A 116043-nucleotide genomic window follows, 5' to 3' on the forward strand; every position below is an offset into this window, starting at 1 on the left:
CGTCACCTCACAGTCGTTACATTTTTTTCGGTCAAGGGCCGTATTGGCATTGTAGATATCCTTACCAGGCCCGCACACTAAATGCGCATTTGTCAGTATGTCCACTTATAAGTATGTATTTGGTCCGTATTGATATATGCTTCATTATATTAAGGTACTATGACTAGGGCAGGATAAAATACAGCACTCACTCTCTTCCCGTGAGTGACCTAAGTGCGGACCTAAGGGATAACAACGTTTCACTAACAACTTAGAATTGTGGAAGACGATGGACGTCGGGGTAGCCATTGAACTGTTGACCTTTAAACGCACAGACCGGAGATTAGCAGTAGCAAATTTGGTTCGCATGCCTAATGCCTAGTTTATGCGCATAAATCTGTTTTTGCACTAAACACTTCAGCCCTCTATTACAGGCAGCAGTATTGAGGTTGGAGCAATGAATGCTAGAAACGAAGAGGCGGCCAACCATCCTTACACCTGACTACGTACAATAGACGTACTATCTATCTAGTTGATACAAATGTATGACTTCAGTTCAAGTTCAGGGTCGCTTACATATGTGAGCCCGCTGCCCTTTCCGTGCCTCGCTCCACTCGTTGTTTACGGAGCTCGTCTCACAGGGGCAAGTTTAACTTTGTCCCCTTCAAACTGCTCATAAAAACTGAATTCTATTTTGCCAGAATATTCAAGTGTGAAAAGCACGCCAGGACGGTTACGCCTCAAACAATATCATGTAATATCCCAACGCTAAGTGGATAGCTTCTGCATGACGTGAACTTTGGAGCTAAGAATCGTAGAACTTCGTGAATCGTATAAATCATTTAAAATTTATATGTCTCAATGTACGTTTGTGAGCGACAGTGTGACCAGATTTCATTTTACGAATCTACTGCTTGTGAAGGTTAAAAACTACTAAATTCTACCAAAAGAGGACGAGAAAATACTAAAAATCTATTACATTTTTCGCTGTTGTGTTACAACGGAGAAGCATAATTGTTCTCTTAATTATAACGATAAAATAATAAAATGAACAAAGAAAACACCATAAATTAGATAAATCAATGTTGATTACTTAAAATTAAAATCTACAGAAATATAGGTATTCTTAAATTGTGATCGAGTTATGATTTTTCTTCTTATGTTGGGTAACACTGTCATTGAGCTGTTTTGAGTCCATTAATTTGATTTATAAGCCCTATTTCTTAGAATCTTTAACCTATTTTACTTTTTATTGATTTTGTGTTTCACATGCAATTGATAACTGTGGGAAGACCCTACATCCCAAAAACAATAATATTCAATCCTTAGTACCTATGAAAGACAGCTTAGATTGGCTTGTATAATAAGAGGCCAATATGAAATGCCTCCGGAAATTACCATTTATGGACAGTTAAATTTAGGTACAAACAGTATAACAATCCTTAAAACTCGTATAATTTAAGTTTCATGTGCTAAAATTGAGTAAATTAGGAAATTTAATCCCTAAATTCTTTATACCGATATTTTTAACCAAAATCTGGTTCCACCGATAAATCGGTAACTTCTTCACTGGCTAACGGCTCAAATGGTTACGAAAAGAATAAAAATTTAAGATAAACCTACCTAATCAATCTTATTCATTACATGTGGGATTCTCCTAACAGCTTTCCCTCTTGAATAATCAATATTAGAAAGAGATAGTTACAATCCATTCGATGAAAAGGGGAATACCCCGCAATTTTTCGAGGGGTTTGCTAATTTCTACCAAAATATACCAAATAATTTTTAACTACTAGATACTGTTACCGGTACCTCGAAATCTACCAACAAAGTAGAAATCTACTAAATCTGGTCACGCTGGTGAGCGACACGTACAATTAGTTAGTTGAGAATCCTCACAAAAATGAGATTTACCATACGATAAATTAAAGGGTTACTGTTACATCGAAGGTCTGACGATCACATTCATTTCTCTACACAGTAGAGTCTTTCTTTGTATAATATGTAGGACTGTCTCGCAACTTGTAAAATTGTGACGATCGACGTACCCACGTAAGATCGCTACGTCTAGTCACCGGGTTTCCTATGTTCGATTTGTCTTTCGTGTACGCTCGTTAGTTAGTTTCTCATACAGAGCATGTGTGATTGAATATGTGAATCTGTTAATGATGCTCTTTTAAGACTCATCGGCCGTTCTTAAAACTGTTCTTATACCGTAAACGTTTCACCGCACGTAATGAAAAATACTGCACCGCGCACAAGGCACTTTGGCTCGATCCGGTCGCTGCAGGCGGTTGTAATATGTGCCGATGTCGTCTTGAGTTCGTATAGGTGACGCAAAAGCGAGGCGCGATGCCATGCGTCGAGATGTAAGTCATGATACGAAGAGTGTCGTATGTGACATCGAGGTAAAGGCTATTTATTATTAGTACAACTTCGGTTGGAATACTGTGTGTCCCTCTCTCTGCCTAGCTAGAATAGTGTATAAGCAATGTAAAATTGCTGTCCTATTTTTGATTGACGTTACGATGTCTTGAATGATATCTTTCGTTGACCAACTATATCGAAACCACGACTGAATGTTGCTCAGCGTTGCAGACGTTATTACGATCGCGATGGTCGAAGTGATACGTTACAGCAGTTTAGAACCTTCATTGTAGATTATTTTCATAGTGTTGACGTATGCATCGTTTATACGCAAAATGCGTTTGTTGCAAATGACTCGTCTTTATAGGGATGTTCTCTCACTTGAGATTAAGGGTTAACTTTCTGATGACATTAATACAAATTTGTTCGGCTGTTGCATCTTTCACACCTCTTAGACTTAGGTCCTATAACTATATTAAATGTTTTTATAAAACAACTAGCTGACCCGGCGAACTTCGTATCGCCTAACACAAACTTTATCGTATGGTATTAAAGTTCAAATTGACTTTTAACTATTATCACAAATCTTTTATATGGGAGTATAGAAAAGTGTTGTTTTTAGACTTTTTCAGGAAATTTAAAAAAAAAAAATTTTGAATTTTTCTCTCTGTAAGAACCATCCTCGTACTTCAAGGAATATTTTAAAAAAAGAATTAGCGAAATCGGTCCAACCGTTCTCGAGTTTTGCGCTTAGCAACACATTCAGCGACTCATTTTTATATTATAGATGGCAGTCACACTATAAAATTCTTATCTCTGTTGAGGAATTTTTAACGTCGTATGATCGGAACTTACTGTAAGTGGCGGGACAGGGGCCTCTTCTCCCTCATCTTTTATCTTTTACTCAATATTTAAATATGCACAAACATATGAGTTGTTAATAGAAAAAAGATTTAGATTTTATAATTATTAACATAAATTTACTTTTATTATAAATGTTTCTAATAAATATAAACTATTTTAGTAACCTTAACTATCTATTATAACTGACGGTTTAAAAGAACGTGGCTATCACGAAAACAACGTAAAACGGGTTCTAACGAACTAAATGATGTCAAGAGCCAAATAAGTAATATTTTTATATTATTTTTATACGATTATATACATAGTATAAGTAGAAATTAGTTACACTGCGGATTAGTTGCGGCCAAGTAGGCAGCAGCACCCACGGCTTTTCAAATTTTCTATAATGCTGTGATTTTGATGATATTTTATTTAAAAAACAATGGAAGTTTTTTTTTGAAATATTACTAGCAATATTTTTATTAAAAGTATTTGCGGGCAATTTTTGACTGGCACCCTGTTATAGATGTGTCATCTTATTCATATATGTCGCTTCAGCCTGTAATATCCCACTACTGGGCATAGGCCTCTTTCCCCAAGTAGGAGAAGGATCAGAGCTTAATCCACCACGCTGCTCCAATGCGGGTTGGCGGATATATTCCCTACTATGAGTAACGATCGCTATCAGGTGTACTTAATAACAATCGGGACCGACGAATTAGCGTGCTCTCCGAGGCACGGTGGGGAGACCCACAAGGACTGCACAAACACCCAGACTACGGCAAACACCTGTATTTATTTTTTATTTTATTTAGGAAGCATACAGTACAATAATACAGTAAATTAATAAATTCATACAGCCAATACACAAACCAGCAAAGTTTCCAACAGTAAATAATTCATAAATGAGCAAAAAGAACATGGCCAATACAATTGTTTGTCACGTGCGGGGATCGAAGCCGCAACCGCCAGCGCAACGGGTACAATCCATGGCTATAACCGTTGTGCCAACGCGGCGTCGGAATTCATATATGTACTTATGTTAAAATTGTGTTTGATTACATAGGTGATGACGCACTGGTTTTGTAGCTGGATCCCGTACTATTAAGTGATAGATTTACTTAGCCTAATATAATATGTTCTTTCACTAAAATTCATGGTAAATTTTCGTATTCATTTACTTTTAATGAACTATTTAACTATGAGAGACCTTAAGGTCATTCTTAGTAAAAAAAGGAACGTAAAAAAGTATTTACTTTTCTTTACAATTAATATGGATAATTATTTAGTTTAAAAAGATAAGTGAAGTAGGGCACAGCAGGAAATTTTCTGCCCAAAATATGGAGCAGCCCGACTGGGGTAGTACCTCGACATTACAGAAGGCCGTATAGCTAAATAATACAGTTTTCAAGCAGTATTGTGTTCCTGTTGGTGAGTAAGGTGACCAGAGCTCCTGGGGATCGGGGATAGGGTCGGCAACGCGCTTGCGATGGTTCTGGTGTTGCAGGCGTCTATAAGCTATGGTAATCTCTTATCATCAGGTGAGTCGTATGCTTATTTGCCGACATAGTTATATAAATAAATAAAAAGATAAACTACCGAACGGGTCAAGGTATTCTAAATAAAAAGTAGCACTCGGTAAATTTTAACGTCAATAATACAAGTATGTTGAAATACTAGTAGAGTACACGCTCTATCCTATGTTTGCCAAGAAAATTCTTTGCGATCGTAAAATGATTTTTAAAAAAATATTTTTAGAGACCATATCAGAATAACGCCTAACTGTGAAACCATTATTTGATTCAATCTTTAGTCCAATTGAAATATTCTTTTTATTTTTTATTATTTTTTGGCTATTTATATAGTCATTTATTATGATTTTATGGTAATGTTATTAATATATTGTAAAATATTACATTAATAAAACGACTGATATCAAAACATTTTTTTTTCTTGTGATTACAGCTTAACGTGCAACTAGACCGGAAATGAATATTTGTATAAACACAAATATCCACTCCGAGCGGGAATCGAACCCGCGACCGTCCGTATTTAGGCGCTGCCGATACGGCACACGCACAATTACACCAGAGCGGTTGGCATAAAGATAAAAAGAGAGAGAGAGAGTTACGTTTCGTATAATAAAGAAGTGTTACTTCGTACTCGTAAGGGCAATTAAAGAAGTGTTACTTCAGTCGTGTGATCTAAAGCGCTCTCGTTTTTTTCAACCGAATTCCAAAAAAGAGGAGGTTCTCAATTCGCCTTCACCTTTTTGTGTTACTTCAGATCTTTTTGCTGGGTTTACCGATTTTGATGATTCTTTTTTAATCGAAAAGTGGTGCAAGTCATCTAGTCCCAATTAAATTTAATTTAGATCTAACAAGTACTTTTCAGGTTATATCTAATAATGCGTATATGCTATACTATTTTTTCGTCGACCTACGTTGTATTATACCGCATAACTTTAACTGGGTATATCGATTTTGATTATTTTTTTTAATTGAAAGCTGACGCTTGTTTTGTAGTCGCTTTTAAATTTGATCGAGATTTGTTGATTACTTTTTGAGCTATCTTTCATAACGCGCATTTAGTTGACTTTTTTTCGTCTATTTACGTTGTCTTACTTGTCGATGTAATTGAAGTCGGTTTTTATCTGTGACCGCACCGTGACGCAGGACCGATGGCCGTTGGAGCAGACGGGTCTTGGAGTGGAGACGGCGTCTTGGCAAACGCAGTGGGTGACGTCCTCCGGCCCGTTGGACCGACGATCGACGATAGAAGATTGCCGGTGTAGGCTGAATAAGGATTGCGTAAAACCGGGATGTCAGGCGCGAACTTGGGGAGGCCTATGTCCAGCTGTGGACTACAATAGGCTAAACTGACTGAAGTTACTCTTTATTACATCAGCTATCTGCCAGTGAAAATCTCGTCAAAATCGGTCCAGCTGTTTCAGAGATTAGCCAGAACAAACAAACAGACAGACAGAAAGACAGACAGACAGACAAAAATAGTAAGTTAAGTTCCAGTGACTTTATAACATTCAGTAGGTAGGTATGCCATTTCATTTATTTTTCAAAATACATCTTTATAATATCTTTATCATTACAACGCCTATAAGCACAAAAAATATTAGAAAGTGTTAAAAATACTTATAAAAACCATATCGTACTATAATAGGTATTATTACATATATTGTTTCTTTTAATGGTGTACAATAAACAGTATTAATATTAAATAACTTTTCGTCCTTTCAGCTTGTAATATCCCACTATTGGGCATAGGCCTCTTTCCCCATGTAGGAGAAGGATCACAGCTTAATCCACCACGCTGCACCAATGCGGGTTGGCGGATATATTCCCTACTATGAGTAACGATCGCTATCAGGTGTACATGATAACAACCGGGACCGACGGCTTCACGTCTCTCCGAGGCACGGTGGGGAGACCCACAAGGTAAGTAACTCTTGACAGTAAATTATTTTATTGTATTCATAAAAAATTTCATAACAAGGTTCCACAACCACCTTGGAACTTAAGAAGCCGACCGATGGCGGGATAACCATCCAACTGCTGGCTTTGAAATACACAGGCCGAAGACGGGCAGCAGCGTCTTCGGTGCGACAAAGCCAGTACTGCGGTCACCAACCCGCCTGCCCAGCGTGGTGACTATGGGCAAAACACATAAGTTCACGTTATTTTTGGCGTAAACTTGTGGAGGCTTATGTCCAGCAGTGGACTGTATAGGCTGTAATGATGATGATAAAAAATTTGGTGTTCAAAATATGTTTAGAAAATATTCGTTCTTCATTTATAACGACTCTTGAGATGGCTTTATTATATAATGAATTATAATATAAACGTGTTTTAAACTTATTTATAAAGGAAACGATGCACAGTGCAATTAACTTTGAACATTTTAAATAAAAATAAGCTATAAATTATACTTTACATCCTCAATAGAATAGTGTTTTCCTATTTATTTTTACAAATATTTGTTATATTATTATTCAAATTTTAGCATTTAAGCCATCACTTTGGTTATAATTTATCAATACAACTATACTAGCGCTGATATGTTGTCTTGCTCTATCTGATCGTATTTTTAATTGCTTACGTAACCATGTTTTTAAAAAATGATCGTGTCTCTTTTAAGGAGATTAAAAAGTTAATAAACACTGACAGGTACAGGTAAGCAGAATTTACCATATCTAGTTCTTTGCGGTAAGACACAATGATACACTAGCTAAATTTTTTTAGTCTTAATTTTACATTTTATAAAATCATAGTTTCCGTTACATTTTTTTTCTTTAACAGGATCCTCATGATTAATAAATCTTATGAAGTAAAATATAAAATCAGTAATAACCACACTCACTGAATTGCTAGTACCAATCAAACAAACAGTTCTTTAAAAAAAACCTACAATAAAAAAGTAAACCTTAAAAATATGTATCGCTTCGTTTTCTTTTTTGATTCTTTGAACACGTCATTGCGATGTCATGTTCAACTAAAATTGCAAAAAAAATATACAGAATATTATTTACCTAAAACATTTTTAATTTTCTTTTTTTTCGTGTAACCGCGATTTACTCTTATAAAATGCTAATGTATTACAAGGATTTTATATACTTCAGACTATACGTATACTTCACTTTGTATAACACATTAAATTAAGAGCTCTAGAAAGCATCATTTCGACGGTTTTAAGTTACCTATATTTAAAACAACAATTTCCTAGAAAAAAAATTCATGGATCTGTTTCACGAAGGTTTCCCTTACATGGCAAAAATATGTCTGTGATTTAGCTGATTTTTCTATTTATCCCATTCTTTATTTAATAAGCTGTGCAACGAGTAGATCATGATATTAAAATTTATTAAATTAATTATCTTGTCAAAGTTTTCCTTGCAAAATGTTTTAAAGAGAAGTTATATAGGTATGTATATCACTTACTTTCGTAAAAAAAATGTTTATGTGCAATATAGGTAACATAAGTAAAAACAATTTGTTTTCTTTATAATACTAAAATGACATTATTTTAGTCTTAATTTATTCTTATTGTAAGCTATTTATAATATAGATAAATTTTTCCATTTATTTAAATATTTTAATAACAAGCTTTTGTTATCATATAAAAACAAAATTTTGAGTTAAAACGTATAATTTGATTATATTGTTGTTATTAATATAGGTATTTATTTTAAAATTTCCAATCACTTTTGTGTATTACGAGTAAATTCATAGTTGCAAAAATTTGTCAAAATACAAAAATGTTAGTTTTTTTTTGAGAAATTTTTCAAGTAGCATAACATTTTTTGTGCAAAAAACATGCATCCTTATGTGATCAAGATAAAAGATAAATAAGTAAAAATGATTATTTTTTTAACAATAATTATTTATTTATTCAAACTTTATTTCATACAAAATAATTATGTTTGCTCTCATACGAAAGAAACCGACTTCAATCACATCGAAAAGTAATAACAACGTAAGTAGACGAAAAAAATTAACAAACGCACTAGTAGTCACTAAAATTTTCGAGGGTTTACCTCGATTTCTCTGGGATTCCACTATCAGATCCTGGTTTCCTTATCATGGTACCACACTTGAGATATCTTATTTCCAACAAAAAAAGAATTGCCAAAATCGGTTCATAAACGACGAAGTTATCCCCGAACATACATATATATATTTAGGTATGTACATATGTACATATATAGTTATGTATGTAGAGTTTAGAACCATTAGATATAAAACAAATAAGTATGCAAAGGCGGCCTTATCAACCAGGCAACTTTTAATGAAAGTACTTTAGGAAAAATGTGCCGGTAAGAGTGCACAAACAACACTGCAAGTTTTTTAGATATACGAAATCAATTGAATATTAAACATAGTTAGATAATATAATATTCATACATCAAACGGTACATATGTACATAAACATAGACATACATGCATACATATATAAATACATACAATATATATATATATATATATATATATATATACATATATATAAACATAGGCATAGAAACCATATACCTGTAGATCACATATTTAAGACAATGAAAGAGATAAGTAGTATTTGTGCAAACGATTCTTAAAAGTATTTATAGACTCTGCTGACGATATAAGTGGGTAGGGAATTCCAAAGTTTGACGACTTTAGTAGTGAAGGAATTACACAAAGAGGTAAAACAAGCAAATTATTAATTACTACGGAAACGCAAGTTGCATTCAGTGTCATGTCCTAAAAACTTAAACTTTCCCTTAAGATAAGGGGGTGAGGATGATAAAAGATATTGAATATTAAAAAGAAAGAGCATGCATATTTCGTCGCTGATTATTGGTAGCCAACCTAACTGTTGACGATGTTGAAATATATGGGCAAATTTGCGCAACTCGAATATAAAGTGAATACTTATATTTTGTTATAGTTCCAATTTGCTTAACAATTGTTCAGATATATCAATATACACAATGTCGGTATAATCTAATAATTTTAATTAGTTCAAAGATGGTTCTGGTATAAAATATCTATTAAATTATAACAAATGATGACGCAAGTTTTACTGCTCTTCATAACACTTATGTAGTAATTAAAAGTTACAAATCATTCCACAATATTGCTTGTGCATTGTTTACAACGTACTGTTCATATATTTTACATAATACAATATTAGTCCATATAGAATATAACATAATCACAACTACGTAATACATTGCTGTTTACGAAAAATTAGGAAATCTTTCCGTTATTTCAAAGAAATAGTAAAAAGTTACTAATCTTTGTATGCAGGATCATTTTTTATTTTATTTTAAATAACATTTTATTCATGTACTCCATGAATTTATCGATGGGATTGTTTACTAATACGATAATTATATAATTTCCAAAGTTGTAGGGTTGAAATTTTTTTTACTGGTATACTGCTGCGGGGACTACGGCAGTATAGAATATAGCCACCCCCTCGCTTCCCGTAGGTGTCGTAAGAAGCGAATTCGGGATAACAAAGTTTCCTTACCACCTTTTGGAACTAATGAAGCCAACCGATGGCGGAATAACCAACCAATTGCTGGCTTTTAAATACACATATACAAATCTATACTAATATTATAAAGTTTGTTTGTTTGTTTGCTTTAACGCATTAATCTCAGGAACTACTGGTCTGATTTGAAAAATTATTTCAGTGTTAGACAGACTATTTATCGAGGAAGGCTATATATCATCAGGCTAAGTAAGACCAATAAGAGTTGAGCACCAATGAAGAGTGTATCAAAATCGGGGTTTTTATTTCCTATTGAGAGCTTCCGCAGCGTGCGCTGTGTAAATAGTCAAAGTTTCACAAAAAACTTGTATTGTTCTTATTCCACGCGGATGAAGTCACGTATCTTTATAAAATAGTTATTTTATTGTTAAAAAAGAAATAAAATTTCAAAAAAAACCTATTAAATTACAATGATTTTTATTGAATGAGACAGTTTTTTTAATCAATCAATTAAAATACTGAACGGCTCTGTTTCTTCAAATACTTGCACATAAAACCAGTGATTTTCCAAGAAAATAAGATTCCATAAGATGTTATTATGGATACTTGCATTATATCAAAGGAGTACCGGTTTTCCTTGTAGACTTGAACTATTCGTTATTACGTAGGCTACACGAGCTGATAATAATCTGCCTACAAGCGACATTGTCTACAATATCATTACTACGGTAGTACTGAATCACGTTCAAGCATTTGTGGCATAAATTGTTTTTTAATTATATACGCATGAGAATCAGTGAATACAATGTTACTCTAAACCGTTACGAGTCTAACTTTTGGCGGTTTAAGTAGGTTTAATTTCAAAAATTTGATAGCACGGTATTGTACTTGTTCAAGAGGCCTACGAAAATGATTTAAAAGCTCCATAAAATTGTTTCGTCGAAATCGTAAAACGCCAATTCCAAGTTGAAGGGTAGCCCTGGTGGAATTCTTATGCACATTAACAGTTATAGATTACTGAATTTAATCTATTCTTATTCTGGTGTTAGTTTATAAAGCACTATACACAAGTACACCGGTTCAAGAGTCATGTAATATTTAGTAGTCTAAAAGGTATTTTTTATGTCATGACCCCTCCTCTCTTATACATATTTTTGACAAATAAAAATATATATTATTATATGTATCAAAACTCATATTCAAATAAGATATCAGCAGAATTACACAAATATACGTAGACGTGGTTTTCTACAACGGGTTAGAAAAATAATTAGTTATTTCTATAAATCTTGCGATATGGAATTTATTTCAACAAAATATCTTATTTTTTTCACTCACATGATACGTACCAAACACATGTAACGTCCCATACGAAATTCGTATTTGTATCGATATGATATCGTTTTCAATCAAATCAAAATATGAATATTCACGTAAATAAATAAAAATTATATTGATTTTTTAACAATACATTTTTTTATATATTATTTTATTAAACGGTTTTATTTAGCTCACCCCGTTTGTTTTTTTTTATTTTTTATTTATTATTCTTGGGTCAAATTTAGTAATTCAAATTTCACCCTCTTCCTGTCAACCGATTAATCTGAAATTTTGTATACACTTTGGATTTTGGTGACAATCAATTATGTTTATTCATTATCATTATAAATTCAAGATGGCCGCCGCTACAAAATGGCGGATAATTTATGTTTTATTAATCCCATCAATATGGGTATCAAATGAAAGGGCTCAACAAGCAGAATACAATATACTATAAAAAATTGAAATCCAAGATGGCGGCCGCTACAAAATGGCGGATAACGTAGGTTTTATCAATCCCATCAATATGGGTATCAAATGAAAGGGCTCAACAAGCAGAATACAATACACTATAAAAAATTGAAATACAAGATGGCGGCCGCTACAAAATGGCGGATAACGTAGGTTTTATCGATCCCATCAATATGGGTATCAAATGAAAGGTCTCAACAAGTAGAATACAATTTACTATGCAAAATTGAAATCTAAGCTGGCCGCCGCTACCAAATGTCTGATAACAATTTTTTATCAATCCCACCAATATGGGTATCAAATAAAAGGGCTTGACAAGAAGAATACAGTGCACTATACAACCTCAATATTTAAGATGGGCCTTGCAATAATGAAGCACTAAATGAATTAAACAGAATGCGAAATAAAAACTCAAAACTAGAAAATAAAAATAGGTAAAAAAACTTTTTAAGTTAAACGGTTTTATGTTAAACATACATTGCAATGTTTAAGATAAATGTACTAAAAACCAAAAAATAATAAAATAGATACAGTCGTGGGAATTATAAACATATGCATAGACTAGACTAAAATAAAACCGTGGGGCACGTCAATTGTCTACAAATTATCGACTTAATGTGCGATAGAAGAATCGTTTAATTCGTCGTTAAAATAGGCAGTTGGCCCGCAGACGGTGAGGAAATTACTTACTATTTTCTTGCTCATGGAAATTCCAATAGTTATACACTCCATGTAAATAAAAGAGATGTTTCAACTAGTTTATCGTTGGACATTCACACTGCTGGCTGGCGAGGAATCGTTTCACTGCTCGTAGTTTGTCTTTAATCGACAAAACATATGATAAAAGTACTACTCGCTCACCACTATGAAACCCTAAAACTCGCTTATAATCGAGCTTGCTAGCTTGTTTCCACATTCTAGCCCTACTTATCACACGTCCATCGTTGTCGGTTGAACAACTGCCTAATTATAGTGTAACATTACAAAACAAACATTTTAATCAACGATTGTAGACAATTGACGTGCCCCACGGTTTTATTTTAGTCTAGTCTATGCATATGTTTATAATTCCCACGACTGTATCTATTTTATTATTTTTTGGTTTTTAGTACATTTATCTTAAACATTGCAATGTATGTTTAACATAAAACCGTTTAACTTAAAAAGTTTTTTTACCTATTTTTTTTCTATTTGATTTTTAAAAATAAAATATATCTACTAATTCTCATAATAGAATCAGATCCTACGGCATCTGAATTAACAACTAATATGCTCTTCTTGACATCACATACAGACAATTGAAAGAAAGTAACAGATGATGACAGCAAAGGTGTCATAATAGCAGAAAGATGGTTGAGAGTATTAGATTTAGTCGTGAGTTCATAGTGACAGAGGATGTGTAATGTTTATTAATTTAATTTAAAGCCATGTTTTGTTTGATGTTGCCAACTCCTAGTGATTTGAGAAATTTCCAAATTTTCGCAGAGTCTGCTTCCTCTAAAACAGAATTGTGGATATGGCTTCGTTGTGCATCTCTACATACTTTGTTTCAGCGATTCCGAGATGTCCTATACTTTTCCTTATTCGATGGGCTCGGTTCAGACTTATATGTAACTTTGGCTTTTTCTTTAGAATCTGCAATGCCTTAGTTTCCTTGCAGGCACATATCTGATACACACCGGTCGAACATGATAGTGATTCATTGTTTTATTATTATTTAATTATGTTTGTGTTTTATGAAGGTGTCCAGCTGGTATAGTTTTGTATTAAGTATACTACTATAATGGAACCAGGAGAATCACTTAATTTACAAATTTTTTCTTTGCTGACCTATCTCACGAATAGAATATTGTCTAATGTCCTTATACGTTAAATAGTTGTTGGAACGAAGTTCCTTACGGCAGGCTTGACATTTGGCTAGGCGACCGAACTGAAAAAAATGTAATACTAAAACCGTAAGAAAAATATATAACGGAAGTGACGTAATATCAGTCACACGACTGTATAATATGACGTTTGTAAAACTAAAATATTACTAGTAAACTGTTTTTTTTATTTCACTTAATATTTTGAATTATTATTATTACTATTATTTTGTTTGATTTATTTTATTTTACGGTATTTGTTATTTTCTAAAATATTAAATTTCCTGAATACTTTTATGTTCTTAATTAAAAACCAATCATCAAAATTAAAAAAAAAAAACAAGAACTAGAAAATATATATAAATAACAACATTTTTTTTCAAATTGTGTTGCTTCTACACTATCGGAAGGAACTTCGTTCCTACCTGGTGTCCCATGACACCACATAATTTTTCTCTTTTTAATGTATTAGTATATTCTGATTTTAAGTAAATAATTTAAGGTAAAAAACAACAATAAGTTTAATAAGTTGCGTAAAATTCAAATAATCATGACATCGAATCAATAAAAAAAAACCAAAAAAATTTAACAAAACAGTAACATATAATTATGTACATAGGCAGACAGGTAGAAAAACGAATTTAAATTTAGATTCAAAGAGTAGACAAAGTTATGATTGTTAAGATCTTTATTATTCTCCTTCTAAATAGCGTACATAATTTTAAAATTTAATTTATTCGTATCTCTTATCGTAATATTAAAAGTAGGGGTCGATCTTGCTTTATCAGCAAGTTTTTATAATGCATTTAAACTTCTTCCCTACAAAAAAAAAAAAAAAATTATTGCATTACTGTTATTTCGATGGTTCAAAAAAAACTTTTTCACATAATATTGTATAAATTATCGAATTTAGACTCTTACAAATGAGGAAAAATCGTCAAATGATAAAAAAGCAATCTTATTAAGATTTCACAAAAAATCTTTATTATACGAGCTTACCGAACAAAAAATTCTACAGCATCCCTTAAAATATCTGCAGTTTCGTCTTTATTTTGATAATTATGTATATTTAGAAATTTATACGAACAATTTTATTTATTTATTTATTTACACTTTTTGCAAATTTAATTAGGTTAAAAAAAATAATTGCATTAACACAACAACAACTAATATTTAATAATATAAAATAAAATAACAAAACAACAACTAATATTTAATAATATAAAAATATATAATTAGTTATACATTAACAATATACTAGTGGTCGCCCAGTGTTCGAAATTCGACCATAACCTATAATTTATTCTTAATTTGACCACAGAGTTTAACAATAAACAAAAGAGTATATATATGTCTTAAATACATGGTAGTGTGTGTAATTTTTTTATTGATTTAATGTATTTTATGCATAATTAAAAAAAAATATTAGCCTTCTGTACTCCTTTTCTATATAAACTATAAGTCTGCGTAATTTCATACCCCTCCGACCATGGAATTTTCCTAAAAAGGGGTAGGTACAAAGTTTCGCTTCACGTATTAATAAATAGATAACAATTAATCATTTAGCTTTGTGATATGTACACGTTATATGTCATGAATTGATTTGTGTAGTTAATCAAACTTAAATTCACGTATTAAAAAGTTTAACAAAATTATATGCACATAAAAATAAAACTGACGGAACTAGGGTCAGGTCAATGGTCGAGGTTATATGGCTAATAACACATACCTATTTATAATATTTTATGTGTATCTTAATAATTTTATAAAGCAAAGACCTCGTTATTACCATAGTTTACGTACGTTACTTTATGTAAAATCAACTAACAGTAGAATAAAATAAAAATAATATTTTAATTACTTTTATTAATCGGTTTATTTGCTGATAACGTAGCATAAGTAGTACCAGACTTAAAAACTAATATAACCTACGAAGGAGTAGTAAGTCAGGAGTATCCTGACTTTAATCAAACTATTTATGACCTAACACAATTATCTAAAACAAATATTATTCATTTTTCGAATGGATGAACAACAAGAGAAACCGTGTACGGCATATAGAATCTAGCTATCCCCTCCCTTTTTGCGTGGGTGTCATAAGAGGCGACTAAGGGCTAACACAGTTCCACTACCACCTTGGAACTTAAAAAGCCGACTGATTTCGGGATAACCATCCAACTGCTGCGATGTGTATATGTATATGTATGTGTCTATGTGTATATGTATGTGTGTATGGTTATATGTGTGTATGTATATATGTGTGTATGTTGGTATGTACGTATATGTATGTATGTATTTGTGTGTATGTATGTATATGTGTTTAAGTAAATATATTCAAACGTGTATGCCTTAATTTGTGCACCTATACCGACACAATATTATCTCCTTTGCCCTTAGGTTGCCTGGAAGAGATCGCTTTTCAGCGATAAGGCTGCCCTTTGTAACTTATGATACTCTGTTAAAATCAATCTATACAAAAAGTGTATTGTTATGTTATGTTATTTGAAACAAGCAATGACGTACTATTTCAGGGAATTCAGCTAGGCAAACATTGTGATTGGAAATAAATAATCTCATCTCAAAATTACTTTGTTTGTATTTGCCTTCCGCAGACTAACGCGTACTATTAAAAGAGATGCAGCTCTCACTGCATATTATGCATATGTTGCTTCATTACACACACACACACGCGCGCACACGCACACACACAAACACACGCGCGCGCGCACGTACGCACGCACGCACGCACGCACGCACGCACGCACGCACGCACGCACGCACGCACGAACGCCCTATTTCTATTCGATTGAAAATCGATTTTTTATTCGATTCTACTCGTATCTACTCCACTCCAGTCCACTCCGCTCCACTTCACTCCACTGCTCTGTTCTATTCTATTGTGGTTTATTATATTAATTAATCTAGACAAATAAATTAGATTGGAATTTTCTACTAAATGCACATGGATGTATAAACGATACATAAAAGTCTATCGGTCTGTTTGTTCCGACTAAACTCTGTAACGACTGAAATTTTGAAGGGATTTTCACTGGTAAATAGCTGATGTAATAAGGAGTAACTTAAGCTACTTTTGTTTTAGAAATTTATTTATTTTATAACTCTGCGAATTAAACAATAACTTTTTTGTTAAGTTCCACGCGGTTTAAGTCGCAGGCACGGCTAGTCATTTAATAAATTTTAACTTCTTATCATCAATTAGTTACTCGTAAAAGCTTTTATTTCAGACATAAAACAGAAACACAAAATATATATATATATATATATATATATATATATATATATATATATATATATATAACCATGCGAAAGAATCTATAAGCTCCTTAAAGTCCATGTCCATAGTAGTAGTCCAGTCCATGGCATAGACAGTATTTTAAATAAAGTAGATATAATAAAATAATAAGTATTTAGTGTTTATTTCATGTCAAATGTTAAAAAGTTATGCTAATTTCAAGAATCACGTTGAACATGTAAATACTTGGGTATTTGGGTACGTTGGTGTTTATAATCCAAAAATAAATCAAAAGATATATCCAAAAATGCTGTCCAAGGTCACTATTCCACGCGGACGTTGTAGCAGGCACAGCTAGTTATAATTAATTTTGATGATTCTTGTTTTAATCAAAAGCATAACAAATTAAATTTAATCGAGATGTGATGACTACTGTTTAATTAATCTCTGATAACGCGGCTTTACTCGATTATTTTACGTCTAATTACGTTGTATTACTTTTCGATGTACTTGAAGTCAGTTTTTTTTTTCGTTCATGAGCAAACACAATTATTATGCTGTGTATATAGGACACGGCATAGTAAAAGTGGTAGGACACCATACAAACAGACACTGCAGTTTTTTTTTTTATTTGTATAGATGTACAGATTAAATGACAAATAGTGTGCTTTTGAGCTATTTTTTGAAGCAAGACAAAGCCTTGCTTTGCCTTGTTTTACAGAAGAAGAAAGAGCGTTTCAAAGTTGAACAGCTTTACCTGAAAAAGAGTTGGAGTAAAAAGAAGTATGTGAGCTGGTGTTTCGAGTATCAAACTAGACTCGGATGTGAGGGTGCGTTCGTGCGTACCACAAGTAATACAAATATACTTGTAACGCTCTTTGAGGTAAAGAGGCGTATCGGGATGAAAAAGTACACAATATAGGAACGATAGTATGTGAGTATTCTTGCGGAAGCAAATCGGGAGGCACTTGAGATTGCGAAATTCAGGAACATGGTAGTATTTGCGGAGACTAAATATGAACCACATGCAAAGATTCTGGATGCACTCAAGCTTATTTAACTGCTTCTCTTTAAGATCAAGATAGCAAGTGTCAGAAAAGTTAAAAATTCGTAGAAAGGGTGACTTTGTCAGCGTAATTTTGGTAGGCAAAGTGAGTAAATATTGCAGTCGTCACAGTGATCCGATCAAAGAGTACTAAGAAAACTGGAGTTATAACTCAATATTTTAGAAGAAGAGGAGGAAAAAGAATGAAAGGAATCATCGTTGTCACTTGTTATTAAAAATAGAATTTTTATAATAAAAATTTATAAATAACAAAAATAATATAACTCGCAAACGTTGTTTAGACATATGTTATTAAATCCCTAATTCATTTTATTAAGGGGGAGGGTTTATAAATTAAAAATGTGAAATTAGATGTTGGCCGATTTCCAGACCTACCCGATATACACACAAAATTATATAAAAATCGGTCCAGCCGTTTCAGAGGAGTATGGTAACAAACATTGTGACACGAGAATTATATATAAGATAAATAACTAGTAATAAGTTAAAAAAAAAAAGAAAAATAAAGCTGAGCCTAAAATGTGATCCATACACCTGGCACATACAACGGCTGTAGCAGAACGGTAAAATCTATTTATAACATGCAAAATATTAATTTGGAGGATGCGAGGGTATATGTTGTTAAGTTCTCGGCTGCCATCGAAAAGGGAGGATCCTCCAACCAGACGGCTGTTGTGTCTGGCGGGCTAACGCCCCGACGGTTGTTGTCGGGATCTTGTATATATACTTAATCACTTTGAAAACTCTGATAGCGTGATGTAGCATACGTCAGTTTTCTCTAATTACGTAGTTTGTCGACGTTCGTATTTCGCGCGATAGATGTCGCCACATTAATAATAAGAAAAAAAAGAAATATTGTGATAATAACAGAATTATCTGTAAGAGAAAAGATAAAATAAGAGAAAGATAATTGTGTTTGCTGGCAAACGAAAAAAAACCGACTTCAATTATATCGACAAGTAACATAACGTAGGTAGACGAAAAAATAGTCAAGTAAATATGCATTATCAAAGATTACTCCAAAAGTTGTAATCATATCTCGATAAAATTTAAATGTGACCACATGATAAACATCGGCTTTCGATTAAATTAAAAATCATCAAAATCGGTACACCCAGTAAAAAGTTATGCGGATTTTCGAGGGTTTCCCTCGATTTGGCTGGGATCCCATTATCAGATCCTGGTTTCCTTATCATGATACCACAATTAAGATATCTCCTTTCCAACAAAAAAACTTCACGTTCACTAACGACGCAGTTATCCCCGAACACACACACACACACACACACACACACACACACACACACACACACACACACACACACACACACATATATATATATATACGGTCGAATTGAGTAACCTCCTCCTTTTTTTGAAGTCGGTTAAAAATAGTTAATCGAGTAGTCATAAAATCGTCCGTTTTAAGTTATAAAACTAGAATTAAAAATACAGATAATTAATATTAAGATAGAAGCTAAGTGATGCATACAATTACTATTCTTAGTTCACAATAGTTATTTCCAAATGAACGACATTGACATCAGATTTTTTTACAAAGACATATATATGCACTAGTGGTCGCCAGTGGTTTAAATCGACCATAATTAATGTAAATTATAAGTTTGAACATTATTAATGATGTCAAATGATTGGTTCTGTTGTCAAAGACTATACTCCTGTAATAATAAACAAAAGAGTATATATGCATGTCTGTGTTAAATACATGTAGTCCAGTCATTATATACATTTGGAAATGCAAATGAACCGAGAAAGCCAAATTTTGGATATGACGTGGGGGATGGCTAGAAAAGCTTAAGTTCAAATTGTCGACCAAAATAACCTTGTGGGTTTTCCGCCATCTTGAAAAAAGGGTTAAACTCAGTTTTTTTATCATAACTCCGGTTTTGAGATACGAAAATTTTTATAGAATACTTTTTTGTTGCTCTTTTTACGATCTACAATTAAGGTCCTATACATTTTTCACGTATCGATCATCGTTATCGAGATATCGTTAAAAAAGCCACAAAATTGGGAGAAAAAATTGTTTTTCGCCATTTCCTTTTTTCTCGTGAAAAATATCGAAAAATGTTTGAAATAAAACTTGTAGAGCCTGTTCAGACCTACAAATTCGTTTTTTAATTTTTCGTTTTCGAGAAAAATTACGACCTCTAGCGCACCGCAAAGTGTGTAAGACTGTGCCCGGTGTCGATTTAGCCGCTCGCACGCTTGTATCCACAACGTAAAAATGAATGAATTATTTGCTTAAGGGAATTATTTTTAAGGGAATTATTGGTTAAGGGAATTATTGCTATACGAAATAAATGAATAAACCAGCCAAATTATAAATCAAAAACATGAAATTTTTAAATATCTTCAGGAATGGGGTTGGCGACAGACGAGCAGCCCCACACTTTACTTTACATTTGCACGAAATTAGTTTTAAAAGTTCAGGTGGAGCGGGTGCGGCTGTGGTGCAAATTGGCTCAAGCCCGTAATTCGTCTGTCGCCAACCCCATTCCTGAGGATCTTTAAAAATTTCATGTTCTTGATTTATAATTTGGCTGGTTTATTCATATATTTCGTATAGCAATAATTCCCTTAACCAATAATTCCCTTAAAAATAATTCCCTTAAGCAAATAATTCATTCATTTTTACGTTGTGGATACATTCGTGCGAGCGGCTAAATCGACACCGGGCACAGTCTTACTCACTTTGCGGTGCACTAGAGGTCGTAATTTTTCTCGAAAACGAAAAATTAAAAAACGAATTTGTAGGTCTGAACAGGCTCTACAAGTTTTATTTCAAACATTTTTCGATATTTTTCACGAGAAAAAAGGAAATAGCGAAAAACAATTTTTTCTCCCAAAATTTGTGGCTTTTTTTAACGATATCTCGATAACGATGATCGATACGTGAAAAATGTATAGGACCTTAATTGTAGATCGTAAAAAGAGCAACAAAAAAATATTCTATAAAAAATTTCGTATCTCAACGGGGAACCGAGTTATGATAAAAAAACTGAGTTTAACCCTTTTTTCAAGATGGCGGAAAACCCACAAGGTTATTTTGGTCGACAATTTGAACTTAAGCTTTTCTAGCCATCCCCCACGTAATATCCAAAATTTGGCTTTCTCGGTTCATTTGCATTTCTAACCCGATTTTTTCGACGTAATGACTGGACTAATGGTATGTAATGTTTTTTTATTGATTTAAAGTATTTTTATGCATAATTAAAAAATATATAAGCATTCTGCACTCCTTTTCTATATTAACTATAAGTGTGCGAAATTTTATACTCCTCCGTCCGCGCAATTTGCGTAAAATCGGTACAAAGTTTTGCTTCACGTAATAATTATAGATTTTTATGAGTAATTAAAAAAAAATTAGCATTCTGCCCTCATTAGCAATAGCCCTCTCTATATTAACTATAAGTGTGTGAAATTGAGAAGTCTCCGTTTGCTCAAGTTTCGTAAAAAGGCGTACAAAGTTTTTGCGAGGTATATTATTAGATTTACTATTATTATTTCTTTTATTTCAATATTTTTACCTATTATTACATTTTTTAATATATTTATAAAAAAGATAAACAAAAATATTTAAAAATATAAGACTAGTATTCCTTCGGTAGCAGGTTGAGGCCCAGGCCGCCAGTAGTTAAGGCTCCAGGCTGAGGAACCTTCTTATGCGGGCCGTCTCAAGCAATACTGCCTTTTGAATCCGACCTTTGATTCAACAGTCAAACGATAGTTTCTCAAGGTATTAGCAGAAGTTCTTCGCTACTAAACCATTGAACGAAACAAATATGGGAATAATTTTTGTAGTCTACATGCCACATGGTTGTAACCGCGTGGGCAAAAACTAAACATTTACTTAATTTTTCTTTTTCTACCTGTATGAGAGTGGAGATGAGTCATGTGGAATTGTAACGTTGACGATAATAACTCAGCGCGTTGATCGGTCTACTAACACTTATATTAGGTTTATTGGCTGTAATATACTGAGAGGTTCAGTGATATAAGACCAATTCCAGTAGAGCAAAGCTTGACAAAAGACTTTGAATTGTATCTATTTATATACTCGTAGTATGCTAACTCATTTTCAAAGACACCGTATCAAAGAGCAAGTTGTTGGTGAATAATCCTGGCGACTTGGTTATGTTTGTGCAAATACTTACCGTTAGAAGACGACCACAATCGGAAACAACATGTTTGATGGATTCTTCAGGCTAATGACACGTTCGATATATTTCTGGAGTTCCATCTTACATGATATGTTTCCGGTACTTGTTTTTCTTAATAACTTTACCCATAATTGCACAGACAACCTTCAGTCTCTCCAAAGAGATTCTCGTGTATTACTAGGATACTGAACTGGTCTACATGTTGATCTGTTATTATTACTACGACTGTGCCCTATCTATCACTACGATATCAGACTTGATCGCCAGTATTGTCTTGTCAATAGGCTTGGCAATAGGCAGGTCACAGTATAGCCAGAGAGTACAGATAATACGGCATCCTCTGTTCCAGAAGACGGTACATAAAAGCAACCTCTTGGTGGAGAATCTTGGCCACTTGTTTATGTATGTGTAAGTTCTCTGTTTTGGCAAGTGTAGAACTTCAAGATATGCTTTAGACGCCAAGCTTTCTGGCCGCAGTTTGCGCTTTGGACTCAATGTAATTGCCAAATTTGAGGTTAGAACTCAACTCCATGCCAAGGAGGTCGAGTGTATCGGACACAGGGACAGGTGTATCACGGAAAGTAGGAGTCAAGTTGAAAGGGCTCCGTTTGGCGAAGAACAAACAAGCCTGCGTTTGGGCGGCGTTGAACGTGACCAGGTTGCAATCACCCCATTGGGATAAGTGCCCTAGTATTGAGTTCGTTCGCTCTATCATGGCCTCTCTCTGAGAACATATTACGTCCTTGTTGTCTTTTGCGTTGGACAGATATCTCTCAACAACCGTACTGTCATCTGAGTATCCAACAATGCCTAGTTGTAGCATGTCGTTAATATGGAGCTGGAAAAGAGTTGCAAAGAGAACAGAACCTTAAGGGACACCGGCGTTTATGTCCATCGGGTCAGAGGAGCAGCCGTCAACGACCACTCTGATCGACCGTTCACTCAAAAAATTTGAGATCCAGCTACAAAAGTCAGCAGGGATGCCGTAAGCAGGAAGCTTTTACCATGTGAATTCCTAGGGCTAAGTCAACCATTGGAAAGCTCATCCGGAGACTGCAGGGAGGCCCGAGCCCCCCTGGAAGTCGCCACCGGGTCCTCCCAATAAGTCGCCAACTCGCACGGTGGAGCTATTCCAGGATTTTTCACGTGGTGGCGGGACAGCCTTTGCCACGTGGCTGGCGCGCTAGGCCCCCCAACTGCCTGTTAGTGGCTCCGTTGCCCAGGGTGGACCACTAGGAGGTAGACCCCAACCACCCCAAAAATTTATTCACCTGATCCCTGTCTATGTGCACGACCGCACACATATTCACTCCAAGCTACATTCTGATGCAGCTTGGTGGATTTTTACTTCCCCAGTCGGGCTGTTCCAGATTTTAACAGGGATATTTTCTGTTCTACCCTACCTCAGTTGTTGTGTTTTATATTTTTAACGCTAAGTCGCGTTCATTGCGTGTCTTATATAGCACGAATTACAATCTAAATAAGAACTTGTTTCTTTTTCATTATATAAACAATTATAATAAAAATACAAAAGTCAAATTTAACAAATTAAATTATCAATAATTATTATCAATAATAATCACGTTACAATAACAATATTTCTAATAGTAAATTAAAACGAAAAAGGTAGCCAAAATAAAATGTGATATGTAAAGAAACAACAACAAAATAATGATCTAATTTGTAGAAAACGATTATCTTTAATATAATTATTATTCTTTTTTTGACATAACTTGTTTACAAGCAAAGTTCCTCTGAATATTCCACGGCTTACTTAGAGACGTTGTGAGTGGAAATATACTGGTATTTTTTTAGCCTCTAAACGACTATTAAAGTTTTTACATTGGCTTCGCTATGTTCGTATACCGTTTAAATCTACCTTGTGATTAGCGCAATCAAAGATTTATTTGTAATTTTTTTTTTTTTAATTCAAGTTACACTGAAACGTTAAATTTGCGAAAGGTTTAAATTATTATCTCAAAATTAGAGGCAAATGATTTTAATACAGCAAAAATAAATTTTAAAATTATTTTGATTTTGAGGTTGGAAAATACATTTTAATATACAATACAATTTAATACATATTTTACATTGTTGCATTTACTACTTTTCCGATTCCGTCGAGATTTTCGATCTGGTTCACTTAATTACTATATTTTATTTATTCCTGATATCCAATCCTATCTGAAAGTACGATACAAATTCCTTGGTGACTCCTATGAACGCTTTCTTAGTTCTAACAGTAATTTTCTTCTTGAAATTCCTTCTAACTCTTCCATTTATAATAAATCTTTTATCGTTCAAGCCTCTCACCTTTGAAATATTTGCCCTTATTACACGTGTACAAACACTTGCAACTTTTAAAAGACTGTTAGGAAGCATTTTCTTGAAACTCAACAATAAACAAGTAATTTATAAGTACATATGTATAAAAATATGTATTTATGTGTGCATGTATGTATTATATTTAATTATTTGAATATTTATTATAAAGTTATTGTAACTTGTACACCTATGCTAAAACTAGACCATTTCCTTTGGCCTAAGGTTGCCTGAATGAGATCGCTGTTTAGCGATAAGGCCGCCCTTTGTACCTAATGATATATTGTTAAAATCTTTCTTTCTTTTCATCGACTTCGATATCCGGAAATTCTTCCAAAAAATGGTGCAACAGTGGTGTATGTGGATCTTCGATGTTACGAGTCTCAGACTTGTGTGCGCTCGAAGAATACAGCTGTCCATAGAATTTCTCGACCTTTTCTCGGATCTGAGAGCAAATGGGTTTGCCATTTTTGGAAAACTTTTGACCCCTTATTCTGCTCTATAATAGTTGTAATGTCTCTCGTATTAAAGCAGTGAAGGTCTCTGCTCATAAATTTCCGTATCCTTTAGGAAAAAACCTTCTGTTCCAGCGAAGCTGCTTGTGTAGCATGAATCTAACATAACCCTATGCCGCAAAAGATCCAAGGTTTCGGGAGAAAGTTTGGACTGCTTCGTTAATTTTCGCGGGATGTTCTCCGTCCCGTTGTATCGAAGATCTACGTAAGATTTGTGATGTAGGTGAACTGACTGACTGTAATTGAAATCGTTTTTTTTCTTTTGCGAGCAAATACAATTATTAGTTGACAAACACAAAAGGTTACATTTTTAATGTCAACTTTTTAAAACCTCACATTTTCATGGTATCAAAACCAGTCAGTTACAAACAGTACAACCAAAATAATTTTATTGCAGCTTTTCATTAGAAAAAATACGAAAGTACTTCAAGATCTATTAACTTTATAGACGATTGCTGTTAATTTTTGGTGCTTAACTATCTATCTTTATAATAATTAGAAAGATTAAAAAATATATCTTTATAATAAAACTGTAACAGGGTCAACTATGTACACTGAAATTAAAATTTTCTTAAACACTATAGCGAACACGATAGAAGTAGAACAACGTAGTTTTTTTTTTAATTTTTCTGTCTGCATCTTAGTCTTAAATAACATAATATGCTTATCTTGCTTGCTAATTTATATAAATAGTAAATACAAAAAAGAAGTTTTACTGCGAATGGAATACTATTGGAAATCGTCTTTTACAGAATATCATTTAAATTATTACTGTAAAAATATTCAAGTTTTAAAATAATTGGAAATCAAAAAATTCAGTCAAAGGAAAAAAGGTTGCTGCTACACCGACTGAGCCTTCTTATACTAGTTTATGTATGTACGTGTATCTACATTAGGTGATCTAATGGGAATAGATTGGTCCCATTCTAAAACCGTACGGGTTGCTAGTAAGTAAATTATTTATCAGCCAAGGACATATATTCGACATGAGTACCTATTTAAACAAAACATATATAGCTTTTAAGCAAACTATCAAAATAAAGATAGTTCATGAAATAAAACTATTATTTCATTAATTCTTAAGGAGGCGTATTATTGAGGCGTAAAAATTATATTAGGACTATACCTACTAATTATTTAATAACTTATTATTTCAATTCAAATTTTATTAAATCATCAAAATCGGTACACCCATTGAAAAGTTATGCGGTATAATACAACGTAAGTTAACGAAAAAATAGTCAAGTTACACATTATTAGATATAACTAAAAACTAATATAAGTGGAAAAGGACAGATCGCGATTAAGTTTAAATAGGACCACATGACACACTACCTTTTGATCAAAATAAAAAACACCGAACTCGGTCCATGTAGTCAAAAGTTCTGAGGCAACATACATAAAAAAAATTCAGTCGAATTGAGAACCTTCTCCTTCTTCATTACAGCCTATACAGTCCACTGCTGGACATAGGCCTCCACAAGTTTACGCCAAAAATAACGTGAACTCATGTGTTTTGCCCATAGTCACCACGCTGGGCAGGCGGGTTGGCGACCGCAGTACTGGCTTTGTCGCACCGAAGACGCTGCTGCCCGTCTTCGGCCTGTGTATTTCAAAGCCAGCAGTTGGATGGTTATCCCGCCATCGGTCGGCTTCTTAAGTCCCAAGGTGGTTGTGGAACCTTGTTATCCCTTAGTCGCCTCTTACGACACCCACGGGAAGAGAGGGGGTGGCTAAATTTTTTAGTGCCGTAGCCACACAGCACCTTCTCCTTATTATCCTCAAATGCTAAAATACTTGTTTTATTCATTTTTAATTACTTGTCCAAAAATTAAGTTATATGCTTCTAATTTAAATAATGACGGACTTGTCATACAAACCTTTAACTCGTTCACCCCCTTAGAGCTATAATTTTTAACCGACTTCCAAAAAAGGAGGAGGTTCTCAATTCGACTGTATTTTTTTTTTTTCAAAATATGTTCTTTGTTTCTTTGTCGTTCGTTATTTGTGACACCGCGTTGGCGTAACGGTCACAGCCATGCATTGTACCTGTTGGGCTGGTGGTTGCGGGTTCGATCCCCGCACATGAATTCCCCGCGCATTTGAATTGGCCATACAGGTGTTTGCCGTGGTCTGGGTGTTTGTGCAGTCCTTGTGGGTCTCCCCACCGTGCCTCGGAGAGCACGTTAAGTCGTCGGTCCCGGTTGTTATCATGTACACCTGATAGTGGTCGTTACTCATAGTAGGGAATATATCCGCCAACCCGCATTGGAGGAGCGTGGTGGATTCAAAATCAAAATCAAAAATAGCTTTATTCAAGTAGGCTCCAAGAGCAACTTTCGAATTGTCATTTTACAAATTAAAACTTTAAAAACAAATTATTATTTTTGTAAAAGTGAAGCTACCACCGATTCGGAATGTAGATTCTGCAGAGAAGAATCGGCAAGAAACTCCGCAGTTACTCTTTTGAAAATAATATATAAACTGTGTTTTAGTACAAATTTAGAAACATATTGCAGGAAATACAGCGTCACTAAGTCCACACATCTTTATCTACTATGTAATCCTGCACCGAGTAATAAGCTTTATCTATTATTTTTTTTTAAATAAAAACTTTAAATTTATGTTGAGACAATTCCAAAATTGTTTGTGGTATTTTATTATACATGCGAATACCATGACCCAGAAAGGAAACGTTTAATTTGCGCAGTCGGAAACTTGGAGTTACAATTTTCTTATTCCTTCTCGTGTTTACAATGCGATTATTACTATTTATTTCAAAACAATGAATATTTTGGTGGATACATAATATTGTTATAAATATACTGCGACGCGATCGTTAATATTGTCCACCTTTTGGGAAACATCCCGTAGGGAGACTCGAGCTCCAAGATCGTAAATGCCGCGAATAGCCCTTTTTTGCAAGATAAATATAGTCTCAATATCTGCAGCATTACCCCACAGTAACAGGCCGTAAGACATAACACTATGGAAATAGCTAAAATATATTAAGCGTGCAGTTGCAACGTCGGTCAGTTGTTATACTTTTCTAACTGCGAATGCCGCGGAGCTGAGTCTACCATTCAAGGACGACAAATGGGAATTCCACTGAAGTTTTCGAGTCCAAATGTATCCCTAAGAAAACTATAGTATCATTGACAATAAGCCTCTCGTTATTTATTATAAAATTATAATTTGGATGCTTAACATTAGGTAACGAAAACACAACGCACTTGGTTTTTTTCACGTTCAAAACCAAGTTGTTTATTGTAAACCAATCTTGAATTCGCGACAAAGAAGAGTTCACGTCATCATAATTTACTTTTTTCCTATCAACTTTAAATATTAGAGAAGTGTCATCTGCAAATAGCACTATATCACAAATATATTTAACATAAAATGGCAGATCATTTATATATATTAAATAAGAAATGGACCCAGAATCGACCCCTGTGAAACGCCCATTTTGAGCACAGATCCAGAAGACTTAATTAAAGATATTAAAAGAAGATTAAGCTCTGATCCTTCTCCTACATGGGGAAAGAGGCCTATGCCCAGTAGTGGAATATTACAGGCTGAAGCGTAGCGTATATGTTCTTTATAGACGTCTACTAACCAAACGTACTGAAGTAGAAGAGAGTTTAGGGTGGAAAAGAGAGAAAGAATGCTATTTTGATTTTTTTTTTAATTCCAAGGCATATTATTAGTAAGTCATATTGTGTTGTGTTGGTTTATTTTTACGTTTATTGACTATCTTTCTGTCCAATTTGGAGCAAAAAAAAATGAAGGACTTTCCTACAAATTTGTGAGAGCTATTAGACCCCTTTAATACAGCCAACTACAAACTACTTCCTTGCCAAATTTCATTTCTGAGCGTCCAGTGGTTTTTGAGATTTCGTGATGAGAACCGAATATAAAATCATGATATCAAAAATTTCGATCTAACGGGTATATCGTTCCATAGCTTAATTGGCTAAAGTACCGACTTGGTCAGTCGGAGATACAGGTTCGATCCCCGCTGGAACGGTCGATTTTTGATATGATATTAAAAATTGCTTAGAATTTTCTAATGTGTTAAACAAAAATAAATAGTATGAACTTATTTATAGAGTTGTAAAGCTGTTCGCAATATTTTATTAGATTACTCGTAATTATATATTTAAATTAACTGAAGGTTAAAAAGTGTACGCGAGAAATAATTATAATTTTTATAATGGTAGTTAAAAATCAACATTTCATTTAAATTTGTAAATTGTTCGTTACGCAGGGAATTTAAATATGTCTAATTGAAATTATAATCTTCTTTTTAACAAACGTATAGACCACATTCATCGACGTTTATGTAAGTTAATTTTATGATTCAGTTCAAACATAATTATTACTTTGATATCTTTGATCAAAAAAATATATGACCAGTATAAACTCGAATGACCCGAGGATATCGCTAAAAGATATTGAGTTTTAAAATGTTTTGAGTATTGCTTGGAGAAACAGTATTAGTGATGTATACACCAATCAATCTTCCTCATATCCTTTACACTCTACAGGTTTAATTCATTTGTGTTATTGCATTATTGAAAGCCTAACTGCACAATCATTTTAAATACCTTTACCAATTAGTCAAGTTTTATTAAAACAGAAAATAAAGATATTTTTTTTTAGTTTACTAACTTTTTGTTTTTGCTTTTCGGTCTTGGTCGCGGCGTATAATTTTTAGTAATCCCCATTTTTTATATTTTATCACCTACACGAGTAAGTTTGTAATAAATTGAATTTAGAACCAGTGTTTGATCATTACGAATTACTAAGTCAACGATTGCACTGATTGGTCTGTTCATAGTTTGTTTACGACGTAAATAGGTTGTTTTTCTATATTTCTTGATGACCCGGGATACTTCCTATTACTTAAAACCTAGTCTCCACGGTACCTTTGGGATTTTCGTAGCCACCGTAGAATGGATGTTACATACATATACATATAATCACGCCTCTCCCGTAGGGGTACGCAGATACCACTTCTTTCCTCTTGCTACCTACGATTACATACTTGTTTTGCTTCATCCACTTTCATTATTACGTCATTATTTACAGAATCGATGTTAACATAAGGAAAAAAATAATATCAAAATAGACAAAGACATTTTTAAATTTTTGCGATATTAACCATTAATTATTTTGTTATTGGTAAAATTTACTTCTACTATCGCTAGCTACTATAGCTAACTTATATTATAAATGTAAATTTGTTTGTTACGCTTTCACGCGAAAACTACTGAACTGATCATCATGCAACTTTGTACACATATTCGTGGATGTATTGGAAGTAACATAGGATACTTTTTATATAAAAAACCAATGCGAGCAAAGCCGCAGGTTAAAGCTAGTATTATAATTCTTGACGAAAATAATATCCAGAACAACACAAATGTACTTGTACGTCTGTACTATTTAAACAAAAACATTTGTTTACAAAAAAGAGTCATCTAACTATTTTGTTTTATTTATTATATTTTTTGCTATTTATATTATTTTTTTTTTGAATAATAGGAAGTAAACAGTTATGTATAATTATATCCTGTTTTTAACATAAAATAACTGTGACTTGTAAAGAAAAAAAAAGTTAAGTATAAACACTACCATAAGTTATTTATATACATACATACATACAAATAAATAAAATTGGAGTGTCTGTTTGTAATATTAAAATTACATACGAAAAATAAACATATTGCAAAATAACATTTTTTACAATTTTCGTCTGTCTGTCTGTTTGTTCTGGCTAATCTCTGAAACGGCTGGACCGATTTTGACGAGACTTCCACTGGCAGATAGCTGATGTTATAAGGAGTAACTTAAGCTACTCGTACTTTGATTTTAGTTTTTTTTCATAACTCTGCGAACGAAAACAATTGTATTTACTGATTGGAGCATTTTTATTCGTGTCAATACAATATTAATTTTGTTAAAAAAATTCTCTTAGAGAGATGTTCAACATGTTTCAACATTCATTGATAAAGCTTCTCTAGATTTCCCTGAAGATGAAGTACACCTCGAAGATGAAGTAAACTACAAGAACATAAAATTTATATTGATGTTTAAAAACACACTCTTTCTCTCTCTCTCATTCTAAAACTACGCATGTGTTTCAGCAGGAAACAGCAAATCTACAACTTATTATAAGCCATACAAGCGGAAAATTCCACCAGTTTTCCATTTTAGAACGATGGTCTAAATGCCAAACAGTCCTTTACATCCTGTATTCAGTCTGTGCTGCGGTGCTGCTGTGCTGTAGTGCTGCTGTGCTCCTGTGTTGTTGTGCTGCAGTGCTTCAGTGATGCTGTGCTGCAGTGCTGCTATGCTGCCGTGCTGCAGTGCAGCTGTGCTGCTGTGCTGCAGTGCTACAGTGCTACTATGCTGCTATGCTGCAGTGCGGCTGTGCTGCAGTGCGGCTGTGCTGCAGTGCGGCTGTGCTGCAGTGCGGCTGTGCTGCAGTGCGGCTGTGCTGCTATGCTGCTGTGATGTAGTGCTGCTGTACTGCTGTGCTGCAGTGCTGCTATGCTGTTGTGCTGCGGTGATGCTGTGCTGCAGTGCTGCAGAGCTGCTGTGCAGCAGTGCTGCTGTGCAGCAGTGCTGCTGCGCTGCAGTAATTCTGTGCTGCAGTGCTGCTGTGCGGCTGCTTCTTCTTCTTCTTCCTCTTCTTCTTCTTTTTTTTCCTTTATGTGTACGCTCTATTCTAATTTGCACACCAATCATTTATTCACTTCCTACCTACAGTTTCTATTTCGTGTCCTATACAAAAAAAAAAATTATGTGGTGTCATGGGACACCAAGTAGGAACGAAGTTCCTTCGGATAGTATAGAAGCAAACAATTTGAAAAAAAAAATGTGTCATTTGGTCCCATTTAAATTTACTTGAGATCTAATAACTACTTTTCGAATTATATCTAATAATGCGTTTATACTTGACGCTTTTTTCGTCGACCTACCTTGTATTATACCACATAACTTTTTACTGGATATACCGATTTTGATAATCCTTTTTTTTTCGTTGGAAAGAAGATATTCCTAGTTTGGTACCATGATAAGGAAACCAGCATTTAATGATGGGATCCCGGAGAAATCGAGGGAAACTCTCGAAAATCCGCATAACTTTTTACTGGGTGTACCGATTTTGATAATTTTTAATTTAATCGAAAGTTGATGTTTATCATGTGGTGGTTTTGAGTAATCTTTGATTACACGTATTTACTTGACTTTTTTTTTCGTCGATCTACGTTGTATAACTTGTCGATGTAATTGAAGTCGGTTTTTTTTTCGTTTGCAAGCAAACACAATTATGTTGGTTGGTTTTTAATTAAGTACATAAAGTATTTAGGAAATTTAGTATTTTAGAAAATAACAAATACCGTAAAATAAAATAAATCAAACAAAATAATAATAATAATAATAATTCAAACTATTAAGGAAATAAAAAAACATATGGCTTTAGTTATTTTTGTCGACAGTATAAAATTACATAAATAATTAAAAAAAAGTTTACTAGTAATATTTATTTTTACAAACGTCATATTATACAGTCGTGTGACTGATATTACGTCACTTCTGTTATATATTTTTCTCACGGTTTTAGTATCACATTTTTTTCAGTTCGCTCGCCCAGCCAAATGTCAAGCTTTAAGGAACGTCGTTCCAAAAAACGATGATGAATGAAAGAGATCGCTCTTTCAGCGGTAAGAACGCCTTCGCACATCTGTCACTTTATGTTATTACTATTTGTTATACTATTTATGTCACTTTATGTTATTTTTAACTTTTGGAACTGGTGGTAGTAGAACTGTGTTATCCCTTAGTCGCTGCTTACGGTATTCAAAGGAAGAGAGGAGGTAGCTATATTCTTACTGCCGTAACCACACAGTAACTTTGGCTACTTTCTTTTATAAATTTATTTATTTTGTTACATATTATTATAATATTTATTTTTTTAATTTCACACGGACGAAGTCAAGGGCACAGCTAGTCCTAAATAAAAATGTTAATTTTAACATTTTAATGTAAATGTAGTTCTAAGTTTTCACATATTCAAAATTAAACTTTATTTTTCTTGTTAATTAACATTTTTGTTAACTTTGCTTTATTTATTATTTACTTACCACGTAATTTTCGTTAATAAACATTATGTAAAAATGTCAAGAGTCAACCTATTTAACACGGTTCTTGTATAACAAATACTATGCTAGTCTCATGTTAACCTTCGTCATATTATAGAATGACTCGGCAATTAGTTAAACTGGACTAATTTTTATTCTAAAAATAAATGTATATAAGCATATACGTTGTACGCCGTCGGCGTGGATGGCATTTCATTAGATATGCTACTCTTATCTATTCCGTACACACTAAACTCTTTTACCAACTTAGTAAATAGAAGCATCTTATCCTCAACATTTCCCGAGATGTGGCGTGATGCTGTGGTGCGTCCTATTCCTAAAACTTCCCACCCTTCCGAATTTAAAGATCTACGTCCAATAAGTATATTGTCGTGTCCCTCAAAAATCTTGGAAAAAATTGTCTGTAAGCAACTCACTGAATACGTAGAAAGTAGGAGCATCCTACCTGTAATGCAGTCAGGTTTTAGGAAGCACCACAGCACTACGACCGCTCTTGTGGGTGTGATCGATGACATACTTCATGCCCAAGATAGAGGAAACGTTACTATTGTTGTATTTCTTGATTTTTCTCGAGCATTTGATGCTATTAATATTAACTTACTTTTAGCAAAACTCCGATTTTACGGATTGGATGAGTCAGCTGTTCTGTGGTTTGCCAGTTATCTACAAGATAGATACCAAGTTGTAGAAATAAAAACAGAGGAGGGAAATGTGATTTCCTCACGGCGTAGCCCAGTTAAAAGAGGAGTGCCTCAGGGTTCCATACTGGGGCCAATCTTGTTTAGCATTTACTCTGCCGACGTTACTAGGTGCATACAAAATTGTAAATTTCATATTTATGCCGATGACATTCAGATATATTTTTCTTTTCGATCCCATGATGTTGCACCCTCGGTGGGTAAAATCAACAGTGATCTGGATAGGATTTTTGACTGGGCCAAGTCAAATGCTTTGGTTTTGAACCCCAACAAAACGAAGTATATGATTATCGGTACGCGAAAGCAGGTACAGCAAGTCCTGAACTTCGATCCACTGATTGCTGTTAATGGCTGCAAAATCGACAGAGTATCAGAAGCTCGTAATTTAGGTCTTCTAATGGATGAGAATCTACGATTCGAAAAATATGTTTTAAAGTTAGTACGTAATTGTTTTTTTCGTCTGAAAGTTATGTATCGTATTAGGAAGTCACTGAGTGAAGAACTACGCATTAGACTATGTGAAGCTTTGGTCCTCTCTCAGTTTAATTACGTCGATGCCGTTATAGGTCCAAGGCTATTGGAGCGCACTAAAAGATCGATTCAACGCGTTCAAAACGCCTGTGCACGTTATTGTTTTCGGATACCGCGGCGGGATCACGTTACTCCTTTCTTAAATCGGGCATCTATATTAAAAATGGAAAGTCGTAGGCAGTTACATCTTGCCACAATGCTGTTTGGCATAATTAAACACGGTGTACCCGTCTATTTATTTGAGAGGTTGGAATGGAAAAGAAACATTAACACCACACATTTCACACGATCTACTCGCTGCGCACTGTCTATGCCGGTTCACCACACGGCAGCATTTAGGGGTGGCTTTAAATACGCGGCAACCAAGTGCTGGAACAACCTTCCTCCTCCTCTGCGGGACCTTCGTACTAAAGCCAGCTTCAAGCGGCAATATAAAAAGTATTTATTAGAAGTACAAAAGAAAGATTAGTTTTTTTTTCTGTAGCTGTCAATTTTTATTTTTATTGTTTTTCTCACTTTTTTTTATGTTTATACGAGTATACTGTTTATTTAAGTATCTATCTCATTTCTTTAATAAGTATTTTATTCTGGAAGTGTTTTCCTTGTGGTACCAGTATTTCTATATAACCTAATAAATCGTATATGTATCCATTTATAATTATGTGTTTATATAATAAGCAAGTAGGTTTATGAGTATATATTTATATTTCAATTTATTCAATATAATTATGTTATAGATCGAATAAACGTATTATCCAGTGTACTTTTTTGTGTTATCCATATCGCATTCTTTTCTTTTAATTTAGTATGTATTGTTTTGCAATATTTTTTATAGTCCATAGATTTCTATGTTTATGTATGTATCTATGTGTATGTGTATTTATATCAGAATGCCGCCAAAATAAAAATTAATAACAAAACTTAGGGTGGTCCTGAAAACCAGTGTTAGGACTAACAGTCCTAACTTAAACTGAGGTCACACCTTTTTGTGAGGCATGCTGCGAACTTATATAAATAATGTCTTAGTTAAATACTTTTAATCGATAAGTTTATATTGTATTTTTTTTTTTGTTTTGTTTTACTTTTGCATCCTCTTTTGTTTTTAGTCCTTGTTGCAAATTATGTACAATGTGTTTTATTTTATATCATTTTAAGCTGATGCAGTGTGTTTCACAAATAAATTTATTATTATTATTATTATTATTATTATTATTTTACATTAATTTCAATCAATACAAGAGAGTAGTAGAGTATTGACGAAGACAGAAGACCTTTGAAAGCAAACGCTTGCGTGTATATCGTGTATACATATGCACAGTATGATGCCTGTTCGCATTTAAATTTGCGATTGTTTAGAGTCGATTTAAAACGTCATTGGGTCATTTTAAAGGTCAACAATAAACGCATTGTAACAAATTGAAAAAAACATAAATCAATTGAGTAAACTCATTTCATAATACAGCTGTGCATTTCGGCAGTTATTCCGAGACATGTCTATCAATCCGCAGAGGAGCAGCGTGACGGATTACGCTCAACTCTTCTCAGTGATAGAAGGCCTTTATATGACTAAAGTACTAGATAATATTACAAATACAAGCATATACAATTATTTTCACAGTTAATATAAGACGTACTATACAAATTTATACTACGAAATTTTGTATCAAAAAACCCCAATTGGTTTAAATTTTGAGAACCTAATAAATTTGTTATGAATGAAATAATCAATTATTCAAATTATCAAACGCTATTCAAAATTTATAGAGGAAAACTTTCTATATTGTAAGTGAAACAACAATAATGTCATTGTGTATTTTCAAAAAAAAAAAAAAAACTTTAAATCGCGACAGACGTCGAAGTACGAGTGATGTTCCTTCGTTTATTATAGAGGTTACTCAATTCGCCCGTATATTTTTTTAAAATGTATGTTCGGGGATGACTTCGTTGTTTATGAACCGATTTTTATAATTCTTGTTTTGTTGGAAAGGAGATATTCCAAATGTGGTACCATGATAAGAAAACCAGGATCTGATGATGGGATTCTAGAGAAATCGAGGGAAACTCTCGAAAATCCGCATAACATTTTACTGGGTGTACCGATTTTGATAATTTTTAATTTAGTCGAAAGCCGATATTTATCATATAGTCACATTTAAATTTCATGGAGATCTGATAACAACTTTTGGAGTAATCTTTGATAATGCGAATTTACTTGAATATTTTTTTGTCTACCTTTGATAGTATTTGTATTACTTGTCGATATAATTGAAGTCGGTTTTTTTTTTCGTTTGCCTGCAAACACAATTATTATTATTCATTCTATTCAATTAGAAAGTTGAAAATAACATAAGCAATTTATTATATAATATATAAAACAAAGTTTACTCTTTAGCAATTGCAGCTAGGGCAACATTTATACTATACTGTTTATTATAAGTTACTGTTAAATTTGGGACAAAACATATATTTTAGGAATTTACATTATATTTAACATGATTTGAAAGCGTACAGATTTAAATTGTTTTTTTTTTCTCATTATTTTAGATTGGTTAAAATTCTTAGTAGAAGAGTCTGAAAATTTTCGGATTTTCAAAAGAATTAAAATTGGATTCGACGACTTTTAAGCCTACTCGAATTAATTGCGATGATGACAAGATACCTGATGGATTGATGTTGGTTCCCTGGGAAAGGGGACGGACGCTTTCGTGGGACGCAACCTGCATTGACACACCTGCTCCGTCTCATGTCAGGGAAACAGCCTTAAAAGTGGGAGCTGCAGCGGAGAAAGCTGAAACGACTAAACGCAACAAATATTCGTCACTAATTCCAAATTACCTTGGAATACCAGTGCTATTTTTTTTTATGATCCAGGTCTCCACTGGTGACAAGAGGGCTGGTGCATTTTTTGCCCAGAGAATCGGCATAGCGATCCAACGGGGAAATGCTGCCAGCATTCTTGGCACAATTCCACGCGGACATGATTTGTATCAAAACTATCTGTAAATATTTAGTTTTTAAGTTGTGAGTTGTAAATATGAATAATGTTCAATAAACTATTATAATTTTACTTTCGAAAATGGTCATTAGGATTAAAGATGTACTCACTAAAGTAAAATACGTAACAAAATACCTCATATTTATTCGCACAAACGATTATGAAAATATTTAAGATTCCATTGTTTTTTTAATCCATAACATCGTGAATGTTAAGTAACTAAAGATAGATTGATTAAATAAGATTGTTGCATGTAAATTTAGTATAATAAATACAAATAATTTTTAAATTATTTGTATTTATCATACTCGATTCACGCGTAACAACAATCTTTAGATTTTTTTAATATTTCTCGGATTACTTTACAACTTATTTGATATAGGTAATATTGTTAAGTTACAATATACTAGATTTGGCCCAGGACTTCGTTCGCATCGCAGCGGGTCATCGCGACGAGGGCGATACGCGGTTACCGGACGGTGTCCTGGACGGCGGCGTGCGTGCTGGCCGGCGATCCCCCCTGGGAACTGCAGGCGGAGATCCTCGCCGAAACATATCATTTTGTGGCGGCGAGGAGATCCCGGGGGGAGTCTCCTACGTGGGAGGAGCTCGCACGCATGCAGAGGCTGGCGCAGGACACCCTGTTGCGGCGGTGGACGGAGGACTTGGCTTCGCCAGTCCCCGGGCAGTGGACGGTGGACGCAGTGAAGCCGGTCCTCCGGAAGTGGGTGAGGCGGCGGTTCGGGCCGCTGACCTTCCGTCTGGTGCAGGTGCTTTCCGGACATGGGTGTTTCGGTAAGTACCTGCACCAAATCGCGAGGCGGGAGGCGACTCCAGCCTGCCACGAGTGTGGAGCGCCAGAAGATACGGCGCTCCACACGCTGGAGGCGTGCGCCACTTGGGAACCGCAGCGGCGCACGCTTTCAGCGGTTATTGGACGGGATCTCTCGCTGCCGAGTGTCGTAAAGGCCATGATTGACAGCGAGAGATCGTGGCAGGCGGTGGTCTCCTTCTGCGAAGAGGTAATGACGCAGAAGGAGACCGCGGAGCGGGCCAGAGAGGAAGACGCCTATGCTGGCCCACTCCGGCGCAGACGTACGGGGGCAAGGAGAAGGCGGTTTGCCCCCCTCCTCCCCCCCTCGTAATAGTGGGGTCGGCGGCCGATAGTCGGGGGACTTCGGCCGGCCGGACGACACGACCCCATACGTCTGGGGATGGCCTTGTTGTGAGCGAGGCCACCCCACCATCATGCCGGGGCCCGGAAGCTTTGTCCGGGCCTACCGCTGAGGCGAGGTGGCGAATGCTAGCGCGACCCCTCTCGCCCCACCCAGGCGGATGACTGCTAACACGTTGTGGTTTTTAGTCAGTAGGAGTCTGACATAACCCTCTGGCGCCCCCGCGCTGGAGGGTATCCATGATGGATTTTCCCCACGTAAAAAAAAAAGAAAAAAAAAGAAAAGGACTTCGTTCGCATAGAATTCTCGCTTTTGCAATATTCTTCATAATGCTCCAATGCTCCGCTCCTTTTCTTCCTCGGTAAGTAGATTGTTCGAATAAGTAGTTCCTGAGATTATCGCGTCCACCACATACAACCAAACAAGATACAACTGAGAGTCATACAAAAAGTAAAATAAACAATAATTGCATTGTTTTAAACTTCTTGGTATGTATGAAAATAACTTTGTGGAAAAATTATAAATATGTGTCAAAGGGAAGTAGAAAAAATACCAATCAAGCATTATTACACATTTCGACGTGAACACACTCGATATCTCGATCCAAGTAATTTTTCAATTTTTATTTCATTGTTTGATTGTGAGTAGGCATTAGGATGAGATGCAATTCCGGGGTTATTTGTAAAGCAATGCCAAACTGGCTGCAAAAAAACTCGGGGCTCTGAACATGGCCCTACCCCTAACCTACAGAGAGAGGAAGTGTCTAAATTCTGTGTTGGCATAAACGCATAGCAAACAGCTTAAACTTACTGTTTCCTAACCTAGAATTTTGATAAAGGAAACTATTTTCTCAAGATAACCGAACAATAGAAAGGTCGCGAATAGTAGAATTCACTTATGATATCAGATTTTTGTTGATTTAGGGCCAATTTTAATTTATTTTAGTAGGAGGCTATCAGAAAGCTTATCAGCATTGTACAACTAGCTCCTAGGTCTTGACACTGACAACTGTATACTAGTGAACTATTTAAAATAAAGGGCACTATGTTAAAAAGGTTAAGATTTACATTTATAGAACTATTTATACGTTTTCATCTATCCAATACGCTTTGGAACGTATTTCAATTTATTACAATAAACTTTTCAATTACATCGTCAAGTATGAATACAATGTAAGTAGACGAAAAATTGTCAAGTAAATACGCGTTATGAAGGATTACTTTAAAATGAAGTCAAATCTAAATGGGACTACAAGAGAAGTATCAGCTTTCAATTAAAATAAGAACTATCAAAATCGGTATAGCCAGGGAAAAATTATGCTTTATAACAACGTAGATCAATTAAAAAATAGTCAAGTAAATACTTTATTAGATATAACACGAAAAGTACTTGTTAGATCTCACTTAAATTTAAATGGAACCACATAACACTACACCTTTTGATTATAAATAAAAATTATCAAAATCGGTCCATCTAGTCAAAATTTACCTTTTTTATTTATTAGTTTAAAAATACAACCGAATTGAGAACTTCCTGATTTTTAAACGGTTTTTTAAACGGTTTTATTTAGCTCACCCTGTTTGTTTTATTTTTTATTTATTATTTATTCTTGGGTCAAATTTAGTAATTCAAATTTCACCCTCTTCCTGTCAACCGATTAATCTGAAATTTTGTATACACTTTGGATTTTGGTGACAATACAATTATGTTTATTCATTATCATTATAAATTCAAGATGGCCGCCGCTACAAAATGGCGGATAATTTATGTTTTATTAATCCCATCAATATGGGTATCAAATGAAAGGTCTCAACAAGCAGAATACAATATACTATAAAAAATTGAAATCCAAGATGGCGGCCGCTACAAAATGGCGGATAACGTAGGTGTTATCAATCCCATCAATATGGGTATCAAATAAAAGGGCTCAACAAGCAGAATACAATATACTATAAAAAATTGAAATACAAGATGGCGGCCGCTACAAAATGGCGGATAACGTAGGTTTTATCGATCCCATCAATATGGGTATCAAATGAAAGTGCTCAACCAGTATAATCAATGTACTATATAAAATTAAAATCCAAGATGGCGGCCTCTACAAAATGGCGGATAACTTAGGTTTTATCAATCCCATCAACATGGGTATCAAATGAAAGGTCTCAACAAGTAGAATACAATTTACTATGCAAAATTGAAATCTAAGCTGGCCGCCGCTACCAAATGTCTGATAACAATTTTTTATCAATCCCACCAATATGGGTATCAAATAAAAGGGCTTGACAAGAAGAATACAGTGCACTATACAACCTCAATATTTAAGATGGGCCTTGCAATAATGAAGCACTAAATGAATTAAACAGAATGCGAAATAAAAACTCAAAACTAGAAAATAAAAATAGGTAAAAAAACTTTTTAAGTTAAACGGTTTTATGTTAAACATACATTGCAATGTTTAAGATAAATGTACTAAAAACCAAAAAATAATAAAATAGATACAGTCGTGGGAATTATAAACATATGCATAGACTAGACTAAAATAAAACCGTGGGGCACGTCAATTGTCTACAAATTATCGACTTAATGTGCGATAGAAGAATCGTTTAATTCGTCGTTAAAATAGGCAGTTGGCCCGCAGACGGTGAGGAAATTACTTACTATTTTCTTGCTCATGGAAATTCCAATAGTTATACACTCCATGTAAATAAAAGAGATGTTTCAACTAGTTTATCGTTGGACATTCACACTGCTGGCTGGCGAGGAATCGTTTCACTGCTCGTAGTTTGTCTTTAATCGACAAAACATATGATAAAAGTACTACTCGCTCACCACTATGAAACCCTAAAACTCGCTTATAATCGAGCTTGCTAGCTTGTTTCCACATTCTAGCCCTACTTATCACACGTCCATCGTTGTCGGTTGAACAACTGCCTAATTATAGTGTAACATTACAAAACAAACATTTTAATCAACGATTGTAGACAATTGACGTGCCCCACGGTTTTATTTTAGTCTAGTCTATGCATATGTTTATAATTCCCACGACTGTATCTATTTTATTATTTTTTGGTTTTTAGTACATTTATCTTAAACATTGCAATGTATGTTTAACATAAAACCGTTTAACTTAAAAAGTTTTTTTACCTATTTTTATTTGGAAGTCGGTTAAAAATAGGCTGAGCAAATCTATATATATAAATGAATTTTGTCTGTATGTCCTTTATAGTATCGTAAACTATGCATTTGATCATGTCATGATCTTCAGCAAAGTATTGTGCATGAGCTCACAAAGGTTGGCATGGCTCACATGAGTTGGTACGAGACAAAAAAAACGTAGCAACAAGCGCAGGGTACAGCTAGTTTTTAAAAAAATAAAGAATTGATATCTCACTAAGCTAAATAAATCAATTATGACACATACAAATTGTAGTCATTGACATTTAAGCTATGGGTTTATTTAAATTTGTATATAAACTACATTAATTGTATATCTGACATTGAATTAAAAGCATTAGTTAGGTACAGTCGCTTCTCACTAAATATTGTAGATTTATAATCTAATCCATAATCATTCGTATTTGATTAAATATCTAAGCCTGCTTCTTCTGTAGGGATTCCATTGAAAAGCGAAGGTAACGACATTAACGACTCATAATTTATACTTAATGTGGCCTAGTAATACCTACTAAGAAGAGATTACTGATATTTTACGAACGTTGGCCGCAGAAGCCGACGAGTCCTCTGCGTCTTAACAAACTCAGTGTATCTGATCCCCTAGATCGACGATCTACGTAGGATCGCCGGCGGAAGCTGAATGATAATTGCACACAACCGACATATTGGCGAGAGCTTGGGAAGATCTAATTCAGCATTGGACTGTAATAGACTAAAATACTCGAAGACAATTTTACGATTTAGTATTTAAATTTAATTTTAAGATATTCAGAATATTTACTGTAAGATATTCAGAATATTTACTGTCATACTGCTCACTAAAAAAATTAATGTATAAAGATATATGAATAAAATATTTCTAAAGAATACTGTTTTCTTAACTTCGTTTGATCTGAGCTTACGTTTAGCAGTCAATCATTTTAGATAAATTGTGATTACATTTATCAAAAGTAGACTAGATTTTTTTTTCTAGAAACAAGATTTAATATTAATATTTTTAGGTTATGGCAGCAAAAAATAGCCATACCCTCTCCCTACCCGTGGGTATCGTAAGAGGCGACTAAGAGATAACACAGTTCACTACCACCTTGGAACTTAAAAAGCCGACCGATGGCGGGATAACCATCCAAATGCCGGCTTTAAAATACACAGACTAAAGACGGGCAGCAGCGTCTTCGGTGTGACAAAACCAGCCTTGCGGTCACCAACCCGCCTGCCCCGCGTAGTGACTATGGGCAAAACACGTGAGTTCACGCCATTTTTGGCATGAACTTGTGGAAGCCTATGTCCAGCAGTGGACTGCGATAGGCTGATGTGTGTGTGTAAGATTTAACAGGATTTTGATCAAATAAATATTCACTCCTTAAATTACACATATTCAATATTTGTCAAAAGAATGTATGAATAGGAATCTATAAAGCTACCATTATGCAAAATAAAAAATTAGGATATTATAATAATAATATGTCACACTAGCCTAACCTTACGGTATCAGTGTACCTCCAATCTTACTAGATACGAAGACAAGTAAAACAATATATTTTAATATACGAAACCCAGGTGTGCCCACAGCATTATTTCACAGTACGGCACACGTGCAAGATTTCAACATTATTTCGGATGAAGATGGCAAGCAACGGAAGGCGACCACCGCAGAGACCACCGCAGCGACGGCCCCACCGTGGAAACCTCTCTTCAACTTCATTTTATTTAATAATTCTATTACTTAACATCAGTAGGGTCAGGGTCATCACCTCTTTTTAGTTATAAGTTTAATTGTAATTTAAATTAACAAAGTATTATAAGTAAATTGCTTTTTTTTGGCATCTGCGGCTACAACAATCGTAACTAATATATACAGAAAAAGCATTGAAGTTTTATTTGTAAATATGTGTAGCGACATCTATCACGCGGCATATAAACTAGAGAAAACTGACGTATACTACATCGCGCTATCAAAGTTATCAAAGTGATTGAGTATATACACTTCAGCCTGTAATATCCCACTACTGGGCATAGGCCTCTTTCCCCATATAGGAGAAGGATCAGACCTTAATCCACCACGCTGCTCCAATGCGGGTTGGCGGATATTTTCCCTACTATGAGTAATGATCAGGTGTACTTGGTAACAACCGGGACCGACGGCTTAACGTGCTCTCCGAGGCACAGTGGGGAGACCCACAAGGACTACACAAACACCCAGACCACGGCAAACACCTGTATGGCCAATACAAATGTATGTCATGTGCGGGGATCGAACCCGTAACTGCCAGCGCAACGGGTACAATCCATGGCTGTAACCGTTACGCCAACGCGGCGATTGAGTAGGTATATATACATACAACAAATTTAACCGTAATATGCTAACATTAAGCGTACGAGAAAGGTCAGTAGAAAAAATCTGGAATAGAGTTCTAAATTTTATGCTAATTTATTTTAAAGTTTCGTTAAAAGTTGACATATTTATTTATAACTTTCAGCATTTTACCCCTTTATTTAGTAAAAAAAAAGATAGACGAAGAAAAACAATTCTTATTACGTAATTTAATATTACTGAAAAGTAAGAAATAAATATTCATTTGAAATTCAAATTTCTTACCTACATAAACTGTATGTACTATTATAGAAAGGGCGTTGTAATTATATTTGTTAAAAATAACCACGTATTTAGAAAATATTAATTAATTAATTTTACTGACGCAAACATATCCAAATCGCACCTACTAAAGTCGGAAAAGAATGTAGCGCATATGACACTCGTTACAAGTATTATATCAGTCTTTTTTTCTTCATTTTATTGGACAAACAGTACATAGTAAAGTTCAAACAATGTGAATAATTTTTTTACATATTTTGTTAAATTACTGTCACTTTCAAAATATACCTTCACAAAGTACACTGACCCTAATAACTGTATTCAACTCCTTGATTCACAGTTGCCTAGACTATGCCTCAGTGTTATAGAATTCCTCTTTCAAAATTCACATAGTCAGAATTGAAATCATTTAAAAATACTTCACCCATCTCCTTGCGAGTTCACAGTCGGGTCCTTCCCTTTAGCAGAACCAATCTAGAAAAAATTTCCCCGTTCAACGTATGTATACGAACATACAACGCTATAAACAATTATGATATCGATATGCTTAGTGACTCCGAACGACTAGAAGTAAATGTTTTGCCCCGCTCCACCAGTGATTAGTGCATAAGATTCCGAATATTGTTTAATTTTTAATTGTTTACATTTTATTTTATTCTTTTAGCGTTTATCTTTTATCTCTAATTTATGTTGTTTATTTTCTTAAAAAAATATTTTTGTATGATTTGTGATATTGTCGATGTTGTATCTTTTTATAAATAAATAACACTTTTATGAAGAGATTTTTCTGATAATCTATTTTAATTGATACATTTTAAATGTAAACATGGCCAAATTGACATTGAGCAGCATTTACATGCAGCCCAATCTGTACGGGTTTTTTTAATGTGAGTTTTTGATATGATTCAGAGATTTCGTGATATTTTAAAGTGTGACAAACAGGAAGTGGACACATCTGACGTATACTTTAATGTGAAAAACGTATTTGACTGTACCAATTGTTATTTTACCCATATTTTTTCATTATTTATTTATTTATTTTATTTTATTTTATACTTTATCGTACACCACAAATATATTACAAACAAAACATAAAGATAGTTACAGTCAGTGAAGTACAATGGGCGGACTTATGGCTAATTAGCCATTTCTTCCAGACAACCCATACTTTATTTACTCGAGCTTGGCATAGTATAGCATAGGATACGATATCCAAAGCAACCTGTTTTTATACACATTTAGTCGTTCCTATAGAGATACCTTTTTTAAATATGTTACAAATAAATTATCCACACACCACATGTTCCAATAAAAATAAAATGATGTAATGATAAATATCCTCTAGATACTAGGGTGGAAATCCACATCCACAACCCCCACAACAGAAAGTACAATCTACGCCAAAGGGCTAGTCAAACATGTGTAATTTCGCAAACAACCAGTAGCAACAAGTTTATTTTTCAAATTTTTTATTATTTAGTTTTCAAACATTCTATGTCATTAAGAGCATCTTTCATTTTTTGACGTCAAAAGTTATTTTACTTTTCCAACAATTATTCTTCGCTAACATCTACCCAAGTAGAAATTTTGTCGTGTTCCTTAGAAGGACTTAGAAGGAGATGAGATTTCCTGATCGGGTCCAGATTAATCATCCGCGTTACATACCTTGCCTGGTCCGTGTCGAATATGCCTGGTCCGGTCCTTTAAAAAAACACGAATGTAATTATATTCTTGAAAACATTGTTTAATAAAAAAAAGTGAATTGATATTATAAATATGTTACATAACATAATTATTATTATATTTATTTCCGTTTATTTTTTCCAATGTATTGGAACGTTCCTTACGGCAGGCTTGAAATTTGGCTGGGAGACCTGAGAGAGAGACTGAGTAAAATGTGAGACTAAAACCGTAAGAAAAATATATAACGGAAGTGACGTAATATAAGTCACACGACTGTATAATATGACGTTTGTAAAACTAAAATATTACTAGTAAACTTTTTTAAAATTATTTATGTAATTTTATACTGTTGACAAAAATAAATAAAGACATGTTTTTTTATTTCACTTAATAATTTGAATTATTATTTATTATATTTTGTTTGTTTTTTTTTTTTACGGTATTTGTTATTTTCTAAAACACTAAATTTCCTAAATACTTTTATTTACTTAATAGAAACCAATCAACAAAATTGAAAAAAAAATCAAGAACTAGAAAATATATATAAAATTCAACATTTTTTTTTCAAATTGTTTTGCTTCTATACTATCCGAAGGAACTTCATTCCTCCCTGATGTCCCATGACACCACATAATTTTTATTTTTGTTTTTACTTTAAATATCAATTATTTTTATTTATTTTTATATTACTAATTAATTATTATTAGTAATTAAATTTTATTTATTAACTTCTATTAATTAACTACTTCCTACTACTTACGATTGCTCCACTGTGTAGAAATGGACTTCCTGCTAGACTGTCCTGATAACTTCGTATATACTAAGTGCGCTTAAAAACATCGATAGCGCGATTCAGGCTTAGTTCGCGTAATTTTATTCAGGCTATCCTGATCTGGACCAGGCCTGGTCCTGATGCAGTTATGCCTTACCATACTAGATTATATTTTATAACGGGCTATTCTTATCTGGACAAGACTGGGTCCTGATCCAGTATGCCTTACCATACTTGATTATATTTTACATCAGGCTATCCTTGTCTGGACCAGACCTGGTCCTGATAGAGCTTACCGGATCTGGCATACCTCATTCTATCCTGATCTGGTCCAGATACATGATCTGGTTGAGCCTGACTTTTTTTCTTGTCGGGTATTTCTTTATATAATTATCATCATAATTAGAGCATATTATGAATTTTTTCTTTTCACTCTTGCACTAAACCGTGCTGGCCTGAATTTGATGACCAATCATTGACCATCGGTTTTAATAATCGTATTCTATTCGGTGGGATATCTCGGCTCTCATCAATTAATTTAGTTTTTATTACAAAACAGCAATATTCGCGTGACCTTAAATAGCCTTGACTGGTATCATTACAAATTTATGTTGCCTTCAGTATAAAACTTGTGCAAGAGGGTTTTGAGGAATAATGTTTGTCAGGACTGTTTTTATAAATATTTATCAGCGGTGATTTACATTTGATGAAAATAAAATTGACAAAAACTAAAATTTTCAAAAAGAAAATGAAGGTGATTTTTTATTTTATGATCAAGATACACACAAGAAAGCAATAAAAACTATATGAACATTTAGGTGTCTTAACTTCTTTTCTGAAATATAATTTATAATAATTCAATAAAGTGGGGTAATTTATCAAATTTGCGTCATTTACTGCATAAAACTTACATTTTAACTTATTAGCACGTCATAAAAAAGTGAAATAGTGCACGAACGAACGATCAACAATTTTTTAATACATCTCTATGCATTTTTGGGGGAAGGGAAAAGACCCAAGGATAGCCCTATGCGATGGACAGATCAAACTCGTGCGGACGCTGATATTAATCTCACATACCATATATAGCGGAAGATCGAGGAAGATGGTGAAAAATAAGCCAAGATATGATGTTTCATAGAGATCCCGATCCTCAGCAGTGAGGAAAACGATGCAAGGAGGAGGATAATTTTTTTTTTTAGTATTAGAATTTTAGTTTATAATCATTCAAAACGTTCTTTTTATTATGCTTATTTTATAATTAATTTCTAGTTTGTAATACTTTTTATAGATCAAATATTAAATTTGACCTTAAAATCTTGTCAAGAGCGAACTACAAGGTAAGCCTAATAAGCATATAAACTATACATTTTATTAGATGCTATCAAATAATTGTCATATCATTGAATTATTTTTAAACTTAAAATTGTTATAAATATATATGTACGCTAAAAGAGCGGATAAATCATTGAAATTTATGTAAAAAATCAATGATTTGTTAAACCGTATGAATTATTAACTCAAAACGTCTAGACAGATGCAGTATTTTTCAATATTTTTGTCGAACAAGGCTAAGAATACATCTCTATTCATATAAGAAATACGAGTAAGTAGTTTCAGTAGCTTAAAAATGAGCAAGCTTTATTAATATTATAAATGCGAATGTAAGTTTGTTGGTTACGCTTTCACGCGAAAACTACTCAACAGATCATATAATGAAACTTTGTGCACATATTCTTGGAAATATTAGAAGTAGCATAGGATACTTTTTATAAAAAAAAATCAATGTGAGTGAAGCCACGGGTAAAAGCTAGTTATGAATAATTAAATCAATAACTAATAACGTATAATTATTATTTTTATGTAGAAGCAACAGAGTTTAATGTTTAATTTTGGTTGTTCGATCTGATCTCGATGATATATGTATGTACTAGCTGTGCCCGCGACTTCGCCCGCGTGTAATTTAACAAAAAAGTTATTATTCAGTTCGCAGAGTTATAAGATAAATAAATTTCTAAAATAAAAGTAGCCTAAGTTACTCCTTATTAGATCAGCTATCCGCCAGTGAAAGTCTCATCAAAATCGGTCCAGCCGTTTCAGAGATTAACCGGAACAAACAGACAGACAAACAGACAACCAAAATTTGTAAAATATGTTATTTTGGTATATGTACCGTGTATACATCCATATGCATTTAATAAAAAGCGGTTATTTTAATATTACAAACAGATACTCCAATTTTATTTATTTGTATAGATTTGTTAATTTTTTTATAATCGTTGGTACGCCATAATTGTATAACAATAAGCACAACAATCATAAGTATAATTCGCATTTACAAGAGAGTATTATAGATATATATCATTGACATAATTTACAGTTATTGCTATAGTAAATTATGTCAATTTACTTAAGCTATGAACATTTTATAAAGTGGAGTATGACATTGAATAATACAGTTATTTACACTTTACCAATATTAAATCGATGTAATTCTAATGTACAAATACAATACCTTATACGTAATGTTTGATATTTTTAAGCTGATTCGCACAAAAACTTTATAACATTCGCATTATAATAAAGTGATATGCCACAATGTCGTATTCGTGACGTCAAGAGCATGTATATAGATGGTTGCGCGGGAGTTTAGTAAATAGTCGGAACGCGTGTTACTCGCACCTCAGAACTCAAATTAAATGGTTTTATAGTGACCGGCCCGTGCAAGCCGGACATAGTAAGGTAGGGATTAAAAATAAAAGTGATGTGTTTCATTTTAAATAAATCGATAATTACATAATTTTCAAAGTAACTAGTTTTAAAGGTGGTGGTTATTTTATTTATTTGTTAATTTTATTTGGTGACCACTTCGTAAAACAAGGTAACATTTTCATGGTTCCTTATTTCGTGATATTCATTTTCAAAATAATAAAAAATTGCGATATGGAATTAGTTTTTATATTTTAAGTAATAAAACTTTATATTAATTTTCGTTCTTTTTTAAATACTACTATTATATTTACAAAGAATAATCAGTCACTTTAAGTTAAAATAAATTGTAATTTTTTAATTGTTATTCGCTGTTTTAAAGTTTTTATCTTTAAGGTCAATACTGTTTTCTATTTAACTTTTGTATAATTTACTATTATATAAATATATATATTATATTACACCCAGACTCCGAGTGTGACTCGAACCCATAACCTCCGGAGCAGACAGCACTACAAACTACGCCAACGGGCTAGTCATATCTTTACAATGTTTAGTTACGTAAAGGAACGGAAAATTTTTAACATTGAAATTTAAATCAAGTTCGTTGTTATATTTTCAATAGAAATACAGGAAATTTAGATCATAGAATGATACCATTTTATGCTTTATAATTATATTATTATTATAAATATTGATTTATTATTTAACATTATAAATTATTACGATAAAAGTGACTTATGTAATATATTTTTAATTTTTATCTCCGATTTACTAATAAAAAATAACTTTAAGTGAGAATATCTTTATACGAATATTTTAATTATTTAAATTTGTAACTTTTCTGATATTTTAAATTAATTATCATATCAAATATGATACTATTCGAATGTGTACCAATAAGAATAATTATGTAGCTTTATCAGCCGGCTGTTACCTACGTTTATAGCACAAGCATTAAGTTGCTCACTATAGGAACAGATGAGCCTGTTATAGATATTTATTTATTTATTGTAAAGAGATATTAGAGAAAATTCACCTGGGCATTAATCATTTTCTATATTCATATACAAAAGAATTAGGTATACTTATAAATTCAAAATTTTCTCTAGATTAATTTCACTTCACGTGCACTTTGTTTCTTTATAACTTTATATGGTGTTAAGAAATTAATTTTGTCATGTAAAATTGTAAGATAGCATATGGTATTTGCTGTTATTGATTTTAATTTATAAATTATTGAACGGTTACTACCTATTTTTAATTCTCCACGCATCTTCATGAAAAACAAATTAACACTACTATTATTTTAATTTATACTCATAAACAAATGCGTGATATATTTTAAGTCATTTTACTTTTTGCTATCCGGTTAGATACTTTTAAAATATTTTATAAAAAAGAGAGAGAACATTCACATATTCCATTCGTCGATAATTATTGTTTCAAATTGTTTTAAAATATGGATTCTTTCATTTTATAATTGTTAAATGTAATAATAATAACACACTTTATGGTACACCAAAAACAGAAATGATACATAGCAAAGAAATAAAAATATTAACAATATATTCATTAGGTAGAAAGGGCGGCCTTATCGCTAAAAAGCGATCTCTACCAGGCAACCTTAGGCCAAAGGAAATGGAGGAATGTAAATAAATGTAAAAAAGCTTTTAATACACGCAAGTTTTAGTCTATACTTAAAATGAGCCTATCACTTAGATTATAGTGACATTTAAATAAATTTAATTAAAGTAATATTTTAAATACGATTCATGGATCGCGTATGGGACAATAATATTTATAAAATAACAAGATATTGTTATTTTTACATGTGTTTTAAAGCTTTGTTCATCATTCGAAAAAGTTTGTGCTAAATGTGTTACTAACGTAATATATACGTGTTGAGTATTACGTGTTGAATATTTTAGAAAATATACGAGTTTTGTACATAAATTATATATCATTTTATAGATAATTGCTTGCTCTACTAGCATCTACAACAAAAAAATATTATTGCTTTTGTTTTTGTAAATTAATTATTTTAATTTAGAAACAACGTCAACATAATTGACGGTCGGTAAATTTTTTGTTCAATTTCAGGCTATTTTTTTCCTCAAATCAACGCAGGTGAAACTGCGGGGCCCAGCTAGTATTACTTGAAAGGAATTATAATACGAAGTTATCTACGTTTTATATTACCTGTGACAGGCACTAGTATTTTTTAAGAGATAAATTATTAACCAGTTTCATCAAAAACAGTTCTTAAAATTATGATTAGCTAAACAGAAACTTTGAGATTTACATACAAACGGCTTCAAGCGTTAACTATTTCAATTTCTCATTAATTCGTTTTATTTATTACTATTTCAAGCGTTATATTGTTATGGTTGAGAAATTTCGTTTTTAGATTATAAGATTTAATGTTATTTGCTAACATATACAAAAATATCTTTCCACTCTTCGTCTTTTTTGAAGTCTGCTAATGGTATCGCTTTATGAGTTAGGTGACGCATATTGTTAGGCTCTTATAACAAAATATAACAATGACTATTTTATATTTTAACAGAAAGTCAAAACCAAAATGAGTTACGCGGCCACTGAAAACGTCGTACCCAGCAGTACGTGGGCTGCCACTAATCTCTTTTACGTGCTGTTGGTACCTGCAGTACTCCTGTGGTATGCGTATTGGCGCATGTCCAGACGACATCTGTATGAACTCGCAGATAAAATAGCGGGACCCAAGGGTTATCCTCTAATTGGAAACGCTCTTGAATTCACTGGAGGCTCAGCCGGTAAGTTTGAAAAAAAAAAATTAATTTAATAAAGATAATTAGTATAAAAGTCAAACAATTTAGGAGAAACCAATTTTGGACAGTCTAAGTAGTAATGATAGCTATTTATGTTTTTTTTTTTGCTGAAATTTTATATTAGTAATTATAATTTCTTTAGACGTAAATAAACGAATAAAAAGAATGGATAGACTTTCTTTGATTAAGAAATTTACGTAATAAGTCATAGCACTGTCTCCATAAATTCGATTTTTCAAGCAAGTAACAAAATTATTTTTTAACAGATATTTTCAAAAGAGTCGTGGAAAGGGGAAAGGAATTCGAATCTGAAAATGCTGTCAAGATCTGGATTGGACCTAGGCTTTTAGTATTCTTGTTCGATCCTCGCGATGTTGAAGTCATCCTCAGTAGTCACGTCCACATCGACAAAGCCGAAGACTACAGATTCTTCAAGCCTTGGCTAGGAAACGGTCTTCTCATCAGTACTGGTAAAACCATAATAGCTTACCCAACAAACATTCTGAAACCAATTTTCTGATACCAACGAATGTAATATATGTGCCAAGTACACACTTATACGGTGTTTATTACGCAATAAATAAAATACGTTAACGAACATATACCTATAAATAAAGATAGCCTGCAATCTGAGACATTACGCCGACTGGACTGAATACTAATAAAGGCAGATACTTTGGAAATTTAAAGGTTACCTCTACTTTACTCTAACATACATGTATACTTTAGGTCAGAAATGGCGTTCCCACCGAAAATTGATTGCTCCTACTTTCCACTTGAACGTTCTCAAGAGCTTCATCGATTTATTCAACGCTAACTCCAGAGCCGTGGTTGACAAGCTAAAGAAAGAAGCCGGAACATTCGATTGTCATGACTACATGAGCGAATGTACCGTTGAAATCCTTCTAGGTATGTATTAAATATTCCAGGATGTCAGTTTCAACTACAAAAATATAATTGATAATTAACCAATAAAGATATATAATGCAAATTTATTCAAAACGTCAAAGAAATATAAATTTCATAACTTACGTTTTAGATAGTCTTTAGTGATATTCTAGACCTTGACCGAATTAAAATTTTAAAATGCAAATACATAAAATATAAACAATAAAAATTACGTGTTATATTACGATTTCAAATATGTTACACTTTCGATTAAAAAAATAAACATAGGAAAACGATGAGCGTACGTTTCATACAGGTTTCATTTAATCACATGAGTAATTAAAAGGAAGCAAGGATAATTCTTCAAGGAAGCAGCAAACATCTAGTTTTATCCTACCTCTAACTCGCGCATTAACTCATTACTAATAAGGTGAAATAATACTATAGAAAATCTGTACACTTCTCGCCTATTTAAAAACAAGGTCAAATTAGGACTTTAATATGTATAATTAACTTCCAAGACTATAATTGTTATTAATTACACCAGCGTTTCCGTGACTTAGCTAACGTGAACTTTATTTGTAAACTATTAAGCTATCTATGCACTATCTATAGAAAAATATTCAAATTTCGTGATAAATCAAGTCTGGGGCCATAGCATATTAATTGATGTATTGTTTATCATTAACAACAGAAAAAAAAACAAATGATTATAGCTTGTGTATTTCTAGGAAAAAAAAAACTTTAGAAAATTTACTATGTCTATTACATGTGCTCCAAATGCAAATTATAATATATTATTTAATATGTGCGTTCATTGGAATTAATTCTATACGTACAAGTAAAGACTTGTGAAGGAATATATTATTATTTGGGTACCAACTAAAAATTAACATGAAAATGGCAAGGATAAATACCACTTAAAATTAACCCAAATTATTTTTGATGCATGGTTACTTCATATTGATCTCTATCTCAAGGATCAACTACGAAATACGTTAGATATAAAAAACAATTTGTACGCCAAGTCACGTATATGAATTACTATCAACACTGACCGCCATGCTCCAAAGAACTGTTCTTGAGATTTTACCCCACCACATCTTAGTAATGTTTTACAGAACGAAGCAAAATTACTAGCTTATTTAATTTCCTAGTACTGCGCCATAATATAATTATTCATATATATGTATACGTAGAAGGTTCTACGTAAAACCTTCAATTTCAATTAATTGGTCAAGAGATTGTCATAATAATTCTTATTGCATTAAATAACTTTGTTTTATATCGCAAATCAGATGACGTTAAATAAATTGATCATGAATGTTTAACCTACTTTATAAATGTACTCGCTTGAATAATTTCATGACTCATAGGTCTCTTTAGAAAATTAAATTATGTATTTTATTTTTTTAAGTACAAAATATTGTCAATACACAAAATATAAACTTAGCCGTCTTAGTCTATATACTTAAAATTATAAACAACCTTATGGCTAAACATCAACACTGGTGTATCGAATAGGCTAACTAACCATGTTGATATAAGGAAAAGTGAGTACGTACACATTAAGCGTCAAGTTGAGCGACCCCCCACAACCGCACGTAATGTTAATGGGCGATAATCACCATACGTACTATCCGTAGGTAGAATATAATTGTCCATTAGTATACTGATTGCGAAAATTGAAAGTAAATCAAGAATGCTATATCTCTTTTTCTGCTTTTCCATTAGTGTCTACTAATCTCTCGCAACAATGCATTATATAGCTTCGCATGTGTTATTGTTTGTATGTTATACATTATGAATAGCATTAAAAATAGTGCTAGTACTCAAAGTAATCATAATTTACTTGTCTGTAGAAACTGCTATGGGTGTAAACAAGAGTACTCAGGACCAAAGTGGATTTGAATATGCTATGGCTGTTATGAAAATGTGCGACATCCTCCACTTAAGACATACTAAAATTTGGCTGAGACCCGACCTTTTATTTAACTTCACCCAGTATGCTAAATTGCAAAATAACCTTCTTGACGTTATCCACGGATTGACAAAGAAGGTAGCTTTTTCTTTTTATTACACTGCTTGAACATAAACTACGATATAATTTAATAAAACACTGAAAATTTATATGCATTAAATAATTTCTTTAGGTAATCAAGAAGAAGAAGGAAGAATTCAAATCTGGCAAAAAACCCGCCGTCGTAGAAACTGCCGAGGTATCAGACAGCAAAGAGGCTTTGTCTTCAAAAGTGACATCAGTCGAGGGACTATCTTTCGGCCAGTCTGCTGGACTTAAAGACGATTTGGACGTAGACGATGATGTTGGCCAAAAAAAACGTCTTGCTTTTCTCGACCTTCTTCTTGAGAGTGCTCAAGGTGGAGTAGTTATTTCCGATGAAGAGATCAAAGAACAAGTAGACACTATTATGTTCGAGGTATTTTATTTTTACCATATATCTAACATTTAGTCGTCATAGAGTGAATATTTGTTTTTAGCAAAAAATTTAACATGTTTCAGGGTCACGACACAACAGCTGCTGGTAGCAGTTTCTTCTTATCCTTAATGGGAATTCATCAAGATATACAAGACAAGGTTGTCGAAGAATTAGATCAAATATTTGGGGACTCAGACCGACCAGCCACCTTCCAAGATACTTTAGAGATGAAGTATTTGGAGAGATGTCTTATGGAAACTCTTCGACTTTTCCCTCCAGTACCAATTATTGCTCGTCACTTGAAACAAGATGTTACTATGCGTAAGTACCACTTTAAATAAAAAAATTGCAATTTATTTTTTTATTTAATTAATTAATTAATTAATTAATTAATTTTATTTATTTTATTTATTTTATTTATTTTATTTATTTATTTATTTATTTATTTATTTATTTATTTATTTATTTATTTATTTATTTATTTATTTATTTATTTATTTATTTATTTATTTATTTATTTATTTATTTATTTATTTATTTATTTATTTATTTATTTATTTATTTATTTATTTATTTATTTATTTATTTATTTATTTATTTATTTATTTATTTATTTATTTATTTATTTATTTATTTATTTATTTATTTATTTATTTATTTATTTATTTATTTATTTATTTATTTATTTATTTATTTATTTATTTATTTATTTATTTATTTATTTATTTATTTATTTATTTATTTATTTATTTATTTATTTATTTATTTATTTATTTATTTATTTATTTATTTATTTATTTATTTATTTATTTATTTATTTATTTATTTATTTATTTATTTATTAGGATTACCAACAGAAATTACAACAATAAAACAAAAAGAATTATTTTACATAATTGATTAAAGAAGTTCCATTGTATTTCGTTTTAAAGGTAATCACAGCATGCAATAATCAAACAGTAAATATGAAATAAAAAAATAAATATAAAAAAAATATAATCAAAAACTAGATTTTATAATTAGATAAATTGATATAGATTTTTAAAAAGAAATATAGCAATGATGAATGATGAATAAGTTCAAAATATTTTATATTTTCATGTGAATAGATTATTTGCAGCATGTTTTATAATAGTTTTTAATTTTTAGCATCCAATGGCAAGAAAATACCAGCCGGTACTACAGTTGTTATTGCCACCTATAAACTACATCGCCGCGCTGATGTTTATCCCAATCCTGACACGTTCGACCCTGACAATTTTCTCCCAGAACGCTCGGCTAATCGTCACTACTATGCTTTCGTACCTTTCTCAGCTGGGCCTCGAAGCTGTGTCGGTAAGTACTGTTAATACGTTTCAAAAACAATTCCTTTTTTTTTATTATTCAATGTCAAATCAAAACTAAAAAGCATAAGTATAATAAAATTCGAAACAACTGTAATAAAAATAATATTGTATTCAATATGTATTTGAAAGACTTTTTATCTGAGTGTGTTTTAATATTTTTCTCACTATACGTTTTATTATAGGTCGTAAATACGCCATGTTGAAGTTGAAGATCATCCTCTCTACTATTCTGAGAAACTTCCGAGTTTACTCCGACCTTAAAGAATCTGACTTCAAACTGCAGGCAGATATTATTTTGAAACGTGCCGAAGGATTCAAAGTACGCTTGGAGCCCCGCAAAAGGACGGCTAAAGCTTAAGAGAAATATACCAATATAGAACAAGCCCAAATACTTAATATTACTGTGTGCACATTTTACAGTATCTAGAGTTAATATCATGTGATACCAGTACTGACTAAATTATTGTTAATTTAATTTCTAAGATCGATAATTTATCAACGGTGGAAGAACTTAATACTTGGGATCGAAGGAATTACTATTGTTTTGCTTTAGTAAAAGTTGTGTTTTGTAAATAGTCAATGTAAATTATGAGGATAATGTTGGAGCAATAAACAATAAATAAAAATGTTAGAAAGTATTTCATTATATAATATTAAACATAACTCAACATTAGGCGATACTACTTCTCAACTTTCTAATGTCATCAACAGTATCTGTCCTATTTAATAATCCACCAGCTTCTGAATTTTCTGTTACCATATTCCTCTTCTCCAATTGAATCCTATAGACAGAATTTTTTAAACACTCACCTTTAAAAATTCGCAAATAATAACATAATTGATACAGTTGATAATAATTGATATAAAAAGATATTAATCATAGGTACTTTTGACTTAAACCCCTTATTCCTCTGGCTAGTTGATACCAGATTTCACCGTAGCCAAAATCTAACATATAATACTTAATCATGTTACAATACAAATGACATACCGTAACACATCCAGCGGTGTTCTGTTATGGACTGGACACGTACAAGGAATGTATTCGTGATGTTGTTTTGCGACCCACCACCCAGCTCGTGATAATTTCCACTCGATCATTTTTATTTTAGCAACAGTGCATTTACCAGACTCTCTTATCAAATTGAAAAAGGAAGACATCAATTCTTGACCTGAAAATAATTCCGTATTAGCGACATACTTATACTAATACTTGTTGTTCTTATCAAATTACGAAATAAGATTTAACATTGTATATTTGCGAACGTTGCGAAATTGGACTTTAGGTTAATTTGTATATGCGATATTTAAATGTATCATCTATTTTTATATACCTAACTATAACGGGGTCAAACATAAAATATTGAAAAGTTGATCTTTGTTTGGTTGTCTATTTGTTATTAAAACTTACAACATAATAATTTGTTCATTTAGTTATTTGGTTGTTCTATTGAGTGTAATAATTTTTTGTTACCGAACAAAATCAAGAAAAAATATCAAATTTGTTACCCTACGTTTCGTTTCAACACTCCGTGTTTATTATGCTACAGTTTATGACTCGACGCCCATTAAAAGTTTAAAACTCGTTTTAAATAAATATTAAAATGATGATTGTTTCTAAGGAATATTTATCCGGAAAATGAAAAATTACCTTGAATTATAATTTATTTGGCTACATTTACTTTACGAAAACATAAGATCGCGGAAATAACACCTCAACTAATATTGCATTTATTATTTTAGTTTGACTTAAATCTATTTTTTTTACTTTTATAAATATTTGATTAATTTTTTTTATGTCACTAGGTCGGCAAACAAGCGTACGGCTCACCTGATGGTAAGCGATTACCGTAGCTTATAGACACCTGCAACACCAGAAGCATCGCAGGTGCGTTGCCGACCCAATCCCCAATCCCTCCAGGAGCTCTGGTCACCTTACTCACCAACAGGAACACAATACTGCTTGAAACGAGTATTATTTTGCTGTGATCTTCTGTAAGGTCGAGGTACTACCCCAGTCGGGCTGCTCCATATTTTGAACAGGAAATTCTTGCTGTGCCCTACCAATTTTAAAATATACTTTAAAATCTTCACTACAATTCTGTCATGTTTTAAAACGGTTGTTTCGTCATTACAATCAACGACTTTGAATATTACCGGAAACGGTAGTTAGTCATCACTTTAAAATCATTTGGATGTTATATGGTTGAATAAAATTAGCACAAAAAAACTTACTAAAAAAGAAATATAGTAAATTCACGTCTATCAATATTCCATAACACTTAAAAGTAAAGCAACATTCGTATTTATTGTAATTAATGACATTTTATAATTAGCTTTGAATTTCTAAAACGAAAAATGTAAATCTGTTAGTAATTTTTTTTCAAAAATGTGTAATTTTATAAAGTCGACGAAAATTTTATTTCTCGTAACAATTTCTATCTCATATTATTAAATTAAAGTTAGTTAGATATACAATACCTACATTGATTCGATTCTGCTAATCCTAAACTATTAATTAGTCACGATACTGATATAATAATTTTACATCCTAAGATTGTTTATTGTAAAATGATATTCGTTTTAAAATCAAAAAAAAATCATCGACTTATTAGGCTATTTTTGTTAATGAATACATTAACAAAGTTGCGTTCCTAAGTGACAAATATGGAAACGCGCCGCTTATTGTGCTAGAATATGATTTATATGATTTGATGATTATGTTTGCATTTAATATTTAAATTTAAAAGACGTTTGAATATATGGTTACTGAGTAAATAGATAAAGCAATGCAGTAAGTGACTTAATTGTTGACTAGCCCATTGGCACAGTTTATAGTGACCTGCTTTCTGCTCCGGGGGTTGTGGGTTCGATTCCCACCCTGAGTCCTGGATGTAGTATATATATTTATTTATATATGTATTATTTTTATGTATGTTTATCGAAAAAAATATAGCTATACCAGTCGGCTGTTACCTGTAACACAAGCATTAAGTTGCTTACTTTAGTAACATATGACCGTGTGTGTATGTTGTAAATATTTATTTATTTATTTTGTCAGATGATTATAGTGTACGTAAACATTATAAAATTAAGTAATATAAATATATAAAAAAGGACGTTAGCCATTATAACTAAAATGTCAACTCGATGATGTACGTGTCACTGTATGTTACACAGCTACGTATAAAATAATTGTATACCAGCTGATATAGCCATCATCAATCTTGATTGTTCCGCTTCTTCTTCATAAATTTCTATAGCATCGGTTTTATATATAACGTCTAATCCACTCGCTGTTCCTTTGTCGTGTCTTACGGATGCTTCTGTTGGCTATTATATTATATAAAATTTTATTTATTTTGTTTATCAACCAGCAATTTAAATTAATTTCTATCTCTCAAAAACCAGTTTATATTAAAAATTCGTCCGAATATATGTTATGGATAAAATTATTTATAATTTATATTAATATTAAAAATGCCAGAGCAACTTGTATCTATTACGCTTTTACACCTTAACAACTGAACTATTTTTGACGAGATTTAGTACAAAGAAAGAAAGATCTTGAGAAAGGATATAGGCTATCTTTTATCAAAAAATAATATATAATTTATATAAACTATCCATTCCAAAACCTAACCAAAATTCCCAGTTAACGGTCATTTAAAATATTTTGTTTATTTTTTCTATTTTTGGAAAAAAGAACTAGAATAATTATACTAAATGGTATCTTATAAATCAGTGAAGAAACAAAACTACCAAAGTTCCAGAACTAACAAACTAAACTAAACAAAGACAAATTAACAAGTAATGATGAAATTTTCCTCAGTTTGAATTATATTTCACAAAAACTTAGACAATAAAACGGCACGCTACGATTAACATAAGTGAAGCGACAACCACAATTTTCTGTAAAAAAGATTGCATAAATTTTGCTCTATAAAACTAACTAAACAATTCAAAAATTATTTTAGTTCATTACATTTTGCCAATTTAATCCCATAAAACACTGAAACGCTTCGGTCAGATGTTGTGTGCCCAATTCTGGTCTCTCTCGTCTCAAATGTAGTTCTCCTAGTAGATGCAAAGCTCGGCCTAATTGTCTTCGAAGACCGTGCTCCATAGCCAAAGCACCCATTTCCGTAAGAAATTTGGCAGCCATTTCATGTTCGCCTAATCTAAAATACATGAATATTTTACTGGCATTGTAAATAAAACGAATATAATTCAATTATTTAAAAGAAATTAGTATGCTACACATAATAACATATGACCCTTAACGGTGACAACATTGTTCCGTGTAGGCTATAAAACAAATCTGTATAGTTATATATAAAATACTGAATTAAATAATGAAATATTTATTGAAAAAGTAAACTTGATTCTGGAATGAATTCAAACGTTTATGATATTTTTTTATTGTTTAATTTTGTGAATATAACGTAATGGTTGCACATAAGCCGGGTTTAAAAACTAGTTAATAACATAAATATTGCTTAATATGTTAAGTATTACAAAAACAAAGATTAAATGTAGGGCACAAAAATGGATAGCAAAAAAAAACGAAAATACGGATATTTTAAACACTTCACAAAAAAATTAACATTTATAATAAAATTAATAATTTAATAATACAAACACATAAACCTTTTGACTTCCCGAGCCGATTTTATAATTATTAATAATAAAATAACTGTTACTGAAATAAAATAAACTAATTTTTTTTATGTAAACGGTTTTATTACAATAAATATGATGTAGTTAGGCTATGTACTAAAAGCTAAAAAATAATTCGGTAAGTCCTAGCTACCAGCCGGCCTAGCATGCATACAACGAGATATCTCTTGACGAGAGAGAGAGATAATGTCTACATCGAGTATTTTCTCGATTACCCTAACATGCGCACTACGAGAGACAAAATTCTCTTCCGAAGACTTCGCCTTGTCGAGTAGAGAAACATTATCAACCATAATCACAACTGAATATCATTCTTATTTCTTATGTCGTAAAGTTAAATTTACAAGGTTATTGACCAATTTCAAACGAGTGACACATGTTTTATTTAACAATGTTCTCGGCCTTTTGGCTAAGATAAAAAGTGTATATCTAATTTAAAAAATCTAATATGGAAAATGAAACGGCGTAAGTAAATGAATTTAATTATATATGTAAAACAATATGCTCGTGTTGTGCTTTATATCTTGTCGCACATTAGATAATTGTAATTCTATCACGCATTTTTTTTTTTTTTTTTTAATTTTTAAATTTTTTGAATTTTTGATTTTTTTTTTGATTATTGATTTTACTTTTATTCTATTTAATTTTATTTTTAGTTATTGATTTTTTTAATATAATTTTGTTTTGTTTTTTATTCTGAATGTTGTCTTGTCTTGTTGTACTAACCCAATATGGACTTATACTTTGGTCTGAAATAAAGTATTATTATTATTATTATTATTTAGAATAAGAAGCAACAGGGCGCAAATACGTTTTTTGTGTCATTATATGGCACACTTCACTCGACTTTTCGCATTTCCCGCTCTTCGTATACCGAAATTATATAATTATAATAGGGAAACGCCATGGTATACAAAAAATAGGCACCCGGTTTTATTTATTTTTTATTTATCGTCTTTCTCGTCGATAATATTGAAGACGAGAAGTTTCTCTTCCTAAAACGACAAAATTCGACAAAATTACGATGTCATGTTAGCTTCCGTAGAGATAAATATCACAGATCACTAAAATTTAATGATTATCTCTTCTTGACGTAACGAGAAGAGTATCGCGTGCACGCATGTTAGCTACTGTAGACATAGAGAGATAATACGAGAAAAGGGGTAGACAAAATTTTGTCGTGGCGCGCATGCTAGGCCTGCAGATCGCAAAATCTTCTCATCAATCTCAGACGTAGCGTATCCAGAGTAAACATTATGATACAAATTTCACGTGCCCAACGATTTAATATTTGTCTGATCAATACCCCAGATTGACAGAGATTGACAGAGACCAGATTGACAGAGACATTTTATTTTATTTCCAAGTTTTTAGTTTTGTTGTTAGTTGTTACTTCTCATTCTATTGAGTTCATGTAATGCCTCACTATTACATGGTTTGTTTCCTGACAATTTGTTGCAATCTAACTTTTCAATACACAATTCTTCGAAACACTTCACTCAACTCACGAACGTATGCTTGTCCTTTCTCAAACAATTTTGAGCCTAAATATACAAATGCGTGGTCTACTATGCTACCTTGCATTTTGTGGACAGTGGAAGCCCAAGTCAAAATTAAAGGCAACATCCTTCTTTCAGTCGTCCCATAATTGAATTTCGCCGGAAACTGTATGGCTTTAGGATGAATAAGGTGTACGCCATCTTTTGAAAAGTCGATTTGAATTGACGGTACATCGGTTTGGTACATTTGGGTTCGACGAAACTGAGGCCAAACAATTTCTGTGATGTAGCCGATAGCACCGTTTACCAATCCTTTCGATACGCCAATATTAGGCAACATAACTTTTGCACCTTCAAATAATAGTTATACCTATGAAATTGCCGTTTTTTATGAAATAAGTTAACGCACTTTATGTCTATATTTTTTTTTTATTTAAAGTAATTACCCATGGAATCAATGCATTTTTGCCAACATAGTGGTAACTTATTGATGCCTTTCTTGAAAAACTCTGCTGAGCAGGAAGCAACAAACTCTTCAAAGGCATTTTGTACTGCCTCTCGGGTATGAAATTTTTTTCCCACTAAAAAGTTATCCAAATTCTGGAAAAAGTGGAAGTCTGTTGGGGCAAGATCTGGTAAGTACGGTAGTTGAAGGAGAACTTCTAACCCCAGCTCTTGTAACTTGGAGACCGTCTTCTATGCAGTATGAGGTCTCGCGTTGTCGTGCAAGTGCAGCGAAGTCGAGCGATTGACCAAAGCTGGTTGGAGACGTGCGCGCTTCCCCATTATTGTGTTTAGTTCTTCACAGTACACATCTGCAGTAATCCTCATGCCGTTTGGTAAGAAGCTGTGATGAATTACACCAGCGCTAGACCACCAAACCATACTTACCATAATACCATCACTTTCTTAGGGGTCATTTTTCGTTTAGGGCAGTGTTTAGGTGCTGAACGAGGATCTAACAGAATTCATTGAGGTCGAGGTCGAATAGAATTCATTTTTCATCACAAGTAACAATGCGATTCAATATACCTTTGTTTGTGTGTCTGTTGAGCAGTGCAAGGCACGTCTCGACGCATATTTCGCGCTGGCGTTCATTCAATTCGTGAGGCACGCATTTGTCGAGATTCTTTACCTTGCCAATTTGACACAAATGGACCAATATTGTTTTAGTACTAACTTCAAAAGCTGCTGCTAATTCGGCTGTAGTTTGAGAATCATCAGCCTCCACAATCGTCTTTAATTCGTCATTGTCGACCAACATTTTCGGCTGACCACGTGGTTCATTTCCCAGGTCGTATCGTTAGTAGTGTTCGCACCGTACACGTCGTTGATGTTGCGTACCGCTTCTGCCGCTTTGCTACCACGACGGAACTCATACACCATAATCACTCGGATTTTTAACGTATCCATGATGACGAAAAACATACAAATACGATGTAAACAGAACGCTCACCATTAAACAAATGACTAATTATAAAAAAAGAATTCTATATTTTTAAAATAAAAATAAGTTGAAATTCGAGTTCTTAGCGATTTTTTTTTTTTAGTTTTGAAATAGCCAGTACGACGAAACAGCAATTTCATAGGTAAAGACCTAATATTTTAAGTTCTCTCGGTAAGCCTCCGGTCCTGTTTATGTCTGTCAGTATTATATTAGCTAAATTCAAAACAATTATCTGTATTTTGTGTGGAGTCAATTAGCTGGTCCTGTGCTTTTATTTTATAAATTCGAATACTCTTGTTTCGAAACAAATTCAAAACAGCTGCGTTGTGATCTTTTACTTGCTGATTCGTGGGGTACCTATATCCTTAACGCTTTGTCTATTGCAAGCTTATCTTTTGGATCTTGAATAACTCTTTGCATCAAAATATTAAAATGTACCGCGGTAAGCTCACCGATTCTTAAAGCATTTAATACATCAATAAAAAAATGATCCCCTTGCTGACGCATGTTATCAGTCAGCTCACAAAGTGTGAACAAACGCCACAGATACGTGGCTGGTTGGAGATATTCTGGCTATTTGAATACAGGTGTTCCGGAGCATCTAATAGGAGGCAGCTGCAAAAGTTCGCCAAAGAGTAGAATGTTGACTCCACCAAAGAACTCGTGTTCACGGTTCTTAATTTGCCTTAATCGACCGTCAAGATTTTTCATATTGAGCCCTATTCTACCAACCAAGCCCTTTCATTCGATACCCGTATTGAGGTACTTGTGGAAAATATGAAATCCGCCATTTTGTGGCGGCGGCTATCTTGGATTTTTCATAGTAAGCTCTATTCTACCAATCGAGCCCTTTCATTTGATACCCATACTGAGGTATTTGTAGAAAATATGTAATTTGCCATTTTGTGGCAGCGGCCATCTTGGATTGTTCATAGTGAACTCTATTCTACCAATCATTTCATTTGATACCCATATACCATATACCGAATATCAGATCAATCTGTCATCAGAAAGAGGGTAAAATTCCAATTACTAAATTTGACCCAAACAAAAAAACTGGTCAGCTAAATAAAATCGTTTAAAATATTCATTACGAAGGTGCTGTACTATCCAACATAAAATATATTGTCTTTAATATGTATCTATGTAATAACCATACATACATATAACATAAGAATACATATACATACATATGTATGTACTTTTCAGCGATTACGCAAGATTTAATTGAATTTGCTTATGATTATTGGTGATTGGAAGACACATGATTTAAGGCGTTTAATATTTACATTCTATTATTTATCTTATCGACAAATTTTGTCAACACGACTATTTTTTATTCAATAAATCAGGTATAAGTAATGTGATTAAAGTTTAGTGTTTCTGAGTAAACTGCTCAGTTTTCCTATATTCTACAATCCTACCTATTAAAATAAGCACATTGAAAAAACAAATAAACAACAGCTTTTAAGACGGGACAAGTAAAATTCGAAAAACCAATCTCGTTACCTTCAATCAAACAAACAAAAAACACTTCAACTTTTAAAAACATATGGTACCAAAAAAAAAATTAAGCAGTTTTTAGCTACACACGTGTATTTCACAAAAAGTGACGTAAAAAGTGTTGATAAAATCATTATAATTTTCGTATGAAACAAAAAGCAACATCAAGTTAAGCAACCAAGAACGTACCTTTGCATAACGGCCGCTAAGTGCATCTTTGTCTCGCACAAGCCTTCCACGTTACCGCTTTCTTGATAAATATTAAGTGCTCTAAGAAATGTCTTTTGGGCATTATTTAGATTATTCATCATTAACTGACTTATACCAATTTCAATTATCGCCTCGGCTGTCTTTGGAGTGTCATCGGCTATAAATAAAATTAATCGTTTATTATACAGTTCTCGTCTTTTTCTTTAATTTTTTTTTTTGAGTTCTATCTGCACGCCTGCCTTAAGACTGCGCACTGCCTTAAGACTGCATATTTTATTTCCTATTTTAGTTGCGAATAATATTCTCTTTAGTGGTATAAAAACTATAACAATCGATGCAATTCAATACCTTTATCTATAATCAATATTTTTATTTTTATTCATATAAACTTAACTAGGCTGTTAAAACATTTTTTACCATCACGTGCTCTTCTTTCAGCGAGTCTCGATAGTCTCTCTGATTTAGCGGGATCCACGTCCCGAGCTACACGTGCCTTACTAAGTAAAACACGATGTAGCTGTACTGCTGTTGCAGAAAACACGGAGTCGGGTACTACCGCTGCTGCTTCTTCCTCACCTTCATCATATAAAGGCCAATCCTGTAAGAATTGCACTGATAAGATGTATAAACTTGTTTTGAGGTTGCAATTACTAAATCACACCTCTAAAAATTAGTCTATTACAATAGGAACTAAGTAACAAATGCTCAATAAAAACACTATTAGGTAAACATTCTAAGTTAAGTCATATTCCAAAGTCATAAATTTCATTTTTTAAAAATATTTATGTACATTTTAATACGTATGTACTTTTGTTTGTTAATAAATGCTAAAGTTTATTAATATATGCTACCAAACTTTGATTTAAAATTAAAAAATATTTTGTTTACTATCGCGAATTTTCCAATGATTTTTACAAACCTTTCCGATAGCACTGTCTCTTACTTCTGTAAGAATGACAAACGGTTCTTCCGGATCAGCGTCTGGAACTATTTTTAAGAAATACATAACATTGAATATTCTAGCACACCAATTATTTTATAGTTTAGATCTTCTTTATTAGTAAAAATAAACAAATTAAAAGAAACTACCTTTTATTCAATCGGTTAAAGATATATGCTTCAGAATACATATAAATTATAAAAGCTTTTAAAAAATTAAGACATATCATAAATTGACTTTACCTCAAACTTGGAATTCCCAAATTCGTAATGAGTTTAATTTCTTATTGGAAATGTTTAATACACTAAAGAACTGCCTTGAATTGTGATAAACAATTTATTTATTATATTGTATTCTACGTTATGATAATGTCCCTTTGCTACAACTTTAACAAAATACACTTCATCTCAATCATCATCAATCTTTCGAAGTGATCTGTGTCCCTCTGTTTTCTGCCACCATTCCATTTCACAATAATAATATATTTATGAATGATAAATATATTTGGAATAATATATGATATGATTATGTACACAATTACTTCGTAAAAAAACAAACTATTAAAAGCAAAAACAACGTACTCCATTTTAACACAAAAAAAAAACAAAAAAAAATACAGTGTTTAATTCTCGACAAAAAAATTAATTTAAGTGTATCTTAGTTATTATTATTGTTTTTGTTTCACAGAACAATAAAAAACAACATTTACACAACTGGTTTTTCCACAAGAAAAAAGTATGTATATTTTATTTCTCATATTGTTTTTAACATATTCCACAATACTTATAATTATACAAAACTATACGAATACGTTTTAAAATTCAAAGAAATACTTTTTAATATTGTAATAAGAATTCCTTCAAACTATAGACGACGCAAGAGTTTATTAAGTTGATTACAGTTTATTAGTTGATGATGACGTAAGTCGATCAAGGAACTCACACTTGTCAAGCAAGAAACTAGCGTAGTGGTATTTACAACAGCCTTTCAGTCGCCCTCCGTCTAGTAAGTATTGGCTAGAGACAGCAATGGCCGCTAAAAAGAACTTCTCCGCTAGCCACAAAATTCCTTTTCCTTCTTCGGCATAATGCAATGCAAGATTTAATAGTTCAAGGCATTCCTTCTTTGTATTTTCTATTACAAAAAGAAATATACGTTATATTGTCTACTATTTGTATTAAACTCATATATATAATGTACCTACCCATCCATGAAATTTTTCGTAACAAGTGGTTATCGAACCCGCACTATTAGTGCAACAAGTCCTATTACCACCATCCCCTTATATCTTTTCTAGTAAAAAGTATATAAATTATAAATATCTCAAAACTTATATCTATTTCTGTTTATTATACTTTGCTTCAGTCTATAAGTCACAATCATCATTTATTTAAAATCTTACATACACTTTGACCATAAATGCGAATAATAACATCTCTTTTTTTTAGTTTTGTAAGGTTAAGGAAACGTTGATTTCCTGTCGACTAATTCGTAAGCAAAGGATTGTATTTAATAAGTTTATATACATAAACCAGTTGGCATTAACTTGGAATTAATAGACGTGTTTACTATAATAATAATAAATCATTTTTGCACGGATTATGAAGGTTCCTCCGGACCTATAGTCGAAACTAGTCAGGGCCTCTTCGTTGGTCGTGACTCAAATCACATAAAATATATTAATTTATATTTGATGCTTAATATAACCACGAAATAAAAAATCTTACACCGGTATTATAAATAACTTTATATTACCTTTGTCGCGATATTTTTCTGCTCTGATTAAGCCTGCGCTAATATATTCTAGATAATCTTCCCTTTTCCTCAAATCAACAACAATACCAATGTCGTCTTCCATTAATAGCTGTATGTTGTCATAAATAAGATCCTGCAGGTAGTCCGAGGATTCAGAATAACCGCTTTCTCTCAGTTCCAAAATAAGGCATTCGTGGAGGGGAAATTTTCGTCTTCATATAAAACAGTACATTAAAAAAAATCTGAATAACGTTTGTAGCAGGAAATAAACATCGTATTAACGCTATAAAGGTCCTTTAGATTTACCTTCGGATTCCTTTAGCGTCTAACGCGTCTAAGCTAAACAAGGCCCTGTTTCTTAGATTTTCTAGACTATTCTTAGTCATACAAGCCATTAGTTTTGGTAGTTGTCGCCTCATTGGAATAGTTGTCTCCATGGTTGAATAAAGGTTTAAAAAGGTGAAAGTATTTTATTTTAATAACACGACAAAAATGTCGTATACCTAAAATATTTTATTAGATTATATGGCTTTTTTGTTCATATATTTGTAAACTTGTCAAAACTGACATATAGTTTTTTTTGGTATATTTATTTAATCAAATTCATTTTACAAATAATCAACGATGGATGAAGGTTTGCTAAAACTCTTTACAACAACCCGATGCATGTAATAACTGTCAATTCAATTGATATAAAATAATGAAACTGCCTTGTATGACACTTTCATCAAAACAGAATTTAAGGTTAAGGTACAAGTTTGATAGTTTTAAGTTATCCCCAAATAATGAATTAATAAATGGATATATAAGTAGATGATTTTAAGTAGTAAGGTAAAACAATAATAAGTATAATTATTTTAACAATGGGCAAACGTAACATTCCATAGTCTTCGCTTACGATTAGTGCTGATTCAAATAATAAATTACTCGCATTATGTTCCGCAGGTTTATTTTATTGCTATGAAAATTTTCGCAATAGCAAAAAAATGTAATCTTTTTTGTTACTTCACATGAAAAAAATTAAAGTAGTGGATATTGGATAATTAAGATAATAACTTTGTTTTTCATTTTTAAAAGTATGTACCTATCCGTGTATCGTTATTAGGTAAGACTAGTTTTCAAACACGTGTTGGAAACTGACCAGTTATAGAATAGGTATGTTCCCAATAAGGAATATCACAATATTTTAAATAATGAGCTTCTAACAATACGTAAATATAATCTGTAGTAATCTTCCTGTGTGCGTGTGTGTGTGTGTGTGTGTGTGTGGCTAGGCTAGAAAACAGCTAGGCTATGAAACACGTTATATTTCGAAATATTGAGTTTGTATTAACATATGAGTATGTTTGATTTAAGCTTATCAGACCACTTTAAACTTTATATAAAGTGTAACGTTATCGTAAAGTTTCATACTATTTTATGATGACTTTTTTTTTGATTTACCAAAATATCATCACTTCAGCCTATCCACAGTCCACTGCTGGACATACACCTCCACTATTTCGCGTCAATAATGGCGTGAACTCATGTGTGTTGCCCATGGTGACCAGTGCTGGATTAAGCCAGCGCGGGGCCTGTAGCAAATTCTGTCAAGGGGCCCTTGGTTTGCTTTAGGTTCTCAAGTTTAGGGTATTAAATAAAACAAAACTGTTACAAATAAACTTTTCTGGATTTAATATGGGCAAATTTAGAGATAACACTTTCAATATCGACTTCTTTAAGCAAATCGTGCTCTATATTCAACAAAGTGAGATGATTAAGACGTTCTTGGCCCATCGAGTTCCTTAATTCATTTTTAATACGTTTTAATGTCGAAAAAGAACGTTCGCCACTGCAGTTAGTGATCATGAAAGATAAGTAAATGCGCAAGGCAATTTTTAAGTCTGGAAAACACGACTCTAAAAAATTATTTAATAAAAGTTTATAAAATAGCTGTTCCAGAGGCTCCTGTTTCTTGCTGTCAATAACATTAGCCACATCTGTTTTCAGCAGCTCTGCAAACTGCACTAATTCACCGCCTAGGCTGTTCTCCAAATCATCTTCGTAAGCACTGACCATACTTGGGGATTTTTCCAAAATTTCTTCTATTGTAAGAGATTTTAGCTGTCGAAATACTTCATAATCACTAGTAATAATTTTATGATATGCTTTCATACGTTTCGTTAAAGCAGACAGTACGTTATCAATAATGACAATAAACACGTTAAATTCGAAACGTTGTCCAGGTGTTTGATTTTCAACAAAGTTGTCGAGTGTAGTAGAGCCGCTGAAATGGTCGTACCTTGTATTTCGCTTGATTCGTCTTGACGTCTGTTGCTGGTATTCTTCACAGTTGGTCAGATATTTGGCTCTTGCCTCAATATCTGAAAAAGTGGATCGCATTGCTTGGACGTAACCATATAATGATTCATAAAATGTGTATCCTGTATTAAGGTCTTGATCAGACGACTGCAGCGAAGCACTAATCGCTTGCAAGCGTTCTAGGATTCCGTTCCACATAATTGTCATTATTCCCGTTTCTAACTTATTCATCGTTGAAACTAGTCCGTAAGCTTTATTACGGCACTCCACTTTTTGATCAACGTTATTGAAAATGTCTTCCAAAACTTTCTTAATAGTGATAAAACCAAACAAAAGTGCCTTCGTAGCATCAGCTCGGGCTGACCACCTAGTGTCCGATAACCGTTTCAAAATCGAAATTTTTAAAGTTGCGTTCGTAAAACGACCCCATCGATAGGTAGAAGCGGAAAAAATGTATAGATGTTTTCAATGAAATCAAAGAAAAGTAATACTTCTGTACAGCAGTCTGCAGCGCACTTAGCAACCAAATTTAATGAATGTGCAAGACAGGGAATGTATTCTGCGTACTTATTTATTTCTTTAATTCGGGCTTGTAAACCGATTTCCCACTCATGTTGCTGGCATTATCGTAGCTTTTCCCATGACAATCTTTGATGTCAATGCCACTCTCACTCAAGAAATTTATTAAACTTTGAGTGAGTTGCTCAGCAGTATGACCTTCCATGTCCATGAAGTTAACAAATCTATCCACTGGTCCAGATGGCAGAACTACTGAACCAATTTTACATCAAGTTTTGTAAGCATCTGTAATTTTGTCTGACTTGGAAGATATGGTAGTTTTTATCTCAATTGGACCCGGTAGGTGGCGCTGCTATCGGTATGTAAGCTATCATTAGCATCATCATTCATCAGCATATCATTTTTTATTAAAAATTTCCTCTTCTTTCAGAATATTTTTTTGAAATTTCTTAATTTTTAATAGTTTATGATATATTGGCAAAAAAACGAAAGGCCATTTTTCCTTCTTTTAATTGTTTATAACTTTTGCATTTTTTATGTCCTAATACACGCTTTTAGAACATGTTTCTAGACGTCATTCCGGATTCAATGAGCATAATTTTAAGAGCACTATCTCTATTTTCGACCATTTTGAACTTGTCGACTGGAGTTGGAAGTAAAGCATAGCATAAACGCTTCGCGTTTAAGGCATGCGAGATATTTTACGCTCCTATCTAAATTGATATTTTTTTAATTACGGTCAGACAGGCGTTGGAGCGCGGGGCCCCCCAATTCGCGGGGCCCGTAGCATTTGCTACTCTTGCTACGTGGCTAATCCGGCACTGCAATGGTGACTATTCACCACGCTGAGCAGGCTAGTTGGTGACCGCAGGGCTGGCTTTATCGCACCTAAGACGCTGCTGCCCGTCTTCGACTTGTGTATTTCAAAGCCATCAGTTGAATGGTTATCCTGCACTTAGTTAGCTTCAGAAGTTCCCAGGTGATAGTGGAACTGTGCTATCCCTTAGTCGCCTCTACGACACCCACGGGAAGAGAGGGAGTAAACTATATTCTTTACTGCCGTAACTACACAACAGTAAAGAATAATGCATTGTTATTAAATTATTATACGGTGTTTTAAATAGTTGTTTACTTTACTAATAAAAAATATATATTTATTTAATCCCCATGTTGTACCTATTATAGTGTAGTACGTGTTCCTTATATGGAATACTATTCCTAAAAACACGATTAGAACAGACAAAAGACGAAATCTCGTTTTGAACATGACGCTTGTTTCATCGTCTAAAAATATTACTATGTCTGTATTAAATGCTTGCTCCAGTGTACTTCGAGTTAAAAATCCAGAAAAGCCTCGTCGAATGTTAGGGAGTCGAATTTATATTAGTGAATTATTTATATATATTTAACACTATGCCATAAAATATATGTTTATTTGGTAGTATTTTTTTTTTAGATTTATTTTTAAGGACAAATAATTATGGCTTTTTTGACTTTTTCTTAAATTTCAATAATTAATAACATTGACTGTAATTGATGATTAGAGACTGATATAAATAATTCTATTTATTGATTTTTTTTTTAGATTTTTACTGAAGTATTCATATATTTGATTTCCCTACTTATACGCATCATCCACAAAACCAAATTCATTAGAAACTTACAAGTGATCTAGATCACTTTATGATGAACTAACAACTAATAATAATTACCGAAGCTTCAATATCTTATATGTAATGCATATAATTATGTTTATCTAAATCATATGAGCATTCCAGTGTAAATATCCAAGTGGTAAAATTTAATACAGATTGCCCGTGAACCGTGGTAAAGTTCTGTGGGTAAAATAAATTATTTATACATTTTTGCGTAATAAATATGCATCAATAAGTCTCGCTTTGTTGCGCTTGGTAGACCTCGACCTTGTTTGATACAGCATAATTATTTATAGAAGTTTTACTGATCACAGACACGTATACACCGAGCTAGTGAGATCCTAACAAATGTGAGGAAAACAAAGCAAAAAGCTAACGAAAATGCTACTACACTCTACTGATCTGTAACAATAAGTTGAGGTGCTTTCAGATTAGCGAAATGAGTGTCGATGAATCTACCTTGAACTATTTATCTTCAAAATCCCTTTACGCTTGCGAATCGAAGAGAAGAAGGGAGATAGACAGCAAGCACGTTTACACACCCAAACATGCAAGGGCACGCAAAATTCAATTAAAGTTTAATATTGTATCTTTATCAATAGTTATATATTTTTTATACATACATGTACACATATATACCATTATATATTCTTATATATATACAATTCTCGTGTGACAATGCTAGTTACAATACTCCTCTAAAACGGCTGGACCGATTTTTATGAAATTTTGTGTGCGTATCGGGTAGGTCTGAGGATCAGCCAACATTTATTTTTCATACCCCTAAGCTAGAAGTGGGGGGCGGATTAAGGGGGTTAATAACATATATGGCAAAACAACGTTTACGGGGTCAGCTAATATATATATATATGTATCCCATATGTATTATCCACACATAATTATGGGAATTCATTTAGAACGGTCGATTTTTGATGTGATATTAAAAATGTTAATATTTTTCGATTTTTGGTAGATGACAAAAATTAATATTACATTTATTCATGACGATTTTAATTGTTCTACATATTACTTTTTATTATTATTATTTTATCCTTAAATAAAAAGATGAACTAGTTAGAGTTGGTGATGAAATAGTGAAGAAAAAATAATGGGAATTTTAAGGAATTTTTATTACACCACACATGTATTTATTACATTTTATGTATATTCGAGGACATCCTCGTCGTTTATCAACCGGTTTTGATAATTCTTTTTTTTTTTTTGTTGGAAATGAGATATCCCAAGTGAGGTACCATAATAAGGAAACCAGGATCTGATCATTAAATCTTAGAGAAATCGAGGGAAGCCTTCGAAAATAGTAGTGACGACTAGTGAGTTTGTTAATTTTTTTCATCTACTTACGTTGTGTTACTTGTCGATGTAATTGAAGTCTTTTTTTTTTTCGTTTGCGAGGAAACACAATTATTATATTTATTTCATACTTTAATGTACGCAGCAAATATATTACAAACAAAGCATAAAGATAGTTACAGACAGTGAAGTACAATGGGCGGCCTTACGGCTAATTAACCATTTCTTCCAGGCAACCCAATCCATTTATTATTTTATAGAGTGTGAAAGCTACTATTACACAAAAAAAGTTTCTTTACAACATATGTAGATATTACTTTCTTCTTATTACACTCAGTCTAATTTTACGATGCTAAGAGACCTCTCGTGTAACGACTTGCTTCAAATAGTTTTTTTTTTTTTTTGTAATCAATCTCAAGCTTATAGCAAGATATATAATAAGATATAATAATATTGTTTGTTAATTTTCATTCTTAATCGAACAGCAACTCGGAAGTATTAATTATAACTGAGAAGTGTTATTTGTTTATCTTAATCAACTGTATTTTAGCAAATACTTATAAGTTAGTACGTAGTAAAGTAAGTAATATTGAGGAATATAATAATTAAAGTTTACAAAAACAGTACATATTTATAAATCTTAATATAATCTCGTCAAATTAGGTAATTTTTACTATATTAAATGTAAATAATTTATAATTTGAAATAAATTAAAAACGTTTAGTAAAAAATATGCGGCATTTTGCCTTCTTCTAAACGCTAAATAATACGCTTGTTTGATGAAAATGTTTAAATTAAGTAGAGAAGGAATAAAAGGAAAGAAATATGTAATTTAAAAAGTTATCAAGTATTAAAATTACTAATTACGATCTAGCGCCAAACTTTAAGGAAATAAAACAAATTAATAACGAGTAGGTACTTACTTATTTAGCCTAATTACTACTACTACTAATACTGGTATCAATTTATTTATTTTTACTTTGTTAGTTAACCTTTGATTTAAAATTTATATGAACTCGACTTTAATATACAGACTATTAAGTATAAAACAAAAGTTCTAAACCATACAGCTTGATTTAAAGTTATGCGCAGGAGAGGTACAAAAACCGGTTACTGAGTAATTAATCGGATTTATATAGTATCGATATAGCCTATCTTAAATCAAACTGAATTTACAAACTTTTTCCTTTTACTGTCGTTTAAAAGGAATCCAAATTTTGTGTATTATAATGTGTAAAATAATAAATGTATTGATATAAATTTAAAATATATTAATCTTTATTTATACAAAATATTATACATATTTACAATTCAAAACTTAAGAACTAAATATTTAATTATAATTTAAAATGTGTACCTAACTACGAATTATGCCTACGATCTAATAGGCTTGTCAACTGACAACCGTGCGTAACTACGCAGGTTTGGCACTGACTAACAGTCTATAAACTTCTCGAAACGTTAATTATGTAGTATGTAGTAAATGATTCTCAGAATTCTTTCTTGTTTTATTTATGTTTTATTTTAAAAGAGTATACCCGTGCCAAATATTCGCTGATATTGTATTACCTTATTGATTTTTTGTTATATTTATATTTAATTTATTTTTATATTTGTACCGAGCTGAACTATTTTCTATTTGCGACCCATGTACGATGAGGGAGTGAGTGAGAGAGTTGCTATAACTCTGTCGCCGTGCGCTCAATGTCCGTGCCGATACCTACATAAAATATATCTATTTGTTTACTAGCTGACCCGGCGAACTTCGTATCGCCTAACACAAACTTTATCGTATGGTATTAAAGTTCAAATTGACTTTTAAGTATTATCACAAATCTTTTGTATGGGAGTATAGAAAAGTGTTGTTTTTAGACTTTTTCAGGAAATTTAATTTTTTTTTGAATTTTTGTCTCCGTAAGAACCATCCTCGTACTTCAAGGAATATTTTAAAAAAAGAATTAGCGAAATCGGTCCAACCGTTCTCGAGTTTTGCGCTTAGCAACACATTCAGCGACTCATTTTTATATTATAGATAGACTGTAGACTTTTTTGTGAGCGAATATAAGCATGTAATATAATAATAAAAAATGAAGAGTTTGTCAGCGATTTTAAAGTAATTATGTTGTTTCATGTGCATATAGTTATTTACATGATACTAAAATACAAACAAACGATTTTTTTTTTGTCTATCTATTTTTCTGTATTTCCCAGCACATCTTCGGAATAGCTAAACCAAATACCTATCGCCCAGGTTAATATTAATAACCAAACACTTTTCTATTCAAAACAATTTTTTTTGCGAGAAAACCCAATTCAAATTCCAAAAGATTTAAACAATAAAATAAATATAAAATATATAAATAGTAAATAAAGAAATAATGTTAAAATATCACATTCTGCATACCAAAACATTTACTGTATTTTGTCAAGTATTTATAGTCACTTATTTTTTTGATTTAAATTTTAGTCTGTTTGTCTCTAAATCTGTCTCTCATTATTTCAGCCTATCGCAGTCCACTCCTGAACATAGGCCTCCACAAGTTCGCGCCAAAAATGACGTGAACTCATGTGTTTTGCCCATAGTCACCACGCTGGGCAGGCGGGTTGGTGACCGCAGGGCTGACTTTGTCGCACTGAAGACGCTGCTGCCCGTCTTCGGCCTGGATATTTCAAAACCAGCAGTTGGATGGTTAGCCCACCACTGGTCGGCTTTTTAAGTTCCAAGGTGGTAGTGGAACTGTGTTATACCTTAGTCGCCTCTTACGACACCCACGGGAAGAGAGGGGGTAGCTATATTCTTTATTGCCGTAGCCACACAGCTTACATGTGTGTGTAGCTACATCTGTCTCTGAAACGGCTTAAATAAGTTAAAGGAGGTCACATATTTATATTGTTTTTATTTTATTTACATGATTAAAAAATGTTTTTTTAAATGTTAGTCTATCTGTCTATACATCTGTATATGGAACGGCTTAAAGAATTAAAGGAGGTACAACAACATAAAATTTTGAATTCGACTTCCAAAAAGGTTCTCAATTCGGTAGTATTTTTTTTTTATGTACGATGATTTTTTTTTTATTCAAAAGGTGTTACTTGTCGTGTGATCCCATTTTATTTTAATTGAAATCTAACCAGAATTTTTGAAATAAATTTAATAATCCGTATTTACTCGACTGTTTTTTGTCACCATACATTTTATTAGGCCTACCTCATAACTTTTTACTGGGTGCACCGATTTTGATGTTTCTTTTATAAATCAAAAGCTAATACTAGTCATGTGGTCTCATTTAAGTATATTCAATAAATAATGAGTACTTTTTGAGTCATCTTTGATTACGCGTTAACTGATGTAGGGCACAGCAGGAATTTCCTGCTCAAAATATGGAGCAGCCCGACTGGGGTAGTACCTCGACCTTACAGAAGATCACAGCAAAATAATACTGTTTTCAAGCAGTATTGTGTTCCTGTTGGTGAGTAAGGTGACCAGAGCTCCTGGGGGATTGGGGATTGGGTCGGCAACGCGCTTGCGATGCTTCTGGTGTTGCAGGTGTCTATAAGCTACGGTAATCGCTTACCATCAGGTGAGCCGTACGCTTGTTTGCCGACCTAGTGACATAAAAGAAAATATATACTAGCTGTGCCCGCGGCTTCGCCCGCGTTGAAATCAGTGTGTCACAAAGTTTTCCCGGCAAACTTCCAGTGAAACTCTCATCAAAATCGGCTTAGCCGTTTCGTAAGCCTTCCTCTTGAAGCCCTTTCTCCATTGGTGAAACCGCATGAAAATCCGTTCAGTAGATTTTGAGGGAATCGATCACATACACTTTTGGGGATTTTGTTTTATAATATAATTATATGAAGATATGCATTACTATTAAGATGTTTAACGCAAATTATTTTCTTACTTCAATCACTTGAATTAATTATCACACTTAAAAACTTTAAGAGTAACTGTCTAAAAGGGACAATTTAGTATAATTTAATAGTTGTTTTTATAAAACCTCTCTATACACCACATTTTTAGTTTTATTTTCAGGCTGCAATATAAATAACTCATCAGGCGAACTTATAGCTGCTGTATATGTTTCATAGAAACTATCTACCCCAGTCGGGCTGCTCCATACTTTGAGCAGGAAATTCCTGCTGTGCCCTACCTCAGTTATTTATAATACAGTTACTCAAAAAGTGGCGTATTGCAGGGACGTATAGCGGTCGGGATGTGGGCTATTACATACTCTTGTTTTTTTTTTGCTTTTCCCGAACTCGTGCGTTCTCTTTCCCAACTGTCAAAATAATGTCTATTAAAAAGAAAAACCAACCATGAAGTTTTTACTAAAAAAATTCATAGAAGTTTTTATAATTCATGAAAATACGTATATTTGTAAAAAGAAGCTACTAATTTGTTTCAATATCAGATTTAATGATTTGATTGAATGAGTTTGGTTAGGTTTCATTTCATTTCATCTCATTAAATTTCATTTTCATTTCATATCAATATAAAACTTCTACTAAAGACTTGGCTGTATGGGCATAGTTCCCTTTGCCTACCAGAATGGGTGGTTCTACGGTTGGCGCCATTTTTCAGAAATTTTCTTTTTATTATTTATTAAATTGCTTCATTTTTTCGCAACTGTATTAAAAATAGTCGTTCAGTACACGTGCGGAACCGTCATTGCAACTTGTTCCCACTGTCAACCTCTGAAACTGAACTCTTTGCAATAACAGCCTTTCCACACTTGTAATGAAATATACTATTTTTCTCACATATCTTCTATGTACAGACAGCGATACGTTACATTTTTATTATATGAATTGATTGATGATTATTTTTAAGTATAAAATAAACGCCGCGTTGGCGCAACGATTACAGCCATGGATTGTACCTGTTGCGCTGGCGGTTGCGGGTTCGATCCCCGCACATGATAAACATTTGTATTGGCCATACAGGTGTTTGCCGTGGTCTGGATGTTTGTGCAGTCCTTGTGGGTCTCCCCACCGTGCCTCGCAGAGCACGTTAAGCCGTCGGTCCTGGTTGTTATCATGTACACCTGATAGCGATCATTACTCATAATAGGGAATATATCCGCCAACCCGCATTGGAACAGCGTGGTGGATTAAGCTCTGATCCTTCACCTTCATGGGGAAAGAGGCATATGCCCGGTAGTGGGATATTACAGGCTGAAGCAAATGAAGTGAATAAAATAAACGAAGCTATTGAACTACAACTAATGAATAATATCTAAATATTCTATAATAGCAACGTAACGTAAAATTTCCAGGTATGAAGTAAAATTCCATAGCGTGCTTTAACACCGTCATACCTTTTTTACGCTTTTCAGTTTTGTTTTTCTTCGTTTTTATTTTTTGTTACACAGTATAAAAATACCGGCTAAGTATGAGTCGGTTTCACAAATGAAGCTACAGTGGGATATGTATACAGTACTTAACACTACAAATTTTTAAATAGGGTAAAACCGGGATAGATGCCTCACTTTTTGAAATTGCCACCTAATTTTAAAAATATGTTTTTTATACGAATAATTTTTATTAATGTAGCTAGCTCAATCCTTTATGTTGAATTATGACTATTTTTTTCTCAGAAATTAGCGTTTCGTGAACCCTTTTTTTTGAGGATAGATGCCTACCTATATGGATAGTTGCCTCACCATGAAAATAGTGAGTAGGATAGATGCCCTTTAAACCGTGTAAACGAAAAACCAAAAACCAAATGTTAGGTTAGGCTACTCCTAAAACATCGATTGTCTCCAAGAAACATGGGCCATAGCAATGAAAAAATTTTTCTGTTTTTTATATATTTTAATTGTTATAATTAGAACATAATTTTTATATCACACAAATTACTATATATATAAATTTAATTAAATTTTACAAGCATTTATTTAACAAAAGTATAAATTCTTAATTGTTGGTCTAAAATATTCATATCAAGTGTCAACATGCACATTGCACAATCATACTTTCTCATCGAAAGCTGACTGTAGGTTTTCTATAGTCCAAGAACATACTCGAGCTCGCATTTCTTCCTTTCTTTTATATTTTCGTGGCATAGTTCTGCTAAAATCAGTAAAACATCCAAACATAAATATACCTAAATACATAAAAAATATAACAGACACAAAAAAAATTATACATATAAACTTACTCTGTATATGATGAATGAAGGGAAAGATGGGGGCACCTATACCTCAAAAAATCAGGGCAACTATCCTTTGTGATTGGGATAGATGCCCACGTATTTTTTAAATAAATTATAAACAAAATAGCATCTATTTACAACTATATGCAGACTCAATGACCCAGTATATAGACGTGATAAAAAATATAACGGAATTTATTACTATTTATAAAATTATACAACCTTAAATACTAACCTTTAAAACTTTGACGTGTTTGTAAAATTTGCCACTGAGAAAATTACACACACGATCCAAACGCGTCCTTGCCACACGAATATCTGTGGATATCTGAGGTACGGGGTGTCTTCGACTCCTACTTATGCGATTAATTTTTATTTGTGAGTTCGGGATGTTAGGTTTTTAGAACATGAGGCATCTATCCCACTGCGGCATCTCTCCCGGTTTTACCATATATATATTTTTAAGCTATTAAAAATTCTTGTATGGTTTACCTATATTTTTATTTTTATTTTTATTTTTTTGCTGTAATGGTCATTTAAATTTCTGCGTATAATATCAATATTTCATATTTATTTAGTTAGTTATTTTTATAGGGTATAAAATAGTTTGAGACATATAAAATATGTATAATATGTACCTAATACACAATTACCATAATTTGATTACATTTGTAACAATTATATATATATATATATATATATATATATATATATATATATATATATATATATATATATATATATATATATATATATAGGAGATGAGGGTAGGACCTTCGCGCTGTCAACACTACTTACAACGAAGCTCCGTATTTAAAGTCAATTAAAAATATATAAAGTGAACAGAAAGTGCAATAATCGTATAAAAATTATTTTGACATATAAAATCTGTGATTCGAACTATAATTTACTAAAGAAAACTCAAGAATACACAAGAAATCTTAGAAATATAAGAAGAACAACAACGGAAAAATTTCAAACAATAAACTTAGAAATAACCTGCTCAGCATATAATATTCGATTGAAATACGACTCAAGCTAAAACAAGGTACATATTTTACTTAATTTGAGTGAAAACAGTGAAAGCAAGTGAAAAGATGCAATATTATAACCTAAAAACATAAACAACAAAAGATTATCGAGTTAAATTAGCAACCAGCGCCATCTATGGTTCAATAGCAAAACTTCTTCGTGTCGAACAGAAAAAAAACAGAAATACCTTAGAACGCCATCTAGTGCTGGGCAGTGTAAACTAAAGTGTACGTCATATAGCGACGAAGAGAGAAACTAAACATCATGGAAGAAATTACAAAAATTCTTAAAGAAATACAAATAGATCTCCAATGTCAAAAAGAAGAGATGAAAGAAATGCAATCGAACATAACCAATATTATAAATTCAAATATAAATGAAAAGTTTAAAGAAATCGAATCCAAGCACAGTATTTTATCTCAAAAATTAGAAGAACAACAAGGGAAGATCGAGTACTTAGAAAGGCAAAGCAGAAAGAAAAACTTAGTATTTTTTGGCATTGCAGAGGATGAAGAGAACTATTTCCAGCTTCAAGCAAAAATAATTAAGTTTCTTACCGAAAATATGAAAATGTCTTGTAACATATCAGACATAGAGTATATAAGACGCATAGGTAAGAAACAAGTCACACCTAGACCTATAATTGTAACTTTTCTTACAATGGGAAAAAAACTGGAAACCATAAGAAACAGAAAATATTTAAAGGGGAGTACATACAACATAAATGAAGACTTCCCGAGACATGTCCTAGAAAAAAGAAAAAGTCTACAAGCAGAATTACGAAAACAGCGAGAACAAGGCAAATTTGCTGTGCTAAAGTACGACAAAATTGTAATTCTCAATAAACGAACACAGCAAAATGAACATTCTGAACATTCTAAAAAGAGAGCTCTATCTTCATCCCCCGTAATAAATAAAACCCAAAAACCTTCGACGAATACTCAACAGGCCAAAAAGAACAAAAACAGTATCACTGGCTTTTTCACTGCACGACATGAGAGAGAATCTCTTGAACCCATTGCCCTTACGAGTCAAGGACCTGAATCTTCAAGAAATAAATAGCGCGAGGCCACCCCTCCTAGGCTCCCAATAAGGCTGGTCACCAAGGGAGTGCATGACCAAAACCCTCCAGGGATGAACTTGCTCTATATAGTCACCTATAATGTCAGAACTCTGTCATCCTATGACCGTCTCATATAACTTATAGAGTCAATGAAAAACAAGAAATTTGATATAATGGGATTATCCGAAGTAAGGAAAGTCGGGAACGTAATTCAAGAGTACGACGATTTTATTTTTCACTACGTAGGAGAAACAGCGGGACTGTATGGGGTAGGTTTCATAATAAAAAAATATTTAAAGAATTATATAGAAGCAATAATTGGTTTGTCCGAACGAGTCTCCCTATTATTATTAAATATTAACAACTTTGAATTGGTGATTATCCAAGTATACTCTCCTACGGATGCTGCTGACGACTGTTTAGTAGAACAATTTTATATTACTATCGATAAAGCTCTATTACTCGCAGGCAAAAAGAAAATAATAGTGATGGGAGACTTTAATGCTAAAATTGGAATGCCATTGCCCGATGAAAAATTAATAATGAAGAATTACGGCTACGGAATAAGAAATATTCGAGGTGAGAGACTAATTGAGTTTGCTTACGAAAACAAGCTATCAGTCATAAATACATTTTTCAAAAAGAAAACTAGAAATAGATGGACGTGGAGATCACCAGATGGAAAAACTAAAAACGAACTTGATTATATTCTATCTAACTTTCCTAGAAACTTTTATAACATCGAAGTCCTTAATATAACGTTTCCATCTGATCACAGACCACTAAGAGCTACAGTTAAAATACGGATGCCTAAAAAAAGCAGAGCGACCTTCAACAATAATGTAACCATACCTTTAAAAACGGACGCCCAGATATCCACCTACCTGACATCTCTACATGACAATTTATACAAACTCGCAAAAGATGAAACACAACTTACGGTCCAAGAATATCATGACCAAATAATAAACATAATTCAAACCAGCCTTAAAAAAGCCAACTGCAACTCTGAAAAACCATCTATAATGACCAATCGAACACGACAGTTAATATCACGACGACATGAACTCCATAATAAGAAACCAAAGACACGAAGTATGAAAAACGAGCTTAAAGCGCTTTACAAAATAATTAGCAAATACATTAAATATGACTATAGCAGTTTCAGATCTCGCACAATAGAGAAACACCTAAATTCAACTGGCAGTTTAAAACGAGCATACAAAGAATTACGGACTCACAAAAATTGGATAGAAGGGCTCCAAAATCAAGATAAAATATGTAACAGTAGAGACGCCATATTAAATATTGCAACATCTTTTTACAAAGATTTATACAATTGCCCTACAAATACACAGACAAACAATTTAGAAAAACTTACCAATATGGACTATTCAGGAGGAATAGAGCCAATTAAAGAAGCTGAGATACTCTATCATATTAAGAGAATGAAATCAGAGAAAAGTCCAGGCACTGATAAAATAACCAACGAAGCCATCAAGGTAGGTCACCAATTACTTGTAACTCCATTGGTAAAACTTTTCAACTTAATTTTGAACACGATTTCCACCCCTCAGCAATGGTCCGAATCAAATATTATATTGTTGTACAAAAAAGGTAATCCAAAAGATATCTCCAATTACCGCCCAATAAGCTTATTACCATCCCTATACAAACTTTTCTCTTCGATCATTGAAAAAAGGATTAGTCAAGTAGTAGATTCCAAACAACCGATGGAGCAAGCGGGTTTCAGAAAAGGTTTTAGTACTATCGATCATATCCATACCCTTGAACAAATAATAGAGAAATACCAAGAATTTCGAAGACCACTCTACATATGTTTCATCAATTACCAGAAGGCTTTCGATACTCTATCACATGCTTCGATATGGGAAACTCTATTATCTCAAAACGTTGATATAACCTATATCAAAATATTGAAACATATTTACGAAAAATGCCAAAGCAGAGTACAATTGGAGAGCATAGGACCACCTGTAAAAATAAAACGAGGAGTCAGACAGGGTGACCCTCTCTCGCCCAGAATTTTTATAGGAGTTTTGGAACATGTGATCAGCGGACTTGATTGGAATCAAATGGGATTAAATATTAAAGGAAAATACCTGTCACATCTAAGATTCGCTGATGACATCGTCCTTATGTCTGAAAGTAGTAAAAAATTGGAATACATGATATCAACTCTACATGAAGCTAGTAAAACAGTTGGGCTTGAAATAAATCTAAATAAAACAAAAATTATAACAAACAGCATAGTTAATCCTATAAAATTAAACAACATTCATCTTGAGTACGTAGATAGCTACATTTACCTCGGAAAACAAATATCCTTCAAAGCACAAAATAATGACCAAGAAATCACAAGAAGAATTAAAAAAACCTGGAGCAAGTTTTGGAGCTATAAAGAAGTTCTAAAAGGACATTTCTCTGTGAATTTGAAAAGAAAAATAATGAATACATGTCTTCTGCCTTCTTTAACCTATGCATGTCAAACATGGAAATTTACATCTAAAGCCAAACATAAAATTAAAACAACTCAGAGAGCCATGGAAAGAAGCATGTTAAAGATCAGAAAAATGCAGAAAATAAGGCACACAATTATTAGAGAGAAGTCAGAAGTGATCGACGCATTAAACTTCGCTATGAAATTAAAATGGAAATGGGCTGGACATGTATCTAGATTAACTGACGAAAGATGGACGAAACGAGTTACAGAGTGGACAGGTCCGCAAGGCTACAGAAGAGTAGGAAGACCACTTACGAGATGGGCTGACGACTTAACACACACCGCAGGCCGAGACTGGCTAAACATAGCTAAAGATAGAGACACGTGGCATTCTCTGGAGGAGGCCTTTACCTGAGAGGGGTTCTTGCATCTCAACTATATATTTCTAAATTCTAAATTTATTTATTCTGATTTTTATTTGCATTGACTGATATTTATTTTAAATTGAATTATTGAGTGTTATTTTATTTAATTATGAATGTAATGTAAACCTTGACAAATATTTTTGAATTTGAGTTATTAATTATATGCTATATTGACAATTATGAATGTAATATAAATACCTTGACAAATATTTTTTTTTTTTTTTGAATTTGAGTTATTAATAAAATTATTAGCTTTATTGACAATTATGAGTGTAATGTAAATACCTTGACAAATAGATATCATACAGTCAATCAGACAAAAATTATTCATAAATGTGATATTAAAAAAATCAATTATTAATTAATTTTTTTACAACAATAGTTTTTTTAATAATTTGTCATTATATCATAGTTTGTTTATTTTCAGTCTGATAATGTTATTAAATTTTTTCAACAATTTTAATGCAATAATTTTAGTCAAAAATCTGTAATGAAATGACGCAAGAAATAAAAGGCTTTTTTATTTTTATTTTTATTTATATATATATATATATATATATATATATATATATATACACTTTATTGTACACCAAACAAATAAAATAAGCAAGCAACGCTAGCAATAATTTGTAGAAAAAAAGAATGTACAAAAGGTGGCCTTATTGCTTAAGAGCAATCTCTTCCAGGCAACCTTAGGGCAAAGGATATATATTTTTAGGAGAAACAAACTTATTTATTTAAAAAAAAGACAGAAAACCGAACACTTAACTTCTATTTATTACTAATTTTTACAAACACAACAATTATCACGAAATTAACCTTAACCGCGAACGTAATCGAAAATAATGACCGAGAATTACAATTTAAATTAACCAAGCAAACAACGGTTACTTTGAATATAAAAATGATCAACGCACTCGTCATGAAACAACGACCTATCGTTCCGAAAGCTGAGAAGCAAAAGAGCCCTCTGAACGGGTAGGGACTGCTTTTATTGACGTTGTTGCATGACGTTACAAAACGTATTAAAATAATCGATATTATGCTAACAATATATATATATATATATATATATATATATATATATATATATATATATATATATATATATATAATTGTTAGGTCATTGACTTATCACGAAATCTCAAAATCCGCTCAACGTATGAAAACGAAATTTGGCAGAGAAATAGTTTATAGTTAGTAGAGGTCCTCTAAAAACGGATCTTGCGACTAGGACTGCATCAAAAAGGTCTCAAGGCTGTCGAACATTTTTATAAAAGTTCTTCATTTTTGTGCGAGGCACTAAAAAATTGAAAAAAAGTATTTAATGTTTGCTAGCGTTAACACAGTAGTTAATGTGTAGTTAGCACTGTAGCTAGCGCTAATATCCGCCAACCCGCATTGGAGCAGCGTGGTGGATTAAGCTCTGATCCTTTTCCTACATGGGGAAAGAGGCCTATGCCCAGTAGTGGGATATTACAGGCTGAAGCGAGATTTAATACTTTGTAGATGTACACCAACGATACCACGGATTTGACTAAGAGGTCACTAGGACACTAAAGAGGTCTAAGGTTTTTCGAAGATATTTATAAGATACTACATAATTTTACTACAAGCTATAAATTTGGCAGGAAAATAATTAATAGTTAGTAAAAACTCTCTAAGAAAGGATTTTGTGACTAAAATCGCAAAGGGACAACACCACTGTGACCCCCTGTTTTTGTTGCCGTTTTTCAAGAATTTTTTTTGTGAAAAAAAAAAGAGATATTTCAAATTTCTTTTTTTGTTTTGTTCGTTGTTTATTAAAGATACATAACAATTTTTTTTTAAATTTTCACGCCCCATGGTGGCGCTGGGGAAGCTCCCGCGTCAGGTGCAGTTGCTTCTGCAGTGATTCGCGGCACGCAGCAGAACTGTCTTCAAAGTCGATCTGAAAAAAATACCGAGTGTTTTCGTTAATAATATGATATTTTGAAGAGAAGTACATAGGGATTTGAAAAAATATTGATTTTTAAAAAAATGGGACGCTTTTGAAATTTAAAGTCGATTTTCGAGTAAAATTTCTCGTCGAAAAAAGCCTATAATTTATTTATCTATTGAGATATCGAAAAAATCCTATGTACTTCTTTAGATACTCTAGTTTTATTGATGCAGTCCAAATTTGAAGTCGATCGGATAAGAATTGCTCGAGTTCTACTGCGTGCCGTACTCAAAAAAGTGGTTTTGAGAAAAACGCGTTCAAAGTTTGAAGTTCGTTTTTATGCGATAAATTGAAAAAAAAATTTCTTACCTAGTCAGCGATTCCAGCACCATATAGCTGGCCTTCAAGAAGCAAATCACGGTCTCCAGCAACTTTTCTCGAACTTGTAGAGGCTCTCCTTGCCTCTTTTGCAGCATCCGTGAGCGAGCGCTCCGCCTGCTCGATCCGTGCTGCGTCGGTTTCAACGCAGAAATTGAAACAATTTGGGCCGATGGTTACCCCCAACGTCTCCAAAACTTTCATGAGGCTTCTCAGGCCATCGTTGAATAATAATACCGAGATATCAGTGGCAATATCGATGATTTTTTTTCCCCCGGACTGACACTTGGGGGCTATTGCCCAAACCGATTTGTTGAAGCTCTCGTTGTTGTTTTGGGTAAAGCCGCCCAAACAACGCTGCAGCAAATCGTCTCTGCTCAAATTTTCATATACTGGCGTAATTGCCTCCAATACTTCCTTAGGAAGAGGCGGCTTATGGCGATATTCAGAAATATTTCCGCTTGCAATCGCTCGCTGCCACGAACACCATGACTCGGCTCCCTTTGGGCAATCGTCATGTTGTGGCTTACTATCTGTGGATATTTTATGCTTGATAGTTGCCCAAATATCCTTCCTCATTTTTTCAACATCATCGCTGTTTCTCCGAATAGCCAAGCCGTAATATGTGCTCAACTCGTCGATCAATTTTCCAGTGAGCTTTCCTCTGCCAGACAATCCTTTTTGTTTTTTCACGATTTCGCGGAGGCGAGTCCCCATGCGTTTTTGGACATGATCGATGCACTCTTTTTTTTTATCTCGAAACCATTGTATGGATCGCTATTCGATATGCCCAAAAACGTTTTGGAATCGCCGTCACCAATATAATATTTATATTTTATGCCATAGAGCTCTTCAGATCGTTGAAACATTTCGATAGCTGAGTCGACTTCCATTTTTCCGGAGGAGCCGCTATGGTTCGCCTGGCACTCATCGTCGTGGGTACTTTTCCATTCCCAGTACTCCGCGGTGCCTTCTTTTGCTTCCCAATGCTGGCAAGCTTTGCAATATTTCGATTTCACAACAACGTCGATCACTTTTTTAGTGTACCAGCCGATAAGCGATGTTATGCCGAATAGCGAACTAAAACCGCGCTTTCGCCACCATCCATCGCCTGAAACGATAATTCCGTCCTCCATCCCATTTTCCAACGAAATTCTCTTCTCTTCAAGTGCAGCCTTTTTTTTGCTCACTGCGCTCACAGCTTGAGTGGCAATCGAAATCGAATTTACGATTCGATCGTAGAAGGATTGAAATATGGGGCGCGGTAGGTCCATAAATGCACAAAACTTCATCAGGCCATTCAAACCGACGCCAAGAAGACGCATACTGAACACGATCCGACGATTTATTTCGTATGTATTGTCAATCATAGGACACGAATTAATTTGCACTTTTTCACAATGGCCGCAATCGACCTCGATTTTGAATCCGAGTCCGCGCAAACTTTTTTCAGTGAACTTTATATCGTGATCACACACTTTGCACTTCACTAACGTCGATATAATGTTCAATGCATTAAAGAGGTGTACTATACGATAACCAAAATCGTTAGTAACACCGATCTCTAAATCGTCCGACGATTTTAACTTTTTCGCCGACGTGCTCACATTCTCTGCAGAACGATTTTCAGAGCTATAACGGTTCGGAGGTTTTCGATTCGAAATTTTCGATCGAGACTTCGTCGGATAGCTCCGTTTCGTACCCTTTTTCCCCGCGTACACTTTCTCGTTATTCATTTCGATGTTAAAAGAATAATTTTGAGCGTTCGATATTTGTAAACGAAACGATTCGGAGCGTTTAGATGCGAATAGCGTGGTTTCTATTCGTAAACTGTCGCTGTGACGCTATCCCTATACCTGCCTTGACAATTTCTCAACTATTGCCACCTATATCTTATTTCGAAACGAAATTTATGACCATAGTCGGTTTTTGTGAAGGGAGACAAAAGAATACTAGCCGACCGGTTGAGACCCGCACCTGGCTGAGGCGGCGCGGGACCCCGAGCGTCACGGAGCGCTGCACCGCTCCACAAAATATTCAATATCTCCGAAAATAATAAATAAAAATAGTGCTGTGTGGCTACGGCACTAAAGAATTTAGCCACCCCCTCTCTTCCCGTGGGTGTCGTAAGAGGCGACTAAGGGATAACAAGGTTCCACAACCATCTTGGAACTTAAAAAGCCGACCGATGGCGGGATAACCATCCAACTGCTGGCTTTGAAATACACAGGCCGAAGAAGGGCAGCAGCGTCTTCGGTGCGACAAAGCCCGTACTGCGGTCACCAACTCGCCTGCCCAGCGCGGTGACTATGGGCAAAACACATAAGTTCACGTTATTTTTGGCGTAAACTTGTGGAGGCCTATGTCCAGCAGTGGACTGTATAGGCTGTAATGATGATGATGATGACTCCGAAAATAATTATTTTTTCGACCTGCAACCAACGGCATTCGATTCCTAAATGTATTCTAGATTTTTCTAGATGGTTTTCAAAAAATCGATTTTTTGAAGCTGTCACAGTGGTGTTGTCCCTAAGAGGTCTAAAGGCTTTAACAAGTTATTACAAAAGTCCTTCGTTTTTTGTGCTATGAACTTTAAATTTGACAGAGATGTAGACAGAAGCTTTTTCCTTTAAGCAACACTTTAAAGCAGTATCAAACCCAACTGGATATCTTTGAAAATTATGCTTATTCAATGGAGTACATTTTTTTTATTGTGATATACAAAATATTATAAAAAGTCTCTACATTTTCATCAACGTCAACAGAAGACAATGTATGAATCCAGTCAAATTTATTTCATCATTACAGCCTATACAGTCCACTGCTGGACATAGGCCTCCACAAGTTTACGTCAAAAATAACGTGAACTCATGTGTTTTGCCCATAGTCACCACGCTGGGCAGGCGGGTTGGTGACCGCAGTACTGGCTTTGTCGCACCAAAGACGCTGCTGCCCGTCTTCGGCCTGTGTATTTCAAAGCCAGCAGTTGGATGGTTATCCCGCCATCGGTCGGCTTCTTAAGTTCGAAGATGGTTGTGGAACCTTGTTATCCCTTAGTCGCCTCTTACGACACCCATGGGAAGAGAGGGGGTGGCTAAATTCTTTAGTGTCGTAGCCACACATTTATTATATTATTTATAGTTTATTTAAAGGTTAATAAATATAACTTCTTCAGACTCTACGACCCCCAGTAGGAATTCCCCTAGTGTCGGGGGTTCGGAAACACACATAACACACAAAAACGAACACTCAGACCACGACAAACATATATATGGCAAATATAAATATTTGTCATGTGCGGAGATGAAACCCGCGACCGCTAGCGCAACACGCCGACTGCTGCGCCAACTCGTCGTCTGCTGACTCTTAACGTTATCATAATAGCAAGATTGTGTTTTGGTGGTTTCTTTTTTAGAATGGTTGTGATTTGAACTCGATGAAACATAAATGCGTCATGATAAAGAAACAAACACATAATATACCTAAACCTTCACGCTGATTCCATCTATTCCTATCGTAAAAATGTGTTAAAATATGTGTACAGTATTTGACAATGTTTTTGTAATTTTATTATATTCTGGTACCATCAGCGGACAACTTTTCTTTTTCTAGTTTTGAATATTTTTAGATAACTAAGTTTAACTAGTAAGTTTGGTGATTGTAATTTTTTGTGTAATTTTTGTGTAATGTCTTTATTGTTTTGCATGTGGTGTTTACCTTTAATTAGTTATTGCATTTAATTTTGTATTATTTATAATTAATTTTAAGTTATATTAATGTAAATAGCTGTAGGTAAACCTGTTAAATTAAAATTAAAAAATAAAAATAAAAAATAATTGTATAGAAGAAAATGAAATGTATACTATTTTACACAGTATTTGATATTCTCAGTAAAAAATGTTTCGTAGGCTACTTTTCAGAAGTTTCACTTCTGCCGTGTATGAATTGCACACACGTAAAATTAATCGTTGAATCTTCTTGTTTATTTTTAGTCATTGAAACTTTACGATTTGTTGAAAACTGAATTTACGATACCGATGAACATGAACTGTTGCGATCACTATATGAGGCGATTGAAATAATTAAATTCAATAGGTACTACTAACACAGAAATCTACTCTAAACTTTTTATAAAATTTAAGTAATTACGGAACAAGATAATGCACCGATGTTGGTGGACATACTGCCCCCGTTGTCTTAGTAGTCGTATCTCTTGAATACGGAACCCTAAGAACAAGCTGCTTCATTTGTTGTTATTCTAGGAAGAGAGTACGTTATTATCTCCTTCCTACTCACATAATATAGCTAAGTATCTCACGAAGATATATTTACCTTCGAGCTATAAGGTCAATGCTGTTTGTATCATTGTTTTATCGTATTCATTAAAACAGGAAAATCTATGGAATTTCATAAATAATATATATAAAATTAAAACTCTAAACATCCATACAGGTTTAGCAGGTTATTTTACGTCTTTATAATAGTTATATGCTTACACTAGCTGTTCCCCGCGATTTCATCCGCGTTAATATGCGAAAAAACGTACTAAAATATGTTTAAACCATGTTTTGTGCAACTCGGGTGACTTACAAAGAAAGGCAGTGCAACGCGGCGTCGTTGCATTTGATTTTGAATCAACTCCCATAAAAGTAGGAGGTTCTCAATCGCTTGTATTTCTTTTTTTATCTATGTTACCTCAGAACTTTACCTGGGTGGACCGATTGCGATGATTTTTTAATCGCAATGTGATGCGTGCCATATGGTCTCATTCAAATTTGATTGAGATCTGACAAGTAGTTTTCGATTTATAATATTTTCTTTTGTAAAATTACCATTTTTTTACATCTCATTTGCATTGTATTATTACGGAACTCTTCATTAAATTTTAATAACAAACTTCGAAGATTTACGAATATTCTTAAAACTATGTGGTGTCATGGGACACCGGGTAGGAACTGTTATATACGTGTTATGTATGTAATAACCCTTACACTGGTGCCTCGTAAGCACTTTGAATTAGAAGCTTATTAATCTCGAGTCTTCAGGGCTCAGTCTCCAGTCAACATCGGGTGAGACCACTTGCCTTTTCTATTTCCACTGTTTCGAATTAATAAAGTGACTCTTTTACTAAATCAAGTCCAGATTTCCTTTTATTCTTTTTTTAAAAATACTCAAATAGAAAGCCGTATAACAGAACGAAGTTCCTTCGGATAGTACACTAGAAGCAATACAATTTGAAAAAAAATGTTGAATTTAATCGAATTTAATCGAATTAATATTTAATCGAATTGCTGTAAAATGATTATAAATTTAGATTTTTTTTTATTATTTTTACAATTTTAACTATAAAATTTTATTATTTCATGAATTATAAAATTTCACAAAAATAATATTTATCTATGTGTGATTTTACTAGGCAGGGTAGCAATAGTTTTCGCTACCAAGCCTTTAAATTTACAAACATTATTTATGTTTTGAATTACTTTTTTATTATAAATCCTTCCGCTATTTTTACAATTCTTGTTGTAAAACTACACAGTGTGAACTTACTATAAAATATTATTTTAATATTAAAATCCTGCATCGCGCAGACTAGATTTCAATTGAGAACTATAGACAGTTTCTATAGTTTATTCAATGTTACTCCGATTTCCCTTCAAAACACATAAATCTTTCGCTTTTTACTAAAGATTACCATGGAGGAGAACACTCAATCAATCAAAATTTTAGGTAATTGTAGTAATCTCACTGTACTCAATATATGTATGTATGGTATAATTACAACACTGCATATGAAAATTACTCATAAAATTTTCTTTAACTGCTGAGTAAATTTCAAAAAATATTTTGGATTTTATTAATTTCAATTCAAGTGAATCAAGTGGTATAGTTACAAAACTGCATATTAAATTTACTAAGCATTCGTATGATGAATTATTAAATAAAATTAAAAAGTGGTTAGTAAAATGAATAATTGAATTTTCTGCAACCGGTTGGTAAATTCCAAAAAAATATTTTGTAATTTTGTCAAAATAAGTTAAAGTATTGTGTTTCTTTTGCGTTAAAACTTCACACATCACACATTAAACATTTTTGGCAAAATTACCAATGAAATTTTTAGCGGTGTAATAATGCGTATTTACTTGACATTTTGTTACTTGTCGATTTAGTTGAAGTCGTTTGCTTTTTTTTTGATTTGCGAGCAAACAATTAAATATTATATTCTTAATCACGCGACTAAATTAAATTCTATACAAGACAAAGTTTATCTTCATAAAATTGAGTTGTTGATGAAATATTTTTCATTCGTAAAAATTCATATGCCTGGCTAATACTATTGCAATAAAATCATCTTTTTATTTTTTGTGCTGATTATTCATATTCGTTGCAAGTTATTTGAAAATTATGATATCTTCTAAGATGTGCATTGAAATAAAATGATTCCAATAATTTGTTCACTATTTTGTACAAAAATAAAAATTTGTGATGAATAACGTTTTTATTTGGATAAGGATTTCTATCATGTCTATAAAACCAACTTCGCAAACAATGATTATTTTAGATAAAATTTGATTATAATAAATAAGGTTATAATGAGTTAATTTTAAAAGTTATTCATACGTTGTTACGGACTTCTATTAGAACTTTAAATGGCAATCAGCACCGTCATAAATAATTTTTGGGTAATTCAACCGTTTACGCAGCGCACGTAACGGAAGCTCTCTAAAAAGAATATTTTTCCCGTTTTCGTAACCTTTCTTATTAATGCTCAGCTCCTATTGGTCCAAGCATAATGTTATATAGCCTATAAATGGACTATTTAACACAAAAACAGTTTTTCAATTCGAACCAGTAGTTCCTGAGATTCGCGCGTTTAAACATACAAACAAACTTCTCCGCTTTATTATATTAGTGTAGATAAGGGCCGAATTGATTATTTTTAAAGACCTTAAAAAAAATATGTCACGAAAATAGACTTATAATGTAATCTTTTTAATTTTTCAATATAAGAGTCCTTAAACAATAATTGTATTTGCTGCCAAACAAAAAAAAAAGTCACTAATTTTCATCGAGAAGAAAAAAAATTATAAATAAATAAAATACAACGTAGGTAGTCGAATAAAATATTTTCAATAAAATACGGATTATTAAGTATAACTCAAAAATTACTCGTCAGTTATCGATTAAACTTAAGTGAAACCACATAAAAAGCACGAGCTTTGAATTTAAAAAGAAATCATCGAAATCAAAAAATAGTAGTAAGTTATGATGTAACATAAAAAATATAGTCGAATAGAAAACCTCCTCTTTTTTAAGTCGATAAAAAATAGATTTACGAACGTAACTTTATTATGGTGTTGAAATACACATATATATATATATATATATATATTATACATATACATATATATTATATACCCAAAGTCATGGCAGGTCACTGTAAACTCCGTCAATAGGCAGGTCAACTCATGTACTAAAACTCAGTGATATACACGTGTAACTTAATTCCTATCAGTCCATATACAGGTCAAAATAGTATATAGCATGAATAAATATAATATGCAATAAATTTTATAAATTTTACTGCTATGTATTAAAACGTTTGTCGTATTTTTATCTAAAAGGATAGAAATTAACATTGAGTTGGCCTCATTTTTTAGGGGTACCCACATTCGATTCAAAATTAAACCATTTTAGGATTACTCATATGTTGTCTATCAGCTTAGAACATCCAATTTGTTTTCAACTAATTCCATTGATTGAATAGTGTTTAAGTACACATACTTACGTATGTATATGATAACGACTAAACTACCACAATACGTAAAGAGCTACATTTTCTATGTAAATACTTGAAATATGAATTAAGGAGATAATTACGTAATATTATAATAGTAAAAAGAAAATATCGAATATAAGAACACAAAAATGTAGTTTTATTTTCATAGCTTCAGTGAAAACATCAAAATAATATTTAATAGGCTTACTAGTTTAGCTCCAATCCTTTATAATCGGCAGTAAGCGAACAGCATAAAAGATCATTGACAGGCGACGAAACGAAAACAAATTATCGTTATTCCTTTGTTGATAAATTGACAATGACTCACTGGGTTCAAATTATTAATTCAACGCATGTTATCGACTTATAATAAAAACTCCACTTTATTCCGCTGTGTCATACTGAATTTGATTTTAAGGTTATACTTAAAAAATATTAACAAAAATAATTGTCAACGGTCTTAAAAATGTTATAATTTAATTGCATCCTTTAAAATACTATCGAGATCGATAACAAAGATCACCGAGAACAAATGTGGTAAATGGCAATATTATAAGATCATAAATATAATGATAAAATATATATTCAATTTAATATGCTCTCAGTAAGAAACCACCTTTATCGGACAAAAGCCATCGTATGGCGGCGCCGGAAAGTCGACGCCTTTGCTTTTAATTCAAATACTATCCATAACATAAATTTCCACAAAGAAATTCAAAGAAAATCATTTGTTGTGTGTATTTATTATGAGTTATTATTATATTTAAAGCCGAAACGAATAATAATATAAAGATATACTGTATATGATGTAATATCTGTTTGAAATTTAAATTTTTACTTAATTAGATGTTTATTTTATTATACGATACCAATAAAATAGACAGATAAGTAACAACAATTTTAAAATAATCTGTTATAGTCTAAGATCCGAACTTAACACGATCTTAACCTATCTGCTTTATGAATCAAAATTATTTTATTTATTAGCTTTAGTATGTTAAAAAGCCTGGCCAGGCTATATTATATTCGGCGACTGCCATTCAAATCAGACCTTTAGCAGGCAACAAGCGTGCGTTTGATGTAAGATTTATTTATTAAACATTATTATTATCTGCGCCCGCGCTTCATCCACGTGGAATTAAAAAAATATTGTTCCGCTTGCAGAGCTACAAAACAAAAACATTTCTAAAATAAAAGTAGCCTAAGTTACTCCTTATTACATCAGCTATCTGCCAGTGAAAGCCCCGTCAAAATCGGTCCAGCCGTTTCAGAGCTTAACCGGAACGAACAGACAGATAGGCAAAATACTTTTCAGGTTTTTATTGCATTATTTTTCTGCAGTAGAGACAATACTAGTAATTGCAGCCAGATAGAAATAAATACTCGTATAAATTATCAACCAACTATAAATAGGCATATACTAATGTCGATAATTCAAACCTTGCTTAAACTTATAACTTTTAATCAGGCTGTAGTTGTTTTGAAATGAAGTACTGTCTGATTCCTGTGACTTTGGTTAAGTTGAATATCAATGTTATTTAAAGACCTTGTGTTTTTCTCTTGAACTTTATCCTAGACGGTAGTCCTTGACAGGAAATTCAACTAAAATGCTCATGTGCTAATTTTTTCGAACCTAAGAATGTTGGATCTTTCATAAAAATTTAAATACTTAGTGATTTCATAATCTTCACATATGATTTTTACAACGAAAGGTGAGTCTGTATATTCAATCTAGTTTAGTCATTTAAGACAGACAGTTTTTAGCATTTATTATGTGAATACAGGTTCCGATAGCAGCAGAAATAGGTCTCAGACACAGCTTAGATAGAAGACAATTTTTAGATTTATATAACTTCAAAAAGGTGATTTCGACATTTTTAAATTATGGTTAGAAGTATTTATTACATTAATTTACATATAAATTTGTATTATTTGAAGTAATCATCCTTGATATTCCTAATCTTTAACTGGCCTCGAAAGAATGATTTCATGGAAGAGACGTGACGTTAGGAACGGGGCTTTTGCTATAGTTGATTAGTTTAAAGGTTTTTTTCCTAATTTGCAATGAATATTAATCAAATATTATACTTTATATATGCTAGCTATTCCAGCAGTGGACTGCGATAGGCTGAAGTGATGATATAAAGTACAAATAACCATTATATTCTAAAATATACGCGTCTCGTATCGCATCAAGCAGCCATAAATCATATTTTATATTATGTGTACCTTATCTCCTAATCACATATTGAACGTGTAATGTCTCTTAAGCTAAGAACGGGCGTAAATGGACCGTATGATATTCTCACTTTACAAAATTAATGGAGCATTATATTTTCTGTTCAATCTAAGCAAATTTATGTACTCAAGTCTTAAAAATATACTTATGCTACACTAATTCTATGTGCTGTTTTATCCCGGGCTAAGTTTCGACTATAAACTAAAACTAATATTCATATACACAAAATATAATAGTTAATTATTCTTTATTGTTTAACTTTTTTGTTTTAACTTTTTTTTTTGTTTTAAATTATTTGAAAGAAATATAAATTTTTGAGTTGTATCAAAAAAGGGGCAACATTTCACAACTCGTCTGACTTTATTTTCACGCCTGAGCTTTATTTCTCAAATACTTATCTTAGTATGGATATTAACCGTAATCAGGCGGTCAAGGTAGTAAAATTTTATAAAAGTGTGTGTGTGTTTACATACGCACGTAAGAAGTTATACTTCGTCGGCTAGCTAACTTCAGGGTGTCGGTTTTTTGTGACAGTGTGCGCGCGTATCGTAAAAATTAACTCTCATAATTTTTTCCTAACGCGCCACAAGAAGTATAACTTCAATACATTTTTCAGACACGCAATGCACACTTACAGAGTAGAGGGTTTTTTCTTTGCCAGTCTCGAAAATTATCATGCGATACAGCAATCAGTCATTTTGAAATATAAGGATCCTTTTGCTTACAATACACAACTGTCAACCAACCGATTTATTTCAATCGACAATGACACTTATTCACCATATTCTTTTTACTTTTCCGTTCATTTATTTAGCTGACCCCGCAAACGCTGTTTTGGTAAGTTGGTGTAGGGAATAGGAAATGTAGGATATTACCTCCCAGAGGGTAAGGGATAGGACAGTAATAGCTGGGGAAGCCGGGGTCGCATACCTGTATACTATACCACAACTACCGGACAGGTAATGGGGATGAGTATCCCATGACTAATGGCATATAGTCCGGAGTTCCATCTTTCATAATATGTTTCCGTGTTGTAGCTAGTATTCAGAACTATATACTGGTCTACAACTTTGTGGAATCGACCATGTAGTTCCTTGCTCTTCCACACGGCCACGCGACCGGTGATACTCATTACTATAGGCTTACGCCATTTCCCTTTGTCTAAGGACAGCGGAATAAAGCCCGTATGAACTGCAACATCATACTTGTGTATACCAAGAGCGGTCTCATGATATTTATAAAATACTCTCTAAAATTAAACACTTAACGATTGTGGAGTTTTTAACACATGTTCGTGGGATGTATAATCTCATCAGAGAAATCATAGTTAAAACTAAGATCATCCATGTAAAGTAGGTGAGATATTTCTTTACTTCCTGTACAAAGGTGAAAACCCAACCTTAAATCCTCTAATGAAGTGCCTAATAGCTAGACTTCTGGGCTAGACAAAATCACAATAGACTCAAACTGTCACCTTAAAAAATACTTCGCATATCCTTATCGGTTTGCTCGACCCTGGAACATTACCACATCCTGACGACGTACAAAAGTTCTTACTGTAAAGAACACAAAGGTGCATCAATTTTGTATAGCTTCAAAACTTTCATAAGCCATGTATGAGGCACTGAATCCATACGCTTTCTTGTAGTCAATCCAAGCGGCAACCAGATTTTTCTGGTTTTGACATATCTGTTGGTATATATATATGGTCATCTCTAGAGGAGGAAAATATTTTAATACAGCGACTACCAGGCTTACATCCGTTCTGAGTGGTAGCGAAAATATTATTTGTAGTAAAATGTTTTCTAATTTTACGACAAGAAAAGATGTATACTTACAAATGGGGTGTAACCAAGTAATAGAGTGGTAGTTTTTAGGATCAATAGTACATCGAGATTTGTATAACCGAAATGTAGTGGCAGTCATTATAAATTTTGGCAGTGAATTATTGAAGAGGGAAAATTGAAATTGTGATACCACAATGGAGTGCGACCTAAGGAACCACTTAAGCCAAAAGTTATGCAATCCGTTCAGTTCAGGACATTTACAATCCGACTTTGAACGGATTGCATAACTTATATCTTCTGAACTTATCTTTATTTGTTCCATTTGTGGCACCGACTCCGTTCAATCACTTTCAATGTGGTCAATGGAATCCGACCAAATAGTTCGCCAAAAGTTAGTTAACGAGTATCAGGTTTATAAATCACCATTGACCAAATTGTTAGTGCACTGTTCCTAATTCCTGTATACCTTTCATTGGTCACTTTGAAATATGTTTTTTTAATAATATTAAAATCTATGTTTTTTATACTTTTTAATTCGTTTTGCCCATCCACAAAGCTTTTATTACACAAAATCAATGCGATCTGCGCCTGATGTTATATACTCCTAAAACGCCTTGCGTGTAAGCCACGTGATTTTCGGGCGCCCGTTACATGCCTTAAAACATGTTAATATGCCTATTAGGGTTCTGGTCAAACTTATTCGCTTTTCAATCCTGACTTGCCAAGCTGGAGAAGTTTTAGATGGTAAAGTAATTTTATTTAATAGAAATAATAATAATTATTATTATTATTATAAAATTATTTTTAACACAAAAATAAAGCAAAAATAATCTTTTTATTTGAACAATGGAAATTAACATTTAACTAATATTCGTACAAGTAAATTAACATGTTCCAATAGAACGGATAAAGAAAACAATTGAAAATCACATTAGAATAATTTAAATAATTTACAATGACATTGAAAATGTTAATTACATGATGGCGATTGTCATTAATAATATAATACGTTTATATCGTTGTTTAAACATATAGAATCCAGCAATAAGTGATAGGATCGTAAGTTTGTTATTTTCTTTGTCTTTTTTAGTTATTTTAATCTATACTAATACTATAAAGAGGTAAAGTTTATAACTTTGTTCGTATGTAGGGGGTAATCTTCGCAAATACTGATCCGATCATGAAAATTCTTTCACTAACAGAAAGCTACACTATTCAGGAGTGACATAGGCTATATTTTATTGTGATGGAACAAAAAATTCAATAAAAATTTTATATTTATAAAATTCCCGTGTCACAATGTTAGTTACAATATTCCTCCGAAACGGCTCGACAGATTTTCATGAAATTTTGTGTGCATATTAGGTAGGGTTGAGTATTGGCCAAGATCTATTTTTCATATAACTATGTTATAAAGGGAGGAGGGGGGGATTTAATAACATATATTATGCCAAAACAACGTTTGCGGGGTCAGCTAGTGTATTATATAGTTATGACTATATTATACAAAGAAATATTGATGTAAGTATATATGACAGAATACAGTTAATACAATATCTAAAATGAGAAAATACTACTCTATACTCTTTCATAATAGTTATTAAAAATAAAAAATATAAATAAAGAGTCTTTATAGACTGTAGGAAATAGTTACCTATAACCGTGCGTGCCATTCGACAGATGTTTTATGCCTTATTTGAAACATGCAAGTACAGGAAACAGTTTCCACGAATCTATTAAGTTTTTTATGTTACATAGCTTACTGTAACTTTAAATAACGAATTCAGCTCATAGAACATTATAAGTTTCTCACATAATAGTTTGCTTTTAGGGGCTGTTTTTAAATAACTCACAGGTTATTTTCGATTTTTTTTTCAAGTTTTATTTTGCATCTGCTCACGTTCTTTTACTACAAAATATTTTATTATTATTATTATTACAAAAATGCTTAACACGACCTTATTAAGCGTAAGAATTTTAAATTGACATATATAAAGTTGTCTTTTTTTGTATGATGGTAAGCGTTTACCGAAGCCTATAGACAACATCAAGCAACACAAGCATCGCAAGCGGGTTGCCGACTCTACACCCAATCCCCCCCCCCCCCCGGAACTCTGGCCACCTTACCCACACAGGAACATAGCACTTCTTAAAAGCAATATTATTTAGGTGTGATCTGCTGTAAGGTCGAGATCGAGTCGAGCTACTCCAGCTTTTGAGGAAGATATTTCCGTCTGTGCCCTAGCTCAGTTAACGAACTGTCTCAAATTATAAAACACATCATAAATTAATTAAATACAACGTCACGTGAACTTGCATTTTTTTTTTATAAATACATTTACTTCACGATCACAATTTCTCCTGTAAAATCCTACCGCCGGGCATAGGCTTCTTTCTCCGTGTAGAAGAAAGAATGAAGCATCAACTATGCTCCGTTACTGTGGGTTGGCGAACAATTAATTACTGCATTTAAAATTATTATAATTTTTAATGACTTGTAACGAAATCGTACATGCATTATACTCGTATTGTTTGCAAATTGGTGCCGCCGTCGCAACAGTCGTTCCATTAACGTGGATGTATTTTATTTATTTATAGTTTATCGCACAAGACTTTGAATTGTATAAAGGGCTCGCTTAATGCTCAAAGTGTTTTCTAATAGCCAACCTTAGGACATACAAAAGCGGACGTTGTACGAGTACTAACTAAACACAAGAACCTTATCAACTATTCATATTTTAAAAAAATTAAAAATATATTATATTATTTAAAAAATACCTTTTTCACTTTGTTTGGGCGACAATAAGGGTTAACGAGAGAGAGTGAGCTAAAGCGGAGACAGTCGCAAGCACGTAATGCTGCTCGCCATTTGCCTCTTTTTCCATGTAGGCGAAGTGTCAGATCTTAAACCACCACGCTTCTCCCACCATGATATATTATCTACTACGAGTAGCGATCGCACGATCGACGGGTGACTATCACGAGTCTATGATAATAACCGGGACCGACAACTTTCTGTGTTGTCCGTGGCATCACGGAGAGACCCACATATACAGATACTCAGAACGGAAGCAAATATTTGTACCAATTCAAATGTTCATCTCAATCCGAAATCGAGCGCGCAACCGCCTGTGTGTTTATTAGTGCCTATATTGAACACACGCCTCAACACCGTCGTCGAACTCCCATAGAGCAACACGGAGTCGAACTCTAATTAATGTTAATTATTTATTCAGTAAAACCACTTCCTTGCCTTTAAAATATACATATAACCTAGCGATGAGTAAAACTAAATACAAAAAAGAATATTTTATAGTTCATTAATATACTTCCAACTAATTTTATATTCATTAAAATAGCATATCAAAAAGAGTTCACTGTTTGATCTTGGACTCATTTCGATATTATTTTAAAATATGCGCAACTGGTCCGATGGTTTCTGATCCGATAGCGCAGTTGGCAGTGACCCTGCTGTCTGTTAATTTCCGCCTAGAGCCTGAGAGTATTATTTATATTACATATATAAATAATTGTGTTTGCTCACAAACGAAAAAAAACCGACTTCAATTACATCGAAGAGTAATACAACGTAGATCGACGAAAAAATAGTAATACTTTGTTCGTATTCCATATAACGCGACATTATAAAATTGTAGAATTATATAATGTTCTACTGTTATTTCTAACATTTTGTTAGCGATTGTAGGCAGAAATTTCATAAAAGGCCCGTCGTCGATTCGCGCGAAGCGCTGACATCGCTTATTACGGCGGGTTTTTTAGTTGAAGCGGATTTATATTGAATTACGGTTTATGTCTTTTTTATTAAAAATATGTAATGTTCATGTTTTCACACAGCTCCGATGCACGACTGGAGTTTACCCCTTCAGATCAACTGTCTAAATAGGCATAAAAAGGCTTACTAGTCTAAGAAATGTATTATTACTATATCAAATTGTAAATAAATGAATCCAATAACGCCATCTATCGGAACCTAATTGCGTTATTAGAAAACGTCTGAACGCCATCTCTAACAAGGTCATTCGTTCAGTAGATTTTACTGTTCAATTTTTTCATTCCGGGGCCTTAAATGAAAATCGATTCTTAAGGAGAAAACTCCAAAAACAGTCAAGTAAATACGCCATATCAGATATAGCTCAAAAAGTTCGAGTCAAATCTCAATTATATTTAAATGGGACCACATGACAAGCACCACCTATCGATTAAAAAAAGAATCAGTATATAGTAATGAGGTTAATATAACGTTGGTCGACGTTTTTTTTTTTTTTTTTTTTTTTTTTTATTTGTTCAAAATACAAAAAAATACATACTTAAGACTTATACATAAGCCTGCCACGAAAACTCACAAGAGCTTATCCGGACAAGCCGCCGCGTCGCATATCATATTATCATATGATATCTTTATCGTACCGTACCATGTTATAGTCATTTAATTTAAACTAAGGTAATTACCAAAATTTTGTAACTATTAAACGCTTAAAGATTTTAGTAAATGTTCTTTTAGTGATCTTCTATATTTTCGTTTGTCCAGGTATAACTCTTGTAGGTCTTCGGGAAGTTCATTAACAAATGCAGGTATAATAGTGTTTAACATTCTAGCTCCGTAAAAATTCCTAGCATTCGGCACAACAAATTTTTTTGAGTTTTGGATATGTCTTAGGGTATTGGGTCTACATTTTTCGATTAATAAAGATGGATCATTGACTTCATTTAGAATATTGAATTTCACCAAAGTAAATACATCCATGACATTACAATATTTAAAAATATCACTTTCATTCAAGATACGTTCATTTTCAAATTTTGGGATAATGGTTTTTAATAAACGTATCTGTAAAGCATAAATACTATTTAAATGTGTTTTATAGGTCCTACCGTAGCTACTCAGTCCATAACCGATAACAGATTGAGCCAGGGCTAGATACAGTGTTCTACAAATTTTATATGGGAGCTTATGTTTCAATATAAACAATCTACTAAGTAGAGATCTTAATTTAGAGCAGACGAGGTCTATGTGAGGCTTCCAGCTAAATCTATCATCAATAACGATGCCGAGATAAGTATGTTGATTTACTTTTTCTAACAGTGGACATTGACAATTCGAACTAAAACGACTACTATGGAAACATTCATGAGTGTGGGCCATGATAGCAGGGGAGGTGATAGGTACGTTATGGGAAGAATGTATATGTATAAATTTAGTTTTTTGAGCGTTAATCACGAGCCCAACATCATGGGCCCATTTACAAATAAGATTATAGTTGTTTTGCATAATATTTTCAGCTTCAGATACTGATCTATGTGCCGCAATCAAACAAGTGTCGTCGGCAAAATAGCCAAACGTAACGTAACCACGTAAAATAGCCAAGTAAATACCCAGTATTAGCGATAACTGAAAAATTAAAAGCTCAAATATATTTATAACGAATAAACTGCTACTCTCTAGTCTAGTGGAATATTGTAATTTGATCGATAGTGAACGAAGTAATTTCATTAAATTTTGATAGATGGCGTTGTGGCAAAGTATTGAACATGACCACAGTCGTCTTAACATCTTCATGTAAATACGTGTCATCAAAGATTACTCAAAAATTGCTCATTATATCTCAATCATATTTAAAACGGACGACATGACAAGTATTAGCTTTTGATTTATACAAAAAAGATCAAAATCAGTGTACCCAATAAAAAGATATAACGTATAATACAACGTAGGGTGACGAAAAAACCGTCAAGTAAATACGCAATATTAGATATAACTCACAAATCCCTAATCAAATCTCAATTAAATTTGAATGAGACCACGTGATGAATAGTAGCTTTTAATTTATATAAGAAACGTCAAAATCGGTGCACCTACTAAAAAGTTATGAGGTATAATACAACGTAAGGTGACGAAAATAATGGCAAGTAAATACGCGTTATCAAAGATTAATCAAAAAGTAGTTATCAAATCTCGATAAAATTTATATGTGACCACATGATAAACATCAGCTTTTGATTAAAGTAAAAATTATCAAAATCAATACACCTAGTGAAAAGTTATTGCGAATTTTCAAGAGTTTCCCTCGATTTCTCTGGGATCCCATCATCAGATCCTGGTTTCCTTATCATGGTACCAAACTAGGGATATCTCCTTTCCAACAAAAAAAGAATTATCAAAATCGGTACACTCAGTAGAAAGTTATGTGGTATAATACAACGTAGGTCGACGAAAAAAGCGTCAAGTAAAAACGCATTATTAGATATAATTCGAAAAGTAGTTGTTAGATCTCAAATAAATTTAAATGGGACTAATCGGCACACACCACCTTTCGATTAAAACAAAATTTGTCGAAATCGGTCTACCTGGTCAAAAGTTCTGATGTAACATACATAAAAAAAAAAAAAAAAATACAGTCGAATTGAGAACCTCCTCCTTTTTTGGAAGTCGGTTAAAAAGTTATTACAAAAAATGTATATTAGTCGGTTGCGTGCCAAGCAGGCGATTTTGTGTGCATACAACAAATATATATATATATATATATATATATATATATATATATATATATATATATATATATTTGTATATATATAAATATATATATATATAAATATATATATATAAATATAAAAATTTTTAAAAAATTTTTTCAAACCTGAATTTAATACTGACTGAATTGTATATTATATCATCATAATATTTCTACTCTCACGTAAAGGTTCTGTATATAAATATATATATATATATATGTCTGACAATACAAATTTGAGTGGATTGTTTGGCCATTAGTATGATCGATGTGATAAGTGATACGTATGGATGCGTTTTTGCAACAGACGTATTGATATCGAAATGTTTTTAAAACTTAATATTATATAATTTACAAACAATTCATTAAGCCCAAGTGTATATGTATAAATTTGTATACGTATAACTGTAAGCAATAATATGATAGCTTTTGTTACTTAAAAATTTATTTCGTTTTGTTTATACTTTTTTATGAACAGTAATCGGTCCCGTAAATAAATACGTGTGTAGTGATCGTAAATATGACAACATATAATACATATCGAAATGAATCTTTGGTATCATTATTTTGAAAGAAATTTGCAAGACATTGATGTAGTAATAAGTTTATGTTCCCCCATACTAAACTTTGCTATAGTAATTATTTCATGTCGTACTTACTATAATAGTATATAGGAAATCAGAACTATGCAATAAACCTTTATACTATAAAAATTGACTTTTCATATCATATTATTCTGCTATCGATCGATCTAAAAGTTGTTTTTTACTTTAACATTTAGAAATTGAGTAATTTTATTTGGAATTTGAATGCAATTATTCGATTAAGAACATATTTTATACACACTTTGTCATATTAGCTCAATACGCGTGTATCAAACGTATGTTATTGGACATAATTGTCTAGCACTGATCACTATGGAGGCTTTCACTGTGATGATAAAAACCTACTAATAATAATAATACTCGTATAGCTCATGCGGTAATGTGATAATAATAGTGTGTGTTATGTAATACTAGTAAATTATGTAAGTTATCGTTCCTGAGTATAGGTTTATCTTTGAATAGAGGACGGCACTTAAGAAGGCAAGATAAAGTGAAAATGGAGCTTAAATTGATGTCACAAAGGAACCACCATAAAGCTAAGACCTTGGACGATAAACGGAACTTTATTAGGTCAGATTCCCAACAAAAAACGAAACAGTCCTTTTTTTATACCTACACGAAAAGTAAGTATAAATAAAAATGAATTTAGCCGAGAAAGCGTTCTTTCTTATATGATTTATTAATTTCCATATTATATCTTTATCTTTCAAATACAATTCAGCTAACAACAAAAGTATCTACATTTTTAAGTTATAAAAATATCAGTAAAATTACAACTTTTTATATTACAATATATTCAGAAAAACTATCGAATATTTAAAAATACTTTTCACGTAATTAATGCTCTTAGACATAGAATTCTATGCCTTTAGTAACACGTTTGATAAAATATCTTTACCCTTCTACATATATCTACAAGGAAACAGGAACAGTGGCGTAGCTATCATAGGGCCAGGTGGTGCAGTGCACCGGGGCCCCGGAGCTCAGGGGGCCCTCTAACCTCAGCTTTGAAAAAAAAAAAAATAAAATAAAATAAATTAAAAAAAAAATTCTTGTGAGCAGGCTCGAGCCTCGAGTCAAGATTTTTTTAAAAAATCTTGTGAGCAGGCTCGAGCCTCGAGTCAAGTTTTTTTTTATTTTAATCTCATCTGTATAATAAATATTCTATATTGTCATGTGCGTCGTTGTTTATTTATACCCTTTTTCTTCTATTAAACACATGGATATTCTAATAGAGACGGGGTATGGATTTAGCCTACTAGGGATAAGTTCAACTCACTGCTTCCTATTCTTATTCCTATCAATAATTTTAAAGGCCAATACAAGTTCAAACAACGCGGAAAGAGGGGAGGAGGGCCCGATTCTTTCCCTATGCACCAGGGCCCTTGTCCCCCTAGCTACGCCACTGAACAGGAAACCATTTCCTGAAACTATTATTCACCATTAAAGGCAGAAACGTTTAGGATATTACGTAATGCTATACGAACATTAGTATACCACCACCATAATGTACAATGTTGACTATTATTCGAGTGGATTTCACAAAAATAGGTCGCAAGGTATGTTAGTCACCACAGTACACATATTATCCTCTCCACTACCGCCGGCGCCGGTGAGAAAGATTTAAAGAATGGTTTTCTGTCACGAAATCGATGTTGCGAGCTGTGGTCGTAATAAATCTTAATAAATAAATCTAATAAATATCTAATAAATCTTTGTTGACGTAAGAAAACAATATAAATTATCTTTGACGCTTCTTTTGATGAGTAGCTTCATTTCTTTTATGGCGCAAGAAATGAACTACTGATTGTATTAAACCTAGTTTATGAACGATAAAAATAAGAATAAGAGGAATCAAATTATGGCCAGTTTCAATACTCTATCTATCTCTAAATTTGCTTACTAGCGATAGATTTTTGACACAATTTATATGGAGTTAACGTCAAAATTCTATCTCTAGTAAGCAAATTTAGAGATAGATAGAGTATTGAAACTGGCCATTAGAGAATTTAAAGCGTTGATATCAATATACTTAATTTTGAATATCTCTTTTCAAAAAACGTTATATCGTTAAATCTATGTAAATATTTTTAAAGTAGTGTTTTGAATATATGTAAATTATAAATAAAAATGCCTTTCGTCAATAACATAAAATAAGATGGTAATAAGTGTTTGACGCACATGTGACGTGACTGTTGATAATTTAAATGTAAAACATGTCTGACCACAGGTCAATTATACCTAAACCAGTTATATCAATGACTAGCTGTGCCTTCGACTTCGTCCCCCTTTTTGGGTATTTCCATGTTTAACGTGACTCTTTAAACTAGCATAACTATTTTATTTATGAACCGATTAAGTGAAACTTACCACTAATTTAAATCAGATAAGATGTTTCTGAGATTAGCGCGCACAAACGCACAGGCAAACAGACAAAAATTCTAACAATAATTGTTTTGGGCGCTCTTTGCGTTGATAAAAGTCATAATAATATTTTTTCTCATATATCTTCTATGTACAGACAGCGATCTGTTACTTTTTTATTATATGTATTGATTAATATCACCTACCATCAACTGGTTTTAAAATACTTCATCCATACGTTTTAGTACACTAAATAGATTTTTTTGTCAAATCGTAATAATTATTTTGACAAATGGCATTAATTTTACACAAACATTTTTTACGAACGAAAATTGAAACCACGACCGCAATAGCTAGTCGTGATCACTGTGCCTATAGGTAGGCAAACAGATGCTATAATGAATTTATTAGCATTGTATAATGTTTATTTAAATTAACAACAATTCACTAGATCTAAGTGTTCTATTTACAAGGTATTATCATCGACGATTTACTTATCCATTATTTATATCTTATTTATTATTCTATTTATTTCTTGAATTTATTTATATATTCTAGACAAACACGAAATAATTCCCAGTCTAGACTAATTAAATTACATTCGAAATATTCTAATTAGTCTCAAAACGCCTTTTTCTTATACCATCAGGGAAATAGGTCGTTGCGACTGAAATGACAACGATCTTGGGACGCGTTAGACCGAGTTGGAATGTGTCTATTTCCATTGAGACTGTAACGAATTTTAATTAAAAAAACTTATTAATTGACAATTATATTTTGTAATAAAGATGTGCTAAGGTGTAAGTCAACTTTATTTATATTTAACTCAGGTGGCTGATACATTCGAAAGATTTCACTTAAAATGCAAACAATTAAAATCACATAAATTATTTTTAAACTTTTTTATAATATTAATATAAAGAAACGTAGAGGACTAAAGTAAGGTACAGGATCGGAAAATTTATCTCGAGAACCTTACATCTGAGATCCTTATTCCCCTATAAAATGTTGACTTGTACATCAATTAGATTTTATCTTTTGCTTATATTATATGTACCAAATTTTGGTTTCAATGACTTAATAGAAATGTATTTACAATTATTATTTATTAATTGTCATTATATATATAAATACATTTTTTGTTCTTATTATTTGACAAATAAATCATTCATAATTAACCTAAATGTTCATTCATTACAGAAATAAATTAAAATTGCCTTTATTTGAGACACATATGTATTACATACAGATATATTACTATAGACAAACATGAAGAGAAAAAGAAACCTAAAGTTAAATTTAAGTAATATAAGTAGGTATCTGCAAGGCAGTGTATTGACACAATATTTGTGTTTGGTCGCAAACGAAAAAACTACCGACTCCAATTACATGGACCAGTAATATAACGTAGGCAGAGGAAAAAATAGGGGTCAATGAGCATTATTAGAAATAGCTCAAACAATACTCATCAGAGTGCCTAGTGCGAGTTTTGTTTAATCCGTCTCGCAATAACGGGCGTAAACTTTAACTTCATTTTGTATGGGAAATTCGGGATTTCAACCTAGTTCTCGCGTTTACCGCTAGATGATTCTGTATCGATTGTATCGTATACTATTCATTATCGTCTAGGCTGCACTGTTTAAATTCCCATACAAAATAATCTTCACGTATAAACTCGATTCTGTCATGTTTCTGTTAATAAAACTCGCACTAGGCACTCAGATCTTGATCAAATTTAAACGAAACCACACGAAAAGCAAATAATACTTCGTAATGTTTTTTTAATCGCAAGTATCAACTTGCGATTTAAAAAAAAAAAACATTGATTTCGGTACGCCCAGTAAAAAGTTATGAGGTATAATATAACGTGGGTCGATGAAAAAAATAGTCAAGTAAAAACACTATTAGAGGTAACTCAAAAATAACCCGTCAGGTCACAATCAAATTTAAATGAAATCACATGAAAAACACCATATTTCGATTAAAAAAATAACTATCGAAATCGATGCACCCATTAAGTAGAACACACATAAAAATACAGTCGAATTAATAACCTCCTGCTTCTTTGAAGTCAATTAAAAATTAAGACTAGGTACTGCAGATGCTGATCTGTTGAAACAAAGGGCAGGGTATTATGACCATTAAATATACGATTTTCAATGTGACAACTGCCCTTAGGCCTTCTTGAAGGAACTATAGTGTATAGAATACTATAATATAAAATATATCCATATAGTTACATTAGGTAAAGTATGTATTTTTTTTTAACTAATTAACGTTTCGTTTTTCGGTATCATTCATATGACCTCGACAAATTAACAAACGTATAAGAATATAAATGTATTAAATAAATTATCTTAAAATATTAAGACCAACATATTTAATTATAAATTAAAACTTATTAGAATGAAAAAAATTGTTTATTTTAAATATTAAAATAAACAAGGTTACTAAAATAATTAATCAACGTTTCCATCTTTTTAATTTTTTTCAATAGATTCGTTTTTAAAGAAATCTGCAAATTCCTTGTGTAGTCAAATTAGAAGTTATTCCAATGATTACTTAATATTAGTCACTACCTTAATTTTAAAATTCTCTTTTTTATTATTATTATTACTTATATCTTTCGGAACCCACGTTAATAAGACACTCACACTCTACTTCAATCAAATCTTCATTTCTGAACCCTTTGACTTCAAAACTAATAGAATAAACTTTTATTTTAATTTATATAGTAAAATATTTATTAATTTATATACATATCAACTTAGAAAAATATATTTCAGGCATCTTTATTTAATTGATTTTAAGTTTAATAAAATACGGAATAATAACTTTGTATAATAAGGGTTTTTTTGTTTAAATGAATTAACTTGTACAAGTTAATTCATTTAAACAAAAAATACATTTTAGTATCATCACGTACTGCGAATGAAATAATTAGGGTTTTATTAAATAAATGGGGCAACGTCTAATAAATCAATGAACGCCGGCGGCATGCATGAAAAAGGATGACTCGTTGTAGCGTTACGATTATTGTCCCGTTACGCTCAGTAATAGTATATGGAATATAGATATATACTTGCGCCGCATTTATCTATGTTCCACTCGATTGGCCTATGTATCCGAGGAGTTGTTTTGTTGTGACGTTGTCATGTTAAACTATCGTCCGTAAACCAACTTTACAGATAACCAATTTTTATACTATACAATACTAACAATTTACTCTTCCAGTCGAAAAATTTAGTTTATATAAGCATATTTGTCCGTTGGTAGGTAAAAATAGATTAATAAAAATAATTTGGTAGCCATTTACAAAAAAGGTTTTCGTTTATTGATAATTATATTTTATCTACTTATTTAATTACGTTTGTTAAGTGGTATTTAAGGCTATTAATTTTTTATGATTTTATTTTATACCCATTATTTTGTGACTGAATGAATACATTTCAGTTATATAGCATAATAAAAATTACAGGTAAGGCAAGTAGTAAAGCTATCGATAAGCATCAAAGTAGGAAGGATCATAATATTTGCAATATGAGTATTTCATATTGTGTTATTAAACATTTACGGCTTTTTTCTTATCGATTTACGGCAAATCAGATAGATGAATTGCTGGTAATTTCAACGACAAAAGTAACTTAAAAATTGCTTCTTACTTATATATTCCAAAATTTTGCTTGCGCAATCCCTTCTTTTACCCATTCTCGACTATGCAGATGTGTGCTATTTAGATGTGACACAGGAGCTACTTGGTAAATTGGAGCGTCTACAAAATCTTGCTATACGCTTTATTTTTGGTTTACGCAAATATGATCGTATCTCCCACTTTCGTACTAAACTTAAGTGGCTCCCTATCCACCTTCGCCGTGATATGCACATCCTTTCTTTCCTTTATAACATACTCCATGATCAAAAATCTCCTCCTTACCTTCGATCCCGTTTCAAATTGCTTCCTACCCCCACCCGCTCTAGACGTTCTTGCATAACAACAATGCTTGAAGTTCCTAGGCATAACACCAACTTCCGATTAAATTCATTTTCCGTATACGCCGCTAAACTTTGGAATAATCTCCCAAAATTCATCCAAGAAAGCTCATCGTTGTCCACTTTTAAAAACAATCTTAAGAACTATCTGCTTTCCAAAATCACTACAGATGTATGAGATGTATATATGTATTATATTTATGTTTTATGTATATATGTATGTAGATGTATGTATGTATATATGTATGTATGTATGTATGTATGTATGAATTTAGATGTATCTGTGTATGTTTATATATGTTTATGTATGTGTGGTGTATGCATTTTATATGTTTTATTATTATTATTATTATTACTCTATTCCTGCACTACTTTGCCCCGCGTTTCACATTATAACTCACTGCCATGGGTTGACTGGAAGAGATCTCTTTTAGAGATAAGTTCGCCCTTGCCAACTTCCTTTATTATTATGACTATTGTAAAATTTACTTAGTGCAATAAAGAATATATATATAATATATATATTCCAGTAACTATTAAGCTATAAATATGTATACACCTACGTGTATATAACTTTTTATATTTTGGTAACATTTAAAAGAAAAATTGTTCATTTAGATTTTTCTTTTGTAATTATATCCCCCATGTTACAGTAGGTATGATTATCAAAACGCGCAGTTTCATCCGCGTTCAGGTATTTGATTACTGAAAAGTAGTAGTTACTGCAAAATCCATAAAATTTTCGTAAAATTAGTTTTTACATTATAATGCAATCATCACTTTACAGCATAGAATGACGGCGCAAAAAATTACAAAATATACATTAGGTCAATAAGCACAGACTTTTAATCTATATATAAATACGTGAAGCAAAAATTTTGTACTCCTTTTTACGAAAATTGCGTTTATGCAGGAGTATGAAATTCTGCACACTGATAGTTTATATTAGAGAATGAGTGCAGAATGCTAATATATATATATATATATATATATATATATACATTAACTATGCATAAAAATATATTAAATCAATAAAAAAAAAACATTACACACACTACCATGTATTTGACACAACACGCATATTATACTCTTTTGTTGATTGTCAAAGTCTGTAGTCAAATTGAATTTTTTTAAAAAGGTTCTTTATTTTCGTAATTTTTTGGTTATGGTCGAATATGGACCTCTGAGACCACTAATAATATTAAATGCTTATAAGTAGGTAAGTATTTCATTCTTCTACAAATCGTCACGTAATCAATCCACGCTAGTAAAATAGGTATGAAATTAAAATTTGAAAGAAAAATATTCGTTACTCGAAAACAAATAGCAGTTGTAAAAGAAAAAGGTTAGATAGAACTTTAAAAACAAACAGAAATTAATGAAATCAAGATACGTTATGAAATCAAGCGTAAAGTTAATGATATTATATTCGAAAAAATTATTACTTACGTATGCTATATATCACGCAGATACAAAACAGGAATAGAGATTTAAATTTAACATAATTATGAAATGTTTCTTATCAAATGTATCTTCTCTTCAAATTTAAAATAAACCTTACGAAGCAGATCATCAACTACATGTAGCATAAATAAAGACAAAAAGAATAAAAATAAAAAAGAGATAATTCTTAAGTTTTCTAAAACCATTTTAAAACATAGGCGAAAAATGTGACATAACTAGAAAAAGAACTATTACCCTATTAAGGAAACAATTCGAGTTTAACCCGTAGTGAAATTTTTTTATTAAGTTCCGTTATGAGTAAAATATCTCGCAACATTTTCCATCAATTTTATGCACAAGATGAGGTTAGAACATATCTTGTAAAACAAAAATGAGTCGACCCAACCCATCATCCCATGTTTAATCCGTAGCTTTTCGTTTACGATCCACTTTCTTTACAATGAAGCTCTATTTATTAATAATTATATACATGTAATAACAAAATCTTTACACATTTTAATATCAAATTCCTTTAAATGAAAATATGCTATAACAGTATAATCAGGCGTGTTAGCTTAGTTATATGTATATGTAATCAGCTAAGTGAAGCAGCTAAATGAAAGTGAACCCAATATATGTCACATGTGAACTGTGTTTAGAAACTTTCTTGATTTAACCTTTTTGTAGGGAATGAGTAAAAACTCCTATAGTCTGTAAAAGTACCTACATACCTACTTCTTGTATCATTGCCTAAAAGTAGGTATATATAACATCACAAAGTGACATTTTAAGGGTTTTCCCACAAAAATTGTAAAATCATATATCACTGTTAAAGAATAATGTATAAGTCTATCTATTCATCTGTTATAGTAGTTTTACCCTAAATGTATAAA

General features: G+C 32.6%; 3 protein-coding genes, 2 long non-coding RNA genes and 1 pseudogene across 5 annotated transcripts; 3 read left to right on the forward strand and 3 right to left on the reverse strand.

The window, feature by feature from the left end:
* Positions 1–52242: 52242 nt before the first annotated feature.
* On the forward strand, positions 52243–57786 carry LOC123670099 (cytochrome P450 4g15). The gene is made up of 8 exons (XM_045603608.1): positions 52243–52468; positions 52750–52953; positions 53213–53392; positions 55234–55430; positions 55525–55809; positions 55893–56130; positions 56959–57144; positions 57338–57786. Exons 1-8 carry the CDS (start codon positions 52258–52260, stop codon positions 57511–57513), a joined length of 1677 nt encoding a protein of 558 aa, XP_045459564.1. The 5' UTR covers positions 52243–52257; the 3' UTR covers positions 57514–57786.
* Positions 57780–69626, reverse strand: LOC123670299. The gene is made up of 10 exons (XM_045603806.1): positions 69496–69626; positions 69190–69401; positions 68377–68568; positions 67414–67481; positions 66912–67092; positions 66474–66651; positions 61141–61336; positions 60359–60488; positions 58147–58327; positions 57780–57937 (listed from the first exon to the last, which is right to left on the reverse strand). Exons 1-10 carry the CDS (start codon positions 69624–69626, stop codon positions 57826–57828), a joined length of 1581 nt encoding a protein of 526 aa, XP_045459762.1. The 3' UTR covers positions 57780–57825.
* A 12799-nt stretch (positions 69627–82425) lies between these two features.
* On the forward strand, positions 82426–83223 carry LOC123670300. The gene has a single exon (XM_045603808.1). It carries the CDS (start codon positions 82426–82428, stop codon positions 83221–83223), a length of 798 nt encoding a protein of 265 aa, XP_045459764.1.
* A 4668-nt stretch (positions 83224–87891) lies between these two features.
* LOC123653343 lies at positions 87892–88693 on the reverse strand. The gene is made up of 2 exons (XR_006743070.1): positions 88404–88693; positions 87892–88043 (listed from the first exon to the last, which is right to left on the reverse strand). It is a non-coding gene; the product is annotated as an uncharacterized LOC123653343 (long non-coding RNA).
* Positions 88694–94057: 5364 nt separating this feature from the next.
* Positions 94058–94165, forward strand: LOC123653350 (annotated as a pseudogene).
* Positions 94166–104563: 10398 nt separating this feature from the next.
* LOC123653344 lies at positions 104564–110805 on the reverse strand. Its single transcript, XR_006743071.1, has 3 exons — positions 110795–110805; positions 107148–107153; positions 104564–104940 (listed from the first exon to the last, which is right to left on the reverse strand). It is a non-coding gene; the product is annotated as an uncharacterized LOC123653344 (long non-coding RNA).
* Between the last annotated feature and the right edge of the window lie 5238 nt (positions 110806–116043).

The sequence above is a fragment of the Melitaea cinxia genome, chromosome 4, assembly GCF_905220565.1.
Source record: "Melitaea cinxia chromosome 4, ilMelCinx1.1, whole genome shotgun sequence".
Classification (NCBI taxonomy): Eukaryota; Metazoa; Arthropoda; class Insecta; order Lepidoptera; family Nymphalidae; genus Melitaea; species Melitaea cinxia.

Bases quoted from the DNA above. Each gene is read 5' to 3' on its own strand.
- LOC123670099 (XM_045603608.1), top strand. From the start codon at position 52,258: ATGAGTTACGCGGCCACTGAAAACGTCGTACCCAGCAGTACGTGGGCT. The intron at 53,393-55,233 runs GTATGTATTAAA...ACTTGTCTGTAG, and splicing joins TACCGTTGAAATCCTTCTAG to AAACTGCTATGGGTGTAAAC. The intron at 55,431-55,524 runs GTAGCTTTTTCT...TAATTTCTTTAG, and splicing joins TCCACGGATTGACAAAGAAG to GTAATCAAGAAGAAGAAGGA.
- LOC123670299 (XM_045603806.1), bottom strand. From the start codon at position 69,626: ATGGAGACAACTATTCCAATGAGGCGACAACTACCAAAACTAATGGCT. The intron at 68,569-69,189 runs GTAATATAAAGT...TTTTTGTAATAG, and splicing joins AGAAAAATATCGCGACAAAG to AAAATACAAAGAAGGAATGC. The intron at 67,482-68,376 runs GTGAGTTCCTTG...TCTTAAAAATAG, and splicing joins TAGTTTCTTGCTTGACAAGT to TTCCAGACGCTGATCCGGAA.
- LOC123670300 (XM_045603808.1), top strand. From the start codon at position 82,426: ATGGAAGAAATTACAAAAATTCTTAAAGAAATACAAATAGATCTCCAA.